Below are 144,179 nucleotides of genomic sequence, written 5' to 3'. Positions count from 1 at the left end.
GCAACACTTCATAGCATGCTCGCCCAACTCTCCAGTTCTTACAGTCTTTCTGCCCTCTCTTTTGTGATGTTCCCTGAGCCTTGCAGGGAATATCACAGATGCTCCATCTAGGGCTGGGCCCTTAGTCATTTATTCTCAGCACTTTGACCAGTTACGAGTCTCTACACTGACTGCTGACCATTACAAAATGAAGCTTCTCTGACCAAGGCTGAGAAAATCAATAGCGTGTGCATATAAACCTAAAAGTGTTTAGAAGGCTGTTTGACAGTATGTCTGCCTAGCAGAACAACAGCAGCAGGCTCCTCCACTAGATCTCGCAGCCATGGGCTTTGGACCATATTTACAGCACCAGACGTTAATTCCCTCCTATGGAGCAGTCCTCAAATCTAATCAGAAATCAGTCGGTTTATCGCTTACTTTTTTTTTTTTTTTTTTTGCTATGACAAAATACCATGACCAGGTGACTTATAGAAGAAAGAGTTTATTTTGCCCGACAGTTCCATAATGGCAGAGACAACATGGTAGCCAGTTTGAACCTCAAGCAGGAAGCATAGAGAGCTAACCTGAACTTGGCAAAGTTTCTTAACCTCAAAGCCCACCCCCAGTGATGTTCCCTTCAGCAAGCCTGTACCTTAGAAACCTTCCCAGGCAGCACCACCAGATGGGGACCAAGTGTTCGTGCCCAAACCTATGAGGGACACTTCTCATTAAATTCACCACATTTGGTTCCCACCATAACAACCATGCCACTGTTGCGCTGGCTTGAGTCCATTCTGTCTGGTTGGGTCAGTTCTGCAACATACAGGGTTCACTGCTGGATAAAAGCATCGGCGAGTCTCCAGATGTGAACTGCATAACCTTGAGCACTATGAAATCCAGACACCGAGGAAGTAAAGTTCCAGGTCGGTTCCAGTTTGATTTCTCTGTGTCCTAGAATCAGCGTGTGTAGTGTCTTCAACAATGGAGTCTTACTCCAGGTTATGGTTGGCAATAAAGAGCAGCAGCAACAGCCTGTGTCATTTGCAAAGCATCTGGAGCCTTTCTGTTCAAACTGACAAGGAGTTTCTCACACCCGACACCATGTGGGTGCTGAAGATCGAACCCAGGTCCTTTGGAAGAACATCCAGGCTGAACTCTCTTTCTGACCTTAGTTGTTTTTAATGGGCTTACAAAGTAGTGAGGCCTTTTCATACATCCTTCATTTGGTAAATTACATCCCCTCAAACTGTAGGGCAAAACAAACCCTTCCTCCCTTACATTTCTTCACGTAAAATACTCTGTCAGTAAAATGTTTGCATATGTAGGGGGATGGTGTGTGTGTGTGTATGTGTGTGTGTGTGTGTGTGTGTGTGTGTAAATTTCCAGAGATAACCATGTAGAAATTAACTACCACTGCCTCCCTACATGCTTAATAATCATGCATCCCATATCTCAAAACAGCTAACAGAATGTGAATGTCGTAAAGAAACAATAAAAGTTTAATGTGATGGATATGCTAATTACCTTAACTTGCTCAACCTTCAGCCTAAGCATGAGTGGAAACATCACGTCGCTCCTCATAGACAAATACAATCATTATGGCCATTTTCTAAAAAGCCACGACATGCTTCTCTCTTGTGCTTTAAGATTCCTAAGCTTCCCAGGCACTGTAGAATATTTCTCTGTAACTCAAATGCTCAACATTGTTTTGTTTCTTACAATTCCTTTCTAATATATTTTGATTCATTCTGTAAGATATGCATAAATGTATACAATGTATTTATATCATACCCATGCCCCACCCCTCCCAGATCCACAACCTACTCACCATCTCCCCTACCCCTTCCCAACTCTCTGTCCTCTTCTGTTTGCTGTTTTAAAACCTCTCCAGGGGCTGGAGAGATGGCTCAGTGGTTTAGAGCACCGACTGCTCTTCCAGAGGTCCTGAGTTCAAATCCCAGCAACCACATGGTGGCTTACGACCATCTGTAATGAGATCTGATGCCCTCTTCTGGTGTGTCTGAAGATAGCTACAATGTATACAATAAATAAATAAATAAATAAATAAATAAATAAATAAATAAATAAATAACCTCTCCAGTCCAACGTGTACTGCCCATAGACCCAGGGGTGTAGGGCGATCCACTGGGATGTGTTTGACCTACCAGGACCAAATCCCTTAACAAACAGACTCTCCCTTCCTCAGAATCTGTCAGCTGTCCATAGCTCCTCATCCATGGTTGGGATCTCCTGAGTCCTCCCCATGTCCATGCTGGAATGTTGACTGCTTTGATCCTGGGCACATCTTATGCAGGTAACCACAGGTGCTATGAGTTATGAGTGCAACAAACCTGTCATGTCAAGAAGACGCTGTTTTGCTGATTCTCCTTGATCACTGGCTCTTAGAGAACTCTTCTGCAATGGTCCCTGAGCCTCAGGGGCAGGAAATCTGAGTTCTCCACGGTCATATATTCTCTGTACCAGTTGTGAGTTTCTGTGGTAACAGATGTTCAACTGCACAAAGGATTTCGCTGAGGAGGTCTGAGAGCTGTACTAACCTGTGAATGCCCAGCATTAGTTTGTGATACCACAGCTACACATCCAGCCATTAGAGGAAGTCAAAAATCATTCCTAAAATTCTGTTTTAAGATCTTACTTACAGGGCTGGAGACATGGCTCAGTGGTTGAGAGCACTGACTGCTCTTCTGGAGAACATAGGTTCAATTCTTAGCATTCACCTGGCAGTTCACAACTGTCTGTTACTCCAGTTCCAAGGGATCTGACACCCTCACACAGGTAAACATTGATGATCATTAATTAATTAACTAATTAATTAATTAGTTAAAACCCACACAACTTTTAATCCCAGCACTTGGGAGTCAGAGGCAGGCAGATATCTGTAAGTTCGAGGCCAGTTTGGTCTACAAAGAAAGTTCAAATACAGTCAGGGCTACACAGAGAAACCCTGTCTCAAAAAAAAATCTTATTCGTTTGTTTATGTGCTTTTTCATTTTATTTTTGTTATGTTATTCAGTTTACTTTCCTTTTCTTTTTTGCTGGTGCACATTTCTGGAGATGAAATCGGGACCATGCATACCACGGGCAAATGCTCTACCAGTAAGCTACATCTCCAGTCCTACTTATTTATTATTCGTTATTATGTTACATATTATATGCTAAGTAGTTTATATAACTAGTTAACAAAAGGAATGGTTTCTTAAATCTGATTCTAAAACAGATCAATATACATGTTTAATTGAGATAATAGAGTTTTACTTTAGAGAATTGTCCACAGCCCTCTCTATACACTACAGCCAGACAATAAGGAGAGTTGAACATAAGCCTGTCTTTCAGTAAATGTTTTCAATTTAAATATGGTATTGTGGTTGGTACAAATTAAGTGATCTTGACATATCAACTTGTGGTAGTTTGAACAGGTTTGCCCACATAGACTCATGTGTTTGAATGCTTACCCCGTGGGGAATGGCACTATTAGGAGGCATGGTCTTGCTGGAGGAAGTGTGCCGCTGTAGGGGTGGGTTTTGAGGTCTCCTATACTCAAGCTACATTAGTGTGGTACACAGTCTCCTTCTGCTGCCTGTGGATAAAGATGCAGAACTCTTAGCTCCTTTTCCAGCACCGGGCCTGCTGGCACTCTGCCATGTTTCCTACTAGGACGATAATGGACTAAACTTCTGAACCTGTAAACCAGCCCCAATGAAATATTTCCTTATATGAGTTGCCATTGTTATGGTGTCTCTTCATAGCAATGAAACCCTAAGACACGATATAATAAGGATTTCTTCTCCGTGTTTGAGGCATTTCTATAGGAAGTTCTGATCTCAATTCTCAGAGGACCCTCCTTCGGGACCATAAGATGAGATGTTGCCTTAAGAACTGAGAGATGGGGCTGGAGAGATGGCTCAGCGGTTAAGAGCACCCGACTGCTCTTCCAGAGGTCATGAGTTCAATTCCCAGCAACCACATGGTGGCTCACAACCATCTGTAAAGAGATCCGATGCCCTCTTCTGGTGTATCTGAAGACAGCTAGCTACAGTGTACTCATATATAATAAATAATAAATCTTTAAAAAAAAAAAAAAAAAGAACTGAGAGATGCAGGTGACCACCCATTCCTGGAGATTGGCATAGGACCCATGGAAATGTTATGGCCTCTTCCTTTGGGTAACAGGAAGCTGTACATCATTTCCCCACTAGCATATACTCTTGTCTAGCTTGGAGAGACTGCAGACAAATTGCAGGAGAGACTTTGATACATCATTGTGATCAATAGCTATTTGTAATAGAACCTCAAATGGGAAAGGAATATTATGCAGAGCAAAGCTTCCACATAGGAGAAGTATTTGCTAACTATTCATCTGACAAAGGATTAATATCTAGATTGTATATAATGAGGTGGAAGTGTGTGTGTGTGTGTATTAAAACTTAACAGCGGGGTTGGGGATTTAGCTCAGTGATAGAGCGCTTGCCTAGGAAGCGCAAGGCCCTGGGTTCGGTCCCCAGCTCCAAAAAAAAAAAAAAAAAAAAAAAAAAAAAGAACCAAAAAAAAAAAAAACTTAACAGCAAAACATAATTAATATTGAATTAATGTTGAATATGAAATGTCCTTAGAGACTCATGTATTAAAGTCTCGGTGTCTGGCCGGTGGTGCTATTTGGGGAGGTTCTAGAACCCTAAGTGGGCTAATTAGAGGAAGCAGGTCACTGGGGATTGATACTTGATTATCTTGTCCCTGTCCCTTCTCTCCTTTTCTTCTCTGCCTGAGAGCAGGTTCATTGGTGTATCTTGTTCCTGCCCCTCTCCCCTCTTTTCCCCTTTCCTTTCCTTTCGTCTCATCTCTCCTCTTCTCTCCCCTCCCCCAACTCTCCTCTTCTCTGCTTTGAGTTTTCAAAATAGGCAAATGATCTGAATAGAAATGTGCTGGACAGTATTATGACAGCTTGACATAAGCCAAAGTCAGCTGAAAGGAGAAAATCCCCACTTAAGAAAATTGCCCCCAGGGCTTGGGGATTTAACTCAGTGGTAGAGTGCTTGCCTAGCAAGTGCAAGGCCCTGGGTTCGGTCCCCAGCTCCGAAAAATAGAAAAAAGAAAACAAAAAGAAAATTGCCCCCATAAGATCTGTAGGCAAGCCTATAGGGTATTTGCTTCATTACTGACTGACTGGGGAGGGCCCAACCCAGTATGGATGGTTTGATCCCTAGGCCGGTGGTCCTGGGTTCCATTAGAAAGCAGAGCAGGATAAGTAAGTCATAAGGAGCAGCACCCCTCCACAGTCTCTGCATCAGCTCCTGCCTCCACATTCCTGCCCTGTTTGAGTTCCTGTCCTGATTTTCTTCAACGATGAACAGTGCTGTAGAAGTGTAAGAAAATTATCCTTTTCTGCTCAAGTTTCTTTGGTCATGGTGTTTCATCACAGAAACCCTAACTAAAATGAGACGCCTTTCAGAAAAAAAAAATGCATGCACGCACACGCACACACACACACACACACACACACACAGTCAACAAATATATAGAATCTGCTACATCTCATTAAACATTAGAGAGATGCAAATCAAAACTCGGCAGAATATCTTCTCACCCCAGATGGAATGGCTATCTAATATTAAATTAATAAATGCTGTTGGGATGTGAATAAAAGGGAACCCTTGCACTCTGTTGGTGGGAATATAAATTAGTCCAGCCATTAGGAGCACATAGCTTTCATGAATACTACAAACTGACCTACTGTGTGACAGCTCTTCTCCTTTTCTTCCTCCTACCTAACTATCCAAATGAAATGCAATCAGCATTCCAGCAGGTTCCTGTGCACCCAGTGGCCGTCTCAGCATTCACAAGGCTGAGATAAGAAATGACGAACAGGCAGATTAAAACCACGCAGAAATACTGGGAAGGTAGCATCCATGAGGCCTTGAGAGTCATCTCCCAGCACTACATAAAAAGATTAAGTGTGGTGGTGCCCTCCTAGAACTCAGCACTTGGGAGGTAGAAGCAGGAGGATCAAAAGCTCAAGACCATGTTGGCCTCATTGGAGTTTGAGACCAACTTAGACTACAAAAGATCCTGTCTTGAAAATGGGGAGGGGACGAGAAAACATGCAAATGTGCAAATGGAGTATTAGCTAGAAACAAGAGTGGCATGCTAGCATTTGGAGCCAATGGTGGAAGTGTGTATGGACCATCATAGGAAGTAAATAAAGCCGTGTACAGGAAGAGATGTGCCACGTGTTCTCTCTTTAATATGAATGTTTAAAAAAGAAAAGTTGTCTTGAGTATAAAATAGTAATTGCTACAGAAAGATAAAGAGTTAGGGAGGAAAGGGAAGGAGAAGGGGAGGGTTGGGTTTAACTGGCACGTAATAGATGTACTATTGAAGCAAACACTAAATGGCTCTTGAATAAACAGCATGTCCTCAGCAAAAAAGGGGGGGGATTCAAATAATTGTTTTTTATTAAGTAGTAGGTAGTTTACTTATTCACTTTACACCCCACTCACTGCCCCCTCCTCATCACCCCCTCCTACAATTCTCCCCCCACCCCACAGCTCCTCCTCTGAGCTGGTGGCCCCACCCTGGGTATCCCCCAACCCTGGTACATCAAGTCTCTGTGAGGCTAGGTGCATCCTCTCCCACTGAGACCAGGCAAGGCAGCCCAGCTAGAAGAACATATCCCGCGTACAGGCAACAGCTTTTGGGTTAGCCCTGACCACGTGTTCAGGACTCACATGAAGACCAAACCGCCTATCTAGAGAGGTTCATCTTAGCAGCCTTAAACACAGCCTCTATTTTGGGAAGTGAAGGTTTTCTATGCTGCTTTACATGGCAGAATTACATACTGCAGGTTCTTTCTTTAGAGCCTCAATGTGGAAATAATGGTTTCTGTAAAATGGGGACCTCTAACCCTATCCACACTGACATGTCTCTCAAGCTGGGGCCCCTGATTGTCCCCTTTTTATTTGAGCTAGTTTCACTCAAAAGACAAAATATCCAGGCCTGGGGGCTCCAACTTCCTGGAAATATTTAACATGTGAATGAAGCTGGCAGCCTTGGCAGTATAGGTGAAAACACTTTGCGTCCTGGGTTCTTTCCCCCAGCATTTAATCCCTGAATCATACATAGATAAAGATGACTCCAGCGGATTGTGTTCCCTAAACTAAATGCTGCCAGTGAAATCCTTTATGTTCCCTTTTCAGTGGCAAATGGTCTAAGATATTTCACATCCTTTGTGTCCCTGACAGATGAAATTACCCTGGAAACAAGCATTAGTGTTTAAAATTAAGATCCGGGGGCTATGAGTGTGATCCAACAGCTGTGTGAGGAATGAACCCAGGAGCAATGAGGCAGAGAGGAGGATGGAGGCAAGGAAGCTGGCTTTGACCGAGGGTCAGAGACGATGAAGTTATATGGCCCTCTCCCTTTACTGCCCTTTTGGGATTAATGCCCAAAGGCCCGTTCCACAATTGACTGGAGAATGGAATAACAGGGCTTACTGGGCATTTCCAGAAGGCAGGTGTAGGTCACCTTCTTTCCCATGACTTGGCCAACAAGATTTCTTGAGAGCCTCTGTAATACAAATCACACAGCAATAGTGCTGTAGGAGAGAAGCAAGCTAACCCCATGCCTCTTTAAAGGCGGACACGGTCTTCTCTGTAGCTCGCCAGCTTCCTAGCTCATGCAAAGATATAGCTGAGCCACACAGCCATGAAGGCATCTGAAGCATAAGGAAGCAGAGATTCATGGAAGACTTGGATGGTGGCCTCGGGGCCTCTGAGAAACAGGTGCTCAGGTGCTAAGCTTCTCTCTCTCTCTCTCTCTCTCTCTCTCTCTCTCTCTCTCTCTCTCTCTCTCTCTCTTTGCCACAGCAAAGTAGCATGCTCTCATGCTCTCTCCACAATGTCTTAGCACCTTGCTTTGGGACTTCCACATCTCTGGTCTTATAAGAAATCAATGCCTATCGTCCATCACCAGGACAATGGTATTCCATAAAGACAAACCAAGCTTAGGCATGGATTAAACTTTGTCTCTTTTCTCCTTCTCTTTCCCCACGCTCTTGGTCTTGAGGAGGAGGGAAGCCAGAACATAAAAGAAAGTTGTCCCTCCCTGGGGTAGTAGAGAATCTAAAACTGTAACCAGAATTTCTTCAGAGAGGTAAACATTACACAGCTAGGGACCTCTTCCTTCCTCATGCAGCCTGTGCTTACTGGTGAAGCTGCGGGAACCTCTACTGCCTCAGAGAAAGCTGTGGATCATGGACTCCAGGCATGGTGGACAATCCCCATGGAGAAGGGGCTGTCTTATTACTATTAACAAATACCATGACCAAGGGAACTTTTAGGAAAAAAGCACTTCATGGGGGCTTACAGTTTCAGGTGAGTGCATGAACATCTTAGTAGGAAGTAGAGCGACAAGCAGGCATAGTGGCTGAGGTAGCAGCTGAGGGCTTATGACTGATCCACAAACACAAGGCAGAGAGCTAACAGGGAATGGTGTGTGCTTTTGAAACCTCAAATTAGTGTCACAGCTCTTCCGACAAGGCCACACTTCCTAATCCTACCCAAACAATTCCACCAAGTGGGGATGGAGTATTCAAACATCTGAGCCTATGGGGGCTATTCTCATTCAAACCACCACAGGACAGTGGAGGGAAAGGGAGACATAGTTTAATCACAACCTCACAATTGAATAAGTCATGGGTCAACACTGGGGTGACAATGTGTGGCCAGTGTGAAGGGACGTATGAGGGATAGCTCTCAGAAAAGGAAAAGGTTAAACTGGAAATAAGGGGGCTGCATCAGCATCATCAGAAGCCCCTTATCCAAAAAGTTCCTAAGGGACAGAGTAGACGGGAGGAGTGAAGACACCTAGGTATACAGAAACATTCTAGGCAGACTCCACAATACAGGGTGACCCATCAGCTACCCAAGAGCAGTGAGTATAGAATCTTCTACCCACAGCAGTAGGAGACTAGGCATGAGTTTCCAGTCTGCAGAGAGGGTAAGGATGGGGAGATGCTCCAGAGAAAGGAAACACAGATACCAGGAAACACAACCAACAGGATGTGTACACACAGATATCTCCATAAGGAATATGTTCGAGTGATTATGAGATCTGCAGGCCAAAGCTCTAGAGTGAGCAAGTGGAGATCCAAACACCTAAAGGATCTTCCCTCCATCAATGGCAGGGAGTTGGGGGATAGAAGGGATTTGTTGTTCCATTCAGGTCTTCACCTGGTTAAATGAGGTCCACTCACTTTATGGAGGGAGATTTGCTCTCCCCAAAGATCACCAGTTAAAAATCTGTCCAAAAGAAAACAAAATCTTCCATTAATCATCAGAAAGACACATCACAGTGAGAATTAACTATTCCCATGGTGCAGACCTGTTAAAGATCTCAGCCACCATCACTGGACACACATGACCATGAAGACCTATGAGACTCTTGCAGGCACTCACTCGAGAAGCACTAGTCCAGCCTTTGTGTAGAGTCTTCAGAGAATCTCCAGTTCCGTTCATGAGATAACTGGGGGGAACGATTGCAGAGTTCACTCACAGTCAGCATGGGCATGAGAAGGAATATTCCCTGGTGCTGAAGGTCAGCCCGAAGACTGCCTACTTACCATGCGTGAAGTTCTGGGTTCTAGCCTCGGCACCGCATAATGGGGCAGGGGTGAAGTGGGAAGGGGACTGGGAGGTAGAGTAGAAAGCAAAATGAAGGAGAGATAATTAGCATTAAGGATGTTTGAAAGGGCCATTTGGAAACTTACTTTATCCTACTTTTAAAAAAAATCTAACTTCAGAATAGTTTAAATGGAATTCGGCTTCAGAGTCTAATGTTTATTCCGGATGCCACAGGTTATTAAATAATACTCCAGGATTGAGATATCTCCCTACAAGTTGTTGGCTAAGGCTATCCTGGAAATCCTCAGAACAATACAGGCTATGGTTTGCTCTGGCTTGCCCACCAGAATTTGATGGTAAGACCCTATTGGTGAAGGCACCACATAGTTTAGTCACGCACCATGGAGAAACCAAGCTGGTTCTTCCTCCCAGATGGCTAGCTTCCACAGTACCAGAGATGCTGTGCTAGCTGCTGAGGGAGAAATGTCATCAACAGTGTTACCTAGCTGTGAACCTGAGAGCTACAATAATGACCACCCAGATAAGATGTGCCCACTGGAGTAGTAGTGGCATAAATCTTATGGGGGTAACCAACTGCTTTTTCATTGTCTTTATGGCCTACGCCACAAGAGAGCATTCACACTTGGTACTGTTAATCTTGGCCAAGACTACATGACCCCTAGGGAACCCTTCTGGGAAAACCTATTTCTATTATTTTGTATAATTATTCATAGTGTCAAAACACTTTCCAAATACTTATCTTTAAACTCATATATTAACACAGCTCTCAGTCCTCATCAGAGAATCTTCTTTTTTGCAGTGGGTGGCATTTAGTATAGAGACTCACAATTAGTCAAAAAAGCACAGAATGAATGACTGTGGATTGCTCAGCCAGAAACCAGCCATTTAGATCACACACTAAGGCCCCCAAGTGGAAAAGAGGACAGAAAGACAGTAGAGGTAGAGATTGGGGCAAACTGCTGTAAACAATGTCTTCTGGATATAAGACAGCTGGTGAGCACATGAGCTCCCTGAAGCTATACTTACCAGTAAAAGACATACACAAGAATAGGCCTGTCAGCAGTCAACATTTCATCGTGGAAGGGGGAACAGCTCACAAAGGCCCACCCCTCCCTGAAGAACTAGTTAATGGTGGCTGAGGAAGGAATTGATTTCTTCAGTGATACAGTCATTGATAACTTGTACTGCTACAGTAAACAATCACCTACCAATGTAGGCAAACACAGTAAAACCCAGTGGCACATGCTCATAGCATACACGCACACACACTCAAAAACACACATACACACACTCACGCACACACATGCACATACATACACATACTCACACAAGGCACACACACACACACAGAGACACATACATATACACTCACACATGTACACTTTCACACACTCAAAAACACACATACACACACTCACACACATGCACATACATACATATACTCACACAAGGCATACACACTACACACACACACACTCAAAAACACACATACACACACTCACGCACACACATGCACATACATACATATACTCACACAAGGCACACACACACACAGAGACACATACATATACACTCACACATGTACACTTTCACACACTCAAAAACACACATACACACACTCACACACATGCATATACATACATATACTCACACAAGGCATACACACTACACACACACACTCAAAAACACACATACACACTCACGCACACACATGCACATACATACATATACTCACACAAGGCACACACACACACACACAGAGACACATACATATACACTCACACATGTACACTTTCACACACTCAAAAACACACATACACACACTCACGCACACACATGCACATACATACACATACTCACACAAGGCATACACGCTACACACACACACACACTCAAAAACACACATACACACATTCATGCACACACATGCACATACATACACATACTCACACAAGGCACACACACTACACACACACACACACACATGCATATACACTCACACATGTACACTCTCACACACACACAGGCACACACAACATGAAAGTAGGAAAAAGACTTATTGGGAAGAAGGAGAGTTTCAGTAGGAAGAGTGGGGATGAGGGAGGGGAGGGGAGAGGGAATGGGGGATGGAAGGGGGATTGGGGAGGAGAAGAAAGGAACGAAGAGGGGGAGGGGAAGGGGAATGGTCATATGGGAGGGGGAGGGGAAGAAGGAGTGGAGGAAGAACAGGGTTGAGGAGTGGGAATGGGGAAGGAGAGAGGGGATGGAGGAGGGGAGAAGGGAAGGAGAGAGTGAAGTAGGGATGATGATAAGGACTCCATAATATACATGTATGGAACTATCAACAATAATAAATATATTTAAGCAAACATGGTAACATGCCTATAATCCTAACAGTCCAGAAATAGTCAAGAGGATCAAGAATTCAAGGTCAAGGGCTGGAGAGGTGGCTCAGTGGTTAAGAGCACTGACGGCTCTTCCAGAGGCCCTGTAACTCCCAGCAACCACATGGTGGCTCACAACCATCTGTAATGGGATCCAATGCCCTCTCTGGTGTGTCTGAAGACAGCCACAGTATACTCATGTAAGTAAGTAAATAAATAAATAAATAAATAAACAAACAAACAAACTTTTAAAAAAAGAATTCACGGTCAAGACCACTCTCTTCTACACAGAAAGTTGGAGGCTAGACTGATCTACATGAAAGCTTGACTCCAAATATTATAATAATAATAATAATAATAGTAATAATAATAATAGTAAAAATAAAATTAATAATAATAATAATAATAATAAAATGGAAGATTACCCTTTTCTGTACAGATGACAGGGTCTTTCTGATGAGAAGACAATGCTGTTTTAAGCAAATATGAAATCAACTTCAAGACAACATGTCATCTAGATTACCCTAACCATTAAGCTCACTTAACCAGTAACTTAACTGATAGTGTTAACCTTCCTCTGTTTGATGCTTTGGAGTAGAAATGAGTGTTTTTCTGTACCTGCTCCCATAGAGATCATGTCAAGCAGCTGGGAGTTTAGGTTCCCCTTGCTCTTCACTTTGGGGAAGTGAAGTCAAATAGTTGGGCAGTTGGAGCAGGTGACATCAGCCCCATGACCTCTGGATCAAGCCCAACGCTCCCTCCCAGAGGCAAGAAACAGAGCAACAGGGCCAAGCCCAGCAACGCTGCTACTCACTGGATGGTGCGAACCCCTAAAGCAGGGAAGGGTGATGCAGTCACTCAAGGGGGAGAAGGGTTGGGGCTTAAAATGGGGAGCATTAAGTATCCCTTCTCCATAGGTCTGAAGAGGGCACCAAGTGACAGCTGTAGTTTAAATGTACCCTTCAAAGCCCATGCTGAAATGTGGTGTGAGATGGCTGGATTATGAGAAAAGAACCTTCCAGGATAGATTGGTGCCATTCCCAGGAGTGATAATCGTCTCTAAAATGGGTTGCTATGAGAGTAAAGCGAGTCCCATCTCCTTCTGCTTCCTGTCGTTCTCTAATGCTCATCTGTCTTTCTGGGATGAACTTGCACAGCATAAAGACCTTCACTGTTTACCAGCTTTCACCTTGGTCTTCAAGTCCTCTGGAACTGTGAGTTGAATACTCTTTGTTCTTTATTAATTACTACTCTGTCTCTGCTGTCCAGCTATCTGTAGCAACAAAACATGAACTAAGGCAATAACTGAAGGCTAATTCCCCTGATTGCTGTCACCTCAGCCTTCGCCTGAAATGCTTAGAGGTACACAGATGAGCTTTTCCTCTGAGGTGAGCTGCCCAGACAGTTGAAGTGACCCTCGTAAGAGCAGGGCCTGGGAGATAGCTCAATGGACAAGACTCATACTATGTAAATATAAGACCTCAGTTCCAGTTCTTGGACTCGTTTTTTAAAACCTGGGCATAACTGTGAGTGCCTGTAACCCCAGCATTGACAGGAGACAGACAGCTCAGAAGCTCAGCAGCTACCCCTGGGGATTGGGGCATGGGGTTCAGGTTCAATGAGAAACCCTGTCTCATGTGAAAAAGAACATGGAGAGTGATACAGAAAGACACCAACTTCCCCTTTTGGCCTCCACATACGGGAACACACACCCACACGAACACGTGAAATACCACACAGAAACATACACACAATTGATTCAAGCGATCTCAGCACTCTACCCTCACTGGGTGCTGAGCTGAAGGGATTACACAGGTGCAATAATTACCCTCAGTGATAATTGCTGATGTGAAGCAGGATTATCCTCTGTGGGTCTAATCTAAGATCAGCCAGGCTCTTTGAAGGGACTGTGCTCTTGGGAAAACATGAGAAGACTCTGAGGCTTGGAAAATGAAGAGGGTTAGAGAGCAAGAATGGTAGCTGTCTTCTGAGACAAACCCTGGGAGAAAGCCAACACAGAATCAGGACCCTGTAAAGAGGATTCCTCTAATACAAGATACAGCCGGGGCATTTCCAGCCTTCTGACTTACAGACTGTTGAATCAACATGGTTCTCCATTATACTCTAGGCCATTGGATCCAGGATCCTTTGTGGGTACCAAAATCCATGGATGTTCAACTCATTTAGATAAAACTGTGCATTTTATATAACCTATACACAGCCTCTCCCACACTTTAAAATGTCTAAGTGGTATGATGCCATGTAAATGTTGTGTAAAGCCGTTACACTGCATAATTTGGGGGGCATGGGTAAACACCAAGAAAAGTCTATACATGCTCAACAGATGTCTTCTTTTTGATTATTTTTTATCTAAGAGTTGGATCTCTGAATCTGTAGATCACCCGTAGATGGGGAAGGCTAAATAGGTAGCAATTTGTTACACAGCAATAGAAAACAGACACAATGGCAATACTCGGGGCTTTGGTGTTCCTTCTCCACCAGGAGTTCCCCTGACCCCGCAAAGTCCATATGATATCACTTCCATTTTACAACTAAGGAACCCAAAACCTAGCCAGTCCTTAAGCATTCCTCCTAGCTTACAGGTTTTGCAATTGCAGAGGTTTCTAGCCTCCTCCCATCAGGACCCAGGGTCACTGTCTCAACACTATATCACTATAGTCTGAGGAATATAGCACCCACACTTCCCTCGCTGCTCCTGGATTCCTTCAAGGATAACAAGGAGGCAGAGGACAAGGAGTCCTTTCCTCAGGTGCATGGCCATTCTTGCCGAAGCACCACAGATTAGGTGACATAACATTTGAACTTAACTTTTCTCAGTACCTGCTAGAGAGTGGGCTCCCACCAGCAGTTCATGGACTGATCCCCAACAGAGCCATGGGCTCCCAAATTCCATCTCTACTGTCTCTTCAATGCTTCCCCAGCCTGCACAGAGGATCCCTGTACCTAACAGTCACTTCCTGTCCTGAATGTTAGGACCTGCCATGGCCTCTGGAGTGCCAAGTATCATACCATAATCAGCTCAGCTCATCAGAATTCCAAAGGAGAGCAATATTTAGCAGTTCAAGCAGGGCAAGGGCTGACATTAAGCAAATTTCAAGGGTTATTTGAAGTTAATTAAGTTTAATCATATAATGGTTTTATAATTAGTAATGGTGCTCTTCTTTCTACATGGGTAGACTGAAGCTCTGAAGAAAAACACTATAACCAGAAGGGAAGGGATCTGGGCATCCAGGAAGTGGGGATGGCAGGAAGTGAGGAAGAAGCAGGATGTGGCTGGGGCACCTACAAGAACGCCCTGGCACTCTGGGGATCTGGTATCCCTGCAGGGCCTCCTGCTCAGTGCACGGGTGCACTGTGGGTCTTTGTCCTCTGTGTTTGGAGCATGTCCAATCTGGATTCAGAAACTTCTCAGGGATGGTGTTTTTAATGAAAACTGTCCCCCATAAGCTCAGCTATTTGAACACTTGGTCCAATTGGTGGTGCTGTGTGCGGAGCTGTTTTAAGAAGTACAGCTTCTCTGGAGGAAGTGCATTGCTCAGGGTGGGCTTTGAGAGTGTACAATCTTCTTCCACTTCCAATTCAATCTCTACTTCCTGTGTTGGAATGAAAATGTGAGCTCTCAGCTTCCTGTCACCTTACCTGCCACTTGCTGCCACGCCCCCTCCCGTAATGGGATGGACTCTTTCCCTCTAGAAACATAAGTCAAAATGAATTCTTATGTCTGTATCTTGCTTTTTGGCATGATACTTTTACCCCAGCAATAGCAAACAAATACAACAGAGGTAGGGGGTGGGGGACTATTACACACTGCAAATGGTAGCTCAAGGTCAACTGTAAAATCTGTAATGCTCTTGGTCCAAATCATTGTCTCAAGAAACCTGCTCTACTGGACAATAACTAATGGTATTTGATTGTAAGATTTAATCCTGTAAGGAATTTGAGGTGGGTGCCACATGGGTTCCATGGTATTATCCAAACAGACTTGGGATTCTCAATTTCGTCTTCAGTGCATGTAATTTAGCTACTTGGGAATTCACGTAGGCCCTGAGTGGTAGAATTAGATAGACTCAGATGCTTTGTGAAGCGGGACATCTCAGAAAGCCCAGATATCTGGGCGAGAAGGAAAGAAAGACTCTGAGGGCAGCCAGTATTGTGTCACATGTGTGGTTCCCAACACATCAGAAGGTCTTCTTCCTTAACTTCAGGAGCACAAGCTGGGAAAGGGGTGGAGAAAGTGACTACCCTCGTGGAGTGCTTCCTATTGGCCGTACACTGCACTTTCTCACGGCTGCTTTCCAGGAATCACAAAGGATCAGAACCTCTGAGTGATATGTGCCTAGGGACGCATATCCAGTGTCAGACTGTGCGGCTCCAGGATCTGAGGGACAGTGCACCATGGGACACTTGCTGGTGCATATAGGAAAGGCATAGCAGGGATAGATAGGTGTGTTCCTGCAGAAACAGCCACTTCCGGGTACTTGCCTGGGTTGATACCGTCAACCTGGAACAACACCGTCCTCCCAGGGAGGCGAGTCTGAAAGCAGGAACACATGCAGATTGTCCAAGTATCACATGACAGCACGCTGACCCTGCCCTTTCCTTCTCAAGCCCTTTTCCCCCACAGTGGTCAATGAATCAAGGAAATGATTCAATGAGTCAAAAATGCAGAAAACTATACACAGAGGACTTCTCTGTACAACCAAAGAACTGTCTGATTCCAACTGATTGTTTGTTTGTTTGTTTGTTTGTTTGTTTGTTTGTCTTTGTGATCTCACTATGTGGCTCTGGCTGGAGATCGGGCTGGCCTCAAACTCAAAGCCATCAGCCTTGCCCTGCCATCAGAGGGCTGGGATTAAATGTGTACCACCACACCAGGTTCCAACTAGTTTTAGGACGTGAACAGTGACATTTCCTACAACAGAGTGACTAGGAAGGCTTCTGATGTGACAACTGAACATTGTCTCCAAGGACTGGACTCCATAGCTTTTTGTTGGTTTGGTTCTGAGACAGAGTTTTATGTAGCCCAGGCTGGCCTCAAGCTTGCTATCCAGCCAAGGATGACCTTGACATTCTGATCTTCTGCTTCTTCCTTCCCATGGCTGGGGACTACAGAGCCACTCTTCCAGGGCCTTGCCACCCCTGGCTCATGCAGTGCTGGGATGGAAAACAGAGCTTCCTGCATGCTGAGAAAATACTACCCAGGGAGCTTCAGCTCTCGAGACGCCAGAGGCTTAACTACTTTAGCTCAGCTTCCCTCTGGAAGTCCAAAGACAGCTGCCAGCAGCAGTCCTCCATGAAACAGATGGGCAGGATCATCTAGGTAGGTAGAATGGGTCTGACTGGGTCAAGGTAAGTCATAGCACTCACCCAGGACTTGGCTGTGGATACTTGGCACATCTGGAGAACTGCTATATGCATGCTTTCCCAAGTGCTTAGGGACCAAGTGGCTGCAAGAGCCACTCTAATGTCTGTGAGGCTGGGTTTTTCTCAACTGAAGACCAGGCCAGACCTGAAGTGGTCACAGAAAGAAACCGGCATGTGCTGAATGTCACCTCTTGCCAGAAAGAGGTCAGTTCATCAGGGGAACTTCTGCAAACTGGTCCAGACACAGCCAGCTTCCTCCGTCTCAGCTCCCTTCACCAGCCACAAGCACTTTGAAAATGTTTCTGAATGCTCTGAGCTTAAACGCTAATGAGGTCAAGGCCATGGTCCCCAGGACCTCATCACAGCCCCGGTCTCCCAGTCCTCAGAATCCTCCTGTTGCGGTGCCCTTGTTGCATCTTCTCCCTGCCTCGCTGCTTGCCCCGTGGCTGCCTCATGGCTGTTGAAGAGCTGAGGTGGCAGCACGGCTTAGTTTTTTTGTTGTTTAAAGGGAGCCTTTGAGCAGCCCTGACTCGCAGGAGCACTGTTGGGATTTAGAGTGTCTGTGGCTTCAGTCAACTGCTATCTCGCAAAACACTTGCAGACCAGAAGAAACGATGGTCAACGCGCCAGCATTTCTGCATTCAAGGCCACCTTCCCTGTACGTTAGTGTTATTGATCACCCACACCTTCAGGCCTGACAGGTAATCAATAGACCCTCTGACCCAGATATGTGACTTGGCCCATTGGGGCTCTAAAAACAAGAAGCAGACATGGCGACTATGGTTCGTAGTTTTCATACACGAGAATTACATTTTTTTTTATTCCCCAAAGCTGTAAAGCCGTTTCTCCTCAAATTACCCTGGCCGTCTTAGCAGAGTGGGATCAGAGAGTCCCTTTCCACTTTTCCTGTTCAATAGTTCCGCCACCCAGCCCAAGCTATTACAAGCAAATGACAGGCCCAACTGTGGGGAAATCTATTCATGCCCCCCAAAAGAGCTGGGATTCTAGCTCACTGTATCTTCAGGAGAAGGGCACTCACCTTCTTGGTGAGAGTTGCTGGGGAAAGATCCCAGGTAGGAGTCGCCAGGCGGGGACTTGAGGAGCCCGGGGAAAGGAAGCCAGTTCACCATCTGCCAGAGATGAAGGCAGAATGTGGAAGCTGTTGTTATGACCAACAGCTTCAGAAACAGAAAGATAATCCGAATGACATTGGCCTTCAAGCTGTGGATTTAGTAGAATGTGAGGGTATAAGATGTTTAGAAAGAAAAAGATGAGAACCTCTCAATCTATCTCCATTAAAACCCAACCTCCTCACTAGACCAGGAGCCACCTCCTTACTATGAATATTCATCTTTTAGTAGATATACATATATGTGTGTATATGTATATTTATATGTGTGCATATATGTGTACATGTATACATATATGTGTGTATGTATATATGCATACATATATGTGTGTGGTTTGTGTGTGTATGTGTATATATGAAGTGTGTGTGTGTGTATCTGTGGGGTGTGTGTACAGGGCAAGAGAAATCTCAAAGGTACCATAGGTATTAAAGGAATGAATCAGAACAGCTCACATTTAAACCCAAGCCCCACCCCTGCAAAAAAAAAATCCCTAATAGATTCTCAGCAAAGCCACCTGTATGAGTTAATTCATTATGAATGAATGAATGGTGAATGAATGATGAATGAATTTATAAGTTACTGTTACTGAATGAATGAAAATGTAGTATGCAACTGTGGTGGTTTGAAAAGGTATGGCCCCCCAGAGACTCATGTATTCGAATGCTTGTCCCATAGGGAGCGACATTTTAGGAGGTGTGGTCTTTTCAGAGTAGATACAGCCTTGTTGGAGGACGTGTGTCCCTGATGAGATGGGCCTTGAGGTCTTATGTGTTCAAGCTATGCCCAGTTTTGCACACAGTCTCGTTCTGCTCTCTGTGGATCAAGATGTAGAACTCTCAGCTCCTACTCTAGCCGCATGTCTGCCATGCACGCTGCCATGTTCCCACCATGATGATAATGGACTGAACCTCTGAACCTGTAAGCCAGCCCCAAATAAATGTTTTCTTTTATAAGGTCATGGTGTCTCACAGCAATGGAAACCCTGACTAAGACAGCAACCAAACACATAGCATCAGCATGCTACTGTCCCCAAGGGTTACACTCAGAATAAGAGTCCCCTTTCTTCATCTGTCCTCTACAAATCTACAAAGCAGACGTGACTAGGTACAGTTAAAAGAAATATGTGGACGATGCTCCCAGAGCTGGGTTCAGATCTTGGTTCTGGCAGCAAAGTGGGTTTGTGAAAACCTCTTCAACTGTTTGTCATTCTGTTTTATCCTGTGAAAAAATGAGAACGCGAATACAGTGTTGCTATCATGGGAAGAGATAAAGCTTACTCAGGGCCACATAAACAGCTAGTATTCTGCGAGGTATGGCTATTGCTAATATTAGCCATGCCACTCAAGAGAATGTGGCGAGTGAAGCTGGCACATCCGTTTTCTAACCAGGAAGGATTTACTTAATGAGCCAAGACCATTCTGAGCTAGCAGATGATGGTTTCTGCTTCCTCCTTCCCAAGCTCGAAATAAACTCCACCTTCCCAGTGAGCTGACTGTGGAAAGTCCCTCAAAAGGATGTGAAATGATAAAACAGACGAAGGAAAGCCATAGGTTCCATGGAAGTGAAGGAATGCTAAGTACTAAGTTGCTGGAAATGACACCATCACCTATCAGGATATGCCAGTTTGTGCTGAAGTAGCAAACTAGTCCAAGAGTCTGTGACTAAAAAGAAACACACACACACAATACAGGCTAAGCCTGAGAGCACAGAGCTATAATCTTACTTCTCGGGAGGATGAGGCAGGAGGATCAGAAGTTCAAGGCCTGCCTTGTCTACTTGATGAGACTCTTTGCCCGTAATACTCATCCTTTACACTTAGGATGCTTTCCCTCAGAGATCTGGGTTCTTTTTATTTTTCTTCTTTTTTTTAATTTATTTTATTGGATATTTTATTTATTTACATTTCAAATGGTATGCCCTTTCCCAGTTCCCCCCTCTCCCATGAACCCTCCCCATCCTTCTATGAGGATGCTCTCACTCCCACCTACCCACTCCCACCTCACCACCCTGGCATCACCCTGGAATCGAGCTTTCACAGGACCAAACGTTTTTCCTCCTTTTGATGCCAAACAATGCCATCCTCTGCTACATATGCGGCTGAAGCCATGGGTCCCTCCATGTGTACTCATTGGTTGGTGGTTTAGTTACCGGGAGCCCACAAGAGTCGGGGGTGGGGGTCGAGTTCTGGTTGGTTGATATTGTTCTTCTTAGGGGGTTGCAAACCCCTTCAGCTCCTTCAGTCCTTCCTCTAACTCCTCCATTGGGGTCCCCGTGCTCAGTCCGATTGTTGGCTGCAAGCATCCTCATCTGTATCAGTAGGACTCTGGGAAAGCCTCTCAGGAGACACCCGTATCTGGGTGTCTGGGTTCTAACCATGTTATCTTAAGTGACTGAACAGCCAGCATTAGGACAGGCTCTAGAGAGCTTCATACTGACAATCGAATGTGCCCAGTGCATGGACAACATGGTCCATGCATGATCATTGGCCTGAGTTAATCAGTTGACACCAGCGAACTACAAGAGGACTAAAGAGTGCACTGCCCCCATGCATTAGAATAGAAAAGCGGGAATCACTATTAAGTGGCACTAATGATCACTATTGTTGTGACAAACACTTAACAAAAGCCACTTAAAGTAGGAAGGGTTTATTGTGGCTCAGGATGCAGCCCATCATAGCCAGGAAGTGATGACAGAAAAGGCTAGGAAACTGGTCACTGTGTGCCTGCAATGGAGAACAGAGAGTGGTGGCTCCTTGGAGGATTCTGGAAAGCAGTAATCCACATTGGAAGACCAAAGAAGCTGGGTTCTGACATCGCCGAAGGAGAGGGTAAAGGTGAGAAGGAAGAGCAGCCTCGTTTCTCTCATGGACCTCTTTCTTTTGTCTGGGTCACTGACAGAAGGTTCCACCCACTCTGGGGAAGGGCTTCCCTGTCAATCAATCTTCCCAGGAAATAACCCACAGCCCTATCTAGAGTGGTGTCTCTCAGTTGAGCCCAGTCCAATAAATTAACAATCAATGTTAACTCTCCCAATCACCAAATACCTGAAGCCAAGGAGTCTGTTGGTGGGCTCTATGCAAGCCAATTGTGTCCCCAAGAACAGTGGGGAGCTGAGGAATTACCCTGTCCCCCAAACTCTAACAGCTCGGAGTGCAAGAGGGCATTGCAAGGCACAGTTTGGAGTTGCATTTAGCAAAGCACGAAGCACCTCAGATGTCCTTACTCCTCATTAGGAAGTGGCCCATGTCCATACGCCCATTGACCCGCCAGATCCACAGGTTCTGAATCCAAAGTTTTCACCAGTCACAGACCGAAACCATTCCGGGTAGGGGGGGTGCTGCCTGTACTGAACATATACTGAATTTTCTTTCTTGATATTGTCCCCTGTACAATACAGTATAACAACCATTTACAGGCTGTGCATATCAATTATGTAGTATGTGTCACCTACAGATGCTTTAAAGTGAACAACATCAATGTGAGTGAGTTATATACAAATTCTTTTTTTTTGTTGTTCTTTTTTTCGGAGCTGGGGACCCAACCCAGGGCCTTGCGCTTCCTAGGCAAGTGCTCTACCACTGAGCTAAATCCCCAACCCCAAATTCTATGGCTTATAACAGAGACTCAAACATCCACTTGGCATCCAGCCCCCTGTAGCCTCTGAAGGACCGTTATCACCGGACAACCACGTCATACCATGGTACTTACTGCCAGCGTTAGGCAAGAATGGGGTGGAACCCCTTGAGAATGAGGATTCTTGGATAGAAGAGAAAGGACTTCTCTCCCTAATTCTGAAACTATTTTTAAAATGGCCGGAGACTCCCTCTGGGCACGTTCCCCTGCCCAGCTGTGTAGAATTAGGACAGCAATACTGGCTGGCTTGCTTGACCTTCAAGGAGTCAAGACAGGACCTCATTGTCCAGGTCAAGTTCATTAGAGAGATAATTAGTGCTTTGGATGCAGGATTTATCTATAGCCCTCATCCTCTCTGACCCTTGTAAGCTCAACTGAGGACCCCTTTCCTCAGCAGCTATAAAGTTCATTGATCCTGAAGATGCCTTTGGTCTCTAGAGGGCTCATACCCCTGTGGTTGCAAGATTTCCAAGGGAAATCCAAGCAAGTCACAAAGGCCTATGGTAGCACAGGGTGTGGTACTGAAGAGGGAAACCCAGGATAGTATGTGGACCAGAAGGCTGGGCTAGTCAGGGGTCTTGGATAACAGGAAAAAAGCTGACCTTTACCCAGCACAGGTCCAGGGAAGAAGCTTAGCAGAGGTCAGGTATAGTCAGGTTTGTACCTTTAGGGGATCTCAGTGAGACTTTACCTCGAGAAGTTCATGACACGGTAGAAAAATCTGGAGAGAGAACCCAGAGTAGATGCTCCCAGAGTCCTGAGTCTGACCCTGAGTATAAATGATTGAGCAAGTGAAGGCAACAGAGATTTGTGACTAAAAGCAGGGACAAGAGCACAGAAGACACTGGGAGGCCAAAGGATGAGGGAACAGAGGGCGTGTCCAACAGGGTGAGTCACCTGGGAGGACCGGAAGACAGGCTGTCCTCTGGGGAGTAGAAGGAGGTTTGGCCAAAATAACCAGGTATCTTAAAGGCTGGGGGAACGGTGTGCCTTAGGCACAGAGTGGTCACTGTAAGTACCTAGCAGAGATGGGGCGACTTATGCTGGCAGCTTGTCTGTCTACACTAGGGTGGACCAACAGGGGACCCTTCTTACAACATTCCCTGAATGTACAAACAGCAGCATTTACAGCAGGAAGATAAGGCTTTTCCACAATGGCTTCATCACTGCTCCTTGCAAAGGGCAGAGCCTAACGACTCTTTCCCAACACCTGGCTTCTAAGAAACAATATGGAATCTGGTAGTGAAAGCTGGTTCTTCAAAAGCCTTGCCCCGTCCCGTCCCCATCTCTATCTGGGAAAGTCAGTCACCCCATCCTGAGAACATGTCAACATACAGAAAGATGCTGTGTGAAAATTTGAGGTCTCCTACCTAAAACTCAAGAAGAATTGTCCCACAGCCATGTGCCTGCACCGTCCTGGAAGGAGATCCTCTAGGCCTAGTCAAGTTTTCAGGTAACTACATCACCAGCAGACATCCTAAAGTCTCATGTGATATCCTGAACCAGAACCACGCAGTAAAGATGCTCTCCAAACTCCTGGACCCTCCCAAGATCTGTAGCACAACAACCACCTTTTTCAGCTACTATGTGTCGGCCTAAGTTATCGCATAGCAATAAGAAGTAACAAAATGAGATGCTGGGGTAAGAGTTGAAAGATGAATGCGCAAACAGAAGGGACAGAGGCTACCTTGACAAAGTTTAGGGAAGACACATGACAGGCTGGAGCAGGGTGATGGGAACAGAGAGGAGGAGATCCCTCTGTCTGATAAAAAGCATTCAGGACATTTAGAGAGCTCAGAGATTTGTTGACCATAAGGCATGGTGAGATGATTTAATGGGTAAGGCCACTTGCCACCAAGCTCCACTACCAAAGTTCGATTTCCCGGGACCCACAAGGTGAAAGGAAAGGACATGACTAACATGACTAACTCACACAAGTTCTCCTGGTCACTACATACACACTGCACACACCATGGCTCATACCCCACCTACACACGTGCACACACACACACACACACACACACACACACACAATTTTAAAAAGACAGTTATAAGGATTATCCCAAGGCTCGGAGCCCGAGTTGTGGAAATGCCTTCAGATCCACACTTCTCACCACGAACTCCACCCATTGCTGTCACCTTTGCCAGCTTGGTGTCTGAGATGGTTTTCCCTTTTAAACAATGTGCTTCACAAGTCTCCCTGGCCAGGTTTCCAGTCTCCTGATTCTGATTCTCAGGATGGCGGAAGAATGTTTTTGAGACCTGAAGTTTCCATTTTGAGGTACTGGGTTTTTCAACACTTTTAATGACTCCCTAGGTAACTGGGGAACTTGAAATAGGCATAGCATTTTTTCCCAACGGTCACATGAGCAGATAAAATTCCCTTTAGCCGCAGCTTGTAGCACTTGAAGCAAGCACACGCTGACCACAGCGTGAGCTCGCGTGCAGCCATGCACTAAACTCAAAGCCGCCTGTCAGAATCCCCAGATGAGACCGGGCAGCAAAGCCTCATCGATCCACCCATCAACACCTTGGACTGGAGCTGAGAGAAAGGATCTCAGCTGGACAGGGGGAAGGGCAAGGGGAGCTGTTGACAGCATCTCCTGTGATGGGTTCCTAAGTGAGACAGTGTCCTTCTCGGGTGACACAGTGGACTTCACCAAGTGTCAGAAACAGCCAAGCACTGGGCAAAAGCTGAGGCTGACCCTCCCTCTCCTGGGGCCATCAGCAGAAAAAGAAATTTCTTTCACATAAAGACAAAGTCCCACGTAGCCTGGGCTAGCCTCAAACAGGCTATGTGGCTGAAGATGAAGTTGAACTCCTGGCCCTTTCACCCCCACCTCCCAGGTACTGGGATTGCATGCACTTCATCACCTCACCTGACTTTCCTCCCTCCCTTCCTTCCGTCCTTCTTTCCTTCCTTCCTCCCTCCCTTCCTTCCTTCCTAGAGAAACTCTGAGCAAAGTGTCACCCACTCCCTCAAAGGAGATAAACATCAGGCCATTGCTACCAAACCAAGTTCCTTCTGCTTTGCAATTGTTTCAAAGAGAAGAGCAATTGGAAAGAGAACCATTGTTCTTTTCTCTTTCTTTTCTCTTTCTCTTTCCTTTCTCTCTTCCTCCCTTCCTTCCTTCCTTCCTTCCTTCCTTTCTTATTCACAGATTCTTCTGCTAATTTTACAGAACAGTGCCATTCAGGTGAGGAATTCCACAATAAAGCCCTGTGGTAGGAAGGTGATTATCTCCTGACAGGAGTTTTATTTGATCGACTACTTTCTCACAACAGGGATGTGCCAGCATCCACTGTGCCCCCTGTCCAAGACCTCTGAGCAGACCCTGTGTAGACACTGGGACCATCTATGTCAGTTGTACAGTGCACATGCGTTCATGTGTGTGCCTACTTCACTGACAGATGACTTTAAGTAGGACACTGATCAGACTCAGGGGACATCCTGCAGCATCTAGAGACATTTTTTTTTCCAAAGTGGAGGAAAGTGGTCTAGAGAGGTGGCTCTGTGAGCCAGTGTTGGTTATGTGAGCCTGAGGACTTGAATTCAAATATCAGCACCCAAGTTAAAAGCCAGACACGGGCATGCACACCTGTAACCACAGCACTGTTGGGGGGTGGCGAGGATCACTGGGTTTTGCTAGGTGGTAGCTTAGCTCCGGATTTGGTGAGAGACCATGCTTCAAAGGAATAAAGCAGAGAGCAAGAGATCAGGATATTTGGTGTCCTCCTCTGGCCTCCAAGTGTGTGCACAAGTGCATGCTCCAGCAGATGCACAAGTGCACAAGTGCATACACAGCACACACACACACACACACACACACACACACACACACACACACACAAATAGAGGGGATGTCAGGGCATCTAATAGGTAAAGACCTGAGACACTATGAAGCATGTTGTAATGCACAAGGCAATCCCTTGACACAAAAAAAGTATCCATAATGATATACATGCTGAGGTCAACAAGAGTAAGTATGAACTCCACCCAGGCAGATGCTTGGACTTTACCAGCTTGCTGTCTGTCTTCAGACCCTAAAACACACCAACTGCCTCACAGTGGATGAAGGAGGGGAGGAGACAAGAAAGAGGCAAAAGAAAGAAAATGGGTAGCATACAGCACACTCCCTGTGTATAATACATACATACACACATACATGCATGCATACACATATACATAAACACACATACATGATGAATACACATATACATACATGCATACATGCAGATATGCATACATATACACATGCATGCATACATATGCATACACATGCATGCATACATATATACACATACATGTATGTATACATACATATATGCATACGTATATACACACATATATACACAGACATGCATGCATACATACATACACACATACATGCATGCATACATATATATATGCATGCTGGACTTGTTTGAACAATATGTTTAGTCTCTCTGTTAGAGTTTTACTAGTTTTCTATCATTTTTCTAACCCAAGACCAGTTGCTAATGTCAAACCAGCTGACCCGGTGTGCACTTCCTACAACTGCTAGTCAGTGGCCATCACAGAAAAGACTATCCATCTTCCTGCCATTCCCCAAATACAATGCCTTCCATGTTGACCTTCACCCTTACTGCTAGAACTCAAACAATCACACACACACACACACACACACACACACACACACACACACACACATAGTGCAGGGTCTTTGACTCTTCTGTCCCAGCTGGCAAGTGACCTGGGGTGGTCCTATCCAAGATGACCACTAAGCCAACTGAGCTACACACACACCTCCCCCAACACTCCACACAATGTCCCTCTCCCTCTTCTATGTCGCCTTCAGAGGGAACCCAGACTCCAGAGAGACGTCATGCCATGCCAAGTCAGCTTGCTGCTCCAGCATCCATGCCGAAAGCATCTCCCAGTGTCCACCCTTGGTAACCATGGAGCGAGGGATGGGGATGGAGGAGGTTGATAACTGGAAGGCTGAGTTCTGAGGAAGAGTCCTGCTGTTCCGTGATCACTCAAGCAGTCGGCTTTGGGTCATGTGGTGTGTACTCTAGAAAGTCATCCACACTGGCCCTGGTCCTAAGGAGCCAGAGCAGCCTTGCCAATGGATTCTGTAGTTATGCCCTCCTCCTGTGCAGGATGGGAAGTATCTCTACTACATCCACGTCTTGCCATATTGGTGCTTTGACATTGAGGCTTTTCCCTCCCAGGGCTAGGTAATCCCTACAGGGTCAACAACTTGCCACCAAACTAAACTAACCAATGTACCCCCACATCGCCCCCTAGGTAACTCACTATTCACCTGCCATAATAACTAGGACCAGATGTCAGATGTGGGACAGCCCAGAACCTCTGGCTGTCACTCAAGCAGGCCCCCTAAGTCTGCTTGTCCCCCTTGCTTTCTCTTTCAGCAGATACCACAAGTAATGACCCAGCCAACTCCACTCTCACTTTTCTCCCTCAGTCTGCTCCTCGAATGTCCAGGCACAGCTGTTTATAGAAAACTCACAGCCGTAGGCCTATGCCTATCCTACCATTACCTGGTTAAAACAAACTCAAAGTGCTCTTAAAACAATGCCAAACCTGTTCCATTGGTCAAAGGGGACAAGGATTGCTGACCTGAGCTCATATGGTACCCATTATGGGCTTAGGTCACAGAGGGCTTACCCAGCCCTCTGCCTCCTGGCATGCCAGCCCCTCAATGCAGGCAGCCCAGGGAGGTAAGCACATGACGCCCACATTGGCTGGAAGTTACACACTGTCCTTCCCTCATGGATCACAGAAGAGTCTTGGAGCAGGTAAAGGACCCAAGCAAACCAGATAGAACGAGATTTGAACCCTAGCCATAATTGTGGGTTCTCCATCTACTGCTGGGTTGCTTTCCTGCTGGACACTGTAATGCTTCAAAAACAAATGAACACACACACACACACACACACACACACACACACACACACACACACACACACACCCAGGAACCAGCAAGGACCACACAGAAAATACACCAATAAGGTGTGACTATTCTATCAATCCCAGGGATTGTGCACATGCTACGGTCTACTGTCCACAAACTCTCCCTTATTGGCTTCTTTGACAACAATGGCATTTAGCAGACCAAGTGAAGAGAGGTGGCCCAAGGGAGCCTCGAGACTGTTCCCTTAAAGCCAGGCCCTGGCAGAGCACACTGTGTAGTGTTTACAGCCATGCAACTGAGCCATGAAGGAGGTAAAGGGTGCATTGTTCCCAGCCCAGCTGCTTTTAGGGGAGGGCTTTATAGTGTGGCCCTGGCAGCTGGGACAGGAAACAGGGCCTGAGAATCGTGGGAACTCTTCAGCTTCACTGGTGCCTGAAGCCAGAGGGCTCATTAGGGTTTTCCACCATGGCTGAAGAGAGAATCCTTTTCCAGAGCCCTCTTTGACAAAGAGCCACCTCCTGGTGTCGATGCATCTACCCTCCCCACGGCAGCAGGGAAAGCTATAAGTCATTTGATTTTCAGTTTGCTTCTTTGGTGTGCACCCCCTCACTGAGGGAGTCAGGTCTTTTCCAGTAGGTTCCAGTGAGATTATGAAGACATGTCAGACAAGTTCAGTAAAAGAACATTAATTTTAAATTGATTTTATTTGACAATAAAATATATGTATGCATATGGGTACAAATAAGCATGCACATACATATGTACACGTGCCTGTGTGAGTGTATGTGTGTGTGTGTGTGTGTGTGTGTGTGTGTGTCTGTCTGCGCGAGCACATACATGCTTGTATGTGATGACCATAAGAGCTCTAAGCCATGATGCAGAGGTCAGAGGACAACCTTCTGGAGTCAGTTTTCTCCTTCCACTGTGGATTCCTGGGATAGAACTCAAGTCACCAGACCTCGAAAGTGCTAAGGCTAAAACTTACCCCACAAAGTCTTCTTTCCAGCCCCTCCCCTTTTAAAATTTAATTTAAAATAAAGAACATTCTAGTTTTAGAGAGGCATGGGGCATATGTACCCTATGCACAAACATATCAATGTCACAAAGAACAAGGGAATGTTTCCATGTTGGTTGTTCCAGACCAAGGGAGCAAGGAGATGTAATAGCTCCCCTGTGCTGGGGGAAGGGGCAGAGGTTTCAGCTCTCCTGTGCGGTGGGAGGAGGGGAGTTAGGGAAGGAGAGCTTGGGGGAGAGGGAGCACAGGAGAGGACTGCTCTAAAGGGCATATATTATTAGACCAAGTGACCAAATTAAAGCAAGACAGAGGATAAAAGTGTTGCATCTGTAAAATTTGATGCCCTGTGACATGTGGCTATGAAAGACAGAAAGACTGCAGTTGGGTGTGTGGTGCCTGCCCTGTCTGTAATCCCAGCACTTCAGGGGCAGACAGGCAGCTCTCTGTGATCTGGACAAAGGGTGTGTGGAAGTTCCGTGTAGCACTCACATCTTGGAAACTCTTGCAAATTTTAAATGAATTCCAATGTCTTTAGGTTTGTTTCTGATCTAACCTTTGGACAGAGGCAGAGAACTTTCGGGAAGCTTGCATCAAGTTGAGATCAGGTAGGGGTGGGTACCAGCTTGAAACCCAGGGGAAGTTCATCACTCATTCCAAATGTCTCATGTCCACACTAGGTCCTAGAAGCCCCAGAACAGCTGGGAGCTTGCAAACCAGAAGAGGAGGAGAAAGCAGACAAAGGCATCAGTCTCCACCCAGCTACTCAACATTCAGATACCACACACCCAGGAGCAAATGTGCTGCATAAATCGGGCTCTGTGGCTTTTTTTATAGGGGGTGCACCCAGTTTTCTTTAAGAGGCTGTCCACTGAGAGTGTGGCCATGCTCCAGTGAGAATATGGACAACACAAATTAGACTTCTTTTTTTTTCTTCTTTTGGGGAGGAGAAATACAAGGAGGGTGGACCTGGGGGACCTAGGAGAGGAGTGTGATGTGTTGAAATTCCCAAATAGTCAATAAAAATATTATATAGAAAAAAATGAGGACCCAAGTTACGGAAGGGGGAGTAAGTCTTGGATGAGTTGGGAGTTGAGAGGTAAATATCAAAATACAATGTATAAAATTCTCAAAAGAAGATGGGGGTGGGGATCACATTAGTCACCAAATGGAATCAGGCTTCAAGGCTATGAGGGGAAAGAAAGGACTGTAAGAGAGGACAGTGAGAGCTCATGAGGAGCAAACCCAGAAACATAGATTAGGGCACTTGGGGGATGTGGTAAAGCCAGGGTAGGAAGTGGAGGAGATGAGCACTGAGGTGATCAATCATATTGGTGGTGGTGTGAAAGTGAAAGTCAGGTGGGACAGGGTGGGGCAGGGTGGGGCAGAGTGGGGCAGGGAGTGGCAAGAAAAAAATGAATGTTAAGAGTGAACCCCCAAACTAGTAAACTCATCAAGAAGAGACTACCCTGTGGCTGGCAACTGTGTCTCATGGCCCTCCATTGTCATCTCTCCTCTGATTGACCACAGCCTGGTACAGGAGTCTTCCCCTGGCATGCAGTAATATGGAGGGGGGGGCTTCTCCTCAGAGGATCAGCCTATTCTAAAGCCAGCTAAGTCTCTCAGGAAGCTGGGGGTGGTGGGGACATGGTAGAAGGGCTGAACCCCTTATTTACTCTCAATGTTTTTCTTCTGTGAGCTGGCATCCTTTCCCCCAGGCAGCCGCAGGGCCTGCAGAGCCCACTGGGCCCATAGATGGAGCTTCCAGTTGCACAGCATGTTCTGGGGCCGTGTGGCTCCTTTGTGGCACGGACAGCAATGAGAAGAAATGAATCCCAACAAGCCCTCCAGCTAGAGAAGCACCCTCCATAGAGACAACAAAGCTTCCTGCAATCTCAACTACAAGATCCTTGAGAGCAGTGAGTCCAAGAGAGAGTACCTAGAATCAGGCCTGGCTTGAAACCCTACTCCTGCCCTCCCTCCCTGGGTTTCAAGCATGAGCTCCCAGTGTCAGTATTTCCCATCTGTGAACTAAGACACTGCTCTCTTTCTCCTAGCTGCTGAGGGGTTGGAATACATGAGGTAGTTTGGATGGTTGTCTTCATGCTTACTACTCTCATGGCTTCAAAGTTCATTGCCACCCAGTGAAGTGGGTTTGTCACTGAATCATCCAGCAGGCCCCTGCAGCCCCACGCTCAGTCTCTGTGCCCACACTGTGCTCTGGCACAAATTAGTCTAAGCCCAGTTCCAACCTGACCCTATGACCCTGCTGCCCCCACACACTTGCATACCCAAAGCCAAATAGGACTCTTTTTTCTCTTGAGACCTTCTGGGGGTCCCTTGCCAAAATCAATTCCATCGAGGTTGGCACAAAAAAGGAGGAGGCATTCAATCAGATCAGAAAGCTCCCTGTAAAAGGAAATAGCCTGTCCCCACTTTTATAAGTATTCCTACACAGAACTCTGCCACCCCTAGAGGCCCAGGGTGGAGTGGAGTGGAGAAGAGCTAGGGGAGACTGCTATGCACAAGGGAGATTTGTAACATTCTGCATGGTTTTCCTGCTACCCAGTGTTTCCCCTAGCCATTTCCTAGGTGTCATAGTGACATAGGTCTCAACTCGAAGTGGCGTGTCTTTTTTTGTTGTCTTTAAAAAAAAAAAAAAAACAAAAAAACAAAAAACAAAAAAAAAAAAAACTAGGACTCCAGTGGGATCCAGGAGAACCTTAAGTAGAATCGATGTGTAGAGTCCACAGGAAAGTGCAGCAGCGCCATCTAGTGGCCATTCTTGCTCCATGCATCTCCTGGACCTTGAGGATTGACCTGCATAGTAAATTATATTTTACAGTCTTAAACCCACCAGCTTTAGCTTTCATCTCCGTAAGAAATGAAAGGCAAAACTGCTCACAAAACCTATTCATCTTGTTATTGCTAAAAGTCCTAAAGGGCTGCCACTGTAACCGGGTTCCCTCAATTTTCAGGCAGGTCATGGACAGGAGCTGGCCAGTCCAGGATGACTGGTGCAGGAGGCCTTCCTAGAGAAACTTTCTCCAAAAGATTGCATCCTTGAGTAGAAACTCAGAGAGCATCCAGGAAGTCAGCCAGAACTACGGGCTGCCATCTAGAGTAGAGCCTGGGAATCTACTTTCCTACCTAGGCTACGCTACTCTCTGCGTGTCTACAACACTCTTCTGCTCTGCACTGATCTTGCTCTGGCTGTATTGACAAAGGTCTGCAGTTCTCGACCTACAACTCTTTAGAAAAAGCTCAGGGGCAGGACAAAGAGATGGAGACAGCACTGAGAACCAGACCTGTCTTTCCTAACTCCGCACAGCAGGCAGGACCAGCCCTTGGAGGGCAAAGGCAATAGGATCCAAATGTAGCACCCAAGTAGCCAGTGAAGCCTAAAGGGGCACCATCTGCACTCCCAGAACCTTGGCAAGGCTGACATCTTTACAGCGCTCATACTGGAGGCGATCTGTGCTTAGATTTATCTACGCAGCACAGCTTCTGCGCTGGTCTGACCAACACCATTCCATCTGTCCTTCCTTATACTGCAGTCTTCAGCACTAAGTTCTGTCTGACACATGGGCCAAAAGATGGCTCCAGTGCGTTCATTCAATCAGGAGTGGGACCAAAAGATAGCTCCAGTGCATTCATCCAATCAGGAGTGGTTAATACTCTGAGAGCCTGCCTTCTGATACACACAGACAAATTGGGAAAAAAATTAATACCCTTGAGGGGGATTATGCATTAGGCACCTAATAAGCACAGTGCCTAAGGCTCACGAAAGTTTCCTGATATGAAGGGAAAACTGCAGTCTGTCCTGGATATTATTTAACTTTATAGCAGCTGAGTAGCAAAATGTAATTTTTAACATTCTTATGTAGGGAAAGGTTCCGGAAGACAAAAGGCTCCAGGACCCACAAAGGTCATGACAGTTCCATAGTGACACAGAATGCCCCCCAAGCGCAGACAGAGTCAATCTTCAGTAGTTCCACCTACCATCCTCCTTTCTTAATCAGGGTTCTCTAGAGAACCAGAACTTATAGAACGAATCTGTGTGTGTGTGTATATATATATATTGTGTATATATATATATATATATATATATATATATATATATATATATATAAAAGAGGGGAATTATTACGCTACTTACTGACTATGGTGGTCTGGCTAGTCAAGCCAGGCTGTCCCCTGATGGAAAGGCTGAGAATACAGTCGGTGTTCAATCCCTGGGGCTAGATGTTGCAACTGCTTTTTGGTCTATATCAGAATCCTGAAGAAGTAGTACTCCAGCAAAGGAGTGTCTCAGCAGCAGGATAGATGAATGTAGCAGACAGAGTAAGGCAAGCAGGCAAAAATCAAAAGCTTCCGTTGTGCCCTTGTACATTGGCTGCCACCGAAAGGTGTGGCCCAGATTTAGATGATTCTTCTACCCTCAAAAGATCCAGATTCATGGTAGGTCTCCCAACCTCAAATAATCTGATTACGAAAAATCCCTCACAGGGCTCACCCAGCTGCTTGGATTGTAGCTACTTCAAGATGTAGTCAAGTTGACAGCCAAGATTAACCATCACACTACAAAAGTCAGTGGACTGCAGACAACTAATACACCAGTCCAGACTCTTTGAGAGTCAGAAAACCAACTCTAACAGTAGGCAAAGGAGAATTTTAACTGTCACAACTGAAAACTCTAGGGATGGTTCTGACTTCTGGGAAAGACAGATCCAGGGTCTCAATCCTAGAAAATGGAGTCTACTGGTTCCTGTTCTGTTTTCTAGCCCCCCCCCCACATGGCATCAATCTTCCACCTGTCTCAAGCCAACTGTTTACCCTGGCCACTCCTGTGCAGGGAATGCCAGGCTCAGACTGTTTAGATCCAGGTCTCCCACCCCACTAAACCGCATGAGGTCATGTACAGGGGATATAACAGGCAAACATCCAGGGCAACTTCTGGAAGAAAATACAGATGCCGGAAGTTGATAGTGCTCAAAGTGCAGACAGTTGCCCATGCTTTTTTGCTGGCAAGCCTCGCCTTCCTTCAGTTCATGGAACTACCTGACATCCCAAGATCCCTTATGTCAAAGTTCAGGCTTTGCAGACAAGGAGAGCAAGGCTCAGTGGGAAATAGATTCCTGACATTTTAAGGTCGCCTGCCCTGAAAACCGCAAAGCTCGAGAAAACGGCCACAGGCTTAAGGGAGGGAGGAAGTGGAAGGCTAAATGAATACAAAGCTCTTTGCAGTGTGCTATACTGTATACTCCAGTGTGCTCCTGTGATATTCTTCTCTACATTTTCTTAAGTCAGCTTACCCAATGCTCTTACACAAGCCAACAACCTCACTATGTGAAACAGCCTCCCAAGGAAACTGCCAATCAAAATGTATACCACTGGTCTCAAATAAAGGTTTGACACAAAGTAAATGTGGAACTACTTAGTTTAACATTGGTCATCACACGCTACTCAGAAGCACCCTGCATCTAGGTTAGGATAACAAACCTGAGCAAGTCAGGGCTAACCAATCATTCTAGAACATATTCTGATGCTATTCCGCTACTCGTGAATTGTGATCCTCAAATGTAATCTCACCATAGCTTTTTACAGTCTGGTCTCTGTTCTGCCATCAAGAGGCCACTCTCTGGCCACTGCATCCTTAGCCCAAGCTTGCTGAGATGTGATCTTATGCCAGACTCACTATACTCTGTGACTTCCAGCATCTCTTGGCCTGAGCCAATTAGCAACCCCTGAATCCTGACTCTTCACTCTTCTGATCATTGCTAGGTCAATGATGGACACGGAGGTCAAGTAGCACAGGGGTCCCAAGCAATTAGGCAATCCTAGGCTAAGCACAGCTCCACCTGCCGTTTTGCCTATCATCATGATATTTAGCCATTGTTCAGATGTGTTCATGTGTGACCAGTCTACATGGGAAGTCAGGAGCCAACCAGCTCCTGAAACAGAAGAGGCATTCAAGAACATGCAGGGGACGATCGCCACACCCCATTGTAGAGGAATTTTAGAGGCCACCCTGAGGATCTCCATTCCAGAGTCCCAGAGCAGCCTGAGATTCCCACCTCTGCCCCTACTTGCCCTACACAGCTACCACTAAGAACTCTGGCTGGGAAACTTAGTTAGGGTCTTATTGCTGTGAACAGACACCATGACCAATGCAAGTTTTATAAGGGACAACATTTAATTAGGGCTGGCTTACAGGTTCAGAGGTTCAATCCATTATCATCAAGACAGGAGCATGGCAGCATCCAGGCAGGCCTGGTGCAGGAGGAGCTGAGTTCTACATCTTCACCTGAAGGAAGCCAGGAACAGACTGAGCATAGCCAAGCAGTGAGGAGGAGGGTCTCCAAGCCCACCCCACAGTGACACACTTCCTCCAACAAGGCCACACCTTCTAATAGTGCCGCTCCCTGGACCAAGCACATGCAAACCATCACAGAAACTCACCAGGTTGTGCCCAGGCCACCCGCCTCAGGGCATGTCCTTAAAGGATGCATACTAAGAAGGCCACCAGATTTGACAGAATCCAAGTGTTCCTGGGGCTTTTCCCAGCAACCCAAGCTTGCAACTGGCTTTGATCTTTTGCTTCAATCCCTGACCTAGCTTCATGGAGCTCCTAATCCAGTCTGAATACCCCAGTTGGATTCTTTGCTTCCAACCCACCCTCTAGTATTGGAATAGAACTGAGGGCAGCCAGCAACAGAGGACCATTCTCTCTCCATCTTCTGTTCTTATGATAGCAGCCTCTGTGCTGACTCTGCTAATCCGTTGGCATCAGCACGGTTTGAGACTATATGGATGTTAGGATGCTATGGTCAACACTAGGGTGAAACTAGGATGCTAGACCCCTTATTGTTTCTTGTAGAGGAAGATGCTGCACTAGCCAGAAAGCTCAAGGAGGACAGGGAACATGCTCACCATGTCCAAGGGTCTGTGCCAGCCCTCAGCTTAACAACCCGTCCATGGAGGGGAAACTCATGTGGAAAGAATGCCCACGAGTTAAACTTCAATAGGAGGGAAGCACCCTGAGCTCAGCGTGAGAGCTCTGAGGAGCATTGATGCACAGTGGTTGGGAGGATCTTGGACACATTGTTGCCAGCTGCTTTGTCCTAAACATGTGTGACCTGGGCATCCTCTGGGCATCCTCAAATAGAAGACAAACACCCATACACCTCCAGTTTCCCAGTGAATCCTGCAAGAGGACCATTGCTGTCCTTTTACAAAGAGGCGACACGGTTCCCAAACACTTGGCTGCCAAGGCTAAGAAGAAAAAGGCAGGCAACGTAAAAATCAAAAACCTGAAAGCAAATGTGTGCCCAAACTGACAGTCCAGAGATTAAAGAACCCTACCCCAAAATCACAGAGGGATGCTGAGTCTCTCTGACTGCCGGTTCCCTTTCCCACTGGAAGCTGTCAGGACTGTGCCCTGTGTGCGGAGGGAGGAGGCCGGCGGAAGGGAGCTGCAGGAGGAATGGGGAAGGATCCCACAGCTCTGTGCATCCCAAGTCAGGCTTGGAGAAGCAAGCAGCCTCCGGGCCGCTCACAGCAGATGCCACCTGCTCTTTGAGGTAATTTGTGAAGGAGTTTATTTATTTATTTATTTACTTGTGGCCTAGTTTATGAAGTTAGTGACAAACTTATAGAACTGTGAAGTCTGTGCCCCTGGTGCATGCTTAATGTATTTATCAGTGAGAGGAGACGGGAGGAGAAAGAAGGAAGAATGTGGAGGAAGGAGGAGACAAGGGAGGAAAGAAGACAGAGGAGGGAAGAGGAGGAGAAGAGGCAGGCTGAAGGCCTCATTCACCACTGCATTTAATCTTGTCACATCATTCAAATTTGGGAAACGGACTGGCCCAGCCTAGTCCCTTTTTAAAACAGATGCGTTCTGTTGCACGGGGGCAGGGGTGGGGAGTGGTACGTTGGCACTCCCTATTTCTTTCCCCGGAGGGAAATACATACTGTTATTAATGATGTTTGTGGGTGGGATGGTGAAGTGTCTTCTGGGACTTCACAAGATGAGGGTGTGTGTGATGCTGCCATCGTGTGGCAACTGCAGGTATTGCTCCCGGGACCCAGGAGCGCTTGTGTGCGCAGCCTGGTTTGTTTCGGATTTTTAGTTTGTTTGCTTGCTTGTTTTTGTTTTTGTTTATGTTTTGTTTTGGGTGATAGGTCAACTAAGCTGACAACTTCGTTTTTGAGAAAAATGAGATTCGAATGCTGCTCTCTGCTCTCAGTCTTCTCCAGGACGCCTCCCAAGTCACATGATGTGAGCCCTCGCTACCTGAGGCAGAGATGTGTACGAAGTCTATCAGGGCGAGTAGTCAGAAGGTTCTCTAGAAAAAGCAGTCTCCAGCATGGCACTTGTGTTCCGCAGTCATCTTGTAACGTGTCACTTGAGCTTGCTCTCATTCCAGGGTTGGATTCCGTGTTCAGAGTTCCCGAGGCCCTCCGCATGCAGGGTTCCAGCCTAGCACCAAGTAAGTGCTCAGCTAACAATAGCTTACCTGAAGTTTTCTTAGAAGGTAGCGCTGCAGAAGTGGCCTGGGTCCCAGAGCTGCGGGGTGGGTGCCTGGGGGTTCCAAATGGGCCCCAAAGCACAGCTATTGCATTTCAGGAAGAGAGGCAGACAAATGATCGCAGACAGAAACAGGAACAGAACAGACAGGAAGAAGAAAACCAGCAAGTCATGGTGTAACTTCATGGTTAGTACTAGGGGAGGTGGTGGCACCATCATGGGCTGGTGCTAATACGGTCACAGGCAGGGTCCAGGTGGGAAAGGTCACCAGCTCAGTTCCGTGGCCGGCATGACTGGGAGCCCAGAAAGGACGATGGAACAACCATGGAGGTGCCACCAGTTTGGGGCAAGCTCGGATGATGCTCAGTATCACCGAGCCTCTGCCCTTCTAGTAGGTGACAAAAAGAAAGACGTGCAGTCCTGTCTGGAGTTGACTCTGGAAGGAGTGTGGAGTCACCTGGATTACATTCTCTGCCGTTCAACAGGGCGGAGTCTGCGACGTAGATGAAGCATGGTGTGCAGGGATCCTGATTACACACGAGTGCAAATTCTGCAGGTCAGGACCAAACACAGACCTTTGGAATCCCATGTGGATCAGTCCTAAAGCAACCCTCCTATCCTATCTCTGGATCTGAGACTCTCCAGTGTTTCATATAAAACGCTGTTCGGGGGGGCTGGAGGAGATGGCTCAGCCCTTAAGAGCACTGACTGCTCTTCCAGAGGTCCTGAGTTCAATTCCCAGCAACCACATGGTGGTCCACAACCATCTGTTATGAGATCCGATGCCCTCTTCTGGTGTGTCTGAAGACAGCGACAGTGTACTCACATACATAAAATAAATAAATCTTTTTTTTAAATGCTGTATTTGCATAGAATTCGCATTCTAAAGACTAAGTCATTGCAAGATGACACCCAGAATCTAATGTGCAAATGCTGTGTGAATAGTTGTTAAGCTGTGTCATTGGGGGGCATAATGACAGGGGAAACAGGCTTACACTGGCAACTTTGTATAGCACACATTCCGGGAGTTGTTGAATCCACAGATGGGATGCAGTAAATGAAGAGCTGGAGCCACCCGAAGTCAGAAGGAGGTGGATGGGACATTTACCGAGCAAACGCTTCTGTCCCCGGCACTGCCCCTTGAGCTTTCAGAGGATCCTTCTCGGGCTGTTGGTCTATACATGTCCAACAATGCCCATGAGGCTTGGAACTGCAGTGTCTGGGCATTGTTATTTATCAAAAGGCAATGGGCCAGGTCTTTGGACTCAAACCCTGGTGTGACTCCTGTCAACCACATGTTACTAGAGAGATCACGGAGTGGCACTCCTTCTCCCCAGCTCTCCTCTCGACTGTCACGAGGACTGAAGGAATCCTGTACCACACAAGAGGAGGTGGAAGCACATTGGCACATACAAGCTTTTGAGAAGGATGAAGCAACTTTTATCAAACTTTTTAAGCTTCGGCCAGTTTTAAAATGAAGCTTACTTTTATTTCTGGAGGCTGGAGATATAGATCAGTATCTAGGCACTGGCCTAGCTGCAGAAGGTCCTGGCTCTAATATGTAATATGCATGCATGTGTGCACACACACACACACACACACACACACACACACACACACACATTTGTTTTTTTTTTTCCTAACATAGAAACTGTAGAATCCTATAGAATTCAGGAAACTGAAGCAGGGAGTTGGCTGGTACAAGACCAACTAGGGCTAGCAAGATGAAAAACAGAAAAAATACACCTTTAATCCCAGCGCTTGGGAGGCAGAGGAGGGCAGGTCTGAGTCCAAGGCCAGCCTGGTCTGCAAGGGAGCTCCAGGACAGCCAGAGCTACACAGGGGGGAAAAACTGTCTCAAAAGAAAGAGCAAAAAACCCTAAGTATTTATTTTCATTTATAAAATGAATCAATCATCATAGCACTGCTTGCCTACTCCATATCCCCACATCCCAGAACCTCCCTGAACGCCACCTCAGAGAGCTGGGCACCAGGCAGTCATGGCCACTGTACTGTAAGCACAGGAGGCATCCAGTTCTGGCCTTAATTTCTGTCTCCAGTATCACCAAGCTTGCTGTCCTGAGGCTGACTAGCTTCTCCCCATTCTGTCTACTCTTTGTCAGAGTCTCAAGCAAATGCGCCATGTCTGATGGAAATGAAGTTGTAAAGGATTAGCCAATTCCATTAAGCAGCCTTTGATTCCTCACAGAAGCACCTCGATCACTGTGGCATGGAAGGAAATCACTCCCTCCTGATGTCTTGTCTGGAGCTGACCTGGGGCTCTCCTGGCCAGAGCTTCAGCTGGGAACACTCTGGGACTCCTTGCTCTTGTGTGGTGGTTCAAGCTCAGGACAGCATCCACTCATTTCTCTCCCTTTTCCACAGCAGTTTTCTGTGCTCTGAAGCAAAGGCACCAAAGAGGAAGAGCCGACGGAGAAAACGTGTATCTCAGTGTGGTGCTATTCTTGGTTGTCAACTTGACTATACCCGGAAGTAACTAAAACCCAGAAATGGAGGACAGACCTGGATTCAATTCTAATTGGATCTTTGAGTTGGGCCACACCTTCTGCTGTCAGCTTATACAAGGACATGGAAGAAGGAAGCTTGCCCTCTGCCTGCTTGCCTTCACGCTCGCTGGCAAGTCCACTCCGTCACTGACATTACAATCTACACCTTCAGGATCCCACTGGATACCGAAGACCGACTGAGACGTCCAGCCTTGTGGACTGAAAAACTACGAGACTCTTGGACCTTCCGTTCCTAGGCAGCCATTGTTAGAATAACAGGATCATAACCTATGAGTCAGTATAATAAATCTCCTTTCCATATATAGATTCATTCTACCTGTTTCTCTAGAGAACTCTAATACACACAACTTCTCAAAATGAAAACTCAAGGACCTAACTTAAAACTGCCATCTGCAGGGCAGGGTAGAAGCCACTCTGGCTGGACATCGGGAGGCCCTGGGTTCTATCCCCGATCCTGGGATTTGGGGGGAAGGAGCACCTTCTAGCTACAGACCAGTTACTCTCTACAAAGAGAACTACAAATTCAAGTGTTCAGATTGCCTTCTATAGACAGGATATATAAACCAGTATTCTCAAAAAGAACAGAACCAATGGGATGGTGTGTGTGCGTGCGTGTGTGTGTGTGTGTGTGTGTGCCTAAAAACATACACTATCTTAGTTGCTGTTGTATTATTGTGAAGACACACCAAGAGAAAGCATTTAATTGGGGGCTTGCGTACAGCTTCAGAGGGTCAGTCCATTATCATAATGGCTGGGAGCAGGATGGCAGCCAGGGATGGTGCTGAAAAAGTAACTGAGAGCTGTATCATAATCAGCAGTCTGCAGGCAGGAAGAGACACTGGGCCTGGCATGGGTTTTTGAAACCTCAAAGCTCACCCCCAATGACACACCTACACCAGCAAGGCCACACCTCATAATCCTTCCCAAACAGTTCCACTAACTGGGGACCAAGCATTTAAACAAATGAGCCTATGAGGACCATTCTTATTTAAACTACCACATCCTGTTCCCTGACCCCACTGGCTTATATCATAATGCAAAATGCATTTAGTCCAAGTCCAAAATCCCCATAGTCTTTCTGTTTCAAACCTTTTCTAAAGTCCAAAGCCACCTCTGAGACTCTTGCAATCTCTTAACTGTGACCTCCTAAAAAACCAGGAGGCAAATTACATGCTTCCAACATACAATGGCACAGAACATACATTACCACTCCAACAGGGAGGAAAGGGAGCTCAGTGAGGAAACACTGGACCAAATCAAGACTGAAGGCCAGCTGGGCAAACTCCAAATTCTGCATCTCCATGTCTGATGTCAAAGTGCTCTTCAGATCTCCAACTCCTTCCAGTGTCGTTGACTGCAGCACACTTCTTTCTCTTGGAATGGTTCCACTCCCTGTTATCAGCTCTTCCTGGCAGGTATCCCACGGCGTTGGCATCTCCAACTTTTTGAAGTTTCCAATAAAATCCAAGCTTAGTTTTCACAGTTTCACATAATGGCTTCTCTGGGCCTTCACACGGGGATTCCTGTGCCTCCTTGGCTTTCTTTAGCCACAGAGGAAGGTTCCAGAGCCCCTTTCCCATATCATATTCCTTGATAAAGCCAGAACTTCATAAAGGTTTATGGCTGAGGCCGCCAAGTTCTGCTGCTTGCTGGTGCTTGAACTTGCCCCAGTCACTGACTTGCATTTGCGTAAACTTTCCTTTGTTGTTTAAGCCTAAAAATATCCCAAGTCTTTTATCTCTTTCTAGGTTGCAGATTAGCTGGGTGGGGTCTTGCCCTGAAGTTACACTCCCTTTATTCCATTTAAAAAATGAGCCTTTTAAAAAAAACTCTCCTTGAGCACAGAGTTTGGCTTCGTTTCCCAATGTACATTTTTATTTCTCTTTGCCTTGCTCCTTCTTTTTCATTGGGATCTGCCTATGAGTGGCCACTAGTAACCGTGTGATACAGTCAATACTAGGCCGTCTTGAAATCTCCTCTGCCAAGGACACGAATCTAAAATTCTTCAATAATGCTCAGGTAGGTTTTTAAGGCAAGGGCAGAAAGCAGACACGTACATTCTTTGCCAAAGCGTAAGCACGTTCTCTAGGTCTCTTGCTAATATTTCTTGCCCTCAGAAACTTCTTGAGGTGCACCTGCAGAGTCTGCATCATCCTCAGCCCTACTCTCTCCTCCATGATCCTACTAGGATGTTCCATTGAGTCACTTCCAGCACTCAAGTTAATTAGTGCAGAGCATTAGAGCATTCAAAGTCCCAAAGTCTTCCACATTCTTCCAGCAAACAGCATGGTCAGGCCTATCACATGATATTGCTGTGTGGAGCAACTTCTGTCTTATTGTTCTGTTGCTGTGTGGAGACACCATGACCACACAGATGTGTGTGTGTGTGTGTGTGAGAGAGAGAGAGAGAGAGAGAGAGAGAGAGAGAGAGAGAGAGAGAGAGATGGATTAGAAGATCAGTGTCTTAGTCAGGGTTTCTATTTCTGTACAACAAAACATCATGACCAAGAAGCAAGTTGGGGAGGAAAGGGTTTATTCAGCTTACACTTCCACATTGCTTTTCATCACCAAAGGAAGCCAAGGCTGGAACTCAAGCAGATCAGGAGGCAGGAGCTAGTGAAGAGGCCATGGAGGAATGTTACCGGCTTGCTTCCCCTGCCTTCTCAGTTTGCTTTCTTATAGAACCCAGGACCACCAGTCCAGGGACAGCACCACCCACAATGGTCTGGCCCTCCCCCACTTGATCACTAGTTGAGAAAATGCCTTACAGCTGGGTCTCATGGAGGAATTTCCTCAAGGGAGGCTCCTTTCTCTGTGTTAACTCCAGCTTGTGTCAGGTTGACACACAGAACCAGCCGGTACAGTCAGCCTTAGGTAGTAACAGCAGGATCACCCCTAAAGCTGCATACCTGGCGGTTACTCTGTCCGTGAGGCTGGTGCCCCAGCAGTAGGAGTCCCACGGTCTCTCTCACTGAAGCAGGAGAGGGGAGCTGGTGGGAGCTTCTCAGTCCACCTGGCCTGGCACTTCAGCAGACCCAATCTGGTGCTGGAGACCTGTAAGGTTCCTGGGGAGACACTGGTCCTTGGCCCACAGTGACACTGGAAACAACGGTTCTGCTGTCTGTGGTGGAATTAGCAGGAGCAATAGGTAAATCCACTCAGCCACCAGGAGGAGGCCAAGGGTGCTGATACAGATGAGCTTCCTTCTGACAAACCCTTTCATCCAGGCTCTACCAGAAGGTGCTGCCCACAATCAGGGCAGGTCTTGCCACATCAATCAGGGCTGACACTTCTTCAAGTGAGGCTCCCTAGTCAGGTGATTCTAGTTTGTGATACACTGGCATTAAAAGCAACGATAATACAGAAGGTTAGTATATACAATATTAAAAAAATACCCTGAGAAACATAAACACCAAAAATAGTCATTGAGTAAACTGGCCAGTAAACTGAACAAATAGATCCCAAAAGAAGAAACACTAGAAACACAAATGGCTAATAAATAATCTGAAAAGTTTCCAATTTATTTGACAATTGGGAAAATGGAAATTAAAGCAATAATCTCAATATTATTATTTCAGCCAAAGCTAGAACTCAATCCAACAGCCCATCAGCTGGTGAATGGATGAACAAATGCAGTGTCATATCTCCATGTGGTGGAATATTATTCAGTCCTGAAAAGGAATGGAGTGCTGACACATGCTGTAACACAGGCAGACCTCTGATCATTGTCATCCTAAGTGAAGAGAGCCAGCTGCTGATAAAATCTAAGATAAGACTGCAGTTATGTAACATGCTCAGAGTAGGCCTCTCTAAGCAGAGAGTGTGGATGGGACACCTAGGGAAAGGGTGCCAATGGACACAACACTTATTTTAGGCAGTGGCTGCAGAAGCCCTGAAAATCACTTTTACATTCAGTAAACTATATTAGCAACAACTGTTTAAAACCAATATAAGGGCTGGAGAGATGGCTCAGCAGTTAAGAGCACTGTCCGCTCTTCCACAGGTCCTGAGTTCAAATCCCAGCAACCACATGATGGCTCACAACCATCTGTAATGAGATCTGATGCCCTCTTCTAGTGTGTCTGAAGACAGTAACAGTCTTACTTATATACATACATAAGTAAATAAATCATTTAAAAAAAACTAATAGAAACACCCTGGGCACTGTCATCCCAGCACTCTGGAGACTAAGACAGAAATGGTGTGTTTGTGTAGCCTGGGTTACACAGTAAGACCCTGTCTCAAAGTGAGTGGGGAAGGCAAGTTCCTAAAGAAACTGAGTAAAAACAGAATTGATGACATTGTATAAACAGGCTCTCCAAACAGTGACAAGCAAGAGATCCTTAGGTGTCCTCCTAGACAGCACCTGCACCAACCTAGGAATGGCATCCACTGTGCCACCACCAGGGAGGGTACTTCTCCAATCCAGAGAACCTCTCCTAACTCCATGGGCACTTTGCAAATCCTACAGTTATTAATTCATAGAAGGGCTTTACTGAACAATAATGTTATTAAATCCCAGTTAATTCTCATATAAACAGAAAACACAAAATCTTCACAACACACAAACTACATGTTAAAGGATGTGTGGGGTCCCACAAAAAGCACCCCTTGGATGCTCATTTCACATCTGTGGTCTGGGCTTCCTTCAAACACCATGTGCAAATGGGGGCCTCGTGATGTCCCAATATGGAGCTGCAAGTTCTGCTTCATTACAGTTGGGCCCCTCCCTCTTTACAAAGAGAAACTGCAGGGGACACTCAAGGACAGCCCACCCAGAGAGAGCATCTCCCTGAGGCTGAAACCAAGCCTCAGCTTAATGTCCCAAGCACAACACAGAGTTTGTTCCACAGAAAGCATACTGGTGGGTAGGTGGATGGGTGGATGGAAGAAAGAAGAAAGGAAGGAGCAAGAGAGACAGATGGTAGGGGATATAGAAGTGAATCGAGAGAGAGAGAGAGAGAGAGAGAGAGAGAGAGAGAGAGAGAGAGAGAGAGAGAGCATGTGCATGTATGGTTGTGTGTGTGTGTGTGTATCTTAGGGTTTTATGCTGTGAACAGACACCATGACCAAGGCAACTCTTATAAAAACATTTAATTGGGTCTGGCTTACAGGTTCAGAGGTTCAGTCCATTATCATCAAGGTAGGAGCATGGCAGCATCCAGGCAGGCATGGGACAGGCAGAGCTGAGAGTTCTGCATCTTCATCTGAAGGCTGCTAGTGGAAGACTCAGTCCCAGGCAGCTAGGGTGAGGGTCTAAAAGCCCACATCCACAGTGACACACCTACTCCAACAGGGTCATACCTTCCAAGAGTACCACTCCCTGGGCCTAGTGGATACAAACCATCACAGTATGTATACACACATATATACAGATAAATGGGTAGAGGAAGGGGGAGAAAGGAAGAGAAGAAATGAAAGAAACAGAAGAGAGAGAAAATGAGAGATGTATGTGTGTAGGCATGCATGATACAAGCATGTGTGTGCTTATGTAGAAATAAGAAATAAGCAAAGAGCTGAATGCTTTGATGACTGTAAGGTCCCACAGAGTATGTTGTTTGACCATTCAAGGCCAGCTTTCTCTGGGAGAAATCCTCCTCCCACATCCAGACATCTGGACGCAATAGCATTGAAGGCAACACTGGGCCTAATGCAGTCCAAGGTGCACAGTGGCTAGCTACCCTCTGGCCCTGGCATAGTTGACATTATCCAACCCTGGTGCTTGCCCTCAAGGAGCTCTGAAGTGACAGACAAGCCCCCCCTGAAACGCTCTGGTGTCAGGGTCTGAGGTTACTGCAGGGTTGAATGTACAACATGGATGGGTACCTTGGTCCATCTCTGAGACAATTTCCACCAAGGGAAAGGGGACACACTCATTCGCGTGGTCTCATGCAACTCCCTCCTATACACCTTGGGAATAGACGCAGTGGTAAAGGAATGAGCTTCTGAAGTCTTGGATCTGCCATCAGTTGCCTTTCAAAAGTGGCTCCCATTGAGTTCTTCAGACCCTACAAGGGGAGCCAGAGATAATGGACACCACCCTCAGGCTCAGATCCTGGGGAATCCAGACGGACCTCTCAGGAGTTAGGTGTCAAGTTCACACCTAACTCTCTTCCTCACATGCTTCTGCCATGGCTCACCAACCAGCCCAGAGGCTGCCAATGTCCTCTGAGCTCCCTTCCCCTCTATCTCATCCCAGGAGGGTCTCAGGGATATCCAAGTTTTGATACATTGTTGGTCATTCTGTGTCCTCTCCGGTTCTCCAATGATCCGTTCCTGAAATCAGAACATAAAGCAAAAGCGTTCACCTCAAACACCGTGATGAGGTCATGCTGGACAGTGCAGGTCCACATTGTGTACATATTTGCTGGATGGACCCAAAGGCCAGCCTATATAAGACTTGAGTAAGGTCAGAGCAGAGCAAGAGGGCCATGCATTCAGCACCAGCATCTGATGGACAGATTCAGCTAACCACAAGTCAGAAGACTCCAAAACCACTCAGGCTGTACTGGGCATGCCCACACTTCCCAGGTCATTATCAACAGTACTGAACAACTATTTTCTTTTTTTTTTTTTTGTTTGTTTTTTGTTTTGTTTTGTTCTTTTTTTCGGAGCTGGGGACCGAACCCAGTGCCTTGCACTTCCTAGGTAAGCGCTCTACCACTGAGCTAAATCCCCAGCCCCCTGAACAACTATTTCTGTGGTGCTCACTGCACTGGGTGCCCAAGACATCTAGAGATGATGTCACGTGTGCGGGAGGGTGAATGAAACAGGGACACCGTTTTACACCAGGAGCTTGGGAGGGTCCTGAAACCAACTCCCATAGACACCAAGGCACAACTAGACTTCTTTTTTGTCTATTTCTCTGTTTGTTTATTTGTTACAGGGTCTCGTGTGTTCCAAAATGTCCTTGAACTCTCCAGGAAGCTAAGAATGCCCTGATTTTCCTGCCTCTACCTCTTTTGGGCTGGACTCACAGGAGTACACAAATACACCGAGATTATACAAAGCTTTGTGCAGCTGCTGGTTGAAGGAAGGGGTGGGACATTTTCTTCATTGGTGTAGCAGGACGGTGCTATAGCGGGACGGTGGTGTAGCGGGACGGTGGTGTAGCGGGACTGTGTAAGGAGGAAGGGTTAGGAGAAGAAAGAGGGTCAGGGGGAGGGGAATGGGAAAAACAGAGGGGAATGGGGCAGTGACCGTGGTCAATGCAATATATACAAGTGGAAAGTGTTTTAACTGAGGGCAAATGTTTACCCATGTACAACTTTCAAAGATGAGCCAAGACTCACTGGAATATCTTATGCCTCTGTGGAATCTTGTCCCAGAAATCATCTGCTTAACAGAATGAGCCCTGTTGCTTCACATGTACAAGAGTTAGGTCTTAGACTTGACTCTTGAAGGATTTCAGAGCAATCACCCAGTGTGCTGGCTTCAGGGAAAACACCCAAATCTTATCAAATATTGAGCACTGAGATGCTAAGAAAGACTTGGTAACCTATTTCCCCTCAAGACTCCAGTCACCCTGGAGCATCTCCCAAACTCCCAACTTCATCCTCTTTCTAGCAGCCAGAGCAGGGAGGCAGTGGGAAAAGAGCAAGGTGGATTTCTCTTTGCTTTTGTTCTATGCTAAAAATGCTGGTCTGCAGCCAGATTTGAAATTCAAACTTTTCACTAATTCTCTAAGGATGCCTGGGTCAGGCTCCTAGTTTCCTTCTGACTTCATGAGTGCTTGTCTGTCCAAGAGATGGAACTGCAAAAACAAAAAGTGTACTTGTAAAGGTCTCCTCTTATCCCATTCCCTCCCTCTATCCTCGACATCAGCATGGCCCACTGCCAGGGAGAAGCCCGGCAGACCAGGTGTCCAAGGAGCTGGGAGCTGCCAGGCGGTCACTAAAAAAGGCCAGTGATCGCTAAGGGGAGAGAGAGGCTGTGAAATGACACATCGAGACTGTACCTGTGGCTTTCTCCTTGATTAAAGTGTGTGGGTCCATCATCCTGAGAGGTCTGCCTGGGAGTGTCCGTGTCCTCTTCAGAACATTTAGGGTGCACAGTGCTCCCTAAACAAGAGAACAGGATAAGCGAACCTCTCCCTGCACATCGATGCTGGGGCCCCACTCCATTCTCTGCTTTGATCTTTGCTACACTGCTGTCCTCTGAGGCCAGCTGCAAGGTGTCAGGGATGTAAAGTGGTAGTGGTTCAGTGGCAGGGATGCAGCTCCACTAGGAGAGTGTTCTGCACGCACAGCACGCCTGGCTTCAATCTCCAGCATCACATACACCATGCGTGGTGGCGCCCACCTGGCATCCGGGACCTTGAGGTAGGAGGACCAGAAGTTCAAGGTCATCTATATCATTCGGGTATTAGATCTTAATAAAAATTTGGTTTGGAAAAAATTTAAGGGCTGGAGAGATGGCTCAGTGGTTAAGAGCACTGACTGCTCTTCCAGAGGCCCTGAGTTCAATTCCCAGCAACCACATGGTGGCTCACAACCATCTGTAATGAGATCTGATGCCCTCTTCTGGTGTGCCTGAAGACAGCAACAGTGTACTCACATACATAAAATAAATAAATCTTAAAAAAAAAATAATTCTAAGCACTTAAAACCCCTTTCAGCACACTTCATCTCTCTAACACAGAGTTTTTGCATCAGACAGGAAAGGGTAACTTCCTGTGGACTTCGTAGTTTATAAATGAATACAGAGGCCTCATAAGCCTTATCCACTTACTCTCTAATGCCTAAGAAAATGCCTGCCCACACTGTTATCAAATGAAAGAATACATGGGTGGACAGATGGGGTAGATGAAAGCGTTCTCAAGTTCCCATTGTTCCTTATCTTTTTGTGTGCAGTGAGAGAATTCACGCTAACAAGAATCAAATGTTTACTTGCATTTTATTCCTAACCAACTAATGTCCCATAACTTTTAATACACGAATTGGAAAGATAACCTATCTGGGGAACTAGACAGTCAGGTGCCTGTGCCGTTTCAGGACTGCAGTGCATAATGATAGCCACTAGAGGGAGCCATAAAACCTGCCCAAAACAGAGCTCTGCAATAATCTCCTCGCAGTAAACTAAGCCGGTTATTTAGGCTCGCCACATTCCCAGGCATACTGGATCACCGTAAAATTGCTGTTGCTGCTGTAGTATGTAACGTACAGCTAATGAGAACAAGCTGCAACAAGTCTCGGACTCCAGTTTGCTGGCCCTCTGACTTTAGAAAAGCAGGCTTCCCTTTCCATGGCAAAGCATTCGCATCACCATCTATGTACTTAATCCATCTAGGGTTTTTTGTTTGTTTGTTTGTTTGTTTGTTTTTGTTTGTTTGGTACGTGACAAAGTGAACACGATAAATTCATCTAGAAAAAAAGAAAATAAAATTGTGAAATTTTAAAAGGAAAAATTGTTTTAATTTCACACTTCCAGCAATATTTTTTTCTAGCAAAAGAACATTTCCTTGTTGACATATTTGGTTTCGCCCCGCCCCCCTCCCAGCATGTGCAGACTGACTAGGAAATCACGGCAGAGGGAATTATGATACTATAGGTCAAGTTTCAAAGGTTTCCCATGTAACTGAGAGGGGGTCGAGGAGACATTTCCCACACACTTCTCTCCCAAAAGGTCTGGGAAAAAAAAAAAAAACTAACAATTTCCAGGATCATTACAAGCCACAGATGTTATCAACAGCTAGGGCTATGCAAACTTTAAAAAGACCTAGAAAACAAATGAAGCCACTTCACACACATTCTGAAGCATTTGCATGGGGCCGGGGACTCTCCCTTCGAAATGCGCACGTCCATGACTTCTCCAAACTCAAAAGCAGTGTGCGTGGTGTGGAGGGGGGGTGGGGGGAGGGGTTGTTGTGTGTTTGCTTCCGATTTCATTTCCCCACACACAAAGCGGTAGAGACCCTCTAAAACAGCGGTTCTCAACCCACCAGTCATGACCCCTTTGGAAGTCGAACAATCTCTTTTACAGGGGTCTCATATCAGATATCCTATGTATCAGATATTTACACTCTGATTCATAAAAGGAGCAAAATTACAGTTACGAAGCAGCAACGAAAATAATTTTATGGTTGGGGGGGGGGGGGTCACCACGCCGTGAGGAACTGGATTAAAGGGCCACAGCATTAGGTAGGTTGGGAACCCCTACTCTAGAATAGCAGAAATACGGGAGCAAGAGTTAGAATATGGAAAATATATTCAAGAATTTAACGAAGGAACGCTAGGTATCCCTGGCTAACTGAAGATTAAAATTAAGTGACATGGTGAGTGAGATGCCCAAGGTAGAGAACATTCTGGAATGTGCAAGACCTGTGAGAAATTCTAGTCAACTCGTACTCGCTGATCTCCATGAAGAGGGAAGCAGGGTGCCCAGCATCGGTGCTGATTGATGATTATGTCCCACAGCCCCTGCTTACCAGCTGGGAAAACCCTGCGTGCATCAATGAGGTGGCTAAAGGCTACCCACTGCCCCACGCTGCCTGGGAGCCCTGAGGGTGACACTGGAAACAAGCCAGGATTTAAGAATGAAAAGACCCTTTAATTTTTTTTTTCTCAAAAACTACAGAATCTGAGTAATCTAATTATAGGTTAATTATAAGAATGACTCTTCCTCCTGCAAAGGACTTCTGGAACATTCTCTGTGAAGGTCCTCACATTCGCTATTTGAGAGTAGGAGTTGGTGACTCTCAGAGTGGATTAGCATCTGATTTCCAGATCAGCTTCCCCTGACTAGACCACACAGGCTCCTAACTCTTGAAATGAACCCCAACGGAATTCTCCAGGAGAAGCCATCTCCCCAATTAGGCCAAAACAGCCTCCTCCCCACCCAGCCCCTCTGGCCAGCCAATTTTCACATTCCGAGGTGCATTTGCTTTTTCCACTCCCAGCCAAGGAATGGTTGTGTATGTCGGAGCACAAAACTGGACCCTCATTTGTGAAACTCTGCTATAAACCTACTCGGATGGCTAGCCCCATGCCCAGGGGCACGGGCTGGCTTCCCTTCCCTCCTAACACAGTGCCACAGGGCAAGTCCTTTAACTGCATCATTAGGATCATAGTCATGGCCCTGCCAGCCTCCTTCCCTGGCACTCCCTCACCTCATTAATATCCGTAAGGACCCATTAAGCCTTACAGCTGAAGGGTGCCATTAAGGCAAGACCTAGCGCCATTACCATCAATAAGGTCTCGGGCACTTGCCTGTCACCACCTGAGTTAAAGCAGTCACCCACATAGAAAGGCAGCCTATACGCTGGCCCATCCATCCCTAATGAGCCACCAGCTTCTGCAGAAGCATCCAGATGAATGTGACGGGTGCCCGCGTCACGGAAGGGAAGAAAAGCTACTGATCTAACTTAGGGCAGTACATGTAAATGCTGGGCACTGAGGACAAGAGGTACCGGAGGCTGGAAGGTCTGAGTACCTAAGCCCCACCCACACAGCCCCTTACATGGAACCTGTCCAGATGTGAAAACTTCTGTGGGAGTCAGAAAGCCATCTACAAATCCTGGAGCAATCATGTCTTCCTTCCCCTCTGGCCATCTGAAGGTTCTGCCTTCCCTGAGGAAGCTGCCATCAAAGCCCTACCTTGCACCCTTGGAAGAGCCCACTATCCACACCTCACTGACAAAGCGGGGCACTGTCTGGAACCACCCAGGTCTGAGAACAGCAGGGTCAATGGTAGAGGAACAGCGCATCTGTAGGACATGATAGCATCCGGCCCTTGAAAAGCTGAAGATGGCTGCCTCGTGAACTCACAGCCACTGCGCCTGCGCCAACCTCGCAAGGTCAGGCCAGTCAGACCAGCAGGGATGACTGAGGCGCTGGCAAGGCCCCGGCTGTAGCTCAGAAGCTGGTGAGCGGTGGGGGCTGGGGAGGGACAGCTACTTTTCTTTGGACTGTGGCCACTTGTAGACTGCCTGGGCTTGGGTGGTTGACCCCACCCCCACGCACATACAGAGAGCACTAATTGGATGCAATGAGAGATTTTTAAAAAAAAATCTTAAAAACAATTTTTAAAAGAGGGATGTGAAGTTAGGGAGGATGGAGAAAATCATTAGCCATCATGTACATATATGAAATTCATAGAACAAAGAAGAAGAAAAATAGAGGAGGAGGGGAAGGAGAAGGGGGAGGAGGAAGGGGAGGGGGAGGGGAGGAAGAAGAAGAGAAAGAGGAAAAAGAGGAGGGAGGATGAGGGGACGAAGAAGAGGAGAAAGAGGAAGAGGAGAAGAGGAGGAAGATGAGGAAGAGGATGAGAAAGAGAGGGAGAAAGGGGAAGGGAGGAGGAGAGGGAGGGGAGGAGGGGGAAGGGGAGGGGGAGGAAGAGAAGAGCTGGGTGAGATGGCTCAGCCAGCAAAGTGCCTGCTGTACAAGCAGGAGGATCTGAGTTTGAATCCTCAGCACCCATGTAGAAGTCATACCCAGTGGATTACTTCTACAACTCCAGCATGGCGGGGAGGGGTGTCCCTAGAGCTATTCCAGCTGAGTCAGCACCAGATTCATTGGGAGACCCTGTCTCAGAAACCTAAGTAAATAAATAAATAAAATGGAATAACATAAGAAAGAGAACTCAAGGGGCTGGGGATTTAGCTCAGTGGTAGAGCGCTTACCTAGGAAGCGCAAGGCCCTGGGTTCGATCCCCAGCTCCGAAAAAAAGAACCAAAAAAAAAAAAAAAAAAAGAAAGAGAACTCAATATCAACCCCCAGCCTCCACACACATGTGCACATACCTAGCAAGCCATGCACCACACACGCACGTACACGCATGATGATATACACAGCACCATTCACTATCACCGTGTGCCTGTGCAGAAGACCCTGCACAGGAGACAGACAGAGACTGGCTTATGGCGGCAAACCTTAGCCCACTCTTGAATTCCCAACCGAGTGTACATGTTACCCCCTCCAAATAACATTTGCACCTGATCCTCAGCCCCGCAGAGAGGAACAGAAAGGAGAACATTCATAGATGTCTCCAGGGTCTAGTCTATTTGGGGAAAGGGAAACCATTAGAGAGCTTCCAGTTCCTAAACTGAGGGACATCTTTTGGAGCCATGCAAATGAGATGGTCATAGGGGAGAAATAGACAATGAACAAATACCCCAGTCAGGTCTCAGTCTCTCCTCTGTTCCGCTACATACTCGAGAGCAGTAACAACTACAAGAATCAGACTCGGTCAGCGGAAGCGAAACTCCCCATTTGGGACAGCTATGGATGCGAGAGTGACTAGACCCCTAGGCAGATATCCATCGCACTCACCATCTTGACGCGTCCGCTCCCGAAGATAAACTTTGAGCCAGATGTTAACACGCTGGCCCCAGGCCCCCGGGGGATCCACCTCCCACAAGCGCCCTCTCTCGCCTGGACAGGTCAACAGGAACTGCCTGAGGACTGGGAGAGGCAAACCATGAGTCAGACTCCCGCCCACCAGGCTGGTTCAGCCAGCCAGCTCTCTCCGAGTCCCTGCGTGTGGCCCTCCCAGCCCTTCTGTGGTGACCCTCCACCTCCTCACTGCCCCAGTTCTGCTGCGCCTGAACCCTTCTCACCAACTCCCCATGGGTACAGAATCATCCCTGTTCACCCCAGGCTTCCACTTCCATGCATCCTGCACTGAGCTCCCAGGGCTGCAACTAGGAGGTGACCATCCCTTAGTGTACGTGGGTATTGAAGCACCAAATCCAAAGGTGCTACATCTACATAAACGGGATGCTATTGCACAGTTGCAATCCCCCGTGGGCGTCCCATCATCTCGCCTTTCAGTGCACGATGAGATGCAGATGCTGCAGCATCAATTAGGTATTAGGCCAGGACACTTAGGAGAGGACAGCAAGGAAGGGTCTGTGTGTGTTTAGTACAAGTGTCAGTTTAGACATTTTCAAGCCATAGTTAGTTTTAATTCTGGAATCAGACTCCTCAGATAGCACAGGCTGTCAGCGCCATGACAAGATGATCTGATTTCTCGAGGCTATGCTTGCTGCCATGGCAATAATGGACTGAGCCTCTTAAACCGTAAGCCAGCCCCAATTAAATGTTTGCTCACACTACTATCAAACTGAAGAATCCTAGGTGGCATCGTGGTGAGTCAGGGACCATCTGCATTTTTTAAAAATGAAATTATTTCTCAGGCTCAGAAGGGTCCTCTTTGCAAACCGAACATGAAGTCTGTGGTTACGCTGAGGCTTGAGAAGGAGAAGCCTCAGACTACATCTACCCAGAAGACTCTTCAGCTTCAGCGTCACCCCAGTCCACAAGTGTTAGCAGTCACCATTACTCAAATGCTCACAGAGGACACAAGGTGGGGGTTACCTTTATACATTGCAGGAGATATCGGACAACTGATACCCAGGGCTTCGTCTCCGTGAAAGGTGTCACAGAAGTCCCTCAGCATGGCTGTCCCCAGGCCTTGGCAACGGTTCTTCCTCCTTACAAACACGGTGTCAAAGACAGGCAGCAGGTAGCATGCGCCAGTACCATCTCCACAGAGGCTACCTTTGGGAAAGCAAGAAATATATGCTGTACCCCAGGCTGGATGCTGACTCACCCAGACCAAAAGGGTCTAGTCAGGATCACTGGTGCCACCTGGGGCAGAATTAACTTCACAAACTGAACAAATGACGGTAAGATACCAGATCACTCCAAAACACCAGGTCTCTAGTGGACCTGAGTGTTTTCTTCAAAGACCCACATAATTAATTGCTCCAAGCACAGGAAATGGGTCATGGGGGCTTAGTCCGGGAGACTGAGCACTGCCAAAGCATCACCTAGCCAGACCTCTTCTCTCAGTGAGACCCTTGGAGCCAAGGTTTATCTAAGCAACATCAAGGTTCTCCCTATATAGGTGAAGCCAGTCCACAGTGAAGGCAAAGAGACCAATCGGATCCATCTCCAGGTAACGATTTGCTTCAATTACTTCAGCAGAGGCTTATGGTGTCCGGTTCAGTTAAAATCTGTTGCCGTCCAAAGCTCATGAACGGCACCTGCATCAGAGCCGGAGAGGCCAGATTTTGCACCCTTTCTGTTTCCACCTTCTTTCAACTGTACCGTCACCAATCTTAGCATCCGCATGGCTGTCATCTCTCCTTCTACTGCCAAGATTCAGACTGGGTAACTTCCCACACCTGGGAATACTTTCCCACTCTTCCCTGAAAAGGAAAGATTCCGATCTGAGTAGACGTTGAATTGCCCGATACACAATACTATGCAACACTGTTCTCATGGCCACAAGGATTCCCTTCTTGTGTCCATACAACTTTGTGTGTGGCCTTAAAGCTATTCCCATCAAGAAATGGGGTCTGTTCTCCCATCCAGTCTAGTCTTACTGGCCTGTGACTCACTTTAGCAACAGAACAAGGCAGAGTGATAGATGATGTACTAACAGAGTCCGGGTCTCATGGAGTCCATGCCTCAAATTCTTAGATACCTACCTACATCATAAAGGCAAGTGTAGACGAACCTGTTGATGAAAGAAATGTGACCCCGAGCCCTGCTAGTCCCAGCCTACCTCTAGCTAGCCCAAGAAGCAGAGGCAGTTACCCAACACACAGGTCACCATGCCCACAGAAGACCCATCAAGACTACAAAAACCATCCAGCTAAGCACAGCCCAAAGTGCCAAACCAAAGAGCCTGTGGTTACACGAAAATACTCTTTTATGCCATGAGCGAGGGCATGGTCTATATCCGACAAGGAAACTCCGTTCAATTATGGCAGTAACTGTAACAATATTTGGGATCTCTCCTTCGACATGCTTGAAAAGATGTGTCTGTTTGGAAATTTACAGCTCGGCTTCTATGGGATGAGAACAATGTCAACCTAATATAAAATCTTCTGGAACTAAGAAGGTTTAAATTTACATAGAGATGCAACTCCACTAACCATAGAGTTAAAGAAAAGCCTTAGGAATTCACTGAACAAAAGACATCCAGGCCTTGAAGACAAAAGTGTAAATCAATCATTGAGGGAAACTGGAGAGCTAGATAAATGAGGAGAAAGTTGTGTCAATGGATCAGGACCCAAAAGTTCTTTCCCCCACTATTCTTCCCACGATCATTCTGGAAGTTCAAAGCCAGCCCTAGGAAAACCCCACCGTGGTTTGGTAGCCATTGATAAGCTATTCTAAATGTTCAGTGAAATGCAACGATTCCTGAAAAACCAGCGTTGCTTGGAAAGGAGCAGAGCTGGAAATCTAGCAAAACCCATTTTATGGCTTTAACAGGGGGGACCAGTGTGACGTTGCCGAAAAGAACTACAGATCAATGGCAGAGAGAGAGAGAGAGAGAGAGAGAGAGAGAGAGAGAGAGAGAATGTAAGAATGCATACATATGTGATGGTAGATGTATAAAGCTCAAAGAACAACTTGTAGGACTCAGTTCTCTCCTTCTATCACATGGGATATTGGGGGGGGGGGGCTAGATCTTGGGCCATCAGGCTTGGCAGCAAGTGCTTTTACCCACTGAGCCGTCTTGCCAGACCCAGAAATCAACTCTTCTATGTCAATCAACACAGATTAATACAGATTATGTGGGAAAAGAATTTTTTTTTGCCACAAATAACAGTGGAATGATTTGACGTACATGAAATGCACTGCTCACTTGCTGGCAGTCCATTCCTAGTAAAGGAAGAAGCTCCCATGAACGGGCAAACATTCTGATTGCAGTTGCCAGCTATTCTGGCCAGTCTGCAGAGGCTGCTAGGTTGGAGCACTGTGGCTACTCAGGACACGGACTACCCTATATACCACAGACCATCAAACATTTGTCTAGATACACAGAACATCCAACACTAAGGCTGAGTCCTCCTGTACACCGTGGCCTCTGGCTTAGCAACAATGTGACATATGGGCTGACTTGTGTCCCCTCACGTTCCAAACCCTTCAGAATGACTGTAGATAGATAAAATGCTTTTAAAAGATAGAGTGGGGGTTCATATGAGGCTTTGCCCTTGTCCAACATGCTGTCCATATAAGAAGAAATATGACCAAGAGAAATGCAGCAAAGCTACACGTGGAGAAAGTGGCTGCATGCTAACCACCAAGGGGCTTCCAGAGGACAGATTTACTAACACCTGCCACCTGCACTTTGCGCCTCCAGAACTGGGTGAAAATAAACTCCTGTTGCTTGTATCTGAGGGTTGGGTCTTTCATGAAAGTCCAAACAAACTGAGGTGTACATCCATGTCAATTCATGGACCAAATTCATGCACTAGACTAGCCACACTGTGCTGGCTACTTTTTGTCAGTTTGGCAAAAACTAGAGTTGCTTGGAAAGAAGGCTTCTCAGCTGATGGATTGCCTGCATCAGGCTGGCCTGTGAGCATGTCCATGGGGCATTCTCTTGACTAATGACTGATGGAGGAAGGCCCAGCCCACTGTGGGTGGCCTTACGCCTGGGCAGGAGGTCCTGGGGGCTATAAGAAAACAGGGTGAGAGAGCATGGGAGTGAAGCCAGTAAGGAGCAGTACCCTTACCCACCTTCAGTTCCTGCTGCCTTGACTTCCCTAAGTTACCAGAAGGGTAACGTGAAACAAGCCTTCTCTCTCGAAGCTGCCCTTGATCTCGTCATTTATCACAGTGATGGGAGAAACCTGCACTTGGCCAAAATATTTTTCTACACACCTAAGACTGCTCTAAACCTTCTCTGATTTAATGTACTAGAAGCTGAAGACATGGCTCAGGACACTAAGCCTTATGTTGAGCCCACCAGAAAGGAGTGTTACTTTTAAGTATACTAGTTGTTTGTTTGTTTGTTTGTTTGTTTGTTTGTTTGTTTGTTTGTTTTGATCTGAAATTGGAATCTTTTTTTATATCTTTCACAAAAACAAATTCAAAACGAATCACAGATACAAGGATAAGAGACAAACGTTTAAAGCTCTTAGCAAGGAAAATAGAAAAAAAAAAATCTTCAAAGCCTTGAGCTGTTATGGAGGTCATAGATTCAGCCACAAAAGCACCATTAACTGGCAACTCCAACCTCATCAGAATTTTTAAATTTTTTTGCTTCAAAAGACTATTAGGAAAAACAAAGGGCCGAGCATAGACTGTCAACAGAAATGTTTACAAATCACATTTCTCATTTTAGAAAAGGCTTACTGAGAACCAGCATAAAGAGCTCTTATAATTCAATAAAAACAAAATAAAACCCTCATTAAAATTGCACAAAAGGCGTAAACAAACCTTCTTATAAAGAAGACATTCACATGACTATGGATGCTAACATCACTCATAATGAAAGCGATGGAAGCTACACCCACAGCGAGACACCACCCTGGGCTAGGACAGCTAGAACCAAAAGGCTGGGCAATAGTGAGTGGCCAGAGGAATGCGTGGAAATCAGAGCCCTCACGTGAGGCTGATGGAAGCGTTCAGTGGCTCGGCCAGACTGCACGGCCATTTGGCAAATTCCTTTAAACATTAGACACAATCCTGCCAAAGGACCCAGCAATCCTAGGAGCCTACCCAAGAGGAAGAGAAATACTGCCATGCAAACAAGGAAGGGAATGTTTATAGCCACCCCATTCACAGTGGTAAAAGGGAAACCAGTCATCAGCCAAGGGCTTCACAAGAAAAGGAGACCATATTCCTCAGGCAGACTCACGTGGCAGTAAAGAGGAACATAAGCTATGATTTGCACGAGCTCCGAGACTCTGTACCAGTTGAAACCCTGACCCGGGCTAGCTGGCAGGGCAGGAGGCAACTCGGCTATGGCGTAGGGCTGAGACGCCGACAAAAGGCGGGCAGACACCATCCACTGGCAACGGAAATGTCCTAACGCTGGATTTTGGTGATAGTTCCATAGCCCTTTCCCCAACATTTACCCTTAGTTTAGGCAAGTTTTATAAGGTATAAATCTATACTGTGGTAAAAAATTATCTTAAAGGACACATCGAGAGCACGAACAAGAAGGGAGGTACAGTCGGCAGCTGTGTGCTTTGTAAGCAGCGACAAAAGAGGAACTCGATAGATAGCTCCTAACACAGAACTTTTACAGAGATCAGTTACCCAGATTTGATCAGAACACATCTCAAGGAATCACCCTGCACCTCGTAACTATGTAAAATGGCGTGTCCCTGTAAATGGGCACATTAACTGAGTAGTCCTCTGACTTCCACATCCTCTGTTCCACCCATGCACATGAACACACATGTATGCATACACACAGACGAATGTGTGAAAACGTTTTCGGAAGTAAGAGATCGTGACAAATAAGTGTGAGCAGGAAAATGATAACCCCGGTGTGGCAAAAGCATGGAGGCCTTGCGAGTCTCCCAGACAGCTTGGTGTGGAAGGTTTACTCCACAGCTGGTGGCTCCAGCTGTGGAGAGGCTTCATCCAAGGCTAAAGCAATGGAGCCAGATGACCATGAAATTTGAGACAAAATAAACCTTTCCTCCTTTCAAGGCATTTTCACAGTATTCTGTCACAACAACAGAACGTGATTAATGTTCCTTTCCCCGCTCCTTAACTCAGGCATTGATCAGTGTTAGCACCAATCCTGATGGTCATGCAGTATCCCACAGGCTCCAACATGTGACAAGGTTACTCCACACCTCCCAACCCATAACCTGAGGATGTGGGGCCCAGGACCCATGGGAAGCAGGCCTAGAGCGAGAGTGGGATCACGGCATATCCAAATCCCAGAAATCCCATCCTGAGACTGCAGGAGTAGGATCACTCCCTGCCTCCCTGGGTCTGCCTGTCCTGGTGCACAAGCCCTGAGCCTTTGCCCCACCAGAGGAGGTCACATGGTCTGGTAGCCAAGTTAAACACCCTCTGCCCTTATAAGGTCATATAAATGAGGCAGCCCAGGTGCCCTGGCCCAAGCCAATGATATATACTCACCCCGATAGCCCATAACTATGTACCTCCCAAAGGCTTAAATAGCCTTTGTTTCCCTCCACCCCACCCTCATAAAAATAAGCTGTCTCACTGAAGCCGATCAAGAGAGCCTGTTCTCACCACTGACCAGACCTCCTCCAAAGTCCAGCTGATGAAATACAAGAGGAACCAACAGTTACAGAGTTGAGGAGGCTCAGGAGAGCTGACAGGGGTTGCAGGTGCTGGGTGTCCTCTTGATCCGAGAAGGAAGGGGTTGGAGGATTTAGCTCAGTGGTAGAGTGCTTGCCTAGGAAGCACAAGGCCCTGGGCTCGGTCCCCAGCTCCGAAAAAAAAGAACCAAAAAAAAAAAAAAAAAAAAAGAAAAGAAAATCAACCAAGGGTGATTTCTTCACCTTGAACACCATCCTATGATTACATATATCAGGGAGGGCATATATCTACAGGGCACAGAGGGCCTCTCTAACTGTCTTTGCAATGCTTCTGTAAACTCCTCAAAATCAACTTCTGGAGAAAAAGAAGCACTCTACCAATGCTTTCTAAAGAATGATCATATCTTCAAAGTCGTCAAGTAAAATCCGTGATGTAAAATGATTTACCAAACAATTTTCCTAGAACTCCATTACAGCCGCAAGCCGAAAAAAGAAGATGCCTGCAGTAAACTGGCTCTCTGCTCATAGCTAGGATAGAAAGACTCAGGGAAATACTGGGAGAAACCCCAGGAATGATTTCATCCACTGTATCTATTTTACAGTGAGAAGAGCAGAAATCGTCCAAGATGGAGAAGATTGGGCAACCTAGTAGATAAGATCCATTGTGTGCAAGCAGGAGAACCTGAGTTCAAATCCCCAGCAACCATGTAAAAACCCAGCTGTGAACAACTTAGCAAAGACAGGAAGTTCACTGGGCCTACAGCCCACCAGCCTACCTCCCAGTTCAGTGAGAGACCCCGTCTTAAGGGAATAAGGTGGAGACTGAGGGACCAGAACACTTGAAGGTGTATACCTGGGGAGACACTTGTATGCGCACACACCGAAGTAACGAGACAGAAAGCGAAGACACAGAAGAAATGTTTTTTTTTTTTTTAATTTAAAAGTTACTAAAGTTAGGGGGCTGGGGATTTGGCTCAGTGGTAGAGCGCTTGCCTAGGAGGCGCAAGGCCCTGGGTTCGGTCCCCAGCTCCGGAAAAAAAAAAAAAAAGAGAGAGAGCAACGTGTAGAAGACATAAGGAAAAGCATAAACATAAAAAAAAAAGTTACTAAAGTTAAAAACGAGAAATAATACAGAGAGTTCATCAGGAATTAAAAGAGAGATATTGATGCAGAAGCCAGCTCCTTCTGAGTAGTAAGAAGAAAGGTCTCATCCCAAAAGCTACGAGCTGCTCACACGGATTACAGTGGAATAGACGTGAGGGCTGGAACAGTGAAGCCAGCACTAAGAATGAGAGGAAGCCTGCAGTGAGCCTGAGACAACCAACCAGACCTGGCAAAAGGCAGACAGACAGGCTGGAACAAGCCAGGAGAATTTGGTGGGCCTGGTGTCTGGGCTTCCATGCGCCTCCCTGGGGAATGCATGCTTGATACTATTTATCTCTTCTACATATCCTGAGCTCGAATGTAGCCAATGGCAACAGACTAAATTACAAGTAGAAATGGCTCCTGACAAGCCTGCTTCCATTTTGGGATAAAGACCCTAGATAATTCCACAGACAAGGACATAGACATATACAGTTGCTGTATATTGGTGGCTCTGACAGAGTTAACTCTCTGTCAAGGTAAGGCTGCCAGCTGGTCGTGTACTTGTGGAGATTTCAAAAGGAAAAGAACAACCTAATTGATATCTATCAAGACACCTGCAAGGTCAGAGACAGGAACAGTGTCAGCTACCAAGATCAATACCTAACAACTCAGTCAGAAGTAGACAGAGGGGCTTCAACCACCCCTAATGGGTAGGCAGTATATAAATAATGCATGATCACAGTCATGGTTGGGCTAGGGGTGCAGGCATGGAATGAGTGAGCCTTCCCTCTGCTGTGCTCACTATAGCCTAGAGAATTGGCCAATCTGAATAAGGAATACCTAAGCCTTTGTCCAGTTTCTGCCATAGCCCAGTAAGACCCCTTACATGACGGAGTTTAGGGTCTTTTCCTCTTTTGGAAGCCCCTCCCAATCTCCAGGGTTTCTCTCATTTTCCTTATTTTCTCACTCTTAAAAATCTATTGATAATAATTTTTAATAATGCCTGCTTCCATTTTGCATATTCAGACAACTTTAGTCACCACTGGTGTGACAATGATCTTAGACCATGGTGAGGTCTGGTGTCTTTAACCTTGGGAAATGTACACAAAATATCCTGCTGCTCTCAAAAAGCCTGCATCAACATCACTAGAGGTACCGCAGAAATTTAAAAGGTAGGAGAACATGCCAATAAACCTGAAAATAAATAAAAAGTAAACGCCTCTAAGGACAATACAACCTAACAAAACTGACTCAAGAGGAAAGAGAGAGACTAAAATGCCCTACAAGCATTAAAACATTACATCAATAGCTTAAAACCCTCTGACACTTAACGAAAATCACCAAGCTCAGGTGATTTAGAGATATGCTCTACCAAACTTGCAAAAATTAAAACTCCTGAGGAACAGAAAATGAGAGAGAGAGAACTTTCCCCCAGAGCTATGTGCAATAGAACATTCCGGGGAATTAAAAAAGATAGTGAACAACAGGGAAAGATATTGGATAAATCATTTGAATATCAAAAACACACAAATTAAAATAAACTCCAAAGGTTCAACAGTGTAGACAAAGTTTATTTAGGTCACCACAGATAGCTAGATCATATGGGCACCAGAATCCTGTGAAGGAAATGTATAGTCATGTGATCACCTCTAATGCAATGGAGATGCAGTCCAGCATCACGTACAATCAGAAATCCAACAGCACAGGCAGACCTGAGACAGAGCCTTTGAGAGGAACAGAGAAAACTCACCAAAGAGGAACCAGCATGGAGCCAGGAGACCGTCTGCAACAATAATGTCCAAACAACGAGGAAAGGGCTTAAAGTAAGGTATGGTGGGTAGTGCCTCATGACTTTAATCCCAGCACTCAGGAGGCAGAGGCAGAATCTCTGATTTCAAGGCCAGCCTAGTCTACAGAGAGAGTTCCAGTACAGCCAAGGCTAACCAGAGAACAGAGAATCCCTGTCCTTAAAAGGAAGGGTGTGTGTGTGTGTGTGTGTGTGTGTGTGTGTGTGTGTGTGTGTGTGTGTACACGAGTGTGTGTGCGCACACATGTTTGTGTGACTTCTCAGAATGCCTTAATGAGAATTGACAGGTGGACCACTAACTAGGAAAGCCAGGAAGTAACAGAAGAAACTGTGTCTTCTTCAGACAAGTTTTTCTGGAAGATGATTTAAAAGGTAAATACAAAGACAGATACTGTAACTACCCTGCCCAGCAGTTTCTGAGAATCACGATGGGTCACTCTGTTCTGCTGTGGCACTGATAGATACAAAATAACCAAGAGTAGAGTTGATAGCAGCCTAGACCTTAGGGGTGAATGTCAATCACCCGGATAGAACTTGTCCTGAAAATCCTGGGAGAAAATATTCTGAGGACGGCGGCTGCTCGGTGGAACATAAAAACCCAAATTTAGATCATTTGCCAATCAAAGAACCTGAATGCAGATAATGAAACCTTGGGATACTCCTGAACCTGACCTAAAACAGAAATGGCTAAGCAGGCTGGCTTTTGCTAATTGTTAGCACAGTCTTTTAGTTATAACCATACTTTTGGGTCTCTCCTGGGACCACTCTACAAGAGTAAGACAGAAGCCTTGGAGCCCAGGGCAGTTAAGCAGCTATTAAGATGATAGCCAAAACTCTAAATGCTCCTGAATTCCACTAATACAATTTTAATTAAATTGTTTTGTTGTCATAGGAGATGTTTACAATCTATTCTCTAGAATAGGGGGTCAACAAAATGTTTCTGTAAAGATGATCATAAAAAATACTTTGACCTTTGGGATTCAGGTTTTAGTCACAACTCCTGGGCTCTGAGGTTACAGTACAAAAACAATTATATGAGTATCTGTGTACTAATAAAATCTTATTCAAAAATAATGATGGCCACAAAAGACCAGAAGATGGCACAAGGGAGTCCTGCTTTCAAAGGGCCACAGTGCAGGAGGTGACTGTGGCCCTGAACATCTTGAGAAGATTGAAGCAGGGTTTGAAGAAGGCTGAGGTGAGGCCATCCTCATAGCCTCCAAGGTTGTCCAAGTTCCTAACCATCCTGTTTAATACTTGCAGCTGACACTCTTGTTTGCATGGCTTTCCTTCTCACTGGGATTTTAGAAATCTGGAAGACAAGTTTGTTCCTTTGTAGATTTTTGCACATGTGTATAATACTTACAAGTACTTTTTTAGATCACTCTCTGCCCCACTCCATAATACGGTTAGTACTTTCTTCCCTTAAATGCTAACAGCCTCGGGACTGGTGGTCTGAGAGTAAAAGTTAAAGTAAAACCCACTAATTTTTTTTATTATTTAGGGGAAATTCCAGCATGAAGTAATAAAATGACAATAGTGTCACTAATTTGTAAGAAAACCAATCACAGAACCACAACTGAGAAATGCAAACCAGCCTATTGGCAAACTGCTTCCAATGAGAAGTCCACCTGAAAACGTCCTGTTCATTCTATACACAGGCACTCGTTTACTTGAAAACTGAACGCGCTCCTTAGGAATAAAGAGGCACAATCTATGATACCCGTGTTCACTGAGACGAATCTCAGTGGCGTGGTACCCAAAGGTATGATGCTGAGTGGAAGAGCCCGGTCTCGAAAAGCTAAATGATACAGATCTAAATGACCCGTGATCTTCTTTAAAAAGGCAAACCTATGAAACTCAAAAACCACAGTGATGGGAAAGTAACCAGCGGTTGCCGGGACATGGGTGACAAGAACGGAGGTGGGCTGTCTCAGGAGGGATTGTGTGAGGTGGGGGCAGCTGAGGGAATTGGGAACCATGGCTTGTTTCATTTTTACTGTACAAGGATTAAAATTGGCAATACTATAAAGCCCAGAGTTTTGTCTGTTCATCTTTCAAACTATATTTAAAGGCTTATGTGTGCAAGAGAAAGATGATAGATGATGATAGACAGACAGACAGAGATAGACAACTGAAAAGTCTACGTGCATAACCTCCCAAACCGCACCCTGCAGGGAGTCCCCTGGTGCCCTCAAAGCAGGGATGCTCCACTGGCTTGTTGCTTCTGCCCAATGTGGTGAAGAGGAATGGAGTGAGCCACACATCACTACAGCCAGAAAAAGATCAGAATTCAAATTGTAGTTACCGCTGACTAGATAGATAGATAGATAGATAGATAGATAGATAGATAGATAGATAGATAGATAGATAGATAGGTAGGTAGGTAGGTAGGTAGATAGATAGATAGATAGATAGATAGATAGATAGATAGATAGATAGATAGATAGATAGATATAGAGATATAGAGATAGTGAGAGAGAGCATCATAGAATCAAAATACTCAAAGCAAAATCACCATCATGTTGGGGTGGTCTGCACAGTCTTCAGTAGCTAGAGCCTGGTCTCTGGTCCTCCCCAGAGTGAATTTGTATGTTTTCTTATGCTCATGTTAGTAATTTTACCGCAACCAACATGCAAAGAAACTGAAAAGTGTGATCCATACTTAGAAAAAGTAGTTATTCAATATAACTGATTTAAAAGAGCAGGGAAGGGGGGGATGGCTTTTAAGCAACTTCGCAAATATGTTCAATTAAGGTAATTGGTTTCATCCATAAAATTAATGAAAAGACAATCAAGAAATTGATTTTAAATCTCAACAAAAAAATATAAAACTGTAAGTAATACCTGAAATTCTAATTGAATATGACTAAACTTACCAATGGTCTGAGTAGTATATTTATTTAGGAGATAAAACTGATACAGATCAATAGAAATATCTAACTAAATAAGACATGGAAATGTTTAAATGAAAATAAAATTTCAGAGCCATGAAAGGTAGAATACATCTATAATCCCAGTAATCAAGAGGCGGGGACAGGCGGGGCAGAAGTTCAAGGCCAGCCTTGACTACTGTGGTGGTGTGAATGAGAATGTCTTCCATAGCTCATATAATTAAACCCTTAATCCCTTGTGGTGGAAATCTGTGGGAAGGATTAGGAGGTGTGGCCTTTTGGAGGAGGGTGTGTTATTGAAGGCAGGCTTTAAGGTTTCAAAATACCATGCCAAGTCAAAATCTTTCTCTCTCTCTCTCTCTCTCTCTCTCTCTCTCTCTCTCTCTCTCTCTCTCTCTCTCTCTCTCTGTGCCTCATGCCTCTGGATCAGATGTAAGCTCTCGGCTACCAGCTACAGTTCCAGTGCCATGCCTATCTGCCTCTTCCCTACCATGATGGTCATAGACTCACCTCTGAAACTGTAAGGAACACCCCAATTAAATTATTTTGTTTTTAAAAAAAAACTGTTAAAAAAAAAAAAAAAGAGTGGAGAGATGACTCAGTGGTTAAGAACACTGACTGCTCTTCCAGAGGTCCTGAGTTCAATTCCCAGCAACTACATGGTGGCTCACAACCATCTGTAATGGGATCTGATGCCCTCTTCTGGCATCTGTGTAGACAGTGACAATGTACTCACATACATGAAATAAACAAATCTTTAAAAAAAAAAAAACACTGTTGAAAGATTTTGTTAATAAATTTCCTTGGTCATGGTATCTCTTGATAGCAATAGAAAAGGAACTAAAAATAGCTATGTATCAAGTTTGAGGTCAGCCTGGGTTGTAAAAGACTTGATCTCAAAAAAAAGGAAAAAGAGACTTAAAAAGCATGAATCACTGTAATATTGATATAATTGGAATCCCCAAAAGAGGAGAAAATAGGAAAAAAAAGTATTTGAATAAAAAGGGTCATGGACAAAAATTCTCCATAAATGGCAGGAAAGTGATTTGGGCATTGTGGTGTGCGTCTGTAATCCCAGAACTCAGGAGACAAAGGTGGGTGGGTCTCTGTAAGTTTGAGGCCAGCATGATCTACACAATGAGTTCCAGGATAGCCAGGGCTACAAAGTGACACCCTGTCTCAAAAAGCAAACAAACAATATGGCAGCGAATATTGACAGATTTAAGAAACACAATGAGCCCCACAAAATACAAACAGGACGTCAAGTCACCCACAGACCTCTGGGGCAAGTGCAAGCTCTTGTAAGTCCTCATCCAGATCAGCTATGTTTCCAGCATAAATGAGAATGAAAATAGACTTCGATGAACAAATTCAGAGAACTTGTTGTCGGCAGAACCGTACTACAAGAAACACTAAAGAAAGGAGTTTAGCCTGAAGGAAAATGGCAACAGGTAGAAACCAGAGTCGGCAGAATAGAAAGGGAAGAAGGAACTGTGAGAGGAAACAGGTTTGAGTCATATACTCTTTTCTTACTTAATGTTAAAGGTATTACTACTTTTTAAATTAAAAACTGGTAAGTTTGTAACCAAAAAAAAACCCATAATGGTTCAACATAATACAAATATATAAGCTTTGCGCAGTGGCAGTATCGTAGCCAATGAGGTTTATCCGAGGCACGATTATTGCTAATTGAAAACTTTTCCCAAACAAATATATATATATATATATATATATATATATATATATATATATAGAGAGAGAGAGAGAGAGAGAGAGAGACAAAGAGAGAGAGATAATGGTATATAATACTATATAACCAATATAAATAAAATGAGGGATAAACAAAAACACACATTATAATGCCTCTATATTTCACATGGAACTATTCAGCATTATATATGTATTGGGTGATCTCAAGATGCATATGGAATATGGAATCCCTACAGTAGGGTGAAGATTTCTCAGAGTTTTCTGGCAAAAAATGATCAATAATGTAAATGAAGATATAAACAAGCAAATAAACACACTCCGGGATCTGGAGAGGAAAATCAGCAACATATCAGAAAAGGCAGTAAGATACATAAGAAAAGCAGCAATGTGGATGGGAAAAGCCAGAAAATGGAAGGCCATTCTATAAGGAAGTTAAGATTTAGAAGAAAAATAAAAATGTTGGAAAAAAAAAAAAAGCTCAATGGATCAAATGAAAAACTCAGTGATTGGGCTGGAGAGATGTCTCAGCGGTTAAGAGCACCCGACTGCTCTTCCAGAGGTCATGAGTTCAATTCCCAGCAACCACATGGTGGCTCACAACCATCTGTAAAGAGATCCGATGCCCTCTTCTGGTGTATCTGAAGACAGCTACAGTGTACTTATATATAATAAATAAATAAATCTTAGAAAAACTCAGTGATAGCCTTGCATGGGACTGACCAACTCTGCTGCTATCCAGGCCCAAGATCCAGTCCAACATCTACTCCATCTACAAGCTGCTGGAGCACAGGAAAGAGCTAGTCCTGCAAAACCAGATGTCATCAATGAATAGGGCCAGTCCTAGGCCTGGCTGGCCCCCAGCTGAGAGCTGCTGAGGCTCCCATGCTGCTTACCCTGCTGAGAGACAGAGGGAGGCAGTAGGGGGAAGAGGGGTAGTGGTGCTGCACACAGGCTACACACACAAAGGTAGAGCCCTGAGCCCTGGGGAGGCAAAGAGGTCTGCAGCAGCCTAAAACCCACACTGAAGCTACCCCAGGACACTCTGCCTTGCAGCAAGATCACTTGGCTCTGGGGAACAGCAGGACATCTGAGACAAATCCTGGCAATGGTTCAGCATTTACAGTGCATCAGAAACAGAAAGTCTGAACCAGACCAATGACTTGTTGCAATGAATATTTGCATGTTAAGCTATTTGGGGAAGATATGTATATATTGGGTGACACTGCAGTTCCCAATGCCACTACAACAAATGAATATGCAATGGAGAGGTGGGAAAGATGGAGGAAGGGAGAGGTGCTTACACAGTGGAGAGACGCAAAGCTCCAAGGCAATGAATGATGACTGTGAGAAAGAAAGCTGTGTGTTGCCACAGAGGCCATGTTGATGTGGATAGCCTGTGCAGCCACCTCAGGCCGTGTATATTCAAGGTCCATGCTGCCACCAAGGGCTATGTTTAGGTCTGTGGTCCTGCTGCAGCTGGGGGCTGTGTTCATGTCCGTGGCTACCACTGAAGGCCACTGAGGATGTCTGTGGGTCACACTGTCACCTTAAGGCCATGATGATGTCTTTGGCCTGGGCTGTTGCTAAAGACTATACTGGTGTCTGTGGCTTATGTAACAATAAAGGGCCATGTTGATGTCTGTGGTCTGTACTGCCACCGGAGACCATGCTGAGGTCATGGCATGTACTGATGCCAAGACCATGTGGATGTCCGTGGTCCGTGCTGTTGCCAGAAACCATGATCTGTGCTCCCACTGACTGTAAAGGGCACAGAAGTTACCTACTTTTGCAATGGCATCAATGACTGTAGACTCACAGTTGAGAAAGGGGGACATAGAAGGCTTTAGCGACAACCCCTACCACCATTACCCACTCCCTAAAAAGTAAAGCTTAGACAGGAAACCATCAAAGAGAACTCTTAAAAATTGTGATAAGGATGCTGAAGTGTAGCTCTCCACAATCAAGGGTTTCTGATGGGGATGCAGGTGGGGAAGACTCAGTTTTCTTTAAGGGGCTGGTCACTGGGATTTTGACCTTGCACAGTGAGGACATAGACAACACAAAGTGGACTTGGATTTCCTCTTCTTCCTCTTCCTCCTCCTCTTCCTCCTCCTCCTCTTCTTCCTACTCTTCCTTCCTCCTCCCTTCTCCTCCCTTCTTCTTCCTTTCTCCTTCTCCTTCTCCTTCTCCTTCTCCTTCTCCCTTCTTCCTTCTTCCTCCTCCTCCTCCTATTTGTGGGGGAGGTCACATGGGTGGAGGAGGATCAGACAAGACTGGAAAGTAAGTGTGATCAGTGTGCATAATGAGAAATTCCCAATCAGTAAAAATGTTAATCGGAAAAAAAAAAAAAAAAAAACAGTGAGAAGCATCACCAACAGACTTGAGCAAGCAAAAGAAGAATCATCAAGGGCTGGAGAGATGGCTCAGTGGTTAAGAGCACCCGACTACTCTTCCAGAGGTCCTGAGTTCAATTCCCAGCAACCACATGGTGGCTCACAACCATCTGTAAAGAGATCTGATGCCCTCTTCTGGTGTGTCTGAAGACAGCTACAGTGTACTCATATATAATAAATGAATAAATCTTTAAAAAAGAAGAAGAATCATCATCAAGACTGGAGGACAAGGCAGATGGATGCCTTCTTCAAATATCAATAAGCAAAACTGGCCAAACAAGCAGGCTTTGGGCTGTGAGGTAGATCAGTGGGGAAAGGCCCCTACCACCAGTCCTGAAGTCCTGACTTAAATTCCCAGGATCTACATAAGAATGGACTCCTGCCCACTATCCTTTGACCTCCACACACCCACCAAGGCATTTGTATGCCATGACACTTGTGTGACTCCCTCTCACCTAATAGTAAATAAATTACATTTTTAAAAATGCCTCTACCAATATGCATGACCACAACAACCAAAAATTCTGGATGTTATCAAGTGACCAAACTTAAGAACCCGGAGGTAAGACATCTGGGGTTTTATTGCTGCGAAGAGACACCATGACCCAAGGCAAGTCTTACAAAGGAAGACATTTCATTGGTGCTGGCTTACAATTTCACAGGTTTATTCTAATATCACCACAGTGAGAAGCGTGGTGGTGTCCAGGCAGACACGGTGCTAGATAGGTAGCTGAGAGATCTATATCTTGATCGACAGGCAGCAAAGAGGAGACTGTGTCTCACTTAACATAGCTTGAGCATTGGAGACCTCAAAGCCCAACCCCACATTGACACACTTCTTCTAACAAGGCCCCACCTACTCCAACAAAGCCACGCCTCATGAGAGTGCCACTCCCTATTGGCCAAGCATTTAAACACATCAGTCTCTGGGAGCTGTACCTATTCAAACCATCACACCACAGAAAAAGGAGCTTACTTCAAGGAAATTATTTGAGGGAATTATTGCAGAAAATTTCCCATAGAGAAATACATATCCAAACACAAGAGAACCCACCACCACCCTCCAAAAAAATATGACCTGAGAAAAATCTCCCCCAACATACAGTCAAGGTGTCAAAAGTCCAAAACAAGGAAACAATATTTAAAAGTTCTTTAGGAAAAATGCCAAATTACCTACAAAGACCGAAACATCTGGATAAGGCTGTGTCTCTTAACAGCAATGCTAAAGGCCAGGGAAGGAGGGAATGGTGTATTTCAAGAACTGAAACTAAGTAACTGCCAACCAAGAGTGCTAAAGCCAGAAAAACTGTCTTTAAAAGTGGAAGAGAAAAATCAGGGCATTCCAAGACAAGCCACACCAAGGAAGTTCATGGCCGCCCAACAGCACTGTAGAAGACACGGAAAAAGGAACTCACCATCCCAAGGAAGAATAAACTTCATGAGAGGGAGAGACAAACCAGGGAGAGCTGGGAAGAAGTCCACCACAGCCAACACAGCAAACCAGTCAACTCCTAAGACTAACAGGGAAGAGAGGAAAAACAGTCATCTAAACACCACTATTAATAACTCTAAATGTAAATGACCTCGAGTCAGCACGAAAGAGTCGCAGATTGGCTGAGTGGATTAGAAAAACAAGATCCAACCATCTGTTGTCTCCAAGAAACACAACTCACTGGTAAAAATAACCGTAGACAGAGTTGAGGAATGGAAAACAATGTATCAAGGGAGGAGAAACCAAAAACAAGCAGCCATAGCTGTGCTGGTATCTGATACAACCTTAGAGACGAGGATTTAGCTAAGCTGGCACAGTGCTCGCCCAGCACACACAAGGCATGGGGCTCACTCCAAACAACTCATCAAGGCTGCAAATACATGCACTCAACATTAGAGCCCCCAATTCCAACATGCAAATGCTAACCAACATAGAGGTCATTCCAACATGCTAACCGACATAGAGGTCAGACAGGTCCCTGATGCCATCAGTAACAGTGGGGCATTTCAACACCCTAGGCTTATCCTCAGAGAGGGTATCTAATTCAAAAGTCAACAAAGAAATCTTAAAAGTTAAACCACAGAACAGAGCAAATAAAGTCACCTGACAGCTGTGTAATATCCCATCCATAAGATACACAGTATAGATTTGTCTCACCCCATAGTCTCAGGACATTCCAGCTACAATTCAAACTTAGCCAGTACAAGAGGATCTAAATGATGTCTTACCAGAATATTGTGCAAGAAAATAGAAATCAATCGTAGGGTGAAAAAAACTATGTAAAAACATGGAGACACAACACTATGTCCTTGGATGACCAGTAAGTCACTGAAGAAATCAGAAATTTTAAAATTCCCACTGTGACAGGTTACCAAAACCTTTCGAATACAGCTCAGACTATCTTTAAAAAAAGAAAAAAGAAAGGAAGTTTAGAGCTGTGAATGCTTATAGTAAAGGACGAGAAAGAGTTCAGCAAACAGCCTGATGACCTCAATGTTCTAGAAAAAAACAAGAAGAATCTAAACCCAAAGAGGATTCAGCAATAAATATCCAGGCAGAAAGCAATAAAACAGTGTCTAAGAGAGCATCGATCACACGAGTGGATTATTTTAAAAAATAAAAAAAAAAGAAACAATACTGACAAGCCTGTGACCAAATGAACCCAGAGTAGGGGTAGAGACAGGGAGACAAAGAGACCGAGACAAGGAGCACACGTATAAATAAAAGGGTAGAGCTAAAAAGGGAGTTACTATGGGTTTCAACAAAACCAGAGAACCATTAGGGAAAACTACAAAACGTACATTCCAAAAAAACCATTAGACAATCTAGAAAAAGAATGAATAAATTCCTAGACAAATATGATCTCCCAAAATCAAAAGGGTATAAACAACTTACATAGATTCATGAACAGGCAATGGTATTGAAGCCACGGCAAAAAGTCTATCTGCGAAGAAAAGCTCAGGACCAGATGAACTCACTGCCAAGCCTCTAAGGAAGGCCTAACAACGATGTTTTTCTCTGTGCCATGAAATGGAAAGGAGGTGGGGAGGAGAGATGATGGTTCAGCAGTTAAGACGATAGCATAGGCCAGGCATGATGGAGCACACCTTTCATTGTGGCCCTAAGGAGGCAGAGGCAGGCAGATCTCTCTGAGTTCAAAGTGAGCCTGATCTACAGAGGACTTCCAGGGCAGCCGGGACACAGCGTAAGTTTGTCTCAGAAAAAAAAGTACGAGTATTTATCTACATAAATGTAAGTGTACCACACATGTCTGATACCATGGAAGTTAGAAGAGGGCATCTGACCTGGAACTGGAGTTATGGATTTATGGTCCAGACATAAATCTTAAAATAATAAATAAAAAGGAAACAATCAACTAGTCGTATAAAAGTTAGCAATACCCTAAGACACCCTTATGACTTATGACCTGTCTCTGCCAGGAGACCCAAGACTAGATCAGCAAGGTTAGTCATTCAGACTGCACATGATTCCCTTACAGAGTTAGGCTTGGCTATTTAGGTTTTTAAAAAGGAGGATGACAACATGCTTTAGGAAAGATGAATTATAAGTGGGTCCCCTTCGTCTTAATTATTCTCCAGGCCCAGCAGTCTAACTGAAACTAATAAGCCAGGAAAATGACAACTGAGATCACAGGGCCAGTGACCATCCTCAGGAAGCTACTGAAGCACCTAGAACTGACCTCAGCAGACATTTAACAAAGCATGAGGCTCTAGGCAACAGAAGATGGAGGGGGGAGCAGAAAGGGAAGAAGAGAGGAAGGGACTTCATTCCACCCTGGACAAGTAGAACACACACACACACACACACACACACACACACACACACACACACACACAATGTGAACATGGTTCAAAACAAAACTCAGCCTCTTTATCTACCAAAAACACTTACCTCCAAAAATAGCACATCCATTGGGGATTTTCTGGGAAATTTAATTGTTGCTAAAATTGATACTTCTCTTGCCAGTGAGCTTGCTCACAGTGTTACCAACCAAGCCTCCTGATCACATGAATTTGATCCACAGAATTTATATGGTGGGAAGAGAGGACAGACCACACACACACACACACACACACACACACACACACACACATGTTATCCTCTGCCCCTCTCACCTCCACCATTGCCCCTTCCACCTGCCAAAAAAACACTCATAATTTTTAAGTAATTTTTAAAATGAATAATTTTATAAGAAGTAAGTGGTGGTGATGCTGGAACCAGCTAGGCTAGATGTTGATAGCCTTTTAAAAAAACTACTAAAGAAAATGGCTATCTGAAAGGACAAAGAGATACCTGCAGCCCAATGCTTGAACGCCTAATGCTCGCCCAGGGCCCTAGAAGGAAGTTGCCATTGTCTAATCTAACCTTGTTTTTTGTGGCCAGTTCCCTGTCTTGTCTTCTGAGGTAATGTCTGAAAGTCTTGGCATCTAGGATGCTTGCTACACACGTGCCAGCTATCAGCAATAGTATTTTTCCTGACAGCTAATTGTTAGCACTAAGAGAAAAAAAAAAAGCATTAAGCCTTCAATCATGTCCTTTGTTCACTGTCATGGGGCCGTGCTGCTCTTCTTGGGAACTCAGGAGAAGGCTTACAGAGATGTGAACATGAAATCCATGCCCTGGGTTGATTTACACAAAAGTTTAATTAGCTGGATTTCCTGAGCCAGGAGAGTCCAACGGAGTGCCCAGGGTGTTCTGCAGAGACAGGCAGACATCCTGGATGCCCATCCCACCCTCCACCTCATAGGCCATGTCCCTCACCTTTCATCTTGATTGAGTAAAATCCAACCGCAGCTCCATCTCTCCACAGAACCTTAGCTTGCTCCTTCGCAGGGTGAGGTAAGAAAAACATGTCATCGCTGTCCAGCCTTCTCTCCAGTCTTCCAAAAACAATGGTGTTGAGAACAAAAAGAACGATCCTTTCCCCAAAGGACTGAACCTTAAAAGGAAAAAGAAGGAGGGGCCCCCAGCAAGTGAGACCAGACAGGAAGGCGGCTGGAGGTAGGGCCAGGTGAGGCAGGCTGCTTGTGATTGACACAAAGTCTCAATACCACTGACTTACTAAAGGCAGTAAGAAGTAATGTATCAGGGAAGACTCCTGCCCACAGACAAGGTCTGTAAGTCCACAAGAGCCTGACAGAGGGGTTCTGCCAAGCGTGACAGAATAGGAAGCTGCCTCCAGGGCAACCAGGTCAACCATCCCATGAGAGGGTCTGTGTCCTGAAATAACCCAATCTGCCATTTTAACACAGTGACATCCCTACCCTGCCCTTGAGCGGCAGGGGGCGAGAGAGTGGGATCATTGCCACAGCAAAAGCCACAGACTTTCAGAACTTGAGACAGATTTCAAGTACACCCTGGAGTCCCAACCCAAGAGCATTACAAGGACTCAAGGCCCACCTTGAACTAAGCTATATAATAGAATCCTCCCGTCCACCCATAGCAGAGTCATCCAAGAAAGGAAACTGCCTTGTGGTCAAAGTTGGGCCCACCCAGTTGGAAGCTTTCTCTTACACAAGTCAAAATGACAGCACATTCCCGGCTATGATTCTTCTGAGCACCTGACCCAGGAAGGGCAAATGTGTACCTGAAATCGAGCCTCTCTTCTGGATTCACAGGAGACATGGCTACATGGCCTTGTCTGTCTACACAGCCAGACCATGACCTATTAATCCTACAAACAGCCCTTGAGGCAATACAAGTAACTGAGAAAATGCAGTGTACAGGTTGAAGGCAGCCAGCTATTGACATGATGACTGTCTCATGGTGCTGGGCTTTCTTCCTACAAATCTGCTATGTAACAGCCAATGTGGTACACATGTGTGTGCACGCATGTGTGTGCATGTGTGTGTGCATGTATGTGTGTGTGCACGTGTGTGTGTGTGTGTGTGTGTGTGTGTGTGTGTGTGTGTGTGTGTACGGATCCACATTATCTCCAGATCCACACCCCCAAGCTATGACTTCCACCCACATGTTGTCACCTGACTCTCATCTGCTGTGCAGGGCCTGGCTTACAGGTGCAGAAACTGAAGCTCAAAAAGGTTAAGCGAGTTCATGGACCAATTTTACTGTCTCCTTCCAAAGACAACTTGAGACAGCTGGGCTAGGGCTAGCTCAAGATGCAGGCTGGGGTTCACAGGCCAGGGCTCCTCCATCCCAAACAGCAAACCTACTCAAGTCCAGACAGCAGTTGAGTCCCTCCTGCTTCCTCGTCCACCGGACCTGAGAGGCTTTGGGAAAGGGACCATCTGCTGCAAACATTAGTGCACGGGTTTACCATCAACTTTACTTATTTGTGTTGTATGTTCCTGTTTATGTAGGGAGTGTGTTTATGTGTTGGTGTGTGGGTGTGGATATGTGCATGTGCAAGAGAATGTGTGTATGTGTGTGCGAGAGACTGTGAGTGTGTGGATGTGTGTGAGTAGATGTGAGTGTCAGTGTGTGAGTGTGTGTGTGTGTGTGTGTGTGTGTGTGTGCATGCACATGTCAGAGGCCAACATTACATATCACTCTTCAGGTGCTGTCCACTTTAATTTTTGAGTTAGAGTCTCTCACTGAAGCTGGAACTCACCAGTAGGCTAGGCTGGCTGACCAGGGATCCATGTGCCCTGACCCTCCAGCTCTGGGGTCGCATGTGTCACCATGTCCCACTCTCTAATGTGGGTTCCAGGTATTGAACTCAGGTCCTCGTGCCTGCATGACAAGCACTTTACCAAGTAAACCATCTACCCTAGTTTTATGTTTAATACCAGACTCTAAAATTATCGTCCTCCTCAGCATCAACAGCACCTGTAGCTGTGGGATCTCAGTCTGCGTTTCCTGGGAGACCCCGGTCATTCTTTGAGATCCAGTTCGGGGGGTGAGAGACTTTGAGTGAGCTCTAAAACACTGTCTGCTGTTATCATTGTGTGTCTGTGGGCTCCATCTCTTGCTCTGTCTTTACACATACACACATACATATACCATGCACACGAATGCACAGTAGCACATGATGCGCACAGGTAGACACATGGTACATATGTGGAGGCTACAGGACAACTTCATGGAGTCAGTTCTCTCCATGCACCTTAACATGGATTTGGGGGAATCGAACTTAGGTCATCACGGCAAGCACTTTTAGCCAGTGGCCCGCCTTACTGGCGCTCTTGTCTGCTTTTAAAACGATTAATAATAAGGCAGCTTGCATTGCCCTAGCGTCCAGCACCAAGTGTCCGGGGTCCACAGACTTCCTCGTTGACACAGAATGTGGAGATCTGGCACCTTCATCTGGAGCCAGCTCTAGGAAGATGTGCAGACCTGACCCATTCCTGTCTGTCTCAGACCCAGGCAGCCAGATGATGTTCGGCTTTAAGAAATAGCTGATCTCAGAGCTAATGGGTACCATCTGGGAGGCCGTATTTTTTTCAGCTTATGAAACCAGAGGGAAAGTAGAGTAGGGAGCAGACTACATGTGGCAGAGGGGAAACATCCAATCAAACGCTGGCAGGAGAAGAAGGCAAAGAAAGGAGTGTGCTTAATTTGTCAAATTCCATTACAGGAAGAAAGAAATGCATGACATCCAATTTTGACTTAGAAGCATTTCCCAAAACATAAAACTAAGATCCATTTCTTTTTTCTTTTTTTTTTTTTTTTTGGTTCTTTTTTTCGGAGCTGGGGATCGAACCCAGGGCCTTGCGCTTCCTAGGCAAGGGCTCTACCACTGAGCTAAATCCCCAACCCCAGATCCATTTCTAAGTTCTCATTGGGACCACTAATTACATTAGCAAAGATAGCATTAAGACACTTTTTCTAGTAATTTGTGAAAAATAAGTGGCTAAGAAACAAAACCTATTTAAAAAAAACAAAGACAAAAATCTTACCAACGACAGAAGGAAATACCCCAATGTATGGGGTGGGGTGAGAGCATAGAATGTCACGGCACAGGTTGCTAAGTTCTTTCTGTTCAGAACATAAACATACGTACAGCGCACACTCAGAAACTTGGGGGAGGGCTCCTAATCCAAACCTGGGAGAGATGGGAAGTGAGAAAAGCAACCACTCTCATTCTGGAACATTCTTTATCAGGGTCTGCTCAGCACTCGTCACCAGCAGTCACCAAATGGCCACTGTGTCCGCCTGTGACAAAGGGGGTGGGGCAACAGCACACCTCGTTCCTTTGCTGAGTCTCGAGGCAGCATCAGTTTTCTGGAAGGAAACCTTGCAGAGCGTCTGTAATAGCATCTACTGAACCTGGGTGTAATCTTTCTAAACAGGCAGCTTACAGAACGGGAAAAGAGCCTTGCAGATTTCTCAATCACAATTACATGACAAAACACTCCCACAGAGAATTTGTGGGGAACACAATTCAACAACAAAAGTCCAAATATCCCAATCCGAAAGTGGTCTAAGGAAAGTCATTCTTCCTGAGAGGACATATGTCTTAGTTAGGGTTTTACTGTGGTCAACAGACGTCACAACCAAGGCAACTCTCATAAGAACAACACTCATTTAATTGGGGCTGGCTTACAGGTTCAGAGGTGCAGTCCATTATCATCATCAAGGCAGACCATGGCAGCATCCAGGAAGGCATGGTGCAGGAGGAGCTGAGAGTTCTACATCTTCATCTGAAGGCTGCTAGCAGAATATTGACTTCCAGGCAGCTAGGATGAGGGTCTTAAAGCCACAGCGACACACCTACTCCAACAAGACCATACCCTCTAGTACTGTCACTCCCTGGGCCAAGCAAGCATATACAAACCATCACAACATACAATGGCCAGCGAGTATAAAATAGCATGCTCAGTATCCTTAGCCATCAGGGACTGCACAACCACACATCTATAGGGTACCACTTCACACCTGCAGAATGGCGTGTGAGCTCCTGATCTGCTGTTGTGATGAAACACCATCACCTCAAGCAACTTAAGGCAGAAAAGTGTTATTGTACTGTAAGGCTCCAGAAGGATGGGGGACATCATGGTGGGAAAGAGATGACGACAGTCAGGGAAAACAGGCAGCAGGAGCAGGAAACTGGCTGGTCACATGTTTACCCATACACCTGGAAGCAGAGACGGAGACAGAGATAAAGTGAGAGACAGAGACACACAGAGAGAGGCAGAGACAGAGGACAGGATATAGGACAAGCCTCTAAAACCTCAAAGCCCTCCCCCAGTGACACACTTCCTTCAGCAAGGCTTCATCTCCTAAATACAACCCCACACACAGAGCAACTAACCGGGGACCAAGTGTTCCAGTACAGGGGACCCTGGGAGACATTTCCCATTCAAACCACCACAGACGGAGAAGAGAGGAAGCAGATGACAACACACATTGCTGAGGTCATGGAGAGACCGAAGCCTACTGTCACTGCCAGTGGGACAGTCAGGCGGTACGGTAACTGTGCGGGGAATCCTGGCAGTTCCTCAAAATATGAAACGGAGAGATACCATGTGACCAGTAATTATGCTTCCAGGTTTATACGCAAGAAAATTCAAAATGCATGTTCTCATAAAAAGTCATACAAAAAGGCTCGTGAAGGCTAAGAAGTGCGCACTACTCAATATCCGTCAGCCAAAGGCTCTATAATAAAATGTCATCAGTCCATACACTGGACTGTCATTCAGCCAAAAACAGAGTTAGAATGATGAAAATGTTATGCAGTGATTGATTTAAGACTATTAAAAGCTGGAGGGATGGCTCAGCGGTTAAGAGCACTGACTGCTCTTCCAGAGGTCCTGAATTCAATTCCCAGCAACCACATGGTAGCTCGCAACCATCTGTAATGGGATCTGATGCCCTCTTCTGGTGTGTCTGAAGACAGTTATAGTATACTCATATAAATAAAATAAATAAAAATTATATTTAAAAAAGACTATTGAACATCATGGAATTGTATTTTTTTTAGAGTAAATTTATGGTACACAAATTACCTGTGAGCAAAACTTGCTTAAAAAACAGGACTTAATTTAAAATTTTCAACCTGTGTGTGTTTGGTTGGTGTGTTGCTATGGTATGGTACCTAACGCCCACACAGAGGCCAGAGAGGACCTTGGGTGTCTTCCTCAGTCACTCTTGGTCTTACTGCATTGAGACAGGCTCCCCCTGAGGAGGAAGGTTGCCATCTTGTCTCAGCTGGTCATTCAGGGAACTCTCAGGATTCACCTATCTCCACCCCCATGAGTGGGTATACCCAGTCATGCCTGGCTTTTTACAAGGCTGCGGGACAGGAGCTCATGCTCGTAAAACAAAGGTTCTCACTGAGCCATCAGCCCAGTTAGAAACAATGCTTTAACTGTTCAATAGAACAAAGGACACTATAAAGTCATTCTCCAAACTGAAAGTGAACAAATGCTGACCTTTCATTCAGCACTTACTGAACCCCACAGAAAGGAGAAAGGAGTTTTCTAGACCACTGTGGAAAGACATGCCATTTCAAGATGGTAAAGAATCTTTATCTCACCTACAGAACTAAAATCAATATGGCGGCCAGGTGAACAGGTAGTTATGAGGCCCTCGGTCAGATCTACGGGCTGATTACTGCCTCCCTCCTTAGTCCCACTCCAGCTGAATGCAGCTACTCTTTTGCACGCTAAGCCCCGTGACTCCACCCTCACCATCCCAAGGCTGAACATCAGAGGCACCGAAGTTTACACTCAAATAAACAACTCACAGACTGTGTAACTCAAACCTGTGTCTCTGTGTGCACAACAGAGAGTTTGACGATTCTGAAATTAGACCAGCCCAAATGAAGGAGCTGGACCAACAAATATGCCGGACAGAACCGGATCTGTTTCTAAATCTATCAATAACCATGACCTGAATATACTCAATAGAAAAATTTCTCAACACAGCAGAGAAATGGAACAGATTATAGCTTACGAACTGGTCTAGAGAGATGGCTCAGTGGTTAAGAGCACCAACTGCTCTACCAGAGGTCCTGAGTTCAACTCCCAGCAACCACATGTAGCTCACAACCATCTGTAATGAGATCTGATGCCCTCTTCTGGTGTGTCTGAAGACAGCTATAGTGTACTTACATATAATAAAGAAATAAATCTTTTAAAGTGAGGCACTGAAGGAACTTGAGATGTAAAGCAGACTGAGCGGTACTCAGGTACCTGGTGAACCATCGCATGCTCCTGTTTTCCTTGCTGGCAGGATGCTAGAATTGATTGATGTGCCCCCAAAAGATACTGAAATCCCCACCAGCACCTGTGAACGGGAACTTTTTTAGGATGAGTTTTAGGCAATCAAGCCATGATGGGGCATTCTTCTTCCAAATTCCAGTACAACTGATGTCCTTATCAAAAGTGGGACTCTCAACCTGGGATCATGATGCTTCCAACGTGTTTATGCTAAACACATAAGTACAGCCATTTTGGATCAAAGAACTGCTGGAGCATCCAGAAGCAGGGACAGAGCAGGCAACAAATTACCTCACTGCCCTGCAAAGAAAACCTCCTTGACTTTTGGACCTCCAGCCTTCAGAATCAAGAGACAAAGAAAAGTTTGCTATGTAAGCATGTCAGACTTAGGACCCCACAAAGCACCCCTGGGAAAGAGTATGAGGACATGAACAACATAGACACAGAGGAACCCACTCTTCAGACCGTTGGGGACTAAAGTGAAGCGCTCCAGCCTGGCAGTGATAGCACATCCCTTTAATTACAGCACTTGGGAGACAGAGGCAGGTGGATCTGTGAGTTCCAGGCCAGCCAGAACAGAGTTGTGTAGCCAAGGTTACACAAAGAAACCCTGTCTTGGCTGAGAGATGGCTGGAGAGCCTGGAGAGATGGCTCAGTGGTTAAGAGCACTGGCTGCTTTTTCCAGAGGACCCAGGTTCAATTCCCAGCACCCACCTGGCATCTCACAATTGTCTGCAACTCCAGTTCCAGGGATCCAACACCCTCACACACATAGACAAGCAGGTAAAATACCAACGCACTTAAAAATAAATAATATATTTAAGAAAAAAGAAAGAAAGAAAACCTGTCTGGGAAAAAAAAAAACTGCTCAGCCTCCTGATAAACGAGATTGGTATTCAGTTTTAGTTTATTATCACGGGCCCAGGTAAACCTGTTTTGCAGATGTTCCTTTAAAATCATAGGCCCTCACCTTCATGAGCCCTTGCCGTGTGGGATCCGAAGTTCTTAGGACGTGTTCGACGGACCACCAGGATTCCTTTAAGTAAACAGCCACAACTGAAAGGAAAACCAAGAGAAAGGTGTGAGTCACACAGCAAACGCACTGGTGGTGAGGTAGCACTTTCGACGGCATGGGCCGACAAGTTTTGTGCTTTGTGGGGGGCGGGGGAACTGGGTGACATTTTTAATCATTTGGGATGCATTATGATGCTGTGGGTAGAACCCAGGGCCCTGCACATGCTACACAAGTGCTCTACCACTGAAATAATCTCCCAGCCTGGAGTAAGGGTTATAGAGTTCTATAAAAACACAAATTAAAAGAGTCGCATGATAGGGACAAGTCAGGTATTTTACAGGTGGCCTCTCTGTGGCTCAGAAAAAAAGAAACACCTCATTGGCATTGAATAAAACAAAATACAAACCAATATTGAAAGACTCAATGAGTTAAGAATTACATTTATTTTTTTTAAGTTTGGGGATATATAGCTCAGTTTGGTAGAATGCTTGTCTACCATGTATGACGCCCCAGGTTCAATCCCCACCACCACATAAACTCAGTGTGTAGACTTCAGTGGTGTACATGATGCAATTCCAGCATTCAGGGGCAAGGACGGGGGGTAGGGGCACGGATGAGCAGAGGTGGGAACGTTAGAAGTGCAAGGTCAGCCTCAGCAATATAGCAAGTTCAAGGCCAGCCTTGAAGACTCTGCCTTTTGTTTTTAAGTTATTTTTTCTTATTCAAAACATATGTCAAGGGTTGGTGAGATGGCACAGCAGTTAAGAGCACTGGCTGCTCTTCCAGAGGACCTGTGTTTGATTCCCAACACCCACATGGCATCACAATGGTCTGTAACACCAGCTCCAGGGAATCCGACACTCTCACAGAGACATACATGAAGGCAGAACACCAATCAATGCCCATTAGAATGATAAAATAAATAAATAAAATAAAAGGAAGAGACATATATCGAAGTCCAATCATTTGGGGTTGGAGAAAGGACTTGGCAGTTAAGAGCAAAGCCACTGCAGAGGACCTAGGCTCAGATTTACAGCCCCCACACACAGCTCAGATCATCTACAAACCCAGTTCTGGAGGAGCCCATACCTCTGTGGGCACAAGGCACACATCTGGTACCCAGACACACATGCAGGGAAAATACTCATACGCATAATTTTCTAAATAATGTCCAGTCATTTGTACAGCTAATAACTCCCCATGCATCACAAGATCAAATGTTATCTAGGAGCCCTGAGGGACGAGAACTACTTCCTGTGTGCTAAGCAATGCCCTGGCACTAGACTTGCCCTGCCTGCTTCCCGTGCATTTCCTCCAGCCCCATGATGAAGCTATTAGCTGCATCGTTCTGAGGACACTGCAGCTCTGAGAGGGAGGTAGCATGAAGACAACTGGCAGATGGAGGGTCCAGCTCTGGACTTTGGACCATAAATCCAGTAAAAGGCCAGAGATGCAACATGACCCTCAGAAGGGGGTGGACCATGAGTGGAGGGGCTACCTTTGGGAAAGAAAGCTCTGGAGCAAAGACTCAGAGACTTCCTCCCATCTCATTCTTATTAACTGTGCCGCCGCCCTGGTGATTTGCACAGCTCAAAGTCGGGTCTGACACACATTCACCCTGCCCCAGATGCCTCACTAGGGTTGTCCAAGCACACCACACACCCCAGGTGTCTAGGAAGCTGCTAAGAAATGCCCAGATAAGGCTGGCAGGCCGTATGTGCTCCCTGCCTGCTAAACCATGAGCGGATTACTCCACGATTTTCTGTTCCTGTCCCATTTATTCATCCCCTTGCCTCAGATGACCAAGGTGGTCCCTCACCTGGGCCCACTCCAGACTCACCAGTCCATCCGGACTTAGTGGTCAGGCCTGGAAAAGGCAAACCTCACCCTGGCTTCTGCCTCTTTGTTCTCATCTCTCATACAAAAGTTCCTTTGCTTGCTTTCTGCTATCTTTTATGCCTTTTTAATAGATAGTTTTTTTAACTACTTTTTTTTTAAGATTTGTTTATTTATATGAGCACATTGTAGCTCTTTCGAGACCCACCAGAAGAGGGCATCGGGTCCCATTACAGATGGTTGTGAGCCACCATGTGGTTGCTGGGATTTGAACTTAGGACCTCTAGAAGAACAGTCAGTGCCCTTAACCACTGAGCCATCTCTCCAACCCCCTTAAAACTACTTCTCAAGCCAGGTACCTGATCCCAAGAGTTTGGGAAGCCATACGACTTTAAATTTTAAATTTAACTCTTAAAACTTTAATGTATTTAATAGATTTAATGAGAATGTAACATTTTAAATGCATCTTCCCTTTCAACCCCTTTCTAGATGAAGATTTGGGGGAAATCAAAAACAACGGAATCAAAAAATCAAGTCATTTAACATAAAAGGTTTGAGTCTGTAAAACAATGAGAACCACTCAGGGTCAGCAACCTCCCCCTCCTTTCCCTGTTCTGTTGTCTGAAACATGTTAGTGGGAATCTGTGAGGACCAGGCTACAAGGCACCAGCCAGACAGTCAAGACTGTCTCAGAACCTGCCCCTCCCCCTCCAAAGACCAACAGCCTCCCTTCTCCCTGCCTGTTAGCTTCACTGACAGTGGTTCCAAAATTCATGCAGCAGGCTGGGAGGGAAGAGCCAATTAAATGCCTGATGCTCACCTTCTCTTAGTCAGGGTGATTAACTCCCCAAATGGCAGCTACTAGAACTTGCAGGGGCTTTCGACAGCCACGAGGATTATTTCCCGGCTGGACAGGGCAAGCCAGCAAAGCTGTTCGGTTTACTAACAGACTGTGCCCCCATAACACAAATGTCCGATCCTCTAATACCAGCTCATGTTGACACAGCACCTTTCAGAGTTTCATGGCGCACAGCAAAGCCTTCATTAGTCCTGTTGGCGGTTACAGAATAGATTCAAATGGCGGCATGACGTTTTTCAAAACTCTTCTTCAACGGCTAAGGATACCTAACAATGAGCGTGGTGGAGTCCAGTCAAATTTAGCAGTCTAAAATAAACCCGGCCTCAAACCAGAACCAGCCTGGAGGATGCGGCAGTTTTTGATCAAGGGAGAGCCTGGAAATGCAGACAGTGGAGCTGACAAGGACCGCAGGGACCCGTGACAGCACGGGGGACTGACGGGTGCTACGGGGCCTGTACTGCAGAGACCCCGGATCCAGGCAGCACTAAGGGGAACAAAACGGAGACAGAAACACCTATGTTTCAAAAAAGCAAAAGCCACCTAGCAGATCCAAATATCGCTCCCCATCCTACCCATCCACCCCCACCTCTTGTCCTGAGCTAAGAGGAGCCAGCAGGCCAGGTCATCATGAAAGGCACCGCCAAGGCTTCAGCACCAATTCAATTTCTCTCTCTCTCTCTCCCCAAATGACAGATGACACAGAGCACAAGGAAGACGTTGCTGATGGATTTTATTTTACGGCAAACCAAGGCTTCTCAAACAAGTTAAGACAGTGAAGTCCCCAAGTGAACTCCCAGTGGCCCAGATTTATCCCGGGCAAGAGGGGACCAAGTAAATTCAGCTCTCCTTGGCTGAGCTTCCAACTGTCCACAGAACCTTGGCCCCAGGGACTGATGAATTTACCTCCGTCCTGACTCCAGAGGTTGGCAGCTTGCAGAGGAAGGCAGAGCCCAGCTAGCTCCTCTGACCAAGGCAGGGGGGGTGCTGAAATTGACTGTCATGGGAACCCAGAGGAGAAGACAGCTCTGCAGAGAGGGAAAGGGACAGTGTCCTCAGAGAACTCCACAAGTCCGAATCACTGGGTAAGGCTTCAGCGGGCAGAGGAGATGGGCTGCCAATGTGCGGCAGAGACATGGAGCCATGCCTGCAAGTGCAAAGCCACACTCGGGACAACTCAAACACTGGGTGAAGAAATAAAGAAGAGACAGTTGTAAAGGCCAGCTCAGCAAGGCCTGGAGTTACTCACTCAGTTCCCAGCCTCTAAAAGACTTCAGCAGAAGCGGTGGGCAAGGCCCTGGGTACCTGGTACAGGGGGGAGAGTATAGCCAGCCAGGCCTCAAATACCAGCTCCTCCATTACTGTCCTTTACCCCATCCTTAGCTCAACACAGCACCCTCTGCCCTGGTTCCATCACAGGTACCACGGGTGAATGTGCCTCACCAAACTGCATTCTCAAAGTGTAGACGGTCTCCTGTGCCTCTCCTGTGCTTCCTAGAAATGTTCTCCGGTGTTCCTTAAAACACTGCAGAGCAGTGTGAAAAGGCCCCTGTCGCTTCCACTTTCCATGAGGCAATAAGAAAGCTTTGTAACAGGTCATCTCCACCTGGAAAACTTGCTCTCTGGGTCTGCATAGAGATGTGTGTCTGTCTGTCCATCTGTCTGCCTGTCTTCCACTGTTGGCTATCTGCACCCTGTCCATCCCCTCCAATGGAATGACGAGATACCCGTCACACATTTTTTCTGTCACCAGACCTTTCTTCTATCAGACAGCATCAAGCTCATCATGGTACTTCTGATTGGGACATGCACCTCGTCTGCCCAGTACCTCCCAACAAGACTGTGTGTGTACAAGACTGTGTGTGTGTGTGTGTGTGTGTGTGTGTGTGTGTGTGTGTGTGTGCGTGCGCGCGCGCACGCATGTGTGTAGGGAGGGGCTTGTGGTCATAGCAGGTGACACCTACCTTATTTCTTAAGGCAGGGTCTATCACTGAACTTGGGGCTCCGACTGGACGAGGCTGGTTGGCCAGAAAGCTCATCACTACCAGTGAGATTACAAGCATGTGTCACCATGCCCAGATGTTTTCACATATGAAATGCAATTTATTAACGTTTGGTCACCAAGCCTGAGAACTCAGCCATCCTGCATAACTGAAACTTTATACCCTCTGAACAATATCTCCTCATCTTCCCCATCCCCTGATAATTATCTATCGTTCAACTATTTGTTTCTTTGAGATTTGCTGTTTTCTTTTTTTTTCTTTTATTCTCTTATTCACTACATTCCCCTCCTTCCATTCCTTCCAGTTCCTCGACCACCTTCCTTCTGCCCCAGATCTACTCCTTCTCCATTTCCCTTCAAATAAGAGAGCAGGAGGTCTCCCAGGAAGGCCAAATATAGCCTAACAGTAACAATAAGACTGTACACAAGCCTTCATATCAGGGTTGGACAAGGCAACCCAGTAGGAGGAAGAGTTCCAAGTACAGGCAAGAGTCAGAGACACCCCCTGTAGCTGGTCTTTGCTACTCTGGGGGTCCTTCCCCCCCATTTCACCCCTAACACTAGATAGAGGATAGGGGGGAGAGAGGAATTAGGAAAATCTTTGAATCTAATTCCTTTCCTTTTGTTTCTTCTTCAACCACAGCTACTAGAAAACCACAACCAAGCTCCTTAAATGACCAACAACCATTGACCCCACCTCTCAGGGCCCTCACATGTATGTACCCTCTGAAAAGCTCCCAGAATTCCAAACATTGCACAATCTCAGAAATTATCTGCAGCTGGCAAAACCACACTTTTGCTAAAGCACGAGGCAAATCACAGCTGCTGTAGACAGCCTGAAGCAGTCCCGTGTCCCTACGTCTGGGATGGAAATGAAAGCACATTCTTATAACACTTCTTTGGTTTTAAAAGAAATCGAAATTCCAGGACTCTCAAAAGTGTCACTACAACCTCCCCTCCCCCAGCATGCCTACTGTTGGGAGTCCCATAAGAACACCAAACCACACTGTGTAACATACGCAGACGACCCAGCTCAGCTCCATACATGGTCTATGTTTGTCACTTCAGTCTTTACGAGCCCCTTGTAAGACCTGCTTATCTGATGCTATGGCCATGTTCTTGTGGTATCCTGAACCCCTCTGCATGCCCAGATTGAGAGGACAGGCTGTGATAGCCCGAAGCCAAGACAGATTTTTCAGGCCACAGCAATGAGCAAACTTAGCAAAGAGCATAGAGTGCTGCGATGAATGACAAATCCATCAGGGGAAGATGGCTCTAATGCCTGTTTGCCACCTCCTCCAACCGCTCCAGCGGGAGGCACCAAAATGGTACACAGTCCTGCCATAGGTGGAAATTCTACAGTGTCAGTTGCCCAGGAAGCACACCCATGAGGAACACGTGCACAGACTCGCTGCATCCACTGAGGAATTAAATGTGAGCTCTATCCTAGGAAACACCCTGCTTGGAGAAAGAGAGACGGCCTGAGCACAAGACAGAATAAAATAGGAGCACAGTCAAGCTATATGCAGAAGGAGGAGAAGGGAGGAAAGGTGGATCACACAATCAAGAATCCAGGAGAATATGCAAGGACCAGAAGAATGAGTGAGGCCGTGGCCAGCAGAGGTGGGACTCCGGATGTGAGAAAAGAAAGAATCCAGGAGGTATGGCCACACCAACACCAAAGGCGGAAGAAGGACTAAGGCCAGTCTGGGGTGTGCTCGGGAGATGATTGACAGCCACTCAGACCCCAAGGAAGGAGAGGAGAGACACAATTCCATCCCTCTAACGAAGTAGTAACAGTTGACACAATGGCATGTCTGAACACTCGGTGAGCATCTGGGGCAATGGCAGAGGTGCGGTGGCCACACAGGCTCATTCTGTTTTCCAAGTGAGGTTCAGGGGTTGAGACGCCCGTGTAAGGTCGTATGTGTGGTAATGGCGCCACTGGAAAAGGATGTGAATCCGGAAAGTCTCATCAGTGCTGAAACCCCCATTCCAAGCGTCATGCACACAGGTTAAAACAGTGCTGTAGAGCTGGGGCCAGGCCAGGCAGGAGGGGCCAGCAGGAGATCAATGAGAGAATGGGCCCAGGCACTGAGTGGCAGAGTCTGGGAAGGGAAGAGCTCAGCAGAGCCAACATTGTCAAGCCGTTTCCCCACGGAGGGAAGTGAAGCACGTGGTACCTATTCAGCAAATCTAACTACAGGCCAGGTACTGTGCTCAGCGGTAGAGATCCAACAGGGTGACCTGGCCGTGACACACTCTGTGACATGCATTTTAAGACTGTCTGGGAAGGATGGAAACCACATTCCAAGACCAAGCCTGAGGCAACAGATGGTGGCCAGCCAAGGGACAGGGTCCGGCCTTGGAGACCAACAGTAGTTGGATCAAGGTATCAGGCTTTGTAATGAGTCACAGAAGAGACCAAGCCCCCCCCCCCAAAAAAAAGAGGCAGGTGCCCAGCTTCACAAAATGTAGATGAGAACTCTGGGTAATTGGGACATGTTCCTGTAGGTGACCGTTGCAATGCATGCCCCAGAGTAGCACAAACACTGACCTTGGGGGTGGCCATATATGGATGCAGACAAGGAGACTGGTTAATATCTGCTTTCCCAGATCAAAACTGTGGCATCTAAGGCTGTGTGCTTAAAAGTGCTGTTTCCAGGAATGAAGTGTTTAAAGCATAAAGCATAGATTAGGAAAATGGTCAGAGAGAAGGAGACTGAAGGTAACACAACCACAAGAGTGAGGGTCTAACCCAAAGCAATCCTGCTGACAAAGTAGGACGTGCTGGGGACAGAAAGGACCCATGGTAGTGGGTTTTATCCCAGACAGCAAAGCGGGCAGCCAGCTAGAGCAGAAGGAAACAGGTGACTTAACCAGGAAGACTCGAGGGCCATGGGGAGACATCAAGTGCCAATTGCAGACAACAAAGAAAGCCAGGCTCAATGGCGGCACGTGTCTACCTTCCCGGTTCCCCTCACGTGGAGGTAGAAGGGTCACTAGGAATTTGAGGACAACCCCAGGCTACACAGACAGCAAGGAGACGATAGCCAGGAAGCAACAGAACACATAACGCAGAGTAAAGGAGACAGAGCTCGTGTCCCATGCCATCTCCATAAAGGATTTAAGAGGAACAAGCATCCTTCATCCGCCCCAAAACACACTTCTTACCTCCCCGAACCATCTGCAAAGGGTGCACACACCGCCCCAAGCTCTGCCTCTTCATCACAGCTAAAAGGGTTCCGGTCCCCCACTCCTCACTTCCCTTTCTATTGCTCCCCTGCAGTTTAAGTCACCACTGGCCTGTTACACATCTTAGAAATATCTGTGTTGGGGTTGGGGTTGGGGCGGAGGAACACAGTTAAAGCGGAGTGACAGGCCATCTTTCCCAAAAACAAATGCATGCAGTTGGGGAAAAAAAGTGATGAAAAGTTCTGGCAGAGGCTGCCACATAAACACATTCCACTGAGTTGCATGACTTTTATGCAACATTGACTGTGCTGGTCAATAATTTAAGGGGAGGGGAAAATACACCAGTTGACATAGCAACCGTCACATTGCATTACTCGGGCTACCATTTCCATACAGATGTTGTCCTTAAAGGAAAACACTTCTTCCCCACATGCCCCTGAACTTGGGTGCCTTTTGTCGTGAGAGGAAAACATCTGGCTCGCAGGAGCACACTCCTCCCACCCCCCCCCACCCCTTGTTTCTCAGGCTTCTCTTGCCTCAAGAGATTTTGTTTTTTCACGGGTCTAGATTTTAACTCGAGGACGATGGAATGGAGGGAGGGCGTGGTGCCTAACTCCTGAAGTACAGTTGAACTAAGAAATAGCAGGGCAAGGGGGAAAAAAAAGACTCTAGTCTATCTAGGAAAGGAACCTTAAAATTGCCAAGGTGGACCAAAGCAAGCTCACCAAGTTTCCCAGAGTTTCAGAAAGCACGGAGACGCAGACAGACACCCTAGTGGCACTGATAGAAACCTTTCGCGTGCGTGTGTGGATGGAAACAAAGGCATTCAGGACAAAGGCCCCACAGCGGACACTGTAAATATTTTCCTTGGCCTTCATAGTTTCCAAATACCAAAAGTTCCTTGCTATGAATGACATATCTTCCTGGTATGCTCTTTCCCTCGGTTTAAATCCATCTCACAGTGAGTACCATAAATTAACAGCAAATACAAGAAGGAAGCCCAAGCCACGGCCAACAGGTATTCCCCAAAATACATGGTTGTCGCTGTGAGTAGCTCTCTGATCTGCTTCCCGACCAATGAAAACAAGGTTCTGGGGGCTGGAGGTGTCCACAGCCCTAGAGCATCTTGGCTGCCCAGAGATGTGGGTATCTAAGAGGAAGCTGAGTTTCCAGTCAGAACCCGCCCTCTCTACTCCCTTAACTGGTCTGACCTATCCCACTTAGATGTCTGGTATACCCCAGGATGATACCTGTCTCTGTATGATTTAAAATGCATGCACCGGCTAAAACAGACAAGTGCTAGATCTGCTGGGTCACGGGAGCCAGCAGGATGCCTGCTAACCCAGGGGACCCTCAGGGAGACATCCGACTCAGCATCTCTATTTTGGACTCTGGGGATGTGGTAGAGTTAATAGTCCCAAGCCGGAACAATTGTATTTCTTCCTCCGCTGACTCTGCTATAAGGACAAACCTCTCAGAGGCACCACCCATGAGTTTATTAGGGGCATATAAACCACCCATCTGGAGAATCAAATGGACAGGCTCACTCTGCTAAGAGAGCTGGGGTGATCTGGGCCCATCCCTCCAACCTCCCTTTAAGAAATCCACAGATCGGGGTTGGGGATTTAGCTCAGTGGTAGAGCGCTTGCCTAGGAAGCGCAAGGCCCTGGGTTCGGTCCCCAGCTCCGAAAAAAAGAACCAAAAAAAAAAAAAAAAAGAAATCCACAGATCTACCCACACTGCCCCAAGTCTCCATCTCTATGCCCTCCTCAGAGTCAAGATAGCCAGTTGAGGAGTGAGGGGTGCCTCAGAAAGATCATTCCATTCTGAGAAAGCCCTCCAGGTCCCTCTGGGGTGCAGCTCACATCTGACACCCCCACTTCTGCACACCAAGCACCTGCCCAAAAGGAAGCAAAGAGGTCTGGTCTTAGTGTCGCAATCTTCCTTGGACTAAGACGGCCCCTCAGAGGGCTGTCTACACAGAGGCTCCGGTTTCATCTGAATGTTTAGCTTGGCACTCGCTGTCACTGCAGGCTATAATGGACATGTTTTTCCAGGAAAAAAAGAAATCATCATTTTTCAATCCCCTGCTTGTTTTTCTCAGGGCGCACATGATGTGCAATCACCAAACACTGTAAATAAATTAGCAGCAATTTCAAGAGTGAATGTTACGCTTGGTCACAAAATGTCCTGGGAGCCAAGGGGGGAAAGGCAGACAGTCTCATGAGAGAAGTCAATGTGTAGCCACAGCTGTTTACACCATCGCCACAGTCTCCCGTCTCCGGAAGTGTCTGGCTTGCTGTTTCAGAGCCTGGGCCACCACTGTGTCTCACAGCTCCCTGGACAGAAAGCTCAGGAACACGTGTCAGACATCCTCTCTCGGGTTGACAAACACCACACAGAGCCAGATGATCCGAGTGGCAATCCCTGCCTTCAGAGTGCTTATGATCTCCCCAAGAAGCTCCCGCTGTGATGGGTGACGAGAACCCCAGGGAGTGACATGTACAGAGCTTCAAGCGGATGTGTCCCACACTGAGTGGATACCTACAGAAGGAGTTCCACTCAGGAGAGCATCCAGGTTGAGCCCCCTCTACTCTTCCTCCTCTCTACCACTGCTACCCCACAGACCATTCAGAAAGACTCCAGTTGCTCTCACCTGACACCATTTCTCCTAAGTAACAGAGCTTGGTGCCAGCACATGCAGACCTAGACCTCCTTCATTCTCATCTTCATCCACACCCTAGTGTGCTCCTTTTGTACTGCATTCCCTAGTTGTGCCAGGCTAGCCCACTGAGCCCCTCACCTGGCTACTGGAAGCCTCCAGGGACGACCATTCTGGTCCCTGATCATAGCCAACATCCCTTCCAACCACCCAACAGGCAATCTGCTGGGCACTGGAGAGTTACAGGCAGGACCGTTGCCCGCAGCCCTCATCCCATCCCACTCTCTAGAATGTCACCAGACATCTTTTGATCTCTGTGCTCTCTCCCTAACCCTTCCATCATGGCCTCCAGGGTAAGCTATGGCCAGGAACATAATATGGTAACTATAGAGAGAAGCCTGGAATCCTTCGAAAAAGGAAACCTCTAAGATTCACAGCTAGATTTTACAGGATGGGGGGCTGCTTTGGAGCAAGACCAGGAATGCCAGCTGCCAAAGGCCCAAGTCCCTAAGCCCTTCAGGTCACAGGAGCCAGTGGCCTCTGTGAGCATGAACAACAGATACCATTATTGACCTGGGCACCAGGAGACAGAGGGCCAAGGAAGTAACAGTGGGCATCTTCTTGGGGTCCACACTCCTTGCGAACGTCTACCTTCCTGCTGAGAACTACTCATGGTTCTCTCTGACCCCAACAACGCCATCTCATTCCAAAAACTTCCGTAGCACTCTGGTACTGTGTCTCTGTCACATGACTCAATTATCATGTTTTATCAGCTTCTGGACAGTCTTTGCCCTGCCAGGCTGCCAACCAACATCTCGCCACTTTAATTTTAATTAATTAATTAATTAATTAAAAAGTATATAAAAACATTGTCAGAGAGATTAAAAAAAGAAAAAAGAAAAAGAAAACCTGACAAGGTTATCAGCAAGTATCTTGGGGTGGGGGGGTGTACGACAGTGATGTGGTCCTGCAGCTCTCAGAGAAGCCTGACTTCTGACAGTGTCTTCTGTCACAAAGATGTGAGTAGAAAGGAGGCAGGTTGTATCCAATAGGGAAGGACCTATCTCCAGGTCCCCAAAGACCCTGTATGGCTTTGACGGGGAGGGCCACAGCACTGCGTAAACTAGGTAAGTGCTCAAGTGCACCTAAGAGGAGATGGCAGACAGAGACAGGACAGTCCCCAGAGGCTCTCAGGCCAGTCAGCCTGGCAGACACTGTGCCAATAGAGACCCTACCTCAAACAAGGTGAATTATAAAGACCTGTACCCAAGGCTGTCCTCTGACATCCACACACGTTCTCTCTCTCTCTCTCTCTCTCTCTCTCTCTCTCTCTCTCTCTCTCTCACATACACACACACACACACACACACAAACACACAGACACACAAGAAAGAGAGAGAAAGACAGAAACAGAGGGATAGAAAGAAAAGGGAGGGACAGAGAGAGGGGTGGAAGGAAAGAAAGAAGGAAGGAGGGAAGGGAGCGAGGGATCGAGGGAGGGAGGAAGGAAGGAAGGTAGGTAGGTAGGGACAGAAGGCAAACAGGTTAGATGCAGATATTGTCACATGGTTTGGATATCCTTGGTCTGGGACATGGCACTATCTGGAGGCATAGCCTTGTAGGATTAGGTGTGTCACTGTGGGTGTGGTCTTTAAGACCCTCACCCTAGCTGCCTGAAAGTCAGTCTTCCACTAGCAGTCTTCAGATAAAGATATAGAACTCTCAGCTCCTCCTGTGGTATGCCTACCTGGATGCTGCCATGTTCCTGCCTTGGTGATAATGGACTGAACCTGTGGGCCAACCCCAATGAAGAACTGCCTTGGTCATGGTGTCTGTTCACAGCAGTAAAGCCCTAGCTAAGACAGATGTGTAGAACAGAACCCCAAAACAAATGTCAAAGACCTGGCAGTCATAGAGGGTCATCCTCACCGCCAAGGCAAGTGGCTCTAGACTCACAGAATTGTCCCACAGCTGCCAGAACCTAAGACTATGATCCTGGGATTGAAGCCTACTCTTCCCAAGAGCATAGGAAGTCAGGAATGGACTAGGAAGAGCAGGTGATGCAGTGGCTTTGAGGAAGCAGGCATGGCTTTAAAAGTTCCTGCGTGATCCGCTTTGTGGAAGAAATGTCAGGGAAACAACAGGTGCAACAGCCAGAGAATGAGAAGCAGGAAAAAGAGAAACCCCAAACTTAAGAAGAACCATCCTGTGAGAAGAGAAGACCACACACACACACACACACACTCACACACACACACACACACACACTCACACACACACACACACACACACACACACACACACACACACACACACACACACCCTGGATGGCCCAGATATGGGAGGCACTAAGTCAGAAAGGAGACACACAGCAGGCATATCAGTGTGTTATGCCCTGTAGCCCAAGCTATCCCAAAATGGACCAGACCAGGATGCAGGGACCAGAGCTTCCCAGACACAGTAATTCAGTTGTCCGCACCTGTCCTCTTCTCAGCCTGGCTACCCACAAGGCTTCACAGTTACACAGACCAAAGTCTGGAAGAGCCACCTCACCCCAGCCCACAACACTGGGCTAGAAGCCTGCTCCCTCCTGCTTTAAAGTGGGAACAATAGTTAGCCAAGCGAGACACAGTCTCAGGAATGAAAATGAAATCTTTAGAATCGAATGGTCGATATATTTGAAGTTGAGATAAATTGACAGATCTAGAATTGAAATATAATTACTCAAAGATGATCCATTCTCTCCTTCTGAAAGGCAGTCACGGCGCCTAAAACCTACTTTGCAGGGCCCTGGACCTTGGGATTTCAATATATCTTCACAGGCTATCTTCTAGCTGTTTATTCATTTGTGTGTGTGGTATGAGAGTGTGAGTGTGCTATGAACGCATAAGTGGTGTATGTGAGTGGTGTGTGTGTGTGAGTGTGGGGAGGGTGGATGTGTGGGTGGTATAAGGGAATATATGTGGTATGAATGTATGAGTGTGCTATGACTGAGTGGGGTGTGTATGTGTGTGAGGGGGTATAAGTGTACGATTTATGAATTATGGTATGTGAATAGTGTTTGTAAGCATGTGTGAGTGTGCTGTGAATGTTTGACCATGGTGTGTGTGTGGAATAAGTGGGTACATGTGGTGTGAATGTATGAGAATGGTTGTGTGTGTGTGTGTGTGTGTGTGTGTGTATGTACTATGAATGTATGAGCCTGGTGTGTGTATGTGTGTGTGCTATGAATGTATGAGCCTGATGTGTGTAATGTGTGTATGTGTGTGTGTGTGTGTGTGTGTGTATGTGCTATGAATGTATGAGCCTGGTGTGTGTGTGTGTGTGTGTGTGTGTGTGTGTGTGTGTGTGTGTGGTATAAGTGTATGATTTGTGAGTTGTGGAGTGTTACAGTGTTTGTAAGTGTGAGTGAGTGTGCTGTGAATGTATGAGCATGGTGTGTGTGAGGTGTGAGTGTGTGAGCATGTGTGTGTGTGTGTTATAAGTGAACAAGTGTATGTGGTATGCATGTATGAGAGTGCTGTGACTGTATGAATGTGGTGTGTGTGCGCATGCGTGTGGGGTATAAGTCTATGATTTGGGAGTGGTGGGGTGAGATAGTGTTTGTAAGTATCTGTCAGTACAATGTGAGTGTGTGTAAGTACACGCAGAAGTCAGAAGTGGGCATCAGACCCCTGGGCCTGTAGCTCAAGGAGTGTGTGGGGTACCTGGCTTGTTTATGCTGAATTCAAACTCTGGTCAAAGCTCGAGTACCTGCTGAGCCATCTCTCCAGCTCCGCCATGAGAATCCCTTACCTGCAGCCTGGCCTCCTCAGACACTGCCCCAGCCTTCCTTTTGTCTCCAAAACACATGGACAAATGCCATTTGCTACAGACGTGGCCTGTCTGGCAAAAGAGATCATTAGAAACACTGTCTTCCCTTCCCGCAGCACTAGATCATGGCTGGCTCCTGGCACCTCCCCTCTCTAGAGTGGCTACCTTCTTTTTTATCCAGGATGGCCACATGGCCCCCCAGCCTGCCCCTGATCGGCTGGTGTTTTGGGACCGAGTACACAATAGGCACTTTGGGGTCTGTAGAGGAACAACCTTACAGTTCGTGTAGCTCAGAGTCACATGAGACCGCCCGTGGTGTGGCAAGCAGGATATGCTGGGGACACAATTCCAGCTCACGGAGTTTGGCCAGAAGTTAACGTGTGAGCATTAACCCTGGGTTTCTCTCACACACTTACATGCAAAGGTGTAGACCAAGGCTTGCTTTCGACAATGGGAACCCTGCTCACTGCTGGCACTGTCCCAAAGTACCGTATTTTCTGTCGTAAGTCATCCAGTTTCCACAAACACCCTGGGAAGCATAACATGTAGCCCAGCTGACACACGCGTGACTTCCTCGCGCTTCACTTGACACCCAATCCCACCCTCATCCTACCGCATAGGCAGGACACAGGAAGAAATAAGAAAAGCAGAGGTCACCAGGGGCGGTAATCATGGAACCCAGGGTGAGTGCTTTAGATTTAACAAAGATGGGGGGAGTCGCCTTTGATCTGGCCTGAGGACTTACTTTATAGAGTCATAAACACCTGGCATTAATTAATAATTAGTAAATAAGGGAAATAATATGCAAGTATATAAAGGCCTTGAGAGGCTAGGAAAGGGGGCTGCTGGGCACCCATGTCTACTTCCCCTTAGGGAGTACAAACCAGCTGCTACGTGGAAAATCAGAATAAACACTGGCAGGCAGCAGAGACAAGAGGCCCTGTTTCCGGAGCCACCTTTAGGCAAACCGCATTTGCAATTCCCTACAGGGAAAACGGTGGACGAGCCACCAACCAAGTTTGAGTAAGATGCCATCAGCATCAACTGCTTGCCACTGGGGAACTTGCCCTTCCAGGATGTTTTTCATTTGCTTACAGACTTATCGGAAGCCACTGTAATGGAGTCAACTGGCTTATCAATAATTAACTCACACACAGTTATCAATAATTAACTCATACGCAGGGCCGATCAAACGGCTTCTGATCCCTTTAGCTTCCATTTAAACTCGCATCCGCCTTCCCCAGAATGCAAAGATAATGGCACAGGACAAAGAAAATGGCACAAGGAGACGGCAGCTTCCTTCTCCAAAGACACAGCTTAGCACAGGGTAAGGGACCCACTGACTGGACAGAGGCCTTACACTATAGGATCTGCAAGCCTCAAGTTCCAAGATGTGCATTCTCTGAAGACCTCAGGAGCTCTCTTGCGTCCTCTGAAACCAACGACAATTGCAGCCAGCAATAATGGAGCCCAGGGCAGCAGGAAGTCACTGGGAAACTTTATTTAAAGCACTTTTACATATGGAGCATGGGGCCCAGCAGCGAGATTCCTTAGCAATTATGAATATGGATTAGGGTATACTCTTAAAAGGCAACAGAAAATTAAGTACAGTGCAAATGGGAAACAGATTTCTAAGAATCCATTGTAGGTTTACATCATGCAGACCATCTTTAAAGCCCTACGCCAGATTCTTGGTCAATGTCTACAACGGGGTTGGGGTGGGGCTGCTGATGTTTGGACACTTTCTTAAATGAGCTGTTTTAGAAGTACATTCAAGGACTCCTCTTCCCCGGCCCTGGTTATCAGGGCCCTCTCTTCAGGGCAGCTGTGGCTCTGCTGGATGGAGAGTTCTAGCATCACCTCTGTGAGCCCTGGGGCAATAAGGAGGCTTTGTCAACACCCCCCCCACAATACCCAGACAGCTAACTGAGCACACTTCTGTCTCACAGTTAGCAAGAAGAGAGCATGAAGAACAGTCCTACATACTTTTAAACCGCTTGTCCTCAAAGACATCACCTTGGACTTTGTGACCTCAGAGAAGCAAGGGATCCTCTGAGCCAAAAATCCAGGTAGAGTCAGGTGACAAGCAAAAGCATTTCTCCCGAGGAGATAGAGAGCTGGAGAACTCCTCCTCTGAAAACAGTGAAAGACCTAAAATCCCAAAATGTCATCATCCCGAGAGGCCTAGCTAATTAAAATGTGTATTGCCAGGGTGCTATGACTATTTACATCTTACTAAAAGGCAATCCTTAGCATCGTAAAGGCAAAAAATAAACAAGAAAAATGTCTGGAAGGATCAGTTTCTGTGAGGTCAGAAGCCAGGTGCCTCCGGACTGGTGCACTGGGTTCTGGCAGACCAACCTGCTAGATCTCTTCCCAACCAGGCTCCCTGGCCAGCTTTCTTCACACCTCTGCCTAAGGAGCAAATGACGGTGCTTAGCCTCTCTCCAGAGGACTCACTCCATGAAGCTGAGGCCTGCCACAAACAGTCTCTCCCTAATTTGGGAGAGGGTCAATGAGTCACAGACCAAACTGTCCGTCACCTTCAGAAATAGAACCCCCACCCAAATGTCACTTTGCAAACACTGAGCCCTCCCGTGCTCTAGCCGGAGGCCTTTGGCAAGCCACTTGACCACTGTGAGGCTCTCATTCATTACATTTGGAGATGAGAATGACCTTTCCATCCCACAAGGTCATGGAGATGTCCCAGTAGTGTCCTACACACTACCCACAGCTCTTGGAACTGCTGTTAATGAGAACGGCAAGAGTGAGCCCCCAAGCAGCTCTGGGTTTGGACTGTGGTCAGAGGACATGCAAAGTGATCCATGTCTCAGTAAAGATAAATAAAAAATGTACCTTGGGGGCTGGAGAGATGGCTCAGTGTTTAAGAGCACCGACTGCTCTTCCAGAGGTCATGAGTTCAATTCCCAGCAACCACATGGTGGCTCACAACCATCTGTAATGGGATCAGATGCCCTCTTCTGGTGTGTCTGAAGACAGCGGCAGTGTACTCATATATAATAAATAAATAAATCTTAAAAAAATGTACCACTGGGTCCCTAAGCGGGGAAAACTCCCATACATTGTACACTACAAAATCAACGTCCCTGGTTTTAAAACCCAGGGCTTGCCAGGCAGTAGTGGCCCATGCCTTTAATCCCAGTGCTTGTGAGGCAAAGGCAGGCGGATCTGTGTGATTTCTCGGCCAGCCTGGTCTATAGTGACAGTGAGGGATACACAGAGATCCTGTCTCAAAACAAACAAACAAACAAACAAACAAAGCAGCAAGGACAAAAATCCAGACTGTGTATGCAGCGAGGTCATAGACACCACATCCTGTAGGTTGATGTCATTATGTAGGTAAGGGCTGGCACAAGCTAGATGAAGGCCATGATTGAACAGTAAAAGAATAAGTCGGGGACAAAGTTTTTGTAGGGAGGGAGAGAAGGACAAAGAGGGAGAATCAAGATGAAGGTGGGGAAGGATGACCTAGATCCTGGTGGTCTTGAATTGCCAAGGTAGTTGGGATGGATTTCTGTAGGCAGAGTTATCTAGGTGGGCAGTTTATATCAATTGGTTGTAAGTTTATTGTGTGGATGTATTGTACCCTGAGTATTTAACATATAAATCTGGTTCTCGGATTACAGTCTGTTGACTCCTGATATTACTGGATAGCTGGGACCAGAGTTCCCAGCTGGCCAGGGTGACTACCAATGGGAACAGAGAGACCACTGGGGCCAGAAAACAGGCTAGGCTAATGTGGCCTGGTGCCACACTGAAACCAGCCGCTGCTGAGATAAATTAAGGTTAGTTCTACATGAGCCTACGGTACCAGAACTAATGCCAGGGAGCTTCCGCTCGTGTCCAAGAGTACCAGGGGCCCATCATGGAGTGGTGACACACAGGAACCACTCACACCCTTTTTTAATTATACCGCAACAACGTCCATTAATAACTACCAACGCGGCGCTGAGGAGTTGACTCAATTAAGAGCACTGGCTGCTCTTCCAGAGGACTCAGGTTCAATTCCCAGCACCCACATGGCGTCTCACAACAGTCTGTAACTCCAGTTCCAGGGGAATCTGACACCCTCACACAGACAGACATGCAGGTAAAACACCCATCCACATAAATGAACAAATCAATTAAAAAGAAAAAAAAAAAAACTACCAACCTGTCTTTGTGTCTTGGGGATTAACCAAAACCAGTATTTTATGTTGAGGTTCATCACGGTACAGTGTGCAAAAACAGAGAGATGAAGTTTCAAGTCTGACCTAAAAAAAAAAAAAAGGCAAATCAAAATTACTTGTCTGCTCTCCTCTCACTTCACCAAGGCATGGGAAATGACTTGCAATTACTTAGTGAAGCGCTCACTGAAGGAACTCTGTTAAGGAGATAAACCTAGCAGGACACAGGAAAAGACAGAGACGGAAGTCTTAGCCACCCAGGATAAGGCAACGGTCTTGCTTCTGTATGCCTTCCCATCCCAGGATCACCTGTCAATCAGTCCATGGGTCAGACATCTGTTCTACTACCAAACACCCTTAGAGGTGACCCTTTTTTGTGACTCCCACTCCTGCAACCTTCTCTATCCTGGACCTTCCTGGATCTCAATCTGCAAGGCTGATGGCCTCACTCCATCTCACGCAGACAATCATTCTCATCTTTTCTAGAGCTCTGGTAGCCGCTCAGTAGGATGAGCCCAGGCTGTTGCCCCCTCCATAGATTCTCCTGCTATCTGTGACCCCAGTCACCAGCTCTGAAAGCAGCCGTTAAAATGTGTAGTGTGTCTGAGCCCTCCAGGCTCAGCCCTGTCCTTAAGCCCCACAGTGGAAAATCTGAGTTCAAGGTGGTTTTGCTGATAATGGAGAGGAACCAGATTTCCTCCGACGGCCCCATCTAAAGCCCTCTTTGGAAACATCCAACCCTCTGCTCCCAGCTCCTAACACAGAAAGGTCAAGACACTGTTTTGAAAACTGAGAATATAGGAAAATTAGAGAAGAACATGCAGCTGAGCTAAGCAGGCAGGTTCTTGTAAAAAGTTTACAGCAGACCACCGCCATTACAGAGAACTGTTTCATGGCAAATTCTAGGGGCTGGCAAATTCCTTGGCACCTCCCTCTTTTGGAGGGACTTTAATGAAATGTCCTCGAGGGGCTCATCCGCAGGGGTGACCGTTACAAGAACGTTAAACACCAAGTTTACAAAACATCGCAGCAACCTGGAAAGACGTTAACTGTAGACACAGCTTATTCAGAGGGGAATCTTACCCAGGTGTTTTAAGGCAGGCAAAAATCTCAGCATTTGGAATGATGGAGAAGGAAGATTCCAAGTTCGGAGCCAGTCTGGGCTACACAGCAAGACCCTGGCTCAAAAAGGAAAAATTTGGAAAGTAAAAGTAAAGAAATGCATCAACACGTTTATGGCAGTTAACCGAATGTGGCTTTGCTCCCTCTGCCCTTCGTGGAGGGCCTTCGACACCATACAATGAACATGTGCATTTTTTAAACCAGAGGAATCAGTAAGTATTTTAAATGCAACGGGGTAATGTCAAGACAAGGGGGGAAAAAAAGAATTGTGAAAAGAAAGTCAAGACACCGTATCTCCTCAAACCACTCCCTCGCCGTTCCTTTCAGCCAGAGAATCTTTGGATAGAAAAAGTCACTAGTGGGTAAGCTGTGAGGAGGCTCACTGCTCACTCATGGTGAGCCTGTTCAGTGTGCCAAATGGCACGCTGCTCCCTGCCCCTGCCCATGCCCCTGCCCCTGCCCATGCCCCTGCCCATGCCCCTGCTCCTGCCCCTGCCCCTGCCCCTGCCCCTGCCTCTGCCCCTGCCCCTGCCCCTGCCCCTGCTTCATACTCCTGCTAAAATAATGGAGAACCAAATGATGTTTTTCACCTAACTCCCTTCTTTTGGGGAAAGGACAAAGGAAGTAGTCCACAGTCGTTTTGGCAAGTCACCTCACATTAAAACATGTCAGCAACTGTTTCCCTCTCAGTTTTTGTTAGTTAGTAACTTTGGCATTATGCCTTTGATGAATACACTGCATGTTGGGTTTATATTTTTAAGTTATTCTTAAGTATCTGTAACAGCAGACTGGGGAAGCTGTGCCCTAAAGAACCTGGGGGACAGCTCTTGTTGCTCCCCACCCTTGCCACCAGCACCCATCAGATCAGGCAATGTCCGATGGAGCCCTGTGTCCTTCTGCTAGAGTACCACTAGGGGGCGCGAAAAGCACGTGAGGCCAGCAAGCTCCCCTGGAGCTCAACAACTTGAGGTCCCCTACCTCCAAAATCTCAAGGAAGACTCAGTTTATAATGACACAAGCTGCTGTTTTCATTAACTCTGGGACAAAAAGACTTGCTCGACCAGCTCTGCCTAGCAGATCACAACCATTTCTGGCAGGAGTGAAATCTTCCACACCTAAAACAAATGTAGGTACGGTCGGCGATTCCCACCGGAGGAAAACAGTCTTAAACAGTCCGGGCTAGGAGAGGGAAGTACAAACTTTGTAAGCAGAGGGCCTGAGTTTGTTCCCCCATAGCATTCGTAAAAAGACAAGTAAGATGCAGCGTTGCATGCCTGTAAACCCCAGCACTGGGGAGGCAGAAAGGGCAGATAGATCCCCAGGCTTGCTGGCCAGTGTGTCTAGCCTAATTAGCCTAATTATGGGCTTCAAGACAGTGAGAGACCTTGTCTCAAAATACAAAATGGATTGTATTTTGTATACAGTTGTATCCTGAGGTAGTCCCTCTGGCATCTACACATATGCATACACATTGACATGTTCATACATGTGTGCATGCACACGTGTACATGCACATGCGCGCGCGCGCGCACACACACACACACACACACACAATCAACATACACATAACATAAATTATTTTTAAAATTTCTCACAATTCCAACAAATGAAATTTCCAGTTTTCTGGGTCCTCTTGCAAAACCTATTCACAACCCACAGAATCTCGTCGATGCAAAAACATTGTAAGTGAACGGCTTCATCCCAAGTCACATATCACAACTGAATCAACCCTTAGAGAGCAGAGATGGGTGACTCACTCACTTTAAAATGAAGAAACTGAGATTCTGCTGGGCATTACATACAGCACCTCATTTAACCCTCGTGCCAGCCCACGAGGAAAGTGGTGTTAGGCCCTGAATTCAATGAGAACATCAAGATCAGAGAGGAGAAAAACACTTGAGTCTGCAGCGCTCACAAGTGGTAGAAATGGGATTCCCACGGGTTATTTGACCCACAGCTCGTGAGGTGATATAAATATGGCCAGTCCTACCAGGTTCGCACTCAGAACTTCAGAATCCTAGTGAAGGGTTTCCTTGGCATCAAAGCAGAATCTGTTTGGTTAAAAACTATGTGAAGGGGGCTGGAGAGATGGCTCAGTGGTTAAGAGCACTGACTGCTCTTCCAGAGGTACTGAGTTCAAATCCCAGCAACCACATGGTGGCTCACAACCATCTGTAATAAGATCTGATGCCCTCTTCTGGTGTATCTGAAGACAGCTACAGTGTACTCATATGCATAAAATAAATAAATAAAAATCTAAAAAAAAAAAAAAAAAAAAACTATGTGAAGGTGTATCTCTGGGTAAGGGCACACAGCTAATTGGACCATCACCAGTGTGATAATTTGTATTCATCCTTCTTTACTTGCTGATTGGCTTTAATAAAGATCTGCCAGCCAATAGCAAGGCAGGAAGTGGAGGGCGGAACTTCCGGGCAGAGAATGGGTCTCTAGGAGAAGAAATCAAAAGTGAGAGATTCAACCAGCGGATTTGGAGGTCGATGGCGGATTCAGAGAATGGAGATGTAGACCTGGCCATGGGTTGGGACGTAGGCCAGAATTAGTCAGGTTGAAATAGCTGGGAGCGAGCCCAAGCTAAAGGCCTAAGCTTTAAAATATATAAAGAGTTTCTGGGTCTTTATTTTTATACTGTCGGGTCCGGGTAAGTACCATTATAGGTATTCTTTAGCATTCCCTCCGGAAGTTTCTTTGTTTGTTTGTTCATTCGTCGGTCTTCGTTCTTCTAAATCTGAGGGTTTTTTTTTCTATGACATCTCTAAGTTAGATTGGACCGAGACCTCCAAGAAAAGGTAAGCATACCTGCTCCCCAGTGGAAAGAGAGATAACTTCTGTTGAGGTCTGCGCTCCTTCCCTGAGCAACTCATAGTAAGTCTGCGCTGCTACCTGATAGCCCTCCGGGTCATCCTCCAGGATGTCCACAGGGTAAGCCTCTGTAGGAGAAAAACACAAGGACAAAATTAGTCTTACTCCGTCACTAAAAGTAAGGTTAATTGTTTCAGATTTTTGTTTGGTTTGGTTTTTCGTTGGGGGGGGGGGGGCGTTGTTGTTGTTATTGTTTTTCAAGACTTTTCTCTACATATCCCTGGCTGTCCTGTAGCTCACGCTATATACCAGGCTGGTCTCGAACTCACAGAGATCCACCTGCCTCTGCCTCCAGAGTGCTGGGATTAAAGGTGTGCACCTGGCTATTTCAAGTTTTTAAAGGAATAGCTGGGTTTAACAATCATAGTCAGGAGTGGGGAGATGACTCAGTTAGTAAATGACTCCCCATACAAACATGAGGATCTGAGTTCCATCCCTGAACCCCACCAAAAAAAGGGGAAGAAGCTTATAATCCAGGCTCCGGGGAGGCAGACATGAGCCAGCTTTCTCTAACCAAATAGTTCCAGACCTGTTAAAGGCTTTGTCTTCAAAAAGAAGGTCAGTAGTGCATGACACCTAAGGGATGACACCTGAGACTGACATCTGACTTCCACATGCATGTGCACACAGCATATACACAAACACATACCTACCTGAATCTGCACACATACAAACACATAAACGCAAAACAAAAACAAAAACTGACATTCACCCATTCCCTCCCAGACTGTTTTTTAAAACCCCGCCGTCAAACACTCCAAACAACTGAGTGATTTTCCACCCTTCACTGGGGTCCACTCAGGGCTGTGAACACAAGCAGGGCTCCTTAAAGGCAGAGAATGGCCGGCTGCAACTTTGAGGCTTCTGTCACACGTGACTTGAGCTACTCATTTCCTAGTTTACAGTCACCGTATGAGTCACCAGGCACTGAGGGGCAGTGGCTTGTGAGTATAGGAACACATCCCTCCTCTTTCTTTGCAAGGAAACTAATCTAAGGTATTATTCTGCAAGCCCTTGTCTCTCTTTCCTATCCCATCTCTGACAGAAACAGATCCCCTGAGTAATCACACAGATTAGCAGCGTCCACTTATTAGAAGCAGCAATCAGTTGCCCCTTCTGCAGTGAGCAAAAAAGATGTTGCTAGACTCTCTCTGGCTGACATTCATATGCACAGGGACTCAGGGCTTCTTCAGGGGACCACACCCCGTCTCTATCTGTGATTCACCTCCTGGCCTCCTATGAGGGGGACAGGCTTCTCTCCCCTTTCTACCTCCTCCCCTTACTCCTCCTCCTAATCCATCTGTCTTCCTCTCACAAAGACTGATCTGAACGTGAAGTCCAGCTTCGAGCCTCTGAGGCACCTCAGGTTCCCATTCTCTCGGGAGAGCCATTGTTCCCAGAAGTCACTCGGACGATCCAAAACGCTGTTGAGAGCAAAAAGCCCAAGCCTTCAGTTCACTCCATTTGCCTAGGAGGAATTTCTACCTCTGCCAGTCAGCTCCCGGTGTGAGAACTCACAGGCATACACGCTGCCACCATGGTTGGACAAGGACATGTTGCATCTGCCCAAACTCTCAGACCCACTTCCCTGGGTGCAAATGTCATGGGTACGCAGTTGCCCAGAGCTGAGAGGAGACAGGCAGCCTCTCTATTGGGAGGCCCTGCATCCATGGATTCAACCAACCATGAGCTGAAAATGCTGGGGCCTGGGGAATTGCACAGGACCTTGTACAGATGCCTTTACCATGACTCCCTACGGAGTAAAAGGTAGCAACCACTTCCATGACATTTACTTGTATTAGGAACTGTAAGTCACCTCAAGACTAGGGTATCCATAGGCTCCACACAAATGGGCCATTTTGCAAGGGACCTGAACACAGTCACATACATGTGTCTAAAGGCTGTCTTTGAACCAGTCACCAATGGGACACTGAAGGAGAATTGAACATTCTTCCACTACTCAATTTTTTTTATAAAGCATAAAAATAAAACACACACACACACACACACACACACACACACACACACACACACACACTATCCTTAGAAGTGCACTGTCAGAAGGTTGGAAAATAAAGACATCAAGGGTTGGTGGTTTATTTGGAAGTAATGACCAAGTGAATGCAAAAGGGATGTGTCTTTATAGAGCCAAGGTCTTTGGTTGGTGAAGAAGTCACATGCCCTCTACACACAAAAACATGACCAGTGATTCCCTGAGCGACAGTGCAGTCCTGCAGACCCTATGCCCAGGCAGACCTGCCCTGCTTCTTTACTGGGACTGTCATGACTCAGTGCAGGAGCCAGATGGACATGCCCCCCCAAGGACACCAAATTACCCAGAGACTGTGTGAGTCTGTCACAAAGACAAACTCAGACTGCACCTGTCCTAGGTCTACCCCTCACTTAGATCAAGGTCTCAGCTTCCTGTAAGAGCCTCAGGCCTCAACCTCCATCCACACATAATTGACAGCAACAATCAACTTCCTCTGGGTTCCAGTTGCCAAGAGGCACCTGGGTGACCAGCCTTCTCTCACTGTATCCTGCTTGCCCCCAATTTACAAGGAAGAAAATAAGGAAGGATGATGAACCTAGGCCCTGTTTGATTCCAAGCTCTGTGTAAAGCGTCCAGATTATGCTAAGTGTTTAAGTCAGGGCTCTGTCATTGCAGTGGGCACTCAATGGGCTCCTGTAGCCCCTACACTCAGATTTCTGCAACTCCATCCTCAAGGCTCACCAGATACAACCAGCACTCCAAAATCAAGGACTCCATGAATCACTGAGGCCTGAGTTCAAATACCACTTCAGCCTAGGATAGGAGCTGACATGGCCTGGCTACCTCTCTGTCCTATAGCCCAAACCCTTTCCAACTTGTCCCTCGATTTTGTCCTAACTCAGTCACCTCCTAATTCAGCAAGAGCAGCTGGGGCTTGTGAAGCATAACTGCTGCCTTCCCAGCCCCACCACAGACCCATGCTCAGGCCTTCCCCATAGGAAGCACTTAGGAAATGTGGTTGGTTGTTCCACGAAGCTTCCCATATTAACAACTGTTTCAAGGACTTGACTTCTCACAGGTATGAACAAGATTTAATGAGCATGCCAATAAATTAAGAGAAGCTAGCAGGTAAGCTGCTTGGACCTTGGGTACACGCTCATGCTTCTTTTGTCCCATGGGCACCAGCTTCAGGATTGACCACTCTCAAAATTACCTACCCTCCCCCCCGGAATACCAGCCTACAGGGCACAGAGAAACCAGACCTGGATTTGTACGCTTCTTCTAGGCCTATGCTTTAGGAAAGATGCTCGTCATATCCGGACCATCAATCCCCTTGTGAGGTGTGGATTGCAGAATTGACAGAGAATATGTAGGGTCAGCCCCATGGAGAAGCTGACCCTGTGCTCACCAGGTATGCTGACAGAGGCACCCATCTACCCAGTCACCCATCCAAGGCCACCAGGGCCAAGGATAGGTGCTTGCCAACTAGTGGCATACTTTTGGTCATGTGTGGTTAGGACAAATGTCATGAATGTGGTACGCCCTGTTCACATCATGAGACCATTTACCCCCGAAGGCTAAGACCCCCTCGAAGAACTTGTAGGCAGTGCTCCCAAGACCCTGCCTGTCCCCTGGAGAAAGTTGGGGTAGCTGGCCTCCCTCAAAGGCCACAGGAGCAGATCTGGGAGGATCTCAAGAACCTAATGCTTGCTGAAATTAGCAAGCTATGGCCCGGCCTGATTATCTTTCTGTTGCCTGGGGGCAGCAGGGAATATAAATTAACCACTGAGGATGTTGTAGAACTGATCGCAGACCTCTTTCCATGGGACAGTCATCAGGCAGAACGCCTGGGACGCCCTGTAACCTGGGCCACAACACCTCAATTGCCTAATTTGCCATGCCACTCCCACCCTTGAGGAAAATGCCACCACCCTCAAACTCAACAGCTCTCCTCTACACAGAAAATGTTTGTGCAAGCCTTATGGAAAACTAGGGGAACTTGAAAATTGAAGTCTGCCCAAGTAGGAGAAGGGATAGACATTCAAAATGGTCAGGAAAGGGGGACTCTCCTCCTCCAACCCAGGAGGAAGCCCCCAGCTACTCTCCCCAATAGAACCCGCACCCCAGGGGGCCCTGGGAAGTAAATAAGTCTGGGCTGGGTTAGGCCATTCTTGGTTCTGGTGGAAGACAGACTCCTCCCCTGTGGGTTCCAGATGTGAACCCCCGACAGGCCTCCATGGCTTGAACCAAACAGGAAATACTTTTCCAGAGCCAAAAGAATGTAATCTCTACAGCGTAACACTAAACGCTTTTATTAAAAAGGCATACAGTGGAAATAACTCACTGCAGACTGTAAAGAAGTTGAAATTCCTGGATAAAGCCGGATTTTATGAATTCACTTGAATACATGTTGGCAGTCTCACCCTAAAAAACAAAAACAATGGTACACCTCAAAGTGTTTTTCTAGGGAAAATACGAACAAGGCTTGACAGTCCCTGACCAAAGCCTGAGTTCTGAGAGCTGCTCCAACGCTTGTCATCCACAACCCAGCCAGTCAGCCATCAGTCAAATCCAGAAAGGCCTAATGTTCAAGGAGTTGCCCAGGAATGCATGGTCCTTTGAATATAACAGCAATGCTAATTAACATAGACTACAATCTGCCCTTAATCCTGAACTCAGTATACCGGTTGCACAAGGCTCTCTCCTCACACTCCCTTATGCATGCATCAGCAAACTCAGCAGGGAGCAGACACTAAGAGGGCCCAGGAGGGTCTGACACATCTGTAAAGTGGATGAGGTTTAAAAATAAATAAATAAATAAATTCACAAATACAGACCTAGAGTCTTCAAAGAACCCATTAAAGAATGCCTTGCTAGAGCCAGAGAGATGACTGAGCATGCGTGTCTGCAGGACCTGGGTTCAGTACCCAGCGCCAACATGCTCTTCTGGCCTCCACAGAGACCAGCCAATTTGTTGAGGGCGCATAGATATACACGTAGGCTAAACACACTGATGCGCTTAAAATAAAATTAACATTCTTAAAAGGGGAGGAGGGGGCTAGGCCATGGTAGCTCATCCTTTTCACCCCAGCACTCAGGAGTCAAAGGCAGGTGGATGTCTGAGTTTGAGGCCAGCCTGATCTACAGAGCAGGAGTTCTAGGATAGCCAGGGCTACACAAAAACCTCTTTGGAGGGAAGGGGGGAAGGAGGAAGGGGCTTATTTTTAACTGAAGATAATTATATTTTATCTTTATCTTTATATTTGTTTACTTGTTTATTGGTGCTAGAGACTGAATTTATGGTCTTGCAGAAGCCAAACACACATACTGTAACTAAACTCTACCTGCAGCCCAATGTGCTTAATTTTTAAAAAGTAAGATAAAAAAAAAAGTCAGGCGCAGTAGCAAACACCTTTAGTCCCAGCATTTGGGAGGCAGAGGGAGGAGGATCTCTAAGTATGAGGCCAGCCTGGTCTACATACCAAGCTCCAGGACAGCCTCGGATATATACATTTATCTACAGCGAGACCTTGTCTCAACAGAAGTTAAATTAACATTAAAAGAAGGGGCTGGGGATGCTGCAAAGTCGGAAGAGTGCTCGCAAGGGACTCACTAGCCCAGCACTGCAGAAGAGCAGCTATAACCACTCACATATGTAACCTCAGCACTCAGGAGATGGCGTCAAGAGGATCAAAAACCCTGTAACATCTCCCACTATAGCCAGAAACTATACAACCCAGCTGTCCCTTAGCTGACGAACGGATAAAGAAAACGCAGTTCATTTACACAGTGGATACAACTTGGATATTAAAAACAAGGACATTGTGAACTTTGCAGGCAAATGGATGGAATACCATCTTGAGGGAGGTAACCCAGACCGAAAAGGACATTCATGAATACACACTTAGAAGTAGACATTAGCCATAAAGTACAGGTCACCCATGCTATAATCAACAAATCCCATGGAGGGCCCGAGGAAAGATGGTTGAGTCTTCCTCAGAAGGAAAGATAGCATTTAAAAAGAAAGGAAAGGGGTTGGGGATTTGGCTCAGTGGTAGAGCGCTTGCCTAGCAAGCGCAAGGCCCTGGGTTCGATCCCCAGCTCCGAAAAAAAAAAAAAAAAAGAAAGGAAACTGGCACTGGCAAGGTGGCCCATTGCATCTTCTTGCCTTACACAACCCCAGCAATCCCAAGCCCACAAGGTAGAACAAGAGAACCAACTCTTGCAAGTTGTCCCTGACCTCCACAGTGCGTGCGCACACGTGCATGTGTGCACGCGCACAAATGTTGGGTTTTGCTTTTTTCTTCAAGAAAAAAGAAAACTGAAAAGATGATTCTCACCAGGGAATCACATGAGTCATTCATTACCCTGCACTCCTCAGACATCTCAAGATCTAAGGTCTGTGCGCACATCCCCACCCCTTTCGTGGTATATAACTCTGTTTTCCCTGATGCTTGTTGTGAAACACTAGGTCTACAGATATGCCTGGGATAACCTAGTGATAAACCAAAGGGGGGATTCTGGTGCCAGCATGATAGAAATGTTGTAGCAGGCCAGGCAGTAGTGGCACATGCCTTTAATCCCAATACTCAGGCGGCAGAAATAGGGAGATCTCTGAGTTTGAGACAAGTCTGGTCCACAGATGGAGTTCCAGGCCAGCCATGGCTGCACAGTGAAACCCTGTCTCAAAAAACAAACAAACAAACAAGGAGGAGGAGAAGAACAAGGAGGAGGAAGAGGAAAAGGAAGAAAGGGAGGAAGGAAGGGGGAAGGGAAGGGAAGGGAGGGGAGGGGAGGGGAGGGGAGGGGAGGGGAGGGGAGGGAAGGGAAGGGAAGGGAAGGGAAGGGAAGGGAAGGGAAGGGAAGGGAAGGGAAGGGAAGGGAAGGGAAGGGAAGGGAAAGAATTTTGCAGCACTCAGATTTGCTTCCCAAACTTAGTTAACAAGGGACCTGGTCCCAGAGTGCCATTTTCCAGATGACAGAACATACCTTGGAGTGTGTTTGGAATAATGTGAGAGCGGAAGGGCCCATGCCTATTAGAGACAGCAAATAGGCAAGGGTCTGAAGTCCAGGCTCAGACCACAAAGAACTTGCCACCAGGAAAGACATCCATCTATGGTGCTAAAGAACATCTCTTTCCAATAAAGTAGAGAACAGAAGGTGAGGCCAATAAACACTTGGATATTTTTGTTGTTTTTTGAAAAGCATCTGATTGCCAAAATATTCTTAGCAAAGTTCTTTTTTTTTTTTTAAAGTTGGAAGACAGAATGTAGAATATGTTAGAATTTTTTGAGCAGATGAGCAAAACTGTCAGGGGGTGAGGAGGCGCTGTGAAAGGTCTGCAGGTGGCTGGCAGTAGAGTTTTAGTGACTGGTGATTGACAGGCTGCCTGTTGCTCCCTTATCGCATGATTAATATTGGCCAACTTGCAACTTGTCAATGCCTCGGCTGAGAACAAATCACTTGTCCCTCATCTAAAACGGTAAATATGCAGATGACTTTATGTGACGCCCACACAAACATTTACATAGTCCTGGTTTTGTTTTGTAGTGAAATAAGCAATATATAAGCCATGCTGGTGACAGGAAAGAGTTACCTATGGTTACCTCTCATTAGTAAGCTAATACAAGATGATGGGTTTGAGCAACTTCATTTTGAATGTTGGTTATATAAACGCAGGGTTTCAAATTCTCCTGTAGATAACTTTAGAAACTTAGCCATTGCCAGGATCTGCTAAATCTTCCGACCTTGCACTGATAGTTCTGATATAAGAATGTTTCAGCTCCTAATTGCTGGGTGTGTGTGTGTGTGTGTGTGTGAGAGAGAGAGAGAGAGAGAGAGAGAGAGAGAGAGAGAGAACTCTACCCTTCATATTTGTGATATAGCATGCACACACTGGCCCAAACACATATAACACGGGTGCAGGGAAGGGGGATGTCTGTCTTGTCTTGTGTGTATGACAAAGCCCCTCTCCCTTTCCAGTAAGCTCAGTTGTTAAATGTTGTAAGTACACGCCCTTCTGTGAGTAAATGCTTAGCTGCCTGAGGAGGACATTGGGGTCCTGCTCTACCAGTCTTAGCCCTATTCCAGCCTCTCGCTGACTCTGAAGCTAGGCAGATGGACAGGGACCATTCAAAATGATCTCCCCCCCCCCCCCCCCCCCCCCGTGCTTGCACTCTTCAGCGCTGAGATTACAGGCATGCGCACAGCCACATTTAGCCTTCGCCTGGGTACCAGGATGTGCTTCAGATCTTCATCATACTTGTATGGCAAGGGCTCTTCCCTGTGAGGCATCTCTCCAACCTCTAACTGCCTTTAGTATGAAGGTTCTTCGTCTTGTAACCTGAATATCAGTGACTCTTGTGTTTGAGCAAATCAGCAGCATGAAACTATTTTTCCCCTGAATCCTTCAAGATAATATGAGAAGAGTCAGCCAGAGGGCTGAGCAGGTAAAAATGCTTGCTGAGAATGCCTGGTGACCTGAGTTCGAGTCCTGGATCTTACTCTCAAAAGTTGTCCTCTGACCTTCCCATTTGTGCCCTGCCATGGGCATACTGGCACTCACAAACACAGATAGTATGTACACACACAGAAGTAAACTTCTTTTTTTTTTTTTTCTTTTCTTTTTTTCGGAGCTGAGGACCGAACCCAGGGCCTTGCACTTGCTAGGCAAGCGCTCTACCTCTGAGCTAAATCCCCACCCCCCAGAAGTAAACTTCTTAAAAATACATTATTTGAGACTGCGGCATTGTGTTCCCTTAGTGTTCGGGGAAGCATCATGTTCGGAGACATATGTGGAGACCTGAGAAGGGGAACAGAGAACAGGAAATAACATCTCTAGTAACTGCTTCCATATGAATGGTGGCCAAAGGCCACCTCGACACAGCTGCTACAAGTTCAGGGTCCTCACCCATGAGACCTGGAGCCACTCCACCCCAGCTGGTCACCTGTGAGGTTACGATTTGTCTGAGTCTTGCTGGAAAAGGGAGAGAAGATTGTTATACGCACAGGACAAGACAGAAGACCTGAGTTTTTGGGTTTTTTTATACAGTATAGATTTTATTTAGGGCATGGGAAGGGGAGTTGAGAAAAGAATAAAGAAAGAGAAGGAGAGGAAGAGAGTGAGAGAGTGAGTAGAGGCTGGCCATAAACATAGAGGAGGATGAGGGGAATGGGGAGAGAAGGGACAAAGAAGGAAGAGGGTAAGAGAATAAGAGATCAAGAGAGTAAGAGCAGAAAACCTGAGTCTTAACATACTGAATTTAATCACTAAAAATATATGAGAATACCCTGGTATCAATAAAACCGAGCATGTGTGGCAGTCCTGAAAGCTGGGGAAGGAGCCCTGTGGTAAGACAGTTGCCCAGCACTGAACTAGAACTACAATCCCACACAGGACCCAAAGCACAAAGAACAATACCTCACCACTGTGGTGTTTTCATTGTATGCCAATGGATGACAGTTCTCAGACCCAACCGAACATCGAGACTTCTATATAAAAAAGCACATCCCCCATGTGCCCACCTGTCACATTCTAAACAATGAAACTTCTCAAGAGGAACAGATGGGTTTCTAACCCACGTGTGAGCTTTGTGAAGAGCAATGGGCAGAGTTGAAGGAGCCCAGAGTCTCAGTGAGGACTCAGCCACAGCCCACGGCTCAAGTACTTGGTTCATCCTTCTGATGTGCAGCTCCCAAGAACAGGCAGAGTTTGTAGTAGTCAGGGTTCTCTAGAGTCACGGAACTTATCGTAATGATTTAAGAGTTTGCAGTCCATCTAACCCAACAATGGGCAGCTGCGAATGGGAAGTCCAAGAATCTTTTAGTTGCTCAGTCCAATGAGGCTGGGTGTTTCAGCTGGTCTTCTGTATACGCTGGAATCCTAAAGAAGTGGGTTTCAACAGATGTGCTGGCAAATAAGTGCAAGCTGGAGAAGAAAAACAAACCCTTGCTTTTTTTTCCCCATTGTCCATATACAGGCCTTGAGCAGAACGTGTGGCCCAGATTAAAGGTGTTACCGCCACACTTGGACCTAAGCTTATGATTACTTGGAACATGCTCTGTCCCTGGCTGACCTTGAGCTCAGAGATCTGCTTGCCTCTGTCTCCTGGAATTAAAGGTGTGTACCACCTTGCTTGGGCCTAGCTCTTCATGGCCATTATACCTCAAGCTCCGGATCAAAAGCCTATGTCATGCAGTCCCAAGATCTGGATCCCAGGTGTGCCCTCTGTTTCTGGATTGCAGTTCATTCCAGGTGCAGTCAAGTTGACAACCAGGAACAGCCATCAGAGTTCAGTGGGCTCTGACCTGTGAGGGGATTTTCAGCAGAAAACATCTGCTTCTCAACAACTGGAAGTGCATCTCAATAACTGCCTTTTCTGAGTGCTAGACTTGTGTGTCTAAATTAAGGCTGAGAAGTACAGCAGGCAGAATGCTGATGCTTGCATAGAACTTGGTACCGTCTCGGTGTTATTGTAACAGAACAGAAAAGGAACATGATATTTTGTGCTTTATGGATAAACAATGTTTCTAGGAGAGGATGAGGGGAGGGGTGGTAGTTTGTTTTCATGTGAAAGCCCACGTCGAAATCTCACACTCGCAGAGATATCCCTTTTCCAAAGGGCTTTGTCTTGTATGAAATGTGTATCAACCCCACAGAGTCAATAAAGGTCAGCACACTGACCATTTGTCCAGCGAGGGAACAGAAATTCAAAGGTCAATCAGTAATGAAGTAAAAACTCACACCCAGACCTTGAGATTTCCCACAGAGCCCTGGTGACTCACCTCCCCACTAATTTAAAGCTTTTTATTGTGTGTGTATTAAGTGTCTGCCTACATCTATGCCTGCAGGTCAGGTGTGTCTCTGATGTCCACAGAGACCAGAAGAAACCATGAGAGTCCCCCAGGACTTGAGTTACAGATAGTTATGAGGCACCACGCAAGGTGCTAGGAGTCAGAGCCAGGTCTGCATCGGCAGTGGTTAGTCTTAACGGCTGAACCAGCTCCCCTGCTCTCCCTACTAATTCATATGGAATCAGTCACTCACTTTAAACGTCAGACAAGCGTTCGTGGCAGCCCTAGTTCAGAGTATGCTGAATTCACACACCATTCATAGCAGCGCTGATCTCAAAAAAACCAAAGCTAAAGGGAACTCCAATGACCACCGAGGAAGGGATGCACACACAGATGTGCTATACACACAGCATGGGAAGTTGTTTGGTTTTAAAAGGGAAGCAGTAACTGTCATGGACAGAACTTGAGGCCACTGCAGTGAGGGCAATAAGCCAGTCATAAAAGAAAAAAAGAGAGGTCGGGGATTTAGCTCAGCGGTAGAGCGCTTGCCTAGCAAGTGCAAGGCCCTAGGTTCGGTCCCCAGCTCCGAAAAAAAGAAAAAAGAAAAAAGAAAAGAAAAAAAGATTCTTCTACCTCCGTTTACATGTGTACACAAAACATGTTTCCAGAGACTTGGCAGCCACGAGGTTTCTGTTCAGAGGGAAATGGATGGTGGCGATGGATCATGTCACCAACACGTGCAATCCATAGTTAAGGAGATAAAAGTTGCTATGTGTATTTTACCATAGTAAGTGAACTTTTAAAAATACTGGCTATCACCAGGCGTGGCGTGGTGGTGCGCACGTTTAATCCCAGTGTCAAGAGGCAGGGGCAGGCGGATCTCTTGAGTTCAAGGACAGCTTGGTCTACAGAATGAGTTCTATGCCAGGCAGGGCTTGTTACTGAGAGAGGGGGGTTAGGAGTATGGGAGTGTGGACTGAATATCTGGCCTCTGCCTTCAAGTCTAGTTTTAAATGGAAATCTCCATCTCCATCTCCATAATTATTTCAGACAGTTCCGATGTGGTCACCATTTAGTCATGCACAGTTGAGGGACCGTAAGCACAGCCTTACCACTGTGTCATCACCACCAGCGTCCACCCCGAGCACTCCTTCACACTCTCAGACTGGACAAGCACACTCCACCTTCTGGATTCTAACATTTCGACAGCACCCTGCAGCCATTACCCGCCCCAGCTCCGGAGTCTGACTGTTAAGGTGCGCCCTCTGAGTGGAACCTCGAAGTCTTTTCCTTCTGCAGCGGACGCATTTCATTAAGCACACTCACTGTCTTCAGAGTTCATCGTGTTGTCTCTGCACGATCTCAGGGCTGAACGACAGTCCTTTGTTGAGAGTGTTTTGTCACAAAGGGCACTTCAGTTGCTCTCCCCCTCTTACATAGGAGACATATGGAGATACAAGTACTGTTCAGTTTCCTGCTTGTGGTCCTTCAGTCTACTTACCCAGAAGAGGAAATTACTGGACCGTATGGTAATTTTGTTTAATTAATTATTTTCAGAACTTCCGTACCAAGTCTCTCCTCCCTTCATTCCTTCCTTCCTCTCTTCCTTTCAGGTAGCAGTAGTCAAGACTGAAACCAAGGCAGACGAGGCAAGCACTGTACCACTGAACTACAGCGCCTGCCCGCTCCACGAAAGGCTATATTTTACTTCCCTATCAACAAGACACAAGGATCCCAATTCTCCCCATCCTCGGCAACACTCGTTTTTGTGTGTTTTGTTGATATTTTACAGTAGCCACTCAGTCGGGTGAAAGGGATATCAGCCTGTGGTTTCCACTTGCACTTTCCTGACGATTGGCAATGTAGAACACTTTTTCCCGGGTTGTTCCCAGTACATCTTCTTTGGGAAATGTCCTCTCAGGTCTTTTGCCAATACATTCCTAGTATTTGACGTCAGCTATGATAATTCTGCAAGAACTGGAAAGGGAGAAGTGGGCGTGTGGAAGGAATGCTTAATGCTTCATCCAGAACACCCCGTGGTGAGTAAGGGACAGAGTCAGAGGCACGTCTAAGAGTTCAGGCAAGCACAAAGACAGCTTAGACTAGAGATGGCCGCGAAGGTGACAAGACAGATGACACATGCGAGCCAGGTTTTGGCAAGCTGATGTCGTACTTTAATCCCTCTTTCCAAATAGGCCATTGGAATTCACCTGGCAGGTTTCAATGTGGTGGCTCCGTGAACTACCCAGGAAGCAGCCTAAGTCTATTATGATCGTAGCATTACCAGAAAGTCAAGGAATATACCAACAGAAGAAAATGATGTACGTTCCTCTGAAACTAAAAATCTTACTAACATATTATAAGCATAGTAAGTTAAAAGGTGTGCAAAGCCTTCAAAAGGATAGCTTTCAGACAGTGCATTGAAAATTGGTAAAACTTGACTTTCTTCAGTATTCAGCCACATGTGTGTTTGAGCTAAAGATAAGGGTACCAGCCTCGAGGTCATTCAAACCTGACCTGTTAAAACTCTTCGGCTCCTGGGCATGGTGGTGCACATCTCTAATCCTGTCAGGAAGCAAAGGCAGAGTGATTGCTATGAATTTGAGGCCTTAGTGATCTATGTAACAAGCTCCAGGCCAGTTGGGGCTACTTAATGACACCCTGCCTCAAAACCAAAATAAACAAACAAAAATACTAAGTAAAGAAAAGTCTCAGCATATGGTGAAACAAATGCCATTAAAGAGGCAGACTACGGCACACTGAAACCACACGCTCTAGGAGATGCTGGCATTAAATGTGCTCAGGGAAACACTTCCATTAGGAATAAAAGGGGCCGAGACCTTTCACATTGCCCAATAAGAGTTGAGGAGGAAAGGGAAGTAGAATGTTTAAGGCGAAATGTCTTAACTGAGACAGTGACCGAGAATGCAGCACAGTGAGACACAGCTGGTAAACTTGGAAAGCGAGTAAGGAGAAATCAAGCACAGGGTGCAAGATACAAGATGCTGTGGCAGTCTAATTAAAGTTCCAGAAGGAGAAGAATGAGGAGGAATCCAAACATGAAGAACCGCAGATGAGTTCATGGAGACACCTACTCTTAAGAGTCCACAGTCTTAACCAATCCCCCAAAGAAATTCCCACCTAAACACGCTAGTCAAACAGCAAAACAACACACACACACATACACACACACACACACACACACCCCTAAAAGCATTCGGGAAGAAAGGACAGATCTCTCCACTTGGATGCTAATAAGTGGACAGCTGCCTTTTCCACAAAACTATGGAAGACAGGAGACAATGGAATGTCATTCTTAATGAGCTAAAGGGAAATAGCATTCATCCTTCATCTAGCAAAAACAACTTCCAAGATGTCAGATGAAATAAATATTGAGAAATATATTGGCGTTTGGTGTGAGCAGAATTATTAATAATTATTAATTATTTCTTATGCACATTAGTAGATAGGAAATTGACATCTGGAAGGAAAAGGCTCATCCGGAAGTGATGGGTATGGGAAAATGAGAGTAAACTTAAACTTAGATAGAGTCTAAGCCAATGTTGACCGTATAACATAAAACATTTTAATTTAAGGAGCAAGAAAAAGTTAACTCAAGCTTAAAGTGCAGTGCAAGAGTGGTGTTTGTGTGTTTGGTATTTTCTCATGCCTGTGACAAACTACCTGACTAAAGAAATTTCAGGAAGGATTTGTTTCAGCTTGTAGCCTGAGGACCGTCACACTGCACCCAGACTCAGCCGAGAAAGAGATAGATGCTGGCAATCTAAGCCCCTCGTCTGTGGGATGGTACCGCCCACATTCAGGGCAAGTCTTCTCTCTTCAACCCAACCTCGCTGGAAACACCCTGACAGACATGCTCAGAGACATGTATCCTAGGTGATTCTAAATCTAGTCAAGTTGACAATGGGTATGAACCATCAGTTTGTGAGCAGAGAAGGAAACAATAGGAGAGAGAGAGAGAGCATTTGAAGGCCCTTAACTCATTCCAGGGGAAGCTAAAATCTGACTTATCGAAGAATAATTAACTAAGTATGAATATTAAAATTTCCAGGTTAGCACTTAAAAAGGAGAGAAACATGGTTAACTTTCAAAATAGAAAAGAATGGGACAAGGGTGGAGGGGAATGCCGCTTAATATAAAAGAGGGCAAAAGATTTAAAAAGTTGGTCTGCTTAGTATGTTTAATTATGATTAGGAGCAGACGGTTATGTATAAACAAGTAACTAGGTTTTTATTGGGTAGATTCTGTTTGTTGTATTTTTACACCAAATAGCTAATATTTTTTATCTAATGTTCATGCATTGTGCATGAATAAAGCAATGTCTTCACATCTGTATAGCTGCTTTTCTTCAGACAGGATCTCCTGTATGCCAGCCTGGCTCCAAGCTTGCTATGGAAGTAATTCCCCCTGGATCACAGAGCCTGAACCCAGGGATTTGTGCATGCTGTGCCAGCATCCTATCCCACCCCCACCCCACCCCCACCTAGCTATTTTTTTGTCCAACAGGCTCTGTCCAAATGTGAACAGCACACCCGTATTACACACAGCACTTATAGGAAACAGGAAGGTCAAGTGAACGACAAACCATTATAGCACTCGCTCTGAACCTAACACAGCTGTACCCCCTATGTACACCAAAAAGCATCCCCGGGGAGCAGAATTACAGAGTACACACAGACAGCGGGCTGTCCTGTGCAGTCGAGAGTTCTGTGACGCGAAGACTCTACAATGCTAACTAACTTCTCGAGGACTTACCACTGAATGTAATATTCAGATTAGAGTATGTTTCAGCAAAGGCTCGGAAGAAGTAAACGAAGCTTTCTCCCCGTCAGTGGAATTTTCAAGCCGTGGTTACAGACTTGGTTTCCAAGAACAACACATTTATCTTCATTTCAGCAAGTCAAGTTGTCTAGGTGGAGACATGGCATCCCTCCCTGGCAACGCACACATAGCACAGAGAGCTCGGCCCCATAATGCTCATTCTGGATACTCAACGCCTAGTGGCTGTCCTGTCTTGAAGGCGTGAACACCTATGGTGGTCTTGGATGTCCTGAGAACCAATAGGCATCATGTATATCTGTTTTCTCTCTCTTTAAATCTTTGTTTAAAGATTTATTTATTTAACATGACTACACTGTCTCTGTCTTCAGACACACCAGAAGAGGGCATCAGATCCCATTACTGACAGTTGTGAGCCACCATGTGGTTGCTGGGAACTGATCTCAGGACCTCTGGAAGAGGAGTCAATGCTCTTAACAGCTGAGCCATCTGTCCAGCCCCTCTGTTCTCTCTTAAAAGTGAGGCCACAGGGTTGGGGATTTAGCTCAGTGGTAGAGCGCTTGCCTAGGAAGCGCAAGGCCCTGGGTTCGGTCCCCAGCTCCAGAAAAAAAAAAGAACCAAAAAAAAAAAAAAAAAAAAAAAAAAAAAAAAAAAAAAAAAGTGAGGCCACAGCTTTGGGGTACTGAATGAGTGGGTGCAATGGTTTCAAAGCGCGAGTGTTCTAAAGACCAGGAAGAAGAACAGGAAGAATAGCAGGGACGGAAATGGCCTTAAATTCACAGGGCTTTGGGTCCCTTATCCAAGCTAGCTGATGACTAACTCTGGAAAGGTAAGTCAGGGGGAGACATGTAAAGACAAGCATGCAGCCTAGGTTTTATTCTCCTCCTCCCCCTCCTCCTCTTCCTCCTCCCCCTCCTCTCCCTCCCTCTCCTCCTCCTTTGTGTGTGTGTGGGGGGGGAGGGACAAAGTCTCACTATGCAGCACCCAGGCTGACCTTGACCTTATAATTCTCCTGTTTCAGCCTACAGGGTACTGTGATTATAGGTGTGCATAACATTTCAGAATCACAGCTGTCCCGCCCTGATTAACTGTACTCTGAGACCCAGACCTTTGGAGGCTACCAGCAGGCACTGAGCAGCAATGACATCACCTGCACTACCCTTAAAAGATGACTTCCCTCCTTTGATCAAGTGCTTCAACTTTAGCCACAAACCCTTTTTCCTCTACCACAAAGCCTATTCATTTCCCACAGTCCTTCAACGCAGAACTTTTCAGGGCTGCACGACAAATGCCATTAGCAGAGCCTGGATGGAGTGAAGACCAGTTAGCCCTCTGTCCAGGGGCTCAGTCTGACTCCTGGCCAGTTGGTCATACACCCCATCCGACTAGTCCACAAGATGCTTAGATGGGGTTTGGGAGCCCAGCCATACCCAACCCAGCATCATGAAACATCGGTCCTGGTTTAGTGCAGGAACCTAGTGCTTTGTGAGCAAGAACCGGCTATAGTATAGACACCACGGTCAGTGCACCAAGAATCACAGAGGGAGAATACACAGAAACTCAGCTACCGGGAGAACTGGCCCTTCTAGGGGTCAAGCTACCCAGAGCCAGAGCCCTGGCCAGGACACTCTGCCCAAAGCATGCTATCTTGATACACCTGATTGCAGAGCCTCCCTCCCAGCAATCCTTCCTTAGGTGCAGAGCCATCGAGGGCTTCTTCCAGCATCTAAGAGGAACCGCTGCCCCCACTTCCTCTAAGGGAGTTCAGGGCATGAGCAGAAGGATCCACAGGGGTTCTGCTTTCAAAGACAAAAGTCTGCTTGAGTAGAAAACAACTGACAACCTTCACAGCCAAGTACACGGTTAGACACCGCCCACCACTTCCGCCCCCTCCCTTTCCTTTCTCGATGGAGACCCTAGTGTGGTGCTCCAGGACAGCTGTGAGCAAAGCCCCTCTCCACCCTGTCCTCATTGAGGTCCTGTTTCCCAGACACTGAGATCCCAAACCTGCCAAACCCACATTCCCCTCCAAGGACATTCAGTCACCATGGACTACAAAAGATCCAAACTAACTAATGGTGACTTAAGTTTGTGTTAACATGAGGTCATCTCTGAAATACCTTTACGAACTGACTGTGCCAACTACATGGACTCTCCCCTCCCTCCTCAACCCCCATTCTTGAACTGGAGAGGAGAGTTCCCACTTTCTGAGGAAGCCCAATGCCCTGAGTCACACACACACACACACACACACACACACACACACAAACACACACACACACACACAAGCTCCACCAGAAACCTCCGTTTCAATGCCAGTGTTGCCACTTAGTGACCAGGTTACCCTTTACCCTGGTCTACCTCTGAGCCTCAGTTTCCTCACCAGTAAACTTTCAGTCTGATGCAAAAAAGATCAGTTACAGTAATGCTTGGGAAGGTCTCAGGACTATAGTGGACATAAAGCATTCCTAAAACTGAAGACACACACACACACACACACAAGCAAGCACACATGCACACGCACACAAGTACACACAGGCGGGGCCAATGAGATGGCTCAGCAGCAGGTTGCCACCAAGCCTGGTCACCACTTCCTCTGATGATGAGGTGAGAGACCTTCAACCAATGCTAAGTATTCTCCCTTTTCTTGCCTCCTCAAATGCCTTTCAAACTGTAGCTGTGTCTGGCCCCTTTAGAGTCCTGTAACATGTTCCCTCCCTACCCCCAGCCCCACTTCAGGGCTCTGCCTTTACTTCGGTCTTTACTTCCTGGTATTGTTCCTCAGGGTCTGTAAAGGGCTCAAAATAAGCAAATAAAACAAAGAACACGGGGCTGGGGATTTAGCTCAGTGGTAGAGCGCTTACCTAGGAAGCGCAAGGCCCTGGGTTCGGTCCCCAGCTCCAAAAAAAAAAAAAAAAAAAACAAAAAACAAAGAACACATTAGGCCTTTGGCATGCTCAATTCTTTGAAAACAACACTGGAAGGCCTCTAAACAAGGCCCCACTTGCTTCTCCCCTGTTCCTTGACCCTCTTGTCCCCTTCCAGAGAAAGCCCTGCAAACGGTGCAAACACACAGGTCCCTTGAACTGTCCCCACTTGCTTGCTAGTTCTGTTATCTGCCAACCCCCTCGACTTTATTGGCAGCACGGATTATCAGAAAACCCAACTTTTCAAAGGGCAAAATAAATGGCTTTCTCTATGCTCACTGTTAATACGACACAGGGCCCAGCAGTGAGTTCCCACGTACTCAGGGCCTCAACTAATCCTTTCTGAGGCAACTCAGTCCTTAGTTCATAGCTAAGGGAAGAAGTTCAAGGTAAAAAAAAAAAAAGAGAGACGGGGCTGTGTCTGGCTTTCTCTTTCCTTTCCATTCTGTTCTAAGCTAAAATGACAGCAACAGATGGCCAAGTGGAACCTAAGAAGGTTTTTGGCATCAGGGAAACTAAAAACATGTAGAGAGAGGGAGGGAGGGAGGAGACGGGTGGGGGAGGGGGATGTCAGGATGTAAATTATTGTGGATACCCCCAAATCTCCTTTGCCCCCAAACCAAGCCTCCTGGGCCCCCTCCTGGGAACACAGAACACAGATAGGGGGGGGCGGGGGGGGGGGGAGTCCTTCCTCATTTCTTTTTTCCAACGGTGAAGCTAAGTAGAGGCTAGCATGTGGCCTTACCTGAAAGCATAATTTTTCCTTTCATGCTCCTCTACTAAAAAGAAAGGGATTCCCCAATAGACGAGATTTGCTCAAGCTGTTTCTGGAAACAGCTATCAAAGCTTAGGCAGCAGTTCAACTATGCAAGCCTCCAATCCATTAGGATCGAACACCTGTGGAAATGATAAATGGGAGACTGCTGTGTGTCATCTGAGCCATCGGTGGCCATCAAAACCACAGCAAAGGTCTAAGCGAATACAGGAAAATCCATAAACTCTCTTAGGCCAACGATACTTTTCCAGAAGATGAGACTACTATTCTTTTTTCCCATTAAATAGGCCTGGGAGGGGAAGCTCTCCGAAGCAAAGATGGGGAAGGGCCTGCTCACTCTTGGGAAGGGGAGGGAGACCGCCTAGTAGAGATGGGAGTGTAATGAGAGGCTGCTGTGCCTAATAAGCCCTCGGGGGTTTCTCCTGTTTTGTAGATGAGACCCCCCCACCCCACCCCACCCCCGCCGCGCCCCGCACCCCACGCGCGCCTTTTATTCTAGTTTTCCAGCCTGTAAACTGGAAACAGCACTCGCTATCCAAGTCTTTAACACTAACTTTCTAGAAAAAAAAAACACAAAACTAAAACAAAAGAGAAATAGCTCCCTTTCCAAAATTAAAGACAAGCCTTTTCTTAATCTCTAGATAAACTAAATCCTTACTAATCCATATAATTAGCTAGTGGCTACATTCGCTCCTTATCTCACGCACCTGATAAAAGAAAAACAACTCAATTGCGACATTTAAAGTAGGTCATTAGAACGAGTGGCCACCTACCGGCCTCCGAAGGCTGAGCACAGGCCGATTTACCTTACCGTAGAAGAGGTGGTCTGTGTGCAGTGTCTGTCTGTGCGACACAGCCAGCCAGCCTCCTATGACCAAGATGCCTGAGGCCTCAGAGAAGACACTCAAGAAAGTGTCTTCAAATCCTGTCTCCCCTGAAAATGGCGGGAAGAGGCATGTGGGTTGTGTGCCTAGAGCCAGCAGAGTCTGGTCCAGAGCGTGGGCTCCCGTGACTTCTCCCCTTAGCCCAGGCCCCTCCTGGGTAGTCCTTGCAGGACAGTAGGAATGAGTTGCTGTGAGAACTTCTCCCCACCGTTGAGGTTCCCGTTTTCCAGACAGCCACTGGGAATCTAGCACCTCGGAGCTCGTTCCCCAGCCTGGCCAGCAAGCCCCAAGTCCAAGGTCCCCAAGGCTGGTGTTGCGGGTAGGGGGAAGGGAGTAGGAGTGGGGGTGCACAGAAGCGGAAATCCGGGTGAGGACCCAGCCCAGGGCCCTCGAGGGTATCAGCTTTGGAGGTTCCTCCTCCAGCTTCCGCTGGCCTGGGACTTATATGAATCCGAGGAAGAGAGAGAGAGACTTATATGAATCCGAGGAAGAGAGAGAGAGAGAGGGAGGGAGGGAGAGAGGGAGAGAGAGGGGGGGGTGGCACTCCGAAGTCCAGGGTCCCCAGCCGCCGCGTGTCCTTCACCCTCGACTGGCTCCGTGGGGACCGCAGCACCCCTTACCTGTGGCTCCGCGGGCGGCCTCAGCCTCCATGCTCCTGCTCAGCCTGTACAGAGTCTGCCACCCCAGTCAGCCTCTACCTCTCTACCCCCATCCCCCAGTGCCACCACCTTTCTACCTCGAGTTCCCCAGGGGCTGCCCCGCCCTGCCACCTCCCCCGGGGCTTTCACCTCACTCCATTGCTTCCTGCTGCGGCCACTTACCTCCACCCCTACCCCCACCTCAGGACCACCGCCCAGTAGTTTCTTTACTTAAACCTCGACGCCACAAAGTTCAATCCACAAAAACAACGTTTTTTGAGCCCAAAGTGAGTTTGTTGCTGTTCTTGAACTACCATAAACACAGGCAAGCACCCTCCTCTCCAGTGCCCCAAGCCTGTACTGGACAGATTTTTGACAGCCTCACCAGGCTCCCTTCTGTGTGCAAAAATCCTTTGCATTAACCCTTTTTAACAAAGCAGTATTCAATGTCAACAATTTTTCTCCAGAATACATAGGTGTTTCAAAATGTTGCTTTGGGAGGATGCCGAGGTGAACGATTTCAAATTTCACTTTTCACCCGATTACAGTGGAGACACACCTAAGATCCCAACTACTGGGGACGCCGAGAGAGGAAGAAGGCTGGAGAATAATCTGGGATACTTAAGGCTCGGCCTTGGGGCCTTGGTAACTGGAGACACAACACGGTTCTGCGCTGTGTGTAGCAGGGAATTCTTATTCCGCTCTGGTGACGCCAGGATTTTTTACTTCGGTGCCAGAAGGAATTTCAGAGTAAGTCTCTGTGTCGAAGAGTCTCAGTTTATTACATTTTTTTGGGGGGGGGGGGTTCTTTTTTTCGGAGCTGGGGACCGAACCCAGGGCCTTGCGCTTCCTAGGTAAGCGCTCTACCACTGAGCTAAATCCCCAGCCCCTAGATTTTTAAACCTAGATTTAAGGTTAGTAGTAGAAAGATCGGTGTAGGGGGAAGGGGTGGAAATGAGACACATGGGGGGGGCTTCTCAAGAGAGCTATTAAAGTGTCTTTACAATATAGCCGTATTTGTTTGTGTCTCTCAGTAACTGATAGGTTCTTTTTTCCTACGCTGGCGAAATGAGCCAATTTCAACCAGATTAGATTATATAAAAGGCAGGTTTATTGGGAAGCTGCTGGGATGAGTTCACTGACCCCCAAGGACCAAGACGAGGGAAGTCGCCATAGGGAAAGGAGAGGCCAGAGGAGGGAGAGAGAAAGGTGCAGAGAGAGAAGGGAAGGGACTTGAGACACCAAAATGTCATATAGGGAAGATCCTCTGAGGGAAGGGCAGCCCAGCCCCTGGAGTGGAAAGTTCAAGGTTGGGGCAGGGTATGCCAGGTAGGGACTAAGAGATGGAGATGCTGGGGGAACCTGGGGACCAGGCTGCTTTGATAATATGTAAAATGTGTACCTAGTCTCTTGTCCCAGGTCCAAAACCAAACAGTAGCCATAAGTGTCTTTACAATGTAACCATCGTGCGCGTGTGTGTGTGTGTGTGTGTGTGTGTGTGTGTGTGTGTGTCTGTGTGTGTGTGTGTGTGTGTGTGTGTGTGTGTGTGTGTGTGTGTGTGATAATAATGGGTTTTACTCAAACTATTCCCATGTAGGTCAAAAGTTTATTATTAATCAATTCTAAACTTGCTTCTGATGCTTGTATTAATTAATATTGCTCTGCTTTAAATTTGAACAAACAAATGAGGAGGGGTTCTAGCCAGCCTGGGGAAGACAAACGTGGCTCTGGAAGGCCTTGCCCTTCTCCCCATTCCCTCTGCCTTGCTAAAAGCCATTAGATTACCTTCCTAAAGCCAGCCACCAAGGTCCATTCACCTATTTGGCCACTCCCTCCTCCTGAGACTGACCACCAAGGTCCAGCTATCAAAGTATTGAAGTCCAGCGATCTGATGCCCATGTTGGCTCACCTAATTAACATTCACAATGAAAACTGAACACCTCACCCTAACACTGGCGTCCCCTTTTACCTTAACAAACTACCTTTTTTTTTTTTTCTATGAGCCACGTCTGTCCCCTCTATCAGGAGACAGTCCTGTGTCCCTCCAGGACAAATATCCCTTCCCCTTCTCCCTTGTCCCTTTCTCCCTCATCCTCTATCTCCTGACTTTGTCTCTGATTCTCTGCCCTTTGTCCCCCTGGGGCAAATAAATCTCCTTTATGCTAAGAACTTGGTCTTGAACCTTCAATTAGTGTCTTACTGGATACCTCAGGCTGACCTTAAAAATCTCCATTCTCCTGCCTTCAGCCTCCCATACACAACCTGCTAGGCTAGACTGTTTAACACAGCCAGCATTTACTGAGACACCGGCAGACATTTCTTTCCATACATTAAATGGTATAGTCTCGGGGTTGGGGATTTAGCTCAGTGGTAGAGCACTTGCCTAGGAAGCGCAAGGCCCTGGGTTCGGTCCCCAGCTCCGAAAAAAGAAACAAAAAAAAAAAAAAAAAGGTATAGTCTCCCCTTCCGCTGTGTAGCAGCTTCCTCTAGAATAAAATGTTCCATTTTTTTTTTTTTTTGAGAGAAACTTTCTTTTTTCTTTTCTTTTCTTGTCAGCCTTTTTGACACAGTTTCTCTGTGTAGCCCTGGCTGACCTGGAACTCACTCTGTAGACCAGACTCACTGAGATCTGACTGTCTCTACCTCTGGAGTGCTGGGATTAAAGACTTGAGCCACCGCGACCTGCCTCGAAGGAAACTTCTTAAATCCAAATGTTTACAGGAAAGGGAAACAATGAGAAAACAGGTGAAATACTTCCGGAAAGACAGGAAGTAAACAACACAGAATAGCTTCAGGAAATCCCAGAAATGGAGCAGATTCACTACCCGCCTCCCCCAAGAATGTATAAACAGTAAAACGTGCTGAGAGTTAGCCTCAGATTGCCCGGAAAGAGTAGAGAACGACTAAAAATGCCTAGAAAAAGACTCAGACCTATGGAGCCACCTGGAAAGGCCACTCTCCAGCCTATCAGCTGCCAGCAGGCTGTGCTGTGTGCTCCAGGTTTCCCCGAGCTTGTGAGCTGTCACCCCTGCTGGGGTGGGCTTTGGTGATGATATAGCTGTCTTTATTTCTGCTCTGTTAGTAATCCCTCACCCATAATCCTGTAAGTAACCCCAAAAAAACTCACTGATTCCAAGTTGGAGTTTGCTAGTGGCTGTACTTGGTCCTTTGGTCTGTTGTCAGTTTCCAGTCTGGGGTGTGAGAAGGTTGCTTATGTAGCAGTCCTGAGAGAGCTGGGCCCATGCGCAAAGGTGCTTCCAGAGGGTCCTGGTGAATTAAACTCAGTTTCCAGAACCCATATGAAAACCTACGGAAGGAGAGAACTGAATTGATAAAATTGTCCTCTGACCTTCACACTTGCACCACGGCATAGGTACCTATGCAGATAGTAATTAAAAAATAAAAGGTATATTTTCCTTTATAAGGTGAATTATCTCCCTAAACATATGTGTGTGTGTAGATATTAGAGACCACTTTCATCTCAGAGACCGCCATCTTGTATATAGTCTCCATTTTGTACTAGGCTGAATTGTAAGAAACAACTGAGTTTCCAGAAACGCCTTCTGGCCACAGGTGCCTCGAATGAACTTAGGCAACGATAGATATTTCATCCTAGGCTTTGTAGGTTAGCACAGTCAGAATCGAAACCCAGTAGCTGTTAAAGAGGCTCTAATTGGTTGGTTTCTTTCCTTCAAATGCCTTGCATACATTCCTTGACAGATTTACCCTGAGATACTTGTTGACCCTGGATGGCTTTCACAAAAGGCTCGTCCCCTTTACTAATTACATTAGAATTAACAAAACTTTGAGCTTAGGGCACAAGCTAGTCTCACATCCAACCGCTTCTTAGGTCTGCCGTGCTCAGAAATTATCACAGATTTCCTAGACAGATGATCAGATTGTCCGCAAATGAGACGTTATATTTCTAAATCTTCTTAAAACAGACTCAGCCACTTAACAGTCACTACTGACACCAAAATTGCCCTGGGCCCTAAGCCAACATAAAAGAAAAAAGTGCCATTTATATCTGTGTTAAGAGCAGGAGCTCGGCAAAGACCTAGCCATGTGTTTGATATGGCCTCTGTCCCAAGAGGACCCTTAATATCCCTACATCCTTCAACTGGCCTTACTTATCAACACAAGAATTTCCTCTGTGTTAAAAATACAGCTGTTGAGTCGTTCCCAAGGTATTAGGGAAATTAAACAGTAAAATTTCAGCACGTAAATAACCGGCCCTGCCAGCTCCTGGATTTTTAATAAATAAACAAATTCCAAATTCCTGTTGTAACAGTTGTTACTATTTAGTGAAGGAGATGTGCTTCCTTAAAAAAAAAAAAAAAAGCGGGGTTGGGGATTTAGCTCAGTGGTAGAGCGCTTGCTAGGCAAGCGCAAGGCCCTGGGTTCGGTCCCCAGCTCCGAAAAAACGAAAAGAAAAAAAATAAATAAATAAAGCGAGGAGGGGCTTGGAGAGATGGCGCAGTGGTTAAGAGTACTGAGCTTTCAGAGGACCCAGGTTCAAATCCCAGTGCCCACATGGCAGCTCATAACTGTCTATAACTCCAAGATCACACACCCTCACACATACATTCAGGCAAAACATCAATGCACACACACACACAAATTTTAAATATATTAAAAATAAAAAGTGATAAAATGAGGATTAATATAAACCCCAAAAATGTGACAAACAAAAACCACAGCTAAGGGGCTGGAGAGATGGCTCAGCTGTTAAGAGCACTGACTGCTTTTCCAGAGGTCCTGAGTTCAAATCCCTGCAACCACATGGTGACTCATGACCATCTGTAAAGAGATCCCATGCCCTCCTCTGGTGTGTCTGAAAACAGCTACAGTGAACTTATATATAATAAATGAATAAATCTAAAAAAAAAAACCACAGCTAAAGCTTTGTGCTACAGCTTGTGGCAGAAGAGCATTATTTTCTAGAAAACTTGCAGGAGTTTTAAAACACGGAATAAAAAACAACTACATTATAATTCGTAGAAGAAATTGGAAGATACATTATCTTAACCGGACATGGTGATCCTATAGGACTGACGGGGCTGAGACAGGGGAGTCATCTGAGTTTACTAGGCCATCTTTTTTTTTTTTTTTTTTTTTGCCTTTCTTTTTTTCGGAGCTGAGAACCGAACCCAGGGCCTTGTGCTCACTAGGCAAGCGCTCTACCACTGAACTAAATCCCCAACCCCTACTAGGCCATCTTTGACAGCATACGGAGACTCCATGTCAAAAAGAAAAGAAAGTCATTGTCTTCTATACCAGTTTCCTATGGAATGCTGACAACCATCCCATTACTGTAATAAAGTCCCTAATATCTCAGTTTTATGGCTGCTTTAAAAGTTTTAAATGGTCGTTTCAGAATGTTATAAAAAGTCCCTAAGTACTAATTCTTAAATAAGAAAGGACTGAGAGGGAAGCCCTTTTAAGTGTGGAGTTTGAAAACAAGAAGTTAAGTGAACCGGAGAAGCTACCGGACAAGATCAGGTGCATTCAGAGCGGCGGACCCAGACACAAATCCATCAGTGTACGGATCTGGTATCTCTTATCAATGTAGAGTAGAACTTTGGGGTCTTCCCTAGACAGGTGTTGAAGCCAAACCCCACCTTGTACTGTACAACCAGCTAGCATCATTGCCTCTCGATAAACATGAAAAAAAAAAAAACAAAAAACACATTGATCATCGAGTTGGTTAATTCCCTGTAAAGACCATTACTATAATTTAAAAGCGACAGTGTTTGCTGATTTACTCAGAGTGCTTTTCTGCATGAACCTAACAAAAAGAGTAAAGCAGTGGTGTTTTGATAAACTATTCTGTGTCACTTAATCTTTGTTTAATTGTGAGCGTGTGTGTGTGTGTGTGTGTGTGTGTGTGTGTACACAAATATGTACAGGGGTTCAAATGCACTTACAAGTGTGTGCACACATATAGAGGCTAGTGGATTACCTTGTGGGTATCATCTTCAAAAAAGACCACCTACTTCCTTTGAGAGCTTTTTTGGCTTGGAGTTCATGAATACAGCCAGCCTGGATGGCCAGTGAGCCCCTGGGCTTCACCTCCCTTAGTGGTGGGATGACAGGCACACACCTCCATGATGCCTAGAATTTTTACGTGGTAACTGAGGACTGAACTTGGGTTCTCGTGCTTCTCAGATGAGCACTTTATTGAGTGAGCTATGACTCCAAGCTCCTAAGTCACTTAATCTTTAGGTCCCAGAACCCTAAATAGGATAGCAAGGCAATGAGAAAAAGACAGACAGAAGGATACACAGGGAAGCTGGGATTGGGCAGACCAGGCTCGCTGTGGTAGAAGTGACAGCGTCGTGGAAGCTCAGCTTATTTATTATATGCAATGCTTAGGTGGTGCATACAGTTGAGCTAGGAGGCAGAATGTATGGTGTACAGCACAATCCAGGAGACAGGGTTAGCTGATCTGGGTAGGCACAATCTCTGTAGGAGAGCAGTCTTGAGATCATCTGGGACATTTTCTGCACACGCCATCAGCATCTACACGGGGAACAGAGGAAGCCTTTTCCCTCCCTCTGAGCTTCCCCCGGGAAGGCTCTGCCACTTCCATGGGCTAAGGCCTTGGGGCCCTTGACACGGCTGTACCCATGTCAACAGACAGCATACATTATTCCCTCAGGGCCGTACTTGCCCCCTACTGTAGAGACGCCGCTCCTCTGGGAAAAGCGCTCAGTAGGATCTGACCCACCCCTGTATTATTCTCTGTGTTTCCCTTATATGTATAAACCTATGCTAGCAACTAATTTATGAATTAGACATGGTGAACGGTCATCAGCATTAACTAGCAACACACAATAGGGCAGTTCTAACAATATGCTGTAATAGTCTAGCCATTATTAAGTGAGGTAAGAGCTACATGAACACCAGTGTCAGGACCCACAGTCCGTCTGATAACCAAGAGAGCTGCTGAGCGATAAAGGGGTGACAGCATATATAAAGTAGCCACACTGAACACAGTGATGGGTCACATCCAGGCAGGACAGAGCCCGGCACTGGGAGATTCTCTCCCACTACTCCGTACAGCGCGTGATTTAAACTTATACATTATTTATAACTGGGACTTTTCATTGAATATTTCCAGGGGCCGCCAGCAACCATGGAGCAAAGCTGTTTGCAAAGAGGTACTAGTATAACCAATTTATTCAGCTTACTGAAAATTTATCTCAACACTTTATACCGTAAAGTTTCCCGTAAGAGAAATATTGAATTCTAGCGGATTTCACGTGGTACAAACCCATAGCCCCATTCATCCAGTCTCCTATTTGTGTATACCCCAAGACCCCAAAATGGTCTCTCCACTTGTCGATAGTTAAAAAATATAGGAAAAGAAGACTATTTCACGACATGGCAGTATTAGAGAACAATTTAAATTCAGCATCCACGATCATGGGAGCAGGGCCAGGGCTGATTTACACAGCATCTACAGCACATGCCCACTGCAGCAGGACCAACCGGAGAACTGCACCAGAGGCCATGTGCTACACAAAACTAGAAGCACTTCATGTGCATCCCTTTACAGAAACGTTATAGCTACCCACCGTTGGGGTACAAGGGAGTAGGAGAGATGACTCTCGAATATGAGGTGACGTTCTTTTTGGAGAATCAGTTAGTGCTCTGACAAGAAGCAATTTGGCTATGGGCTGTGTGACTGACAGTAGCCATAAGCGGTAAGTCTGAAAGAGACGCCCGACATTTGCATCCCTGTCGGAAACAATCACCACTTCCTGCTGATTGATTTCGTTTCCCCTCCCCCCTGCAGGAATTTGATCAGTTTGATGAAACCTCCTTGATGTCAACTATACTCGGCTGTCTGAGTCCTGCCATGAGAGCTGTTTGCCTCCAAGACAATAAACAGCCCATGTAATCCTTTCTCCTGCTTAAGCAGGAAGTCGCCACTCAGCAGTAAGGAATTTAAAACCAATCCCACAAAGTTCTGCGTTTGGTATAAAATGTGAAATATTTGAAGTCTGGGGATAATGTCATCTCGGAGGTCCCCAGTGAGAACACGTGGCTGCTTTCCGGTTCAGCGAGAGGGTCGCACCTTGCCCTCGAGTCAAATATAATTGCAAACATTCCCCTCCGGGGAGTATCTTGTAAGGAAGATTACCATGCTTTCTGTTAAATCAGACCTCTCCTGTCCTTGCCTTACAAACTCTCAGGCTTACTGTATTTCATCAGCCTCAAGGCAGGGTTTGACATCAGCAATTGTTCATGAACATTTGTTTTTGCCTTGGAAAGAGAAATGAAAGAGCAAATCCCAGACCTGGAAATCGAAGCCTCTCGGAGCTTCTTAGAGGAAGATCCGGGCTTTCCACTGTGGTTTGTTTGCAGGTCAGGATGGACGCAGTCGTGGATGCGTCATTGCGACTAATGAAAACGTTTTACATCCGTTGGGAATTTTTAAAAACTTCATCACAAAGTTAGAGAAGACATTAGGGCAGAAGAAAAATGAATGGATTTTGGGAAAGTGGAAACTCCCGGGCACTTGCCAGTTTAAGGGAAAAATATAAATGGCCTGCGTCAAATCCAAATATAAGCAAACCAACCAAACAAACAAAAAATGATAATATCATCCCGGCATGGCGGCACATACCCATAATTCCTTCTCATAGCTTGAGAAGCTCTTTTATGAGAAGTGGAACAGAAGTATCACATGAGCCCAAGTGTTTTGGGCTAGCTTGTGCAACACTTCAAGACCCTTTCTAGATGATGATGATGATGATGATGATGATGATGATGATGATGATGATAACAGCAGCAATAGCGATTATAGCTCCATTATCAAAAGAGTAGTAGCATTGCTCACAACTGGTAAACGCAGTTAAGAGACTCCTTTCTCTCAGCAAAGTAAGCATTCGTAAACAGGGTCACATGACATCGTGACATTTTTTCATTTTATTTGAGACAGAATTTCTCTGTGTAGCCTTGGCTATCCTGGAACTTCCTCTGTAGCCCAGGCTGGCCTTGAACTCTCAAAGATCTGCCTGCCTCTTCCTCCGGAGCACTGGGAGCTTCAGCACCATCAGCAACCACCTTTACAAACAGGGACATTTTGTCTGTCAGCTGCTTTAACTGTGGCAGGGAAGGAAGCAAATTCCTCCTAACCGAAATAGGTAAAGGCCACTGACCAGGGAGGGACAGTTCAGCAGTGGGAGTTGGACAAATGTCTACAAATTACCCACAGGAGTGTGAGAGACTAAGACACACCCCTTTCCTCATTCCTACCCCACCTGCAGCCAGGTCCAGTACAAAGCCCCCAGGGTTTTGAATCTGTCTCAGCCTCCTGGGAGAGAGGTAGAAAGAGCTGGCTTTCACCTGTTTCCCGGGTAACAAAAGAAGCCAGGACCCCACCCACCTCCAGCGCCAATTAAAGGGAAGGTCTCAAGTGTCCAATTAAGTAGTTAACTCTACTGGGGCTCTTCAGATCACCTGAGGCTGGCTTTCCTGGCCTCACCCAGATGATGGGGAGAGAGGAGAAAAGTGAGTTCTCTCTCTCTCTCTCTCTCTCTCTCTCTCTCTCTCTCTCTCTCTCTCTAGCATTTTAAAAAACGACAACAACAAAAAACAAAACCAAAGCTCAGTAATTTGAAAGGCCAGCATGCTGCATAAGACATCAATAGCAGAACTGTCTCCAAAGTACGGTTTCTCTTTGTTGTTTCTCTGGCACATTTTAAAAGAGCCCAAATGAATCCAGAACTCAGAGAAATGCCAAGACCGTGGGTGACATCGGATGGCACTTTTGCCGGGGAGCGCAGTAGGAAGCACTTCACAGACAGGATGAACCAGTCTGAAGCCAGCAGACATCAGCCAGCTGGTGAGCCCCTGTCGCTCCAGGCAGATGCAGCTGGGGACATGCGTGGGAGGCAGTATGTTCTCGTATAAGCGGGCGGGGGTGAGCCCCACTCCAAAGAACAAGAAAACTGAGATCAATTTGACGGTGGACCCACCGGGTCTAGGTAGCAGGTGCTTGCAACCACCGCCCACCGTCAGTTTGGTTGCTTGTTTAAATGCTTTGCAGAATTCAAGAGCGATCACAAACCAAATCACACTTTCCAAACACAGGAGAATATTCTGGGCAGCAAGGGTTTCCACCGAGAGGAAAAAGAAAAAAGAAAAAAAAATCAAGGTAATCAAGAAGGTATGTGCAAACAACAGAGCGAGCGGGTGACCCGCGCAGTCCTAGTTTGAGCGATTTCAGTCGTGGGTCCTAGTAACCGCGCTGTCTTGGGACAGTTGGTCGCTACAAGGTCGAGCACCTTGTTGTCATATATCCTACAGAGCCAACTAAGCTGAGACCACAGAAGTTCTGGCGGCGCTATGACACTCGAGTGTCCAGAAGCCGCTAGCTCTGCTCCCAAGGGCGTGGCCTTGCCACACTCCCCACGTGGTCTTTTCCGTCCTGGATCCTGGCTGGACCAGCCCAGCGCAGCAGCTGGGTCTCATGGATTCGCAGTCCCGCTGTGTGGTGGTGACCGGTAAGCCCACCTCTCCCTGCTTTCCGGGTTCTGGCTGCTTTCTGCTGGGGCCTGGAATGCGCACTTGCTCGACTCTGCTTGTAAACAGCTCTCCCAGGGGAACATGAGTGGCAACTGGTGTTGGTAGGAATTCCAGATGGAAGCTGACTTCCTGCTCTGCCCTATTAAAAAACACAGGCTTGGGGCTGGGGATTTAGCTCAGTGGTAGAGCGCTTACCTAGGAAGCGCAAGGCCCTGGGTTCGATCCCCAGCTCCGAAAAAAAGAACAAAAAAAAAAAAAAAAACACAGGCTTTCCTGCCTCAGAGCCCCTTCGCCACAAATAACTTGAGTGCCATGCACGGCGGTGCCCACTTGTGACTTGGGTTCACTCACACCTTGTTTGTCCTTCAGCCCCTTGGGGAGGAGCCTAGGCTGTGACCTGCTGTCCCTAAGCCTAGGACCCAGTGAAGAGGGTAGAATTGCAGATTCAGACTGAACAGACCCTCACCATCCTACAAGGACCACGGCTTGGAGACTGCAGTCCCCCACCCCCATGGTGCTTTTGCTACTATGGAAACACTGAACCAACACACACACACACACACACACACACACACACACCGGTGCTGAACCCCTTCACACACACGCACACGCACACGCGCGCTCTGGTTAATGCCTCCGAACCCCAAAAGGTTAGCCTGGAAGGAATGGTGGCTGTTCTGTCCTCCATCTCGGCGCACATCTGAAGTCACCCCAGCCACATGCACCTGTCATTGTCACAGCTGGTCCCTACGGGCTTACTTTTTCCTCACGAGGCTCTTATTTTTAGTCAGACACCAAAGAGCTTTATTTATTTTTAGTTAGACACATTTGGCACATTTCAAGTCTCCCAACTTGTATTCGATAAAGGGAACATAAAGGATTCCCGTCACCTGTTTTAATCGAAAGCTTCTCTGACAAATGCTTTCGGACAGTGAGTCACACTATCAGCCTTCCAGAAGGAGAAAACAGAACATTCTTTTGAGACACCCTTGTGCTTTTTTATTTTATTTTATTTTTTTTTAAATTTCGGGTCCTGAGATTAAATGGCTCAAATTACAGTTGACATTCTCAGGAAATCATACTCTTGGTAAAAGCAGTGCCTGTCTCAAATGAAGACTCACATCTTACCCTACATTTCTCTCATCAGCCTGTAGTGGCTGGGAGTGAGGTGCCACCGGGAAATGCCCTCTGGGTCCCAGAGTGTGGCCTGCCTTTATTAGCAATGTTTTGAATGGGGGGGAGGGGTCTTCATTTTCTTGGATCTGCTGGGTGTGTAAATCTTGTCTTGACAACTGGCATGTAGACAGATGGTAGGTGTGCAAGGATTCTAACACACAGCCTTAAGATCAACGTATCAGCCGGTACCAACAGTAAAATGAGAGACCAGCCAAGCCTGCGGTCCTCCCACTGGTTCCCTGATTCTACCAAGACTTCTCCGGCTGACTCCCCAACGCCACTCCAAGGCAGTCTTGATGGTGAATGAGGCTTAGCCCAGCAAAACAAGACCTTCTAACCTTGCTCCCTGAGTTGTCTTTCCTGATTTAAAACAAACAAGGATGGAGTTTTCTCAAAGCTGAATTATGGTTCTAAGGCACGTGATATGTGTGTTGATGGGGTTTTCATGATCCTAGAGGAAGCTGGCTTCTCAGTCTTTCTACTTTATCTTAACATTTTCTACGCCATTCTTTACGGCTGAAGGTTCCCACAGCAGCTGCAAGACTGTATCCTATCAGTCAAAGCCAGATGGTAGTTCTGAGATGGTGGACCCTTCTGTTGAAACACTTCCTATCCCCTGAGGTTTTTCTCCATGTGAACCAATCCTGTTGATGGGCCATGACCCATACACTCAGCAGTTGTCAGGCACAGCTGGATCCCCTTCCAGTGCTGCCATCTACTCCAGAGGCCCAGGGATCCAGAGACTGATGTAGTATCCTGACCTCTCGCAGTCTCGATGTGTGGAAATTGAGAAGTATACACTGAGAGCCAGGCAAGGAACTCAAACCCTCAGTCATAACTCCAGCTGAAACCAAGTAGGACGATGCTCAACTCTTCCTGCAGCCCAACCTGAGATGAGGCTAGTCTGACAGGCTAGCCTCCCCGCAGTAGGAAGCCACACGTTTTTCATTTTAGAAATATAGATCAAGAAGAAATTGTAAAGAAATGCAGAGAGAACTTCTTACGACTCTCACTAGAGTTGCCCGATGCTGGCATCTTCAATGTTAAGGCCAACATACTGACCTCAGTACTATTAAGAAAGAAAGAAGCGGGGTTGGGGATTTAGCTCAGTGGTAGAGCGCTTGCCTAGCAAGCGCAAGGCCCTGGGTTCGGTCCCCAGCTCGGAAAAAAAGAGAAAGAGAGAGAGAGAGAGAGAGAGAGAGAGAGAGAGAGAAAGAAGCAGAGAGAGAGGGAGAAGAAAGGGAAGGAGAAAGGGGCGGGGCCTTGAGGAATGAGCATATGTGCATTAGCACACAGATAGCCTTACACAACTTCAACCAGTGTGAGTCTTCCTGGAGTTGCCTCCACCTCAAAACGCCCTCCCATGCTACTCCTTTATAGCTTCTTCCACACCTCCTTCCCACATTTTAACACTTGGTGTGCTTTTCAGATTCATTTGGCTGTAATAAAATATCCAGAAAACAAAAAGATGACAAAGGGGGAAGGAGTTCATCTGTGTTTACCATTCCAGGTTGCAGTCCATCGTTGTGAGAAAGTCGGCACAGGAACTTCAGACAGCTAGTGGCGTCATCATCTTCACAGCCAAGAGCAGAGAGAAATGCATAGATACTTTCTTGTTTGCTTCCTCATGTTCAACTCGGTTTCTCCATTCTTTTTATAGTTCGCAACCCAATGCCTAGGGAATGGCACTGCCTATAGTGAACTACCCACCCCCACATCAATGAACAAGACAGTCTCCAACAGAAATGCCCACCAGATAACACAATGCAGATGATCCTTCATGGAGATTCTCCTCAGAGATTCTAGGTTACATCAGATTGACAAAGCCGACCACCACAGAGTTAGTTTTCATGTTGGTCGTGATGTTGTAACGTGAGAAGAGGCTTACTTTATAAATCTCATCAGAAATTTCCATTCAGATACCATTGTATCTGAGACTTGATGATTGAGAACATCATGGTGACAGAGAAAAGTAGAGAAGAAGGTTTCATCTGATGGCGGACAGGAAGCAGATTGTAACACTGACAGGAACCCAGGATAGCCCAAGGAAGTGTTCCCAGTGACCCACTCCCTCCAATCTGGCCCCACCACCCACAGTTCTACCACCTCAAAGTAGTTTACTCAAATTTTAAATCATCAAAGAATGATGACCATTTGTGGAGGCTGGAGAGATAGCTCAGTGGTTAAGAGCACTGGCTGTTCTACCAGAGGACCAGGGTTTGATTCCCAGCACCCACCCATGGTTGGCTCACAACCAACCATAAAACTTCAGTTCTAAAGGATCTGACACCCTCTTCTGGCCTGTGCACATGATTAAAAATAAATGTCTTTTTGAAAAGTCGATTAAACCAAAGCATTCATTAGGTCAAGCCCTCATAACATCATCCTCTCTCCCAGACACACCTAGCAGTATCCTGGCCGTCTCTTGATACAATCAAGTCTTTATTAACCTTTTCACCTGACAGCCATTAATCTCTTTGCTATTTTTCCAGTTATTTTTATAATGAAAATATTATGACCACGGAATCAGGTAGTATGTGGCCATCTGCTGCGGGAATTTTTTTTTTTTTTCAGTGTGATCCCTCTGAGGCTCATCCAAGTTTGGGAATGCATTCCTAGGTACGTTATCTTAAAATGTGAATGAATTCATTAGGATGTAGCGCTTGGCTGGCACAGTGGTAAGAATGTTTGCTGCCTAAACCTGATTTCTAAAAAGTTATATCCGTGCATGTAACCTGTAATGCCAGCAGAGAGAGAGGGGGAGAGACAGGAGGATCTGTGTCTCAGCAATAAGATGAAAAGTGACAGTAAAGCACATTTGATGTCCTCCTCTAGCCTCCATTCATGCACCCGTGTGCACACCTGCATACATGCATGTCATGTAGCACACATACATACTCACACTTCTCATGCTGTACACCGCACTCATTTAAAGTTTTCATTTCGATGCCTCTTAGTATAGATACAGAGAAATAGATGCTAAAAGAGATCCCATCAATGTCACAGCCCATATTCAATAAGTACATCCCCGGGGAATGGCAAATTCACTTTCTCTCTTTATAACTGTGCCTAATCAGGACATCTAGCACACATGGATTTAGAAGATGTTGTGTTTTGAAACAGTTTGTTTCATCCATGTTGTAGTATGTATCAATACTTCAGGTCCTTTTGCCACAAAGTATTTCACTGTATGGATTACTCCTCATTTGTTTTCACTCATCAATTTATAAACTTGTAGGTTGTTTCTACTTTCTGGCCCCTCTTCATGGCAGAATAATATTCTACAATATGGATCGCTCCATAGCTTGTTAAGTTGTTTTGATGGTTAACTTTAATTGTCAACTTGATAAAATCACCTGAAGAGAGTCCCATTGAAGAACTGCTGAGGAATTAGGTTGACTTGTGAGTATGTCTTTTGGGGATTATCTTAGTCAAGCTAATTGATGTAAGAAAACTCAGTTTACTGTAGGCAGTACCATTCCCTAGGCAATGGTTGGCTTGTGGGCATGTCAACATTCCCTAGGAATGGTTGGCCTGTGGGTATGTCTGTGCCCACAATTAAGACAATTAACTGATTGATATGAGAAGGCCCAGCCCACTGTGGGTGGTACCATTCCATAGACTGGGGATCCTTGAGCTGTAGGAGAGTGGAGAAATCAAGCTGAGCACAAGCACGTGAACATGAATGCATTTCTCTCCTCTTTGATGTGGATGCTATATGACTAGTTGTTTGAACTCCCTTCCTTGACTTCCCCACAGTGATGGATTATAACATAATTATAAACTAAAATGAATTCCCTTCTCCTCTAAGTTGATTTTCGTTGTTGTTGTTGTTGTTGTCTTTATCACAGCAACAGTAAAGGTAGGACAGTTATTAACAACCTGTGGAAGAACATATAGATAGTCTACACTGTCCAGGTGTAGATGTGTTTATTGATTAGTCCACTATCAGTTCTTAAAAAGAAAATCTATCATCATATGCAAAGTGGTGTTTCTCATTCCCATCAATATGTGAGACCCAGTTTCTCATTCCTCCCAGCATTTGTAGATGGTTGCCATATTTCACTGTGGTCATATTTCCTTTTAATGTCTTATTATTACATGGACATTACTATTTATTACTACTAATTAATATTATTAATTGAACATTAATCTCAGAACTGGAAATTATTGTTCACAGTAGTGTTCTTTGTAATACCCTAACTGTAACCCATCTATATGTCTTCCACAGGCTGTTAATAACTGTTCTACTTGTACTGTTGCTGTGATAAGATACAACAATTTATTTTATTTCGATGCAGGATTTTGCTATGTAGCCCAGGCTAGCCCGGAACTTTTGATTCTCCTACCTCAGCCTCCCAGGTGCAGGGCTTTTACCAGCATGACCAGCCTCTCTGAGGCTCTGAACTATGAAGTTAAAACATTCTCTCATGTGCTTCTGTGGTGACTGTGTAAGTTCCCTGCAGTGACAAACTCCTCATTTCTCTTGCCTAGTCTTTAATTAGACCTTTTAAATATACCCCATAATCGTTTTCATTCAACAAATACATGCTTTTAGACTGTTCCCTGTAATCACTTTTCTCCCTCTTAACAGAGTTTTTAAAAAGAGCAGACACTCTTAAACTCTGTTGTTTTATTTTTTGTTTGTTTGTTTGTCTTGTTTTGTTTTAAGACAGACTCTTCAGTGGTGATGGTGGTGCACACACCTTTAGTCCCAGCAGACAGGCAGATCCCTATGAACTGGTCTGTAGTGTGAGTTCCAAGGTTACACAGAGAAACCCTGTTGTGGAGAAACCCTGCTAAGTAAGGTTGAAATCTACCATGTCCAGGTGGCTCCTCTAACTTGTTGCAACATGGAGGGCTGTTTACCAGCTGGTCTTCCCCTTCTCTGACCTTGTGTGGGAATCCTTGTGTAGGAAGTCTTCCTCGGCAGACTTTCAGACTTCCTCTTTTTCCTGATAAGAACCAAACCAGCCAGTACCTGGGATTCCTGGAATGCCTCTTCATTACAGCGAAGGTGTTCACAGAACTTTAAACTCCAACCAAGGATGTCCATTTACCTTGAAAACAACTTCCAACTCTCCAAGGTCCATATATAACCCTGGCTCACCCCAAATAAAGTGTATTCATACAAGCCCACCTGTCTTAGTTAGGGTTTTACTGCTGTGAAGAGATACCATGACCAATGCAAGTTTTATAAAGGACAATATTTAATTGGGGCTGGCTTACAGGTTCAGAGGTTCAGCCCATTATCATCAAGGCGGGAGCAGGCAGGCATGGTGCAGGAGGAACTGAGTTCTACATCTTCACCTGAAGGAAGCCAGGAACAGACTGAGCATCCTCAGGCAACTAGGAGGAGGATCTCCAAGCCCACCCCCACAGTGACACACTTTCTCCAACAAGGCTACACCTTCTAATAGTGCCACTCCCTGGGCCAAGCATATGCAAACCATCACACCACTGCAGTAGAGGTAAGCTCGGAAGCCAAGATTGTGTAAGAGAGCTGTTTCTTTGAAGATGGTTGGAGAAGTCTCTCTCTCTCTCTCTCTCTCTCTCTCTCTCTCTCTCTCACACACACACACACACACACACACACACACACCACACTCCCAGCCTCGCCCTGATCCTGTAGACACCATCCATTCTGGACTCTGTCTCATCCTTCCCATCCAGTGTGCAGTGGCGTCTGAAAACCTTGAGAGGGAGGAAGCGGAGGATACAGAACCACAGCTGGACCCCTCATACCACACCCTGTCCTTAAATCCAAAACCACCTTCCCATAAAGATCTCCTGAAGCTCTGGTTAGCCTCCAACTTGATACACTTACTGTGTAGCAGAGGATGGCCTTAGACATCTGATCTCCTCGGGTTACACATGTGCTCTATCATGGCTGCTTTTATGGCTAGGTTTGAACCCCAGGCCGGGCAAACGCTTTACCTACTAAGTCTGTGCTTTCTTTTCTTTTTCATGCTTAGGGTTGAACCCAAGGCTCTGGGCACATTACCTGTACCCCTATCACCCTATGAGCCGTACCCACAGCGACCTCAACGTCTGTGATTATTATGAGTCCGTGTTTTCTTTTTGGATCAAGGATCCTGAGACACCCCCCACCCACCCACTTTTCTTTCCTCTAAAAGTTTCAGTCTTCTTGCATCTAAGGCCTTGCTCTCCATTTTGAATTTATGTATGTCTCAGCTGTAGGCCATAAGAGAGCAGGATTTTGCCTCTTGGTTTCTGTCTTAATTACTTTTCTGGTGCTGTGAGAAAATACCCTGACAAAGGCAACTTAGGGGAGAAAGGGTTTACTCTGGCCCATAGTTCAATGGCAGTCTACTGTACCAGGGAAGTCACTGTGGCAGGATTGAGTCTCCGATCAGGAAGCAGAGAGATGAATGCAGCCCCCTTCTCTACTTAGACAGGCCACGATCCCCAGCCGGGGAATGACACCACCCACAGTGGACAAGTCTTCCCACTTCAGTGAACACTATCTAAATATGCTTCCTATTGTATGCAGAGAGGCCTGGCTCCCAGGCAATTCTAGATCCTGTTAACAGTTAACAATAGTCATTCCAAGTGTCCCGTTGCTACAATACCATTTATTGAAAATGGGGTCTTCTTTGGTGCGTTTGTCAACAGCCACTGGGCATGCTCACAAGGGTTTATTTCTGGTCCTCCACAAGGCTTGTATTACAGTTTGAATGTGAAATTCATGTACTTGAATAGTTGGCCACTAGCTGGGGTTGCGGTCCTGGAGAGGCCTGTGGAGTCTTTAAGGAGTAGAGTCTTGATGGAGGAAGTGGCTTGGAAACAAACCTTGGCACCTGTAGCTCCACTTCCCATTCAGCAGAAGCACTCACTCCTGACTGCTGCTATTTATGAACAACCCACAGCCTGGCTCTTCTTCTCATACCCAAAC

At 46.2% G+C, this 144,179-nt stretch overlaps 2 protein-coding genes and 1 pseudogene across 55 annotated transcripts in view; 2 read left to right on the top strand and 1 right to left on the bottom strand.

Annotated features, from left to right (window-relative positions):
- Positions 1-39,483: 39,483 nt before the first annotated feature.
- On the bottom strand, positions 39,484-125,709 carry Fam169b (family with sequence similarity 169, member B). 52 transcript variants are annotated; one of them, XR_015639790.1, is made up of 14 exons: positions 124,800-125,213; positions 123,997-124,148; positions 104,676-104,806; positions 101,820-101,914; positions 100,724-100,823; positions 82,141-82,226; positions 74,809-74,986; positions 54,470-54,652; positions 53,423-53,554; positions 48,112-48,214; positions 45,981-46,430; positions 43,064-43,491; positions 42,700-42,767; positions 39,498-42,501 (listed from the first exon to the last, which is right to left on the bottom strand). XR_015639790.1 is itself a non-coding variant. In XM_087589371.1 (13 exons), the coding sequence occupies exons 8-13, from the start codon at positions 82,144-82,146 to the stop codon at positions 46,361-46,363; spliced, it is 672 nt and encodes a 223-aa protein (XP_087445497.1). In that variant the 5' UTR covers positions 82,147-82,226; positions 96,532-96,617; positions 96,966-97,078; positions 100,724-100,823; positions 101,820-101,914; positions 104,676-104,806; positions 123,997-124,148; positions 124,838-125,213; the 3' UTR covers positions 43,644-46,360.
- LOC120100494 (U4 spliceosomal RNA) lies at positions 67,560-67,684 on the top strand (annotated as a pseudogene).
- A 10,270-nt stretch (positions 125,710-135,979) lies between the features above and the next one.
- Positions 135,980-144,179, top strand: part of Pgpep1l (pyroglutamyl-peptidase I-like) — a 29,911-nt gene continuing 21,711 nt past the window's right edge. For 2 of the 3 annotated variants that reach the window (XM_087601183.1, XM_087601186.1), the window contains exon 1: positions 135,980-136,065. In XM_087601183.1, coding sequence (XP_087457309.1) covers positions 136,032-136,065 — 34 coding nt within the window. In that variant the 5' untranslated portion in view covers positions 135,980-136,031. Of the gene's footprint in view, positions 136,066-142,494; positions 142,735-144,179 lie in introns of all 3 variants that reach the window. The other variant, XM_087601188.1, reaches the window with a different exon arrangement.

Source organism: Rattus norvegicus, chromosome 1 (genome assembly GCF_021556685.1).
Source record: "Rattus norvegicus strain SHRSP/BbbUtx chromosome 1, alternate assembly SHRSP_T2T, whole genome shotgun sequence".
NCBI lineage: Eukaryota > Metazoa > Chordata > Mammalia > Rodentia > Muridae > Rattus > Rattus norvegicus.
The sequence above is the reverse complement of the archived record's forward strand: the minus strand, read 5'-3'. Positions and strand labels throughout refer to the sequence as shown.

Excerpts from the sequence above, each read along its gene's own strand:
- Fam169b (XM_087589300.1), bottom strand. The coding sequence starts at position 124,021 with ATGAAAGGAAAAATTATGCTTTCAG. Across the intron at positions 53,555-54,469 it reads ATCTCCTGCAATGTATAAAG|TCCTCAGGCAGTTCCTGTTG; the intron begins GTAACCCCCACC and ends TGCCTCTCCCAG. Across the intron at positions 46,431-48,111 it reads AATCAAGGAGAAAGCCACAG|GAACGGATCATTGGAGAACC; the intron begins GTACAGTCTCGA and ends TTCTGATTTCAG.